The following is a 139,651-nucleotide window of genomic DNA, read 5'->3' on the forward strand; positions in this document are numbered from 1 at the left end:
GTGTGTGTGTGTGTGTGTGTGTGTGTGTGTGTGTGTGTGTGTGTGTGAGGGCTAGTCCTTCTCTAGGTTTTCAGTGTTACAGTTCTTTTGGGGGATAGCCCCCCAGGGTCTGTTTCTTTCCTTGGAGCATCTGGGCACCTGGGTGTGCAGGCACCACACTAACGAACAAAATCTAGCCAGGTAGGTGTCTGAGGGTCCCAGTGCAGTGGTGAACGCCTGGAGAGAGAAAGCTTTCTCTAAAGCAGCTCTTCAAGTGTTATAGCCTTTTAGCTCTCCTGGTGAAACAGCAACTCTTAGAACATCCAGTGAAACAGCCTGAGTACGCTATGGACCTTGGGCTCATTTCCAGGGTGGGCTCCTATCATTGGCTGGGGCTGGGATGCTAGTGATGTTTTATTTCCACGGAAGTGCTAGGGGCCAGCTATGTGACTACCATTACCTAGAAGGTTGGGGGTGTGGCTACGTGCCAGGGCAGGGAAGAGGGAGGGAGCGATCCATACTCCTGCCCATTTTAAGATTGAGATTTCTGGGATTTGGATGCAAGGTCACACAGTCTTGTGGCCCATAGTTATCATTCCAGTCCTCAGGAGATGGAGGCAGGAGGATCAGCAATTCAAGGCCAGCTTTGACTATATCATAAATTCAGTTCCAGCCTGGGATACATGAGATCCTGTCTAAAACAAACAGGAAGAAAATACAAAAATAGTAATAAAAAAAAAAAAACACAAAAACCCATAGTGGGCTGGAGAGATGGCTCAGTGATTAAGAGCACTGACTACTCTTCGAGAGGACCTGGGTTCAAATCCCAGCAACCACATGACAGCTCACAACTGTCTGCAACTCCTGTTCCAGGGAATCTGACACCCTCACACAGACATACATGCAGTCAAACACCAATGTACATAAAATAAAAATAAATAAATTAGAAAAAACAAAAACAAAGCATCTAGCCACCCAGAAGTAACTGATTTGGCTGTAGTGAGCACTAGTTTCCAACTATCCAAGGACCTGGGGGTGTCCACAGTCCACTCATCCACTCACGGTGCTCCCCGGACGCTGCCTCTGCCTCAAGACTCTGCGCTATGTTAAGTAAGATAACATCTTTAACATGTGTGTGTGGTGTGTGTGTGTGAGTGTGTGTGTGTGATGCATATCGTATATGAGGACTACCTCAGGTGTCATTCCTCAAATCCCACCCAACTTTTCTTTTTCTTTTGAGAGAGGGTTTCTCACTGATCTCATCCAGTGTACTAGGCTGATGGGATAGACAGTCTTGGCTGTCAAGCTGACTAGCTCTGCTATCAACTAAGTGGTGGGTACTTTTTATCCTTCCCCCTTTCCTTTCCCTCCCTCTCTCCCTCCATCCCTCCCTTTCATTTTGTGAGACAGAGTCTCTATGTACCTCTTGCTGGCCTGGAACTTGCTCTGTAGACCAGGCTGGCCTTGAACTCACAGAAATCTGCCTGCATCTGCCTCCTGAGTGCTGGGATTTAGAGTGTGTATTATCATTCCTCTTTGAGAGATTTTTCTTGGTTATTTTGTTCAAAATGGAAAGATCCATGCTAAATATGGGTGGCATCTTCTGGTGGCCGCTTAGGTAGGCAGGAGCCGGAAAAAGGAAGCTCACTTTTTGCCTGCTTGCCTTCATTCTTGCTGGCAAACTCACCGGTTCTGTTGCTGCAGCGGTTGTACTCCTCACCGAAGTAGCTTTTTTTTAGGCTTCTAATGTAGTTGTCAGGCAACCCACTACCAGAGGAACAACTACCAGATTCTTGGCATTTTTGGTGTGACACAGCTATTGTTGAACTACCTAGATTGTATGGTATACATCAACCTAATAAATCTCCTTTTAATATACGTTCATTCCGTTGCTTCTGCTCTTCCAGAGAATCCTAATGCAGCTGGCTAGCTAAAGGGTCCCTGGAATCCTCCTGTCTGACTCTCTAGTTCTGAGACATTCACCATCAAGTCTGGCTTTTTAAAAACATGGATTCTTCAGACTGAAATGCTTTTTATGCTTGCAAGGCAAACACTTGCCATGTTTTGATTTTTTTTGAGACAAGGCACCCCAATATAGGCCAGGCCAGCCTTGAGCTTGCAGCTCTCTTCTCTGGCCATGTAGGTGCTGGAATTATAGAGCCACGGTGAGCTGTACGCCTAGGGGTCCATCTGCAGTCATCCTTGACCTATCTTTGGCTGGCTTAGCGCCCATTCAGGTCCCAGACAAGCTGATAAGGCTGAGGTGGGACTGTAGGACTCCTGAGTGGGGAGATCTGTGGTCAAGTTAGACAGGAGCTTGCTAGTCAGGATTCCTGCCTCTGTTTTCCTGGTGCTGCCACACTCCAGACCCAGCCTGGGACCTGGTTTTCAGGTTCCCTTGCTCAGAAGTAAACCCTTTTTTGGTGGACATAAGGCCTAATCCCACCTACTGTAGCAACTGTGGGCCCTGCTTTCTGTGTCAGATTTAGCTGCTCTCCTCCTGACAGAGCCTAACACATACCACATACCTGCTGCCCTAGCCTGACGATCTTTGTCGCTTGGGTGAGTTTCCTCCAGCGTGCACTCACCTGCCCATCACACCTCACCTGTCCTTCGGGCCTCCCCCACTCCCATCTGGGGGCTCTGAGAGAGGGAGTTGAGCTATGTACAGGGGGAATACAAGCCACCATCTGGAGATTCAGATACACAAGCCGACTCATCAGAGCGCGGTAAGGCAGCATATACTTAAGGAGGCTTTGCCAGGGGCTCTGGAGGAGTTGTGTGGGTGGGGAGAGGGGAAGACAGATGGATTCGTGGGTAGCAGGGGCAGGGCCTGATGAAAAAACCCCCAGATTTGCATGCTGACATTATCTCCTCCTGGGCATGTTGCTGAGTGGGCAGCTGTATCCCCTGCGGGCAGGGAGCTCTGAGGACAGGTGAGGCATCAGCCCACTAGTCAGAGAAAAGACATTTGTAGGGTAGCAGGGAGATGCGAGAGGGTAGGTTGTGGTGTATTTATGTACATGTGTGAAATAAAAAAAAAGAAACAAAGGAGTCTGCCTGGTTTTGCCACTCCCCTCCCCCAGCATCCCTATCCCCCACTCCATCATCCCTATCCCCTCCCCCAGCATCCCTATCCCCTCCCCCAGCATCCCTATCCCCTCCCTCAGCATCCCTATCCCCACTCAGCATCCCTGTCCCCTCCCCCACCATCCTTATCCCCTCCCCAGCATCCCTATCCCTCCTCCATCATCCCTATCTCCTCCCTTAGCATCCCTATCCCCTCTCTCCTCCCCCAGCATTCCTATCCCTCCTCCATCATCCCTATCTCCTCCCTCAGCATCCCTATCCCCTCCCTCCTCCCCCAGCATCCTTATCCCCCCTCCCCCAGCATTCTATCCCCTCCCCCAGCATCCCTATCCCCTCCTCCAGGCCCAACAGCGGTGATTATGTCGCCTTCCACAGAGCATGGTCTATAGCGCTGGAATGGCCAGTCTGGGTGACAGGGGAAGAGCTAAGAGAACCAGGCAGACAAGGCTGGAGAAGAGAAGAGGCACAGGCAGAGCCAACAGGGACAGGCCCTGGGCTGAGACAGTGCTGGGCAGGGGTGAGGCCTAGGCTGATAGCCCCCACCCCACCCCCCACCTCCCCGCAAGCCTAAGGCACATGGGCCTCTCCTAGTTCTTGGGATCAGAGGTGAAGTTTACTGGAAGACTTTTTGACTTTCAGTAGTTTATACAGTAACAGGTTTCCCTACCGTGTTTGCGCACATACTCCGTTTTGGAGGACCCATTCTATCCTCACTAGCACTCTGCCGTCTGTTAGCCCTCATTCCAGTGCTGAGGGCGGCATGACATGCCAGGCTGATGGTTGTGCTAACTCCACCACTGGCGGTTCTCAGCCATCTTGAACCGACGTGCTGACCCCCAAGGGCCCAGGGTAGTCCCTGACATCCTGAAGGGCAGTTTCCTGCTGACTCCGCATGTGCCGACTGCAGCTGAGAGCTCTGGCAGCAAATTCACTCTCTCCAGCTACTGGCTGCGTCCAAGGGGGGCGAGGTCTTAAGAGCTGAGCTGGAGGTCCCTGTGGAGGGCCGGAGGGCTGCAGGTCTGGAGTTAGAGGGGGAGTTGGGTGGGTTCAGACACATCTCTCTTAAAGGCCACTTGCTGTAATGGCTCAGAGGCAGGTTCTCGGCCTGTTCAGGCACGTCTTGAAGGACCAGGCTCCCTAGCCATCGGGCTCTGTACGCATAGGCCCTCTGCTCCAACAGTGAGCCTTGTCCAACACTGATGCCCGGAGAGATGGACTTCCCAGGCTGTTGTCTCCCATACCCTGATTTAGCTACCTGGACTGGGCTGCCCAGGCACTCTCAGTATGTAGAGACCCTTAACATCCCTCTCTTATGCTACCAGCTGATTTCTCACCAGCTTTTTTTTTTTCTTCTTCTTCTTTTGGTCTTTTGCAGAACGGAGCCAGCCGTAGGTAATTCGGGACATGGCAGAGAGAGTGGGGATTAAGAAATTACAGGTTAAAAGAAAAAGACAGAAAACCTAATGTAGTTTCCGGGGGGCTATCAGTACTGAAAGCACCAAGTTTATTTTCCAATTCCTTTTTAAAGACAATTAAACACAGTTCACATCCGTCCAAGGACAGGGTCCATGAAACAGTTAAGCTTGTTTTCAAAGACCACATTCCTGTATAGCACACAGGGTCCAAGGTCTCACTGACAAGTTAGAGAAACTTGGCAGACCCTCCTGCTTATTTCTGTCTCAAGGTAAAGGCTAACACATATTTTCCCCTCAATACTCGGTAACTCAACACTCAATAACAAAGCAAGCTGGCCAAGCAAGCAGCTGTCCGCAGCTTGAGAAAGAACTTTTGCTTCCTCCAGTTTTTCAAGACAAGGTTTCTCTATATAGCCCTGGCTGCCCTGGCATTCACTATGAAGACTAGGTTAGCCTCAAACTCCGAGATCACTCTGCTTCTGCCTCCCTTAGTGCTGCGATTAAAGGTGTGCGCTAAAGCACCCTCGCTGCAAGTCAGATACCTCATGTGCTCTTGGCAAAAATGGTTTATAGATTCAGCTAGCACACAACACCTTTTAACTCGAGTTGGTTATAGAATTGTGTTAAATCCTGACGCACAGTGCTGTGCTGCAGCCGTTTCCATAGCAACCCCAGCTCTTCATGACTCTCCTTAGGGAAAGATTTCTAAGGGGTATTTTAAGATTATTTGGTGGTGTAGCTTGCGTGTGCAATGTCCCCCACAGGCTTGTGTGTTTGAACACTTGGTCCTCGGCTATTGGCACTGCTTGGGGAGGTGACAGAACCATCAGGAGGCACATCCTTGGGAGGGAAGTGGGTCACTGGGGGTGGGCTTTGAAGGCTTATAGCAGGCTCTGCTTTCTGGTCTTTTCCTGCTTCCTCTGTGTGGATGAGATGAGATGTATTCTTCAGGACACTCCTGACATGCCTTCCCTGGCCTGACCGGACTGCGCCCTCCTAGAACTGTGAGCCAAAATGAACTTTCTTCCATCACTTGCTTTTTGTCAGGTTTTTAATCACATCGATATGAACGTATATTTCAAAGTAATATGCCCCAAACTGGGAATTTTAACATTCATTGTTCGACTGAAATAAGCACGCTTGCTGTAGTAAGAGAACAGAATTTAGGGGAAAACATAAACAAGAATGAGCCATAACCCTGTCTCAGAAGCCAACGGTAAGAGCTCAGTGCATTCGCATGGGGCCATGCAGCCGTTCCCCACTGTGCACCCTGTCTTCTGAGAGCTTCTGCCCTTGGCCCTGCAGGCAGGAAGTGAAGAGTGCCAGGTAGAGGGCAGGGTGGAGACAGAAGAAATGCTTGGTGCTTAGTTTCCATGCAAGTGAACCTTAGAGAACTGTGAGGCTATGCTCAGAGATGGCCCATGCTGACTGCTGTCCCAGAGGACCCTGTGCTCAGTGGCTGAACGCCTGAGACATTTCAGGCTCTTGGCTGTGATGAGGCACCCTAGACGTTGCTGGGGCTCCTGGGAAGCCTGACCCCTTTACTAACGCCACAGCTGGTGGGGTACACATCTCAGGATAACCAGGAACAGCTGGCTAGGCATTTTCTCAAATCCTCAGCAGCTTTCAAATGTACCCTAGAGGCCAAGAGGACCTTGAATCCAAAATGTCTCCTGAAGATTCAGGTTTTCAATGCGTGGTCCCAAGCTCTTAAACTATCTTGGACTTTGCTTTTGGAAGCCCATCACTGAGTGTGGGCCCCTGCTCACTTCTCACGCTTTCTGGGTTGGCTCTGAGGAAGAAAGCCATGAAGTCTTGTCACATGTTCCTGCTCAAGCACATGTGATCAGCCATGACCTGAGCTCTCTAGAATACCTCCAGTCAACACCTTCTTTTAAAGTTTTTCTGTTAAGCATTTTTTTTTCAGAGATAGAGTAGTAACCATAGACAGACACTCAGGAGAGAGATGCAAATGGCACTCAGGAATCTTGAATACATGGTTTATTGACACCAGTACAGGGACCCCAGGGAAACACTGTCCTATGAGCTCATCACCTTGGAACCTGTCCCTAAGACTGGAGAAACATGGTGTCTTACAACAAGACTCCCAGAATGCCCCTTGAAATAACCCTTGGCAAGACCCAAATGGCATGTAAGTGGCAAAGCTTGGTGTTTGGTAAAGCCGTAGAGTCCAGTGAAAGCACAGGACTCCAGAGGGTGATCACTGGAGGCTACAGAGGCAGAATCAAACCAGAAGCACAGCTTGCTTTACACAAGTTGACCTGGCTTTCATACAGTATGGCCAGGGCCGTCCTTCTGACCCCGAGAATACAGTTGAGGTAGCCAGGACACCCATGCTGAAACTTACCATCGGGAGGCGGGAACTGCATGCAGGACCCAAGAGGGCAGGGGCAGACAGAGCATGGTGAAGGGCAGGGGCTTTCCCAAGGCCCTCGCTGCCTGTGACTCTGCCATCACTAGTCCTGAGACTCATGCTGCGCTCCAGATACCTTGTTTCCACACCCCTAAAAACACGCCACCTCCTAGCCTGGATTCTGATTTAACGCCTGCCTGTGCCCTCCCACCCCTTACTCCTACAGGCTTTAGGTTAGGAGGCAGCTGTACCTGCAAAAGCAGCTTGGCTGTTTCAGCTTTTGTATCCATGCAAGACACTGGCGTCTGTAACTCAGCTCTTTTTCCAGCCCACTGAATCTTAAGAATAGACACTAATAATACTTAAAACTCTCTGCTGCTGGTGGAGGATGGGCTCCTCTGCTCTGGCAACTGCTGGTAATGCTGTGCACACTCTCCATGCCTTACCCTAAAGGCTAACCGGGGCTCAGAGAGGTACAGTGACTTGTTCAGCTAACACAGTGTGATGGTGGCAAAGCTGGGCCTTGGGAAGTGGAATCACTCTGGTTAGGGGATCCTCTTGGGATGAGAGCCTAAAGAAGAGGTGGCCAAGAAGTCTCGTGGGCCAGGTACTGGCAACTCCAATCAGGATATAAGAGTCCTTTTCTATGCTTAGGAACTAGCACAAGACCAGCCCTTAACACCAGGAGCATGTGGTCTCCCTTGGTGCCTAACGTTTGTCCTGGACCAATGCCAGGCAGGTGCACAGCTATCACCACTGCAGATGGGGTGAGGGGTAGCAGAGGCACTCAAACAAGACTGGGAAAGGGACCTCCCTTTTCACTGAGGCCTTGGTATCTGGCACGACCTTACATGTGAGTATGAACGAGACCATCAAGGAACATCTATGTGGGTTTAGATTCCACTCTTACCAGTAATGAACAGAGAAAGATTAGCAAAAAGGGAGAAAATCAAAGTCAACATCTTCCTCTGTCAAGGTCACTGCTACAGGCAAGCTGGACCAACAGCTACATGTTTCTCTGTGCTGAGATGGCAGTGAGGGTCCCGGATTCTGACCCCCAGATGGCAGCTGGCCTTCAGGTTGAACAATACCCAGTCATTATGATGGGCTACCATGTGTCTAGAATGCTTCCTATCAAGAGACTATGACCAAGGAATGGCCCCAAGTCCTCCATCCCTGATGTGGAAACAGGTAAACACCACAACTATGCAGGTGGTGTGCCCAGCCAAATATGGCTGGCTTCCTCCCCTGCTGCTGGGCCATGGGCTTGCCTCAGGGGCAAAAGCACCCTTGCTTCTTTTGAAAGATGGCTTAGGTGCACTGAGCTAGGGCTCTGCTCCCTACAGACAAACTATGATCTTCTCCTGGGGGACCACACAGTCAAGCTTCTTCTAACTGTTGTCCTCCCTGAGCCTTTGCTAAGCCACCCATTGTCCTCTTGGCCTGCTAGTATCTGCGTGGAGCAGCCTTGGCTCACACGTGGCCCTTGCTGAGGGCCTCCTTAGACCTTCTACTCTGGGTGTCCCTCCCTCTGCCTGGTTTCTGTGCCTGATTTTTTTTTTAAAGATTTATTTAATAAGTATACAGTATTCTGCCTGCATGTGTGCCTGCAGACCAGAAGAGGGCACCAGATCTCATTGTAGATGGTTGTGAGCCATCATGTGGTTGCTGGGAATTGAACTCAAGGACCTCTTGGAAGAGCAGCCAGTGGTCTTGACTTCTGAGCCATCTCTCCAGCCCCCTTGCCTGATTTTATACTTCACAGCACTAGGGATATGGAGGCTCTTCCTGTTGCTCAGGTAGGAGACAGAGTCCAGCAGAGGAGGAGAGCAGCCACAGGAGAAAGCTGGCAACAGTAGCTATCAAATTGCTAGTATTCTCCCTAAGACACCAGACTGCGGGGCTCGCCAAAATTCCTTACCCAGCACCGCCTCAATGACTCAGTCCATGTGCCTACAAATACACCAAGAGTGTCCAAAGCTTTAACCCAAGAGTAGTAAGGTCCTCCTGGAGGGGATCCAGTAGGGATCCAAGTGTGGACAAGGAGGCTGGTGTTGCCTCAGATACCCACAGTTACAGCCTCTGCTTATCATTTCAACAAAGTTCTGAGGTGCCCAGAAGCACAAAAGGACCTTCCCAGAAAGACTGCCTTCCCAAAGCATTTCTTCCCACAATAAATGTTGCCTATTTGAGAACCCCAACATGTCTGCCTATCAGGATCCATGATGGGCCCAGCAGTTCTCAGTTCTCACCTACGCCAAAGCTGTTTAAGGCACTTAAGTGGCTTATTAACACAACCTGGAAAAGTTTGTTTCCATCCTGAATTAGAAAAAAAAAAAAATCAGTAATACTGCAAATGTCTCCACAAACACACAATGTAAAATACTTAGGTTTTCAGGAATAAAATAAATGCTAAGCTTTGCTTAAATCACATGACCTTGTGGGTCAGCTTGGCACTGATAAAACAAGACAAAACCTGAATACTGACTCTGGATTAGACCTTTCCCTGCAATAAATCTAAGCAACAAACAATCTGACTTCACCTCCCCCAGATGCTCAAGGGAAAGAGAGAGGTTTAGAAGGCCCGAATGTCCTTTGTACTCAGTTAGAGGGGAGTGGCAGTGGGCCAGGCCCCTGGTGTTCCTCCCAGCAAGACCACTGCCTCTTCTCTGGGAAGCCAGCAGTCCAGCGGGACAAGCCTTCTGTTAGTACAGACCAGGCCCTCCCAGCCCTGGGGACAGTGAGAAGCCACAGTCCTGGGCTGGACACTTGGTTGCAGGTCGCAGCCCAGGATGGGCCTGACAGGTCTGTGTGAGGGTCCCCCATAACCTGACCTGTGTTTTGGTTAGGCTGCCAAGAGGTGCCTGTGGTTTCTGTGCCCAGCCCTGTCCTGCCCTGATGCCCTCAGCCATCTACTCTTTGGTGAGGTCATGTTCCTATGCTTCCTTCTGAGATCCATTTGCTGTCTTCTGCAGTTCTGCCTCTGTGAGGACAGGCTGTGGCAGGCAACATGAAGGGCTGGGTTGCTAAGGGGATGTTGTTAGGGTGTGCACCCCTGCCCACTATACCTGTTGGAGCTAAGGTCTTTGAAGGGGAGGGATCACAAAGGCAGGGGGAGAGACAGGATGGGGTCTGGAGGCCTCAACCACTTAGCTTCTCTGTGAGGTACTGGTCCCAAGCTCTGAGAGGCCAGTGGGTGAGTCCTTGCTTCCTACATCTGCTTGGACATCCCCTGTCCCCTGGGCTCCACCCTCCAGCAGCTCCAGGGGGTCCCTAAGGAAGACCACCATGACTGTAATGTTGTCGTGAGAGCCCCGGTCACGGGCCACAGCCACCAGCTCCTCAGCAACATGTGACCCACTTCCATTCTGCCTGACCAAGTGGCTGTGGACGAGCCCCGGGATTTCATGGTAGGGGACAACATCGAAGAAGCCATCACAGGCAAGCAACAGGTAGTCCTCCAAGCCTGTTAGCTCTCTGGATGCCGCATCCGCCTCGCCAGACACATAGGGCTTCTGGAAGACATCCCCTGGGAATGAACAGATGGAAGAACCTTGTTTCCTGCTTCTCCCATGCCCAGGACCACCTCATGTCACCATCCTCGGGCATGTAGGGCCAGAGCCTAGCTGGCTCCTGAGGGTAACCTGCCTAATGCTTCCCACCCTCTGTGGAGCGGTCAGCCCTAGCTCTACAGGAGCAGCCCTCATCTAGGAATGGCTGCCATCTCCAGGGTGTCAGGACACGAACAGCTACAGCAGCGCAAACAGGCTGTGAGGAAGGAAGCAACCAAGACTCTTCAGGAGGGTGAGAAGGGAAGATGCCACAACTCCCAGGGATTAGATAGGATGGAACGAAGTTGTCGGAAGGGGCAGGTATGGTCTCAGAGATTGGGTCTAAGCAGCGATGGGATATGGAGAATGGGAAGCTATTCTCCAAGAGGAAAAAGGACCTTAAACTTTTTTTTTTTTTTTTTTGAGAAAAAAAATTAGCATGTAGAGGCAAGCTGGGCTAGGGGTTTTCTACTGTATTTTAGGGGGACCTACAGAGGGTTCCTAATTTTCTATTTTTATACTTGAGTATTATTATTTGAGAAAAGATCGATAGCTCAGGCTGGCTTCATACACCTTTTGTAGCTCAGGATCCGAACCTTGAAGTTCTGATCTTCCTCCACCCACCTCCTGAATGCCAGAATGAATCACAGGTGTGTGCCATCACACCTGGTGTGGGCAGCAGCCACTGGGAGCTGAACACAGGACTTCGAGCATGCTAGGCAAGCACTTTATCAAATGGGCTACACTCTCCCTACTTAGTAATTTTTTGACTTTACAGTGTTTGATAGTATACACAGTCAATAAAACTGCACCGTGAACCTGAGCCTCTCCTGGTTAGAACGACCTTTTCCAAACATCACAGTGCTGAGGAAGCAGCAGAGAACTGCAATTTACAATCAGCTGGGGGCCTAGGAGACAATGGCTGACATTTTCCTAGACTGTGCTGAGCTGGGATCCAGTAGGTTGGATCACATTCTGAACAAAGTATTTTTAGCTTATCATGGGTTTATCTGGAGGCAGCTCCGCCGGGCGTCTAAGACGGCTATGTGCTGTGAGTAGCTTATGAAGCATGATTTGCGCTAAGTCACTGCGAAAGCCTGTGGCTCTCTCTCCACCCTGCAGCAGCCAATGTACCCCCTTACCAATGGCTCTAGATACTGCCAGGGTCCCGTTGACTCTCCAGCAGTCCATGAGAGAAACGAAGCCACCTAGCTCTTCAATGCGTGCTTTCTCATCCTGCAAGAGAGAGTCATGAGGTGGGGACTTGGGTGAGCTGGGGGGTGGGGTGGGAGCTTGAATGTCACTATGTAAGTAGAATCTAAGTCCCAAGACCTATCTAAAGCCAAAATACTTGAACCAAGTGAGGAAGCTCAGCTAGAGAGCTGTATCAGGTCTCAGTAAAAACAGTGCAAATGAAAACTACCCTTTAGCTGTAGGAATGATTCATCAAGGAATGGGGGCAGCATGGAAGTACCAACCACGTAAGCCAGGCAGATCTAAGCAGTGTTTGGGCTAAGGAGTTCCTGGGACAGGAGAGGGGTGTTAGCTCAACCTCGAGGGCAGATCCCTCGACTTTCAACTGGGGCTGCTACCTCTACCATGAAAACTGCTGGGATGAGGCGCACGCTATGTATATAAGGCTGCATGGCAGGCGTCAATGCTTGAGCAGGCCAGGAGAGGCAGCCCCATGCCCACCCTTACTTCTCCTTCTCCCCACTCTCCCCTAGGCATTATCTCTGCCAGAGGATTATGGTACTTCAACTCTAACTGCAAGGGGGATGGGTAGACACTTGGTCCAGCCACAAGTATCTTGAAACTCTCCCTGGTCCTGTCAGCCCCCCCCCAGGGAGAGGCCTCATGGATGTAAAGTCTGACTTCTGAAGGCTAGTGTTAGCAGCTTAGTGCCTGTCTTGTGCCCCTCTGGGGCAAGGCATCTTGAAGATCTCCTGGATGAGGGAGGTCGCTCATATCCCTCTTTTACTTGTGTAAACCTGACCTCACACCTTCCTTGGGACAGAGCCCTCCCTTCTGCAGCTCCAGGTCCTGAGGTACCTGGCTGTGAGAAAAGGGCTGAATTGGGCCCTGGGGCCAGTGATCCCCACCCTGACAGGCAATTTGGAAATCTGTGGCCAAGACCTGTGTCAACAGACTCATCCAGTCTACAAGGGCTAAAGCACTAGGGTTTAGAGTAACGTGTTGAGCTGGTCAGCCTTGCTAACTTGGCCCCGTAACCTTGGTCCTGTCCTGGTCCTTCTTCCCCTTCCTGGATCCCTCCTCAGTCTGCACTGACCACAGCCTTGCCCTGTGCCCATGCTTGTTCCAGGTGTCCTTTGCCTGTTTCTCCTGACGCCCTCCCCCCAGTTCCTCCTGGTTCATCCTCCTCACCTCCTAAAACAGCATCTCTGCAGCCAAAGCTTGATGGCTTAGCCATTCTATTAACAGGCACATTTCCCTTTCCCTGGCTTCAGGGCTGGACTCCAGCAAGGTCCCCACATCACTCAGAGCACCTCCGCATCCCCGTGAACTCCCACGGCCCTTTCCATGTCTCCCTGAAGCCTGCGCGCCTCCCTCCTGAGGCCACTGGATTGCAACTACAGATGCCATCTCCAACCTCAGCCCCACTCTTTTGAGACCAGACCTCAGCTTGCCCTCTAGTGGCCTGGACATGGTTAAGTTGGTTAGTGACTTCTTGGAGATTTTTTTTCTCACTCTGGTCTCAGTAGTTGCAGGTCAGTGTGCAGGACCTGTTCTCTCTCATCCTGACTTGTTGCAGTCCCTTCTGCCTTCAGGACACAGCCCATGCCTTATTCCCAAGTGCTTTCTCTATAGTACTTGCCCCGAGTCTTGCACCCTCACCGCTATGCCCCACTTCTCTACCAAGCGGAGTGCCTGGGCAGAAGGTGCTGGGTCCCATTTCATCATTTGGCTGTCTCAGGAAAGCATCCTACAGAGTAGACGCTAAATGTCAGCTGGCCTAAACTGAACCCATGGGTGGGACAGGCTCTGTTCAGACAGCTACAGACATCATCACAACCCATAGAGTCACTGGTGGTTGCTGGGCCCTCTCTTGAAGCTCTGACTTCTACGGGAGTCTTTTCACAGATGTCTGAGTGCTTTTCTGGCAGCTGGCAGGCAGCGACAGGCATCACAGGCAAGACTAGGCAGGATGGGGAGGAGCCGGGACTAACCTCGGCCCTGGCAGCTGCAGGTCAGCACACCGCTGACCCACCAGTGTGCTTCTCTTGTGCAGGCACTAATTCAGTACTAGGCCATCCCATCTTCACCCTTACCCCTTCATGGGACCTGGCCTGACAGGATCCTGCCTGACAGACAAGCCCTGAGGCTTGGAAGTGTCAAGCTAGGCCAGTTCCAAGTGTCCTAGGGAGTGTCAAGCTAGGGCTTGGAACTGTGTGGAAAAATGTTTCTACCAGGCTTGCGGGGTTCCTGAACACAGCTTGCAAGAATGTTGGCGTTCTTGTGGGAGAGAGAGTATTCAGCCCCTGGGCAAAGGTTGGCACTCGATCCAGACCTGGCTGTGCTTTACCTGCCCAGGGGAGGAGGGCTGGCCAGAGAGATGTCAATCCCTTGCAGTGGTGGTGGAAACAGCGCAGCACGGACACCCCTGTAGCTGTGTGCTGCAGGCAAGTGACTGAACCTTGGTTCTCTGTACTGTCCGCTGGCTTGAGCACATGGACCTCCCCGACCATGAGCCACATTCCTGACCGCTGCCTGTCTTGCTTCTGCAACCCAGGAACCACAACAGGGAAGACAGCCTGCGTCTGCTGCAGACCACCCCAAAGCTCTACACGACACAGCAGGAATGTGTGGGAAACACGCGCAACTCCCCAGGCGGGAGCTGACCTAACATGGCTGTGGTGCTCAGTCAGTTTAAACACAGGCAAAGGACGGACAGAGTGCTTGTAGGAAAGAATGCAACGATCCTGAACCTCTGAAAAGATGTTCAAGAGCTGGAGAGACGGCTCAGTGTTTAAAAGCACCGGCTGCTCTTGCAGAGGACTTCAAGTTCCCGTCACCCACACAGTGGCTCAAAACCACCAGTAACTCCAGTTCAAGGGGATCTCTGGCCTGTGCAGATACAAGGCACAAATGCAGTGTGCACATACATGTAGGTAAACATTTATAAATAAAAATAATAAAATCTCAACAACAACAACAACTTATGTTCAAATTTACTCCAGAAGGCTGGGTGTGGTAGCTCACGCCTGTATTCCCAGCACCTGAAAGACACAGGCATAAGGACTGTCTCAAGTCTGAGGTCTGATAGAGCTTCATAGTAAGTTTCAGGCCAGGCAGAGCTGCATAGAGAGAGCCCACCTTAAGAAAAAAAGAAAAGGCCTGGCATCGGTGGCGCACACCTTTAATCCCAGCACTTGGGAGGCAGAGGCAGGTGGATCTATGAGTTCCAGGCCAATCTGTTTATAAAGCAAATTCAAGACAGCCAAAGCTACACAGAGAAACCCTGTCTGAAAACCGACCCCCGCCAAAACAAAAACAAAACAAAACAAAAACATCCCAAGACAACTAAGACAAGCTTATTCTGAAAGAGAGACAAAGGGAAACAGGAAAGGATGTATTCTCACCATCCAGATGGTGCTGTGTAACTGTTTCCTTCCAACTGAGGGGTGGGGGGAAAGAGCAGCTTTCTGGTCTCCCAAGGCTTGAGAAGCCTGGAATACCATGCAGGAAGTTGCAGGAATGAAGCAGTCATGAGCCTGTTTCCCCATGGTGCAGCTGCAAGTTACCTGTGTGTAATGCTAGCAAACTGACTGGTTCATCCACGAGACTGGGTGAACTGACTCTGGTCTGCCACTGATGCTTTTCATCTGGAGTGAACAGACATTTCTTTATTTCCTCCCATGAAATGTCAAGAGACAGATGGGCAGACTCTTGGACTGGTGAGGCTGTGGACAACGGATTCTCAACAGCAGCAGCGCTCTGCTCAGGCTGGTCCAGCCTGAGGTCAGGAGTTGGGCAAATCTCCAAGACTGACTGAGCATCGTTGCCCCTGGGACCTGCTGCTGTGCAGACATACCTGAGCGTGGCCTATGCGATGCACACAGTTTTCATTGCTGCCTCATTTTTAGAGTGGAAAAAGAACACTGGTGAATGTCTCGGTGACTGGAGACTAGAAGGCCACGCCATGCGTCTGTCAGAAAGGGCGGGCGCTCTTTATGTGCTGACGAGGGGTGGCCCACTGGCTGCACAATTGAGTGATACAAGGCACAGGGGAAGGCAGGGAAAACAGGGTTGGGGAAGGTGCTGTGCATGTCCGCGTGAGGACCTCAAGACTCAAGGTGCAGAGCGGCTTTGGGGTTCTGGGACTCCAGGGTGGCTGCTATGTCTTCCAGACTCAGCAGTGTGGCTTCCTTGCTCTCTCTCAGCCTGTGGCCATCCGCTTTGCCCCTAAGTGTTGCAGGATTCTGCTGGGCTGGGTGTAGGCCCTGCAGGCTCTATTTCTGGGTTTGCTTGCCAGGGTACAAGGCCCTGTTCTTGCTTGTGGACCCAGAAAGGGCTCCTATGGGGTCCCCTGCCCACTATAATCAGGCAAAGGAACCTGCCTTCTGAAGGAGCACCAGGAGTCTTCTGGACCCCTGTACTTTCTACTTTACCCCACTAATACCTCCTGGCATTCCATTTTACCTCGGGAACCCCAGTAGTGGGTCCCCAACTGGGGCCTGCATAACAGGGTTCTGAAAATGTCTTACGCTTGGATAGAGGGAGCCCCTTACCTGCCGCTCTGGTCTATGTGGCTCCATCAACTTCACTACCTGTCCTTGCTGTACCAGGGTGACCTGGGAGTCTCCAAGCCAGGCGACATGCAGGGTCGTTCCTGTGATGAGTGCGCACACACCCGTGGTGCCACTCTGTAGTCGCTGCAGGGAGAGAAGAAGAGCCATGTAGGGCTGAGAGGGCCTGGGGAGGAAGGTGACCCTACACAACGGGTCATGTCATTTTCATACTGTATGGGGGGAACAAGTCCTACCGGACCCCCTTCATCTCTAACACTGATGGTAGGAAGCAGGCTAATGATACTGGGAAATAGGCATGGAAGGGCAGGAGTGAGGAAGGGACCACACAGAACCAAAAGAAGATTTAGGCATGACCAGTGCTGAGGCAGGGCTTCATGAGTGCATGTATAAGTCAAAACTTTACCAACTGCATACTGTAAACAAATACGATGTATGTCTGAACTGTATCTCAACAGATTTGCATTAAAAAGGGGGCTGAAGGTGTAGACTAGTGGAACACTCGTGTTAGTCATGAGAAGCCCTTAGGCTTGATCCCCAGAACAAGGGCGGGAAAGAAACAACACTTGCTTAAGTAACTCCTTTCTTTATCCTGAGGAGTAAGCTAACCTCCGCGGCCTGCTTCTCCTGCTGCTGGCTGTGACAGAGGGCACTAGGCTCTGCTTAGACAGCCTTGGAGCTTTCTGGGTAGAGAAATGGAATCCAGGGCTGTTGTACTCCACTAAGGTCAATATATGAAGACTGAGAAGCTCTCTCTAAAGCTCTGGGATTTCAGGCCTCTATGGGATGAAACTCCAGGTCAGAGGTTTTCCAGCCTCAGGGCAGAGTGGCTCCTATGCTTACTCTCAGCCAGCAGCTACTCTTGCTTTGTGGTTCTGTGCCACCCTGAGTGCAGGCCCAGTAGGCCCTATTTCTGGGTTGGTTTCTTTTCTTTTCTGGTTTTTCAAGACAGGGTTTCTCTGTGTAGCCTTGGCTGTCCTGGAATTTGCTCTGTAACCCAGGCTGGCCTCCAGCTCACAGAGATCCGCCTGCCTCTGCCTCCTGGGTGCTGGGATTATGGGCATGTACCACCACGTCTGGCTCTGACTTGGTCTCTTGAGTGGTCTGAGCAGCAGCGTCCCAGTGTCTAAAATGGCTACAGTACTAGACTGGGCCCTCACTGTTGCTGGAAGGGCCCAGCAAGGTGGCTTTCAGGCCACAGAAGAGGGGCCCATTGTCTTTTTTCCACAAACAAGGGCCTCATCCCTACACAACCTGTCACTGCACGAAGGTAAGTACCTAGTGGCGACCAGTAGCCTACTAAGACCTGGCTGAACAAGGGGTGCTGGGACAGCTTGTCAGCCATGCTTTTCTATTTTCTGTTTGTGGATCCTGGTGAGGCCACCACTCCCAGAGCTATCAAACTTTCAGCAACACACACCCCTATTCTGCTAGTATTCCCTTTCATAGGCATGTCAGGCAGTCTGGAGCCCCTGATCCCAAAGCCACCTCCTTGACCTCCAGGGCCCAAGTTCTCCCGGTGCTGGCTGGCTGGGCTATTCTCATAGCTCAGACTAGCAGGTTTAGCAGAGCATCTAGGACGGAGCTTGTTGGGACTTAAGTTTCTTGAAAAACCAGGCTTGCCCCTCTGCCCTGTCTCCTGCTTGCGGAGCTGTAAACGATCAGTTCTTTTAAGTCCTTGTCTGCCATTCTGTTACCCTCAGCCAGCCTGTGTCTTACGGCAGGCAGCCCTGCACTGACTGGGCGGACCAAGTCTGTGTCACACAGGCCTAGCACGGTGGGCCCTGCAGGGCTGCGGGCTGCAGTCTCCAGGTCTCCGTGTGCTGGAACTTCTCCTCCATGATGAGATAGTAAGCGTTGATAACTATGGCATCAGGGAAGAGGACTCTGCTGGGGTTACGCACTGGGAGGTGACTGGGGCTGGAGCAGACCATGATTTGATAGGGCAGAGGGTAGAGCTCCTCACAGTGGCTTTGGGCGTGGAGGGAGACCAGAGAAACACACACAAACATACACGTGCACACGCATATTTGTGTGCACAGACACAGACGCACCCGCTTAAGTGGAAGCGGAGTGCCACGCCGAAAGGAGTGAGGGGGCATGGCTGCCAGCGCTGCTTGGTTGAAACCCTTTCTTCCTGAACCACCAACTGCTTTTGTTTTCCTTCCTCTACGGAGGGCAGAACTCTCTGATGCTAAAAGGCTCCAGCTCCCCAAACGGGTACTTTCCACCCAGGTGCCAGTTCTCACCTCTCGCTTGGCTTTCCAGAGAAAGGAGTCATCGGTGCGCCGGAAGGCTTCTCTGAGGGCTGCCGCCGGGTCGGTGAGTAGCTCTGGCTGGTGAGCTGCATTGGCATGCACGTGCACAGAGGCATACCTTGCAGCGTCCACGCCCCCATGGCCATCAAACACAGCGAAGTAGGCACGGTCCACAGAGTCCTGGCGGGAGCGCAGGGCGAGTCAGACCCAGCCAGCCGCTCTCGTCTGGCTGTTAGCAGGGCGGGAAGCAGGGTAGCACTGTGGTGGCAAGGTCTGTCTCCACGGCTCAGGTACTGAAAACCTAAACCCCACCGTACGTAAGGAAGGTCTTGGCAGGTCGCTGGGATCAATCTCCTTGGAGATGAACGGACCACTGGGAAGTAGCTATCCCCTTGGGAAACTCAGTCTTGCTACGTGCTAGCTTACAGGATTTTGGTGTGCTGCAGAGTTCCCCGCTGGCATGAAGGCCCTCCTCAGATGCAGCCCCTTTACCCAAGGCTTCTGGTCTCCAGAGCAGTGAGAAATACATTTTTATATTTTAATACATATTTAAATTTTCTATCCTGAGACCCAGGCTCAGGATCCCATTGAAAATTGCCTAGTTATCAACCCCAAGTTGAGTACTTCTCAGTATTTCCCCAAGCTTAGCTTTGGCTGGCAACTCTCTCAGCACTCATGGCTCCCCGCCTTTTGCACCAGCCCTTCCATATCAACCCCCCCACACCCTCTAGTGCTTTACTGTTTGTTCCTGGGCTCTGCAGGTGCAACACTCACAGACAGGCCGAAGAGGTGGTTGAAGGTAGGAAGGGCCACGTGTCGATCCTCCATCTTGCGTCGTGTGTTCCGGATGGCGTGGATAGAAACCAGCCACTGCCGCTGAGGGGCCTGGGCAGTCAACAGCATCTGCTTTTGACACTGGCTACATACTTCCCAAAGCCAGTTAAAGAAGCTCCGTGCTAGGCCTTTGGCATCCAGTACTGATGGGCATGATGGAGAAATTGTTAACCAAAAAGTAAAACCATGCAATTGGTGCTTAACTAGTCTCCTATACTCCTTTCCTGCCTTGTTCCCAGTAGCCGCACCCCCACTGGGTTTCTCTGTGTAGCCTTGGCTGGCCTTGAACTCACAGAGATCCACCTGCCTCTGCCTCCCCGAGTACTGGGGTTATAGGCTTGTGCCACTGCTCCTGTCCCCAGGTTTTAAATAGCCCCTCCCAATAGCCTACACGGGCCCCACTAGTCAATCACCTCATCTCCTAAGGCATGCTCAGTACACCAACCTATAAACTATGCAAGAAAGCCTGTTTCCAGGGACAAAACGTCTCTGGGAATCGTCCATTAATTAGAAACACTATAGGTCCAATGATAAGGAATAAGTGAATTCTAGCCTGTTATAACAAAAAAAAAATTAAGCTGCTACTAAAAATGATTTTCAAAACTAAACACACAACTATCCTCTAAGCCAGCAACTGTACTCTTGGGCATGGATCCCAGAAAAATGAGGACTGTTCCCACAAGAACAGTGCATGAATCATACTACTTGCATCTGTAACAGTCCAAATCTGTGGTCTGTCCAGATTCCCTCCAACCTACAAATGGCTCAAGAGCTACACCTTTGGTGCGGGTCCATCAGCAGAAGTGAGTGAAATAGCTAGGTCAGTCTCCAGAGAATCATACCAAATGGAAGATACTAATCCCCAATGTTAGACATGCAATTCCACTGATAGGTTTGTTTGTTTTAAATGACACCATTAAAATGGAGAAAACTAGTCGCTGCCAGGAGTTAGGGCCTGGGTCTGGCAGGTGAGGAGTGTTAGGGTGGCCCATGGAAGGCAGTTTGTAGGGTCTTTGGAATGAGGGAACTGCCTTGTGCACCATTACAGCTTTGCATGGTGCTCCTGAGGAAATTGGGCCACATATAGTTGGGATGTCTCTATATTATTTCTCATAATCAACTGCATGTGTACTTATGATTATTTCAAGACAAAATTCATTAAAAGATGTAACAGAACAGAACAACAACAACAACCACACCCTCCAAGCCCTAAGCCCCAAACCATGCAAGCAAGCAAAAACCCAGCCAGGGCTGGAGATGTAACACACCTGAGTCAGATCTCCAGCCCCCACAGACAGACAGATGGACTACAGGGCAACACAGAAAGGAGAGTACAATGCTTCCAAGAATGTAAAACTGTTTAACCATGATTTTAAATGAGAAAATGATAGAAAATGATATACATGGTTATTCGCAAGCACATGAAAAACCATGTAGTTCTGGAAAAAAGGGGAGGGGGCAGAAATGATCTCCATACAAGCAAGACACAGGCAGGAAGACCCCAGGAGCTGCATCTGTTGGCATGTTCCCTGTGTATACAATGTCCTAATACTTTTCCAGTTCTTCATTACAAGTGCTTGGCCCATATGGTGGCTCTGAACTCTGCTGGTTCTTCTTGCAGCCATTCCCATCACCTGGCAAGCTGCTGCTGCACAATTCAGACTTTAAAGGAACAAAGTTTCACAAAGCCTAGCTTCTAAACAAGAGATCATCAAGGATCAAGTTCAAAGGAGACTTCAGGGGCTAAGTCTTCAGGTCTTAGTTCGTTTCAATGTATAAAGCCCTTCTGCCAGTCTGGGTGGTGTGACCAGAGCCATCATCCAAGTGGATAGCTCAAGGTCAGGTAGTTGAAACCCGGAGTTCAAGCATCAAAGGGGACAAGAAGAAAGGGGAGAGGTGTTCTTAATCAGAAGTGCAGCTTTGGAGGAAAATGGGAAGAGTGGAAGGAAGCCAGAGGGAGCCACAAAAGAAATGCAATGAGCAGGGAGAAGGCTAAGCCCTACCAGAACCTCCATCCAGGACCGTGTGCCACTCAAGACATTTGGCAACAGCTATTGGAGTAGCAGGCTGAGGAGCTGGAGGACTGTGTTTGTTACGCCCAACCTAGGCCCCGCAGCTCTAAGTGTGAACTCACTTGCCCCTTGTCCAGCCAGTCTCCAACCACATCACTTCCCCAGGTCTTTCATTCTCTCCTCTGTTGAAAGTTAGACTCAGACCACTGCCTGGGCTGCTGCTGTGGTCTCCCTTCCTGCCCCTGGGAACTGCTGGTATTGAAGAAGCTTTGAGTATGGCAAGGCCTCTAGGCCCGGGCTGCCTCCTTTTTAGCTTTGAATTTTGCTCAAGCAGAAAGGGCAGTTAAAAATGAGGATGACAGGCCCTACAGTAATGCCTAGTCTTAGGCTGTGGGAGCCATACCCTGATTTTCTAGCCAAGGGCTACAGTCCTGAGCCTCAGGTACTGCCTGGGAAGTCTGTCTTCACACCAATCACAGGGAGGCTTCTGGCAGGCGGGCGTGGAAGGGCTTTAGTCTATTCTCTGTGGCAGTAAGCCTCATAGAATGTGCTGATACAGCGGGCAACAACAGCTTGGAAACTACAGACTTGCCCCTGAGGTGCTCAAGGCCACAAGTCTAGGCCTGCTTGGCAGCTCTGGGACAGGCAGGGCAGGCTCCTCCCTTCTCCACATGCCAGTGTAAAGCCTGGTCTGTCAGTTGCCATTCTCCTTTCCACCAGTAGGTGATGCTCTCTTTTGCCTGGAAGGGTAAGGTGGGGGTGCTTCCTTTTTGAGGCCCTGGTGTTGGGTGGGGACTGTCACCAGGCTGGAAGCCTGCTAGCCTTATAGAGAACAATGGACGCCTGTCCTTGTGCATAGCTGTCTTCCAGGCAGAGGGACAAGGCCATGCTTGGATGAAGGCTGGAGGGAGTTGTGGAAGGGGCCAGAAATGGGGGTGGGAGAGTGGTTGGTAGGCACAAGGGCTAGAGATGCAGGCAGTTTTCTTTCACTGTGTTCTTTGTTTTTCTTTCCACACACGACCTAATGCTGAGCTAAAAGTACTCAAAAGCAGCAGCAAAGGGAGAATCTTTCTACCTGCGTGGAAAACGTGGCTGCATAGCCCGTGTTCCTGCAGCTACAACTTCTTTCCTGGTACTTTTGGTTTTATAATAACCAACACCTTGGCAAAAGTCTAGGAACGAAAGCCATGGAGAGTAAGAACATTTGTATCTTAAAAACAAACGCTGTCACATGGCCTGAGGCCTCTTGGCATTCACTCCCAGTTTCTGAGTTCCTCTTGCTGTAGTGTACATGGTAGGGCCCAGCCGGCTGACGGCTGCTACTCCAGTAGCAGTAGACAGCTAAGCCTCTTCTTTGCCACCTCACGAGTATGGGATCACTGACATCTTATGGACCCTCCATGGGTGGACATTCCACTCTGCTGAGGGGGAATAGCAAGGTGAGGTCGGCTGTGTGCCAACACCTTGGATTCCTCAGGGTAGGGCAGGACAAACAACCATTCATGTTTAAGTGCTCTGAAGCACACTTAAGAAGAGTCAAAGGTAAGGCCCTGTTTCACTGGCTGGCTCTGACCTGGTGGTCACAGTCTCCGCCACAGGTTTGCTATGCCATGCCATGTTGTCTTTGTACTCTGACCTTGCTGTCTTGATAGCACCCTGGCACTGACCTTGAGTGTCAACCTGAGTTGACTCCTGCAGGAGTTGACTCCTGACTCAACGCTGAGACTCCTGCAGGCTAGGCAAAATCTGTTACAGCTTTCTTTCCTCTTGCTAAACGGTCTCAGAGACATATGAGAGGAACTTACAGGTCACAAGGGGTTTCTCTTCCTCATCCTCTTCATCCTCTTGTTCAGGCAACTTCTTAAATTCAGAAAGGTCTGTCTGTAGTAGCTGGGAAATTGCCTCGTGGGTCACAGCCGAAGCAAAGGGTGCTGGAGCGTTCCTAGGGAGAAGACATGAGAGGGTGGGCTGGAGTAACTCCCAGCTGATGTCTGGGCCTGACAGCCTACACTGTGGAGATGGAGACGATGGCTCGGACCCCACACTTGGTATCATTACAAGTGGCTGATCTCTGCCTCCAGAGACCTAAAATGGATGTTTACACAACACCAGACACATACTCTTTGATAGCATCTGCTGGGAAGATATCCTTGAGGCATATGAACCTCCGTGGCCAAAAATCTGGCCTCATGCTCAAGCTGGTGACCCCTGGGGCCAGGGCATGTTAAGAGTTAAGCCTCTATCCCTCCAATTCATATGCTGAAGGCTGAGCATTTACTGTCTCACATGGGACCAGTCGATAAGTTCAATAAGCATAGCAGTAGTAAAGACGAGGTTACGATAGAGTGGGATGGACCCCTGCGCCAGTGTGCCTGGCATCTTTGTGAAAAGGGGTAAATACAGACACAGATACACACGAGGGGAAGCCATGTAGCTATAGGACAGGAATGTAGAGGTGATTATGTTCAGACCGCCAGGAGGGTTCAGCCCTGTGGACACTTTCATCTCCATCTGGCCTCCATCCTGAGACAATGATGACTATCATTATGGTGTCTGGTCTGTGTGCTTTGGGATGACAGCTTCAGGAAACTGCTCCCGGAGGAGGGTCCTTTCCGACAGAAGACCCATGCTGCCCAGCAGAAGCAGTACCCTGTGCAGCTCAGACTCTCTGAGATGCTGAGTTTATGGAGAAGGGAGCTAGGGGTGGGCCAGGCTGTGGCCACAGGGACCTCTGGTCTGCTCAGAAGAGAGACTTGACAGTGTCAGGCTGAGTTATTAGATCTCTGAGCACGTGAAGGATGGGCTGACTGGTGAATGCAGGTAACAACAGTCTGGAGAGGCCAAGGCCTATAGGCTGGGCAGGGAGCCTGGGAGTTAGAAAGGGGCAGAGCAGAACAGTGCTGGGAGCTGATCAAGAGTGGGTCAGATCAAACTGGATCTGAGCAATTGGGCTGAGGGGGAGGGGTAGTCCTACCACTGAGCCCAACTGGGCCAGGGAGCCAAGTTCCGTACCACAGGTTCTACAGAGCTCAGGAGAGCTGGAGAACTGTGGAAACAGGGTCTGACAGGAGATAGAGCCACAGGAGAAATGAAGCCTTGGAGGCCCAATTCCAGAAAGAGTCGGTGAAGTGGGGAATGGCAAAATAAGGGTCCTCCTTGGGACCACAGAATGAAGGTTCTATGCCTTGCTTTTATGCGTCTCTCTCTCCTCTCTTCCTGTGTGTGTGTGTGCTTGAGCATGTAAATGTGTGTGTGTGTGTGTGTGTGTGTGTGTTCAAGGCAGAGGCCAGAGAAGGATATTAGATATCCTGCTTTATCACTCTCCTGGATTCCCTTGAGACAGTGTCTCTCACTGAACCTAAAAGCTTGTCATCTGGGCTAGGCTGGCCGGCCCCTAATGTTGGGGTTATAGGCGCATGCAGACATGTTCAGCTTTTACATGGTTACTGGGGATTTGAATTTAGGTTTTCATGCTTGTACAACAACTGTTCTCATCCACTGAAACACTATCTCCCTAGCCCCTTTACTTTTTTTTTTTTTTAAATACAGTATCTCATGCTGTCCAGTCTGGCCTCAAGCTTGCTATGTAGCCAAGGGTGACCTTGAACTCCTAATTCTCCTACCTGTGCCTCTTCAGGTAGAGTGCTAAGGTTACAGTTATATACCATCATGCTAGGCTGACACTTTGGGCTTAATGAGAACAATGACCTTCTAAGAGCCTGGCTGATGACTCATATCCTAGGGGACTGGCTAGCTACTGCTGGCCTTTAGTTTTAGAGACCTGGGAACTGAACGCTGAGACTCCTGCAGGCTAGGCAAAATCTGTTACAGCTTTCTTTCCACTTCTTGAGCTGAGGTCTCACCTAGGCTGGCCTTCAGTTTACCCTGGATCCTAGGCAGGCTTGAACCTTTACTCCTCCTGCATCAACCTCTTGGGTAGCTGAGTTTAGTAGACTGCACTGCCAGGCTTTGCTATGTGGAACTGCATAATGAGCTGAATTTTTGAAAGGCAAGAGTGACTCAGGGAGAGGCCTCTGGAAATGACCAGCTAGGATGGGATGCACTCGCCAAGCTCGCCGAGACCCTGGGTTGCATCTCCAGCACACGCCTGCCACATCCCCCACCTCCAAAATAAAGAAGGATGCATCTGTGAGTAAGGCAAGAGAAGAGGACACGTCCGAGTCATGTGTCATTGTCTGCGTCTCCCCCACCCCCACTTTGAGGCATTTCCTGTCAGGGACTGGGTTTTCCGTTTGGAGGCAGGGAGAGGATACCTGCTCACTTTGGTGCTGGTAAGGTAGGTCATGCTTAAGCTTCTTGCCCACTGGCTGCTGTTGCTGTTGGGGGCAGGGAGGCAGCTTCCAGCCACGGAGACACAGACAATGCCTGGCCTCCAGCCATCCGCATTTCCTTCCCGGACACAGCTTCTGCCTTATTCCGGAGACCCACCCAGAGGTCGGGAGGCCCTCAGTCCTGTCATCAGCATGAATGTCAGCCCTGATTCTGGTCCTGGGAGTGGAACTGTACTGAGGAAATGCCCATCTCAGGGTTACTAGGTGCCCACAATGTAACAGGAGATGAAAACCACATATTTACAGTATAAGTTTATATTGCTCGGGGACCTACAGACATGACAGTGAAATCACAGACAGAAAAGAAAAAGGAAGAGGAGTGTGCTGAGCCCAGAGGTCAGAGATATGACTCCAGATGGTCTCAGAGGAAAGATCATTTGAAATCCGAAAAAAAGAGCCAATGGATCAATACGTTTGAAGCCCTTTTATATCCACAACTTTAAATGGGGCTGTGGGGACATGGGCAAGGCGTGAGGGTCTATGAGGCACCAAGTGACTATCTGAATTCAGCATTCACATGGCTGAATATGAATGCTTTGTAACTGCTACATATGATGCAGGTTAGGTCATGCCACAGGTAATGAGGACATATACCTATGTCCATGAGAGAAAATGCTAGAAAAGAACCATTTGGAGGGCTGGAAAATCGACTTTGGCTTTTTTTTTTTTTTTTTTTGAGACAGGGTTTCTCTGTGTAGCCTTGGCTGTCCTGGACTTGCTTTGTAGAGCAGGCTGGCCTCAAACTCACAGAGATCTGCCTGTCTCTGCCTCCTGAGTGCTGGGATTACAGGTGTGCGCCACCGTACCCGGCTTACACTACATTTTTATGCTACACTATGGTTTGTTTAGTGGATGCACACAGGGCCTAAGCAGGCCCCTGGGGTTCTGGGCCCCCCCATCCATCTTTTTCTTCTTCTTCTTTTTTAATCGAAAATAAACTTTCTAAATACAATATTCTGATCATGGTTTTCCTCTTCCTATTCATATCCACTGTCTTCCCTCTCAAATAAGCAGGCAAATAAACATACACACATACACAACACCCAAAGAAAAAGCACAAGAAACACACACACACGCACACACACACACACACCACAAACACAAAATCGAGAACTATAATATACAAGCAAAAGGCCAGTAACATAGAAAATGCTTACACAAAGCAGTATGAGACAAAAAATGTCTACAAAAATACATGTGTGGCCACCTACAGTTGGGCATGGGGCCTACCCTTAGGTGTGGTTTCTATACCCTGTGAGGCTCTGTTGGAGAAAACGAATTTTTCCTTTGCAAGTGGTTGTCAATTGGAGATAACCTTTTGGCTAGGAATGGGAGCCTGTGTCCACCTCCCCGTTTAGTGCAGGTTCAAGTGTGGCTTGAACCTGTGAAGGCCCGCTGAATGCTGCCACACTCTCTGTAAGTTCCTATGTGTGTCAGTCCTGTTATGTCTGGAAGACGCTGTTTCTTTGGTATCATCCATCCCCTCTGGCTCTTACAAATTTTTTGGCCCATTGAGTTTCTAATGCAGGGTTTTTGCCTGTCACTGACTACTAGTGTGCGCTCAAATGAGTCCTGGTACTTCCTTTATCACATGCAAACACTACTGACCTGGGGCTCAGTAGTCCACCCTCATCCCCTGTGAGTACACAGAGTTCCTGCTTAGCCCGTCTCTGGGTGGGCTAGGGGCTGGGGCTAGCAGCTACTGATGTACACCCCTCCCTTCCCATTTCACTGCTGTGCTGTAAACCCCCCCCCCATGCAGTTCTCCCCAGGAAAGGCCTTTCCCTGTACCACCTATACCTGGGAACCTATGGCATAGCTTAGAGGCCCTGCAATGCTCAATGTCCTCTCTTTAGGGACCAATTCTGAGCCTAGGCCACATGTCCTTGACCTCTCAGCAGGTACCTTTCCCTGTTAGCTCTCTCCAACCCCTACCCCCCATTCCAGTCCTTCTGGGCTTGGTTTTCTTTCTGGATATTGCTGAGCCATGCAGGTAGCAAGGCCCTTTGTCATATATGTGGAAGGTCTGGTGGCTGCTTCCTCCTGCTCCCAGAACTGACTCAGCTTTCTGGTTCCCAAGTGCTGCTTTGCTGCTCTGGACTTCTTTTAAGAAGGCAGAACTTAGGAGCCTTCCTCTCACTCCCTGTATTCAAGGCTTCTGACAATGAAGTAGCCAGTTCTTTCCCACCCTGAGGATGAGTTACTTTATACTGCCTGCCTCTAAAATAGTTTCCCCAAACCAACTAGCAACATCATATTCATATATTAAGATCACAGAGCGATGCTCCTGAGCTGTGGGGTCCAGGATAGACATGGCTCTAAAGCAGACTGCCTGTGAGTTGTCTACCATGCTAGGATCCTAGCAACTGTTGTTGGGTGAGTAGAGATGGAGATGAAGGGCACTGGGGGCTAATTTCTCACATACTCAGGTAACACCGAGGTGACAATATGCTGAGGCTAGACGCTGTTCCAGCTGTGGGAAGAGTGCTGAGATTAAGAAGCTTGGGTTTATTCCCTTAGTGAGTGCAGGCTTGTACAGATGTTGTACGGCCTGAAATGTCCCTGGCTTCCATGAGCTACCCCTTTGACCAATAGGAGCTTGACTGCAGGAACACAGAGGGCAGAGGGCAGAGATGGATCTGTCCTTCACTGTCTTTCATGGCACAAAGACTTCTAGACTGGATAAATAAATGAAGGGGTAATGACACAAGGCCCAGCACAGCTCTTCTGGAAAAGGGTGAGCCTAGAAGAACCTCACAAAACCGCTGCTCTTCCTTCCCACAATCTGTAGGGTGGCTGGACCAGGCTCTTCTCCGCCTGCTCATCTTTACCTGAGCTGGGACAGTACCCACTGCCTCTTGGATTGTCAGGACTTAGAGAGCTGAGTGGCCCTACCTTGCCCAGGCCATGAAGCCAGTCTCATACCTCACTTACCTCTGCCTAAAAAAATGGGCAGGACTTATACCTAAGCACCTAGACTGGGTTCAACTGTATACCCTGAAGACCTAATCCCAGAAAGTGACCTGATCTGGAACTACAGTTTTTTTTTAAATGCAGTAACAGTAAAGTGGGGTCATTCTGTGGTCCAAAACCTATTGTGACTAGCTTCCTCCAAGTAAGGAGGCCAAGAAAAAAAAAAAAAAAACAGCTTAGTCAGTAAAGTGCTTCTTTTGTGAACATAAAGATGCCAGTGCAGATTCCCCCAAAGCCATGTAAAAATCTGAGTGCAAGGGCGCACGTCTGCAGTTCCAACAATGGTCAGACGGTAAGCAGAGACATGGGCATTCCTAGAAATGCAAGGGCCAACTAGCCTGGCCTACATGGTGAAGGTCTGGCCAATGGAAGACTGTGTCACACGAAGTGGACTGATGGACCGACACCCCAGGCTGTCCTCTGATCTCTGTACAGATGCTGTACATACTCACAGAAAATAAACTTTAAAAAAGGAGTGAGGTTACAGACAGGGAGGGGCCATGTGATAATAAAGGCAACCCCAGAGATGTGACTCTACACGCCAAGCCACGCGCAGCAGTCACCACCAGAGAGCTCTAGAACAATCTCCTTGGTGGCCTTCGAGAAAGTGAGCCTTGTTCATATCTTGATTTTGAGTTTCTGGCCCTTAGACCTGTCAAAGGACAAACTTCTGTTTCTGCTGCCCACACTGTGATACGTTGTTACATGGCTACAGGATTATCTACACAGGAGCATCATTAGCTAGCTCCAAGTTGCCCTTTTTGTTAACGCAATTACTTTAGCAATGCCCGAAAACGCTAAATGGAAAAATGTATGGGCTGGAGAGATGGCTCAGTGGTTAAGAGCACTTGCTATTCTTCTAAAGGACCTGGGTTTTGTACCCAGCACCTTCATGGTGGCGCACGACCATCTGTAGGCAGACATGTGGTACACATCCAAATTCATAGGCAAAACCACTCACATGCACAAAATGAATTAAAAAAAAAACAACTGTAGGAATAAGAAATAAATAACTTTAAAATGGCGGACTACTCTGAGATTCTGAGTAGCATGATGGAAACTTAGCCATGTGTTTGTCTTATGGGGAACAGCAACTATGTCTGCCCAGTGCACCTGTGCATTAGTCATTCAGCAGCTTGTCTTAGGACCCCAGTGTCCAAAAGACTCCTATTTTACTTAGTAATAGCTGCAAAGCATGGGAGTGGGGATGTTGCATTCAGACGGTGAAGAGAAGACACAAAGTATTTCCTTTAAATGAGACAGTGGTTGACCTGATAAGGAAAATAAAAGCAATCCTGAAACAACCCCTGCCCAAACATGCTGAGAGGCTAAGATCGGAGAAGACAGAAGTCTTCCAGATGAAAAACTGAGAGACACAGAAGTGCAGGTCTAGTATTGCCGCCACGTAAGAGGCGAAGACACAGAGTGGCAGGCAGGCCTAGTGCTGATGGGTACACACTGGGGAGGAAAGGCACAGAATGTCAGGGCCTGTCACTCCCTGAACTTTCAGGCTGGAACGTCCAGAGAAGGGATGACCCTGTCAATCCCATGAGACTCAGGTAGGGTCAAGATCACCACCTGGGACACAAACACTCCCATGAGACTAGGGTCAAGGTCACCCTGTCCCTTTCCATCAAGCTCCTCTATTTTGAGGTAGCCAAGACCTACCTGCTGCCCAGGAAGCTCATGGCCAGCTCAGCCAGCTCAGCCTCCACCTCTTCCTGGCTCAGTACTGTCCCTGGAACCTTCCATGGCAAAGGGCTCTCCAGGCTCAGTGGGGCTGGGAAGTCTCGGAGGAACGTGTCCAAGAAGCCTGCGATCTCGCCATCACAGGCCATCTGGCTGCTGTTCTGTGGGGCTCCAGAGGCCATGCCCAGTGCATCCCGGGGGGGGGGGGGCTCACAGCTAGGTTGGGGTGAGATGGTCTATGGCCAAGTCTTCACTCTGGGGAGAGATGTCAGAGTTAGCAATATCACAGGGTGACAGTTTCTGTATGATGGGGAATATAGGTGCCCTGCTTTGTCTCTTTTACCAGCCGGCAAAGTGAGGCAGGTACCTCAACAAGCCCTGGGCCTTGCAGTTCAGGGAACATAGTTAATGGAGAGTCATTCCCATTTAGTATCCTGACACGAGTTCAAGTGGAGAAACATGCATACCCAGAGAACTGCCTCAGGAGATGGGATCAGAAGCAGGCCATGAAGACATCCCATAGAATTGAAGGAGGGAATGCATGTTCTCTGCAGAGTGGCGGAGAGGACCAGAGGACAGGGACACCGGAACCAGGTCATGAAGGCAGGTAAAGGGGTTTAACCAGATATCAGGATGCCAGCATGTCAACAACTGCCCAGCTGGTAAAAAGGGATATGTGTCAGGCCATAGTAATGGTGGGAAAAGTAACCACACACACAGGTCACCAGTGTAGAGCTATTTGCGAGAGAAAGAAAAACTTAGGCGTGAGAAGGGTGCTGCTGGGGCTGCCGGATTGGGAGAAGCACAGGGCTAACCAGGAATAAGGAGCCTTTGGGACATGGTCAAGTCTATCCATTGCTCTCTAATAGGAAGAGTGAGTCAAGAGCCCAGAGTATCCCAGGCTGAAGCTGGGGACATGGGTTTCAGCCTCGTCCCAAACCCTTACGGTTTTCCTGAGGGTTTGTAGCTGCCAGGTCCTGGGTATTGCCTCAAGCTCTGCAAAGTCAGGTTAAAACCCCACTTCACTAAAATTTGGAGGTGGTGGTCCCTTGCCCAAGGTCTCAGGATAAAGATAGGGCTTGGAGGAATGCCTGCCTGAGCCTGTCCCTTCCCACATTGGCCCTTTCACATTTGAGGTACATAAAATGCCCCAAACTCTTGCAAGTCTATAGCAGTACATTGGTGTCTTCACTGGGTTGGGCTTTTAGCTCTCATCTGGCTCAGAGCCACTTCTGGCATGGTCAACCAGCTCTTTCCATATATTTAATGTCCAAGCCTGTAGGCTTGTCCTTTAGTCTGTAACCCCTTTAGATAACTAATGACCCCCAAAGACTCCTTTCTTCCTTTACAATCATCCAGCCTCAAACAGTACTAGAGTGTCTCTTGCTTATATCTTTTTTTTCTCCCCTTGTGATGCTGGAAATTGAGGCCAAGGTATGCATGCAAAGCAAGCCCACTACCACTAGAGCCATATTCCCTCTGCCTTTCGTTGACAACCCCTGTGATGTGTCTGTCCCTCCCTCCCCTGCTCGCCCAGGGGTTGGAGTAAAGCCCCAATTACCACCACACCTGACAGATAAAGCCCCAATTACCACCTCCTTCTCAGCAGCCACTGCTTCTGGCAGTGTTACCCCAGGCCACTGTGGCTGTTCAGTGAGCCCCCTAAGGATGGGGCACCTCTGAAGGCTCTCCTTGATACTCTGGCTTAGGGACCTTCATCAGGAAAGAGCCCAGTGTGTTTACCATCAGAGGAAACAAATGACGATCTTTAAGGTGATAAAATGGATATAAGATTCTGAGCATCCCAAGCTCTAAGGCGGGGGAACCTGGAGAGAGGCTTCAGAGATGGCTCCCTCTGGAGGCCTTGAAGATTCTAACTGCTAGATGGGTGAGACTTCTAGGACAACCACAGATGGTACCTTCAAACTTTGCCCAGAGGGAGGACTAAGGGTGAACCAGACAGATGAGGAAAACTTGGAGAGGTAGCAGGAGGGAACTCAAAGCACACGCTGCAGCCAAGACTGTCCTCACTCAGCACCTCACTTCAGAATGAGGCTTCCAGTAAAACAAGAAGTAAAAGACACAAAGAGGGACTGTCCACCATCTCAGCTGGTGGACTGCTTGCCTGGCATGCCCAGGGTTCCAGGTTCAATTCCCAGCATAAATGGGTGTGCTACTGTGCACCTCTGATCCTACACTTGAGAGAGAGGGACATGAGGATTAGAATGTCAAGGCTATCCTGGGCTACATGCAGAGAGTCACAGGCCAACCTGGGATACATGAGATTCTGCGGCAACACAAAACTAAACAAAACACCAAAAGAGAAATAGATGTGGGGAGGGTTCCAATATCATGTTAACCGAAATAGTATTTAGGGTACAAAAGAAAATGTGTGGTGTGACAGTTACTGTTCATTTGGCAGGACCTAGAATACTGAAGGGAAAGCCATCCAGTGAGAGACTCTCGTGGTTGGGTTAACTGAAGTGGGAAGGTCAACTGTGGGCGGCACCATCCCGTCACCTGGGGTCCTATATTAAAGAAGAAGTGTAGCAGCTGAGCTCAGCACCCACTTCTGGTTTCCTGACCATGGACACAATGTGACTAGTTGCTTCTGGAGATTATGTTGCCACCATGAACTGCATTCCTCTAAACTGAAAACCAAAATTAACCCTTCTTTTAAATTGTTTTTGTTAAGCTTTTGTTAATTTTATTTTATTTTATTCTGAGACAGGGTTTCTCTCTGTAGCCTTGGCTATCCTGGAACTCGCCCTGTAAATCAGGATGGTCTGAAACCCATCTGCCTCTACCTCCCGAGTGCTCCGATTAAAGGTGTGCTTCCTCCATCAAGTATTTTTTTGCAACAAGAAAAAAAAAAAAATAACTGACACAAGTGATAAGCAAACAAAACACAACACCTCTTTCTTCTTTCAAAGGCTGAAATCAAAAGCTAATTTGTTTAAAAAAGATATATACAAGAGGCTACAGGCTGGTGTTAGCACATGCCTATAATCCTGGCATTCACAAGGCAGAGGCAAGAGGGCTGCCACAAATTTGAGGCCATTATGGTCTACATAACCATTGCCAAATTAGGTCAGGCTACAGAGACCCTGTGTCAAAAACTAAGCAGCCTCCAACACCGGACAGAATGAGGGGCTGCAACAAAGGCAGGATCCTGCACCCCGGTCTACAGCAGCCAGTTTGAGCTCATCCACCAGGCAGTATGATAAAGGATGAGAGATGACAGGCCTTCTGCTGCCATGTGCAAACAGAGGGACTTGGAGATCATACAGAAGAAGCAGAAAAAGTAGAATGCGGAGGAGCCTAAGAGTCTTGGGGTCCACCTTTTCTCTGTCCTTGTTTGCACATGGAGCCAGCCCCACCATGCTCACCTTCCCCTGTAACACTCACAGCATATTCCCTTTGTCTTGACTCTGCAGTGGGTCTTCTTTCTGCAGCCTCTCTCCCCCTGGGCCACTCTTGGAGTGTTTTCCTCCCCTCTGGGGGCATACACTAAAGGATTAAAAGTGGCTTTGCAAAACTATAGATATAGTGCTTTTTTTAAATTTGTTTTTTTCAAAATATGGTTTCTCTGTATAGCTCTGGCTGTCTTGGAACTCACTCTGTAGACCAGGCTAGCCTGGAACTCATACATCCACCTGCCTCTGCCTCCTAAGTGCTGGGATTAAAGGTGTCTGCCACCACTAGCTGGCAGATATAGTACTTCTTAGTGAAGATTATGTTGCTAGAGCTAAAATTTATTGTCTACACTCACGCTTACTTACAGGTTAATAAAATGTAGCCTAGGTTACAAAGACTAAGCAGATAAAAAGATAAGAGTGTAAATAAAGCAAAGAAAGAAAGATCAGTCTGGGAACGAGACAGAAGCAATCTAACCCAAAGGTAAGATAGAAAAGAAGAAGAGAGTGAGTTCTGGGCCAGGGGTTGGTGATACACAACAGAAGTAGTTGTCAGAGCTGCAGAGCATGGGGACAAAGAGATGGACCAGGCCAAGTGTCACATGGTACCCCACTCACACACTCTAGCCCCTAGGTATGCAGGAACAGAAGTATGATTACTGCAAAGCTGTTCACAAGCAACTGACAAGCATTTGGATTATATTTGTTTCATGAAATTTTACAGGCCCTAGTGGTACTGGAACCTCCAGCAGTGCTAAATGGCTTGACATAAAGCTATGACTAAGATCAAAGTGAAAGCCCCAACTAGCAAAACCCTGCCCACAGCCCACCCTGCCCATAGTCACCCACCTGGTACTATGTCTGCTATATGTTTTAGAAGGCAGACGTCTTTCTAACCTTCACCCTTGAGCTGTTTCCTTCGTCTGGAGTCCCCAAAGTTGACCTGTTTTCCCTGGAGGCTGGGTTCATCATCCTCTTTGCCTTGCAGCACTACAAACCCAAGCCTTTAATGTACCTGGCAGTACACCCACTCTAAATGCCCTGTGCTCTCTGCTCCTGGCTCAGGACCTGGTACAGGTCCCATGGCTACCTGTACCATGCACGCTGAGTGGGGCCTGGATGGCATGGCAAAGAGCATGACTCCACGCTCATGCTCTTGTGCAAAGCTCTGCTTGTATAGGCTGGCTTACTCTCAGGGCCTGCACTAACCATCCACTTGCACTAGAAAGGCAGTGTGCCCAGAGAAATTCTGTCTGCTGCGGCAACTCAAGACTCATTTCTGCATTGTGTGGCTTGGGTCACAGGGAAGAACCAGTTTTCCTTTTCTGGAGTCTAGCTGAGGCAGAGGAAAAGAGTAATATCCTTTTCCTTTTTCCGACAAACTCCTAGATCTGATGGATGCCTTTCCAACAACCCTGCTGTGGAAGCCCGAGACCAGGAGAGAAAGGTTCTGACAGAGGCAGCAGGGACTGGTAAAGGGCACAGCACCACTGATCACTGGAAGGGACAGTGGCAGCTGGCTGGCAGTCAGCAGCTGGACGAAGGAGTCTGTGGAGAAGCAGGGGTAGGAGAACACAGTGCTGGGTCTGGGAGGCGGTTGTTTGATTTCAATAATGTGCTCACAGTAGCAAAGGACCCAGCCAGCATGAGAGGAACATGTGCATGAGTGTGTGAAAACCACTAAGCAAGGAACGGTGGTAGTGGTGGGTGGCGTGGGAGGGCAAAGGGGTGGCAAGCCCCTTACTCCCATGGCTGCAGGGCCTTGGCTGAGTCCTCCTGGTTCTGGGACTGCTTCTGTACTTACAAGCTGGCAGCTGCTCCTTAGACCCTGAACTTGTGATCTTCCTGTCTCCACTCTCCGGAACTGGGATCACAGGTGTACACCACATCTGGCTTATGTGGAGCTGGGATTGATCATGCATGCTAGGCAAGGAGTCTATCAACAGAGCTATATCCCTAGCCTAGGACTCTAACTTCTCTATTTTTTCTCTATTTGTAACTAACGGCTAGGAATAGTTTGGTGTAAATCCTTATAGATCTTAACTAACTTTTACTACGTACATGGAAAAGACTTTGTTTATATTTATAAATGCTTGTTATAAATACTGTGGTAAGATATACATTATAAAATTATCACTTTAGCCTGGCATGGTGGTTCATGCTAGGTGGTTCAGCACCTGGGAGACTGAGGCAGGAGACTTGACACCAGTTTGGTGCCAGCTTGGGCTACTGAGTAAGACCTTGTCTCAAAAACAAAGCAAAACAAAAAACAAACAAAGCCCACCCCCACCAAACAAACAAAACCCAAAGGGCAGTGGGGTGCTGGTTAGTGTATCATTTGGCTGATTCTTACCTTGAAGGCTCAAGGCCCTGGGTTCATCTAAAACCTGGATGTGGTGGTAAACACCAGTAATTCCAGTACTTGGGAGGTAGAGGCAGGAAAGAGCTCAAGTTCAAGGTTATCCTTAGCTACGTTATGAGTTGGATGCCAGCCTGGGCTACATAGACCCTGTCTAAACAAAACAAAACAACAGTATCCAAAAACACTTCAAGAATTGTTTTTTCTATTGGTGCTGGAGATTCAACCCAGGGCCCTGTGCATGCTGAACATGCATTCCACCCCAGCCATGTCCACTCCCCACTCTAATCATCTTTAATGGGCCATTCTGTGGCATCAAACACAGCCATATTATTTGGCAGCCATTTTTCTTTTTAAAGGCTTGTTCAGTGGATCCTAAATTCCATGTGGTCGAGGTCCCTAATCCCCTTTATGCTCAGTAAAACTGAATGGCCACTGAGTGAGATTAGAAGCCTGAGACCTGGGATTAGCAAACAGGAAATGAAAACACTCCCTTAGTACAGTGGGTAGCAAAGGCAGCCTAAAAGGCAAGGTTGGACTCACGTGAGGCCACAATGGAATTCTGCAAATTAATGTTGTGTGTGTGGGGGGGTATGGTTTGTAAACCTCTCAGAAGGGTACATGATTATCAGGCCACGTTGCAGATGAAGAAACCAAGTGCTATTACTCTAAGACCACAAACATGAGATGTGACCAAAGCAGGACTCAGTTGAGGACTCTGGTGCCCAGTGACTTGGCCACTTTTAGCCCAGTCTGTTCCCAGAAAACGTAATAACATTTGACAACGGGAGGGATATGATCATAGAGACCAGGAGGCAGAGATGGACTTGTGCTCAATTCCTCAGGTGGGAATAGTTCACAGAGCTTGATATTGTGAAGACATCTGTTAATCAAGGGACCTTGAAGTAGAAGGCCTTGGTGGAGCCGACCACGGCCTTCCACTGGGCTCCCTAGGTGTTAGTGTCTGCAGAAATCCCTACAGTGCCTTTCTCATCATTACAAAGAGTGTAGAGGCTGGCCTGAGACCACACAGCTGTAACGGTGGAGCCCCAGGCACTCAGGATGAGGCTCTACCGCAATCTGTCTAAACATCTTCAGGCTGAGCCTCCAAACCAGGTGTTAACTAAAGCACTGGCTTTAAATACACTCAGGGGCGCCACCGGGCTGGGCAGTCAGGTTGAAAAGATGTGGTCTCAGAGGGGCGTCTTCACTGGTAGGGCTGAGAGCTGGGGCAAGGGCCTGGCTCACATGTTTTGGGGGGTGGGGGTGGGTGTGGGTGAGAGATCCTTCAAAACGGAGGGACTGTCACCCCTTGCTTGGTATTCCGTTTTGCCTCACAGCTCTCAGGCCACCCCTGGACCTCGGTTCAGTCACACCCCTATGTGGTCAATGGACTCCCAGTTCCATGCCCCTAGTTCCCTATGCTTTGCCTCCAGTCCCTCAGTCCCGGCTGCTTGCTCCGATCTTTTGCTCCCTGCTACCCCAAGTCCCTTGGGCTACGGCACCCGAAACCGGTCTTGGCCTTAGCACTTTCTCACCTCTCAATTTCGTCCTCAGTCCTCAGTCCACCTCGTGCACCTCGGGCCCCGACGTGACCGCCACCCTAGTCCGAGTCTTCCACCCTTGCTCTTCATCCCCGGCACCCCGGGGGCCTCACCTGCCAGCCTGCCAGCCTGCCGCAGTACTCCCCACGAGCTGCTCTGGGCCGGCCCCGCCTACTTCCCGTCCTGGGCGCCGCAGGCTCTGCGCAAGCGCAGTCGGGCCTCGGGCGGGCCTCTGCTGCCCCCTGGCTGTCTCTCTGCCCTCGTTTCGGGGAAGACACTCGCCCTACTCGGGTCCCTCCCGCCCCGCGCCGAGTTGCTTTCCTTCTCCAGCACTGAATAAGCAGTAAGCAGCTCTTGCCTCACAACTTGTGCAGTGATCTGCCACTCAGGGATGCAGTTCTGTACTGCGCAGAACTAGCCACCCACCAGAGACAAAAGGTGTATTCCTCTGGGTCGTGTGTTTTATTTTTAAATGAGAGGGTCATGGGATTTTTGTTTTTGAACGACAAAAGAAAATAAAACCCTTTAGGTCAAAGAAAGCATTTTAACGTCTAACTTTATATTCATTTCATACCAACGAATGCCTACCATGCCTGTATACGGCGTGGAGAGCACCCTTCTCGTTTCCTGTGGTCTTGCCCACTTAGCCACACGTCCCAGGCTCCTCGTGGTCAGGGTCCATGGCACTTTGTGCTCGGCAGGACTGCGTGGCCACCGAGAGATAAGCAGGCCTGGGCCCTGAGGCTACTAAACAGGAAATGAAACATTTCCTTAGTACATCTGGTAGCACAGGCAGCCTTTTAAAGGCAAGGCTGGCTTCCGGTGGAGTTTCACACAAAAGGAATGAAGACATCCATCAGGTTGAAACCGCAATACAGGGTGGATGTGTGGTGTGGTGTGGTGTGGTGTGGTGTGTGTGTAGCACGGGCCGTCCTGGACTCCCTTTGTAGATCAGGCTGGCCTCAAACTCACAGAGCTCTGCGTGCCTCTGCCTCCCGAGTGCTGGGATTACAAGTGTGCGCCACCACTGCCTGGCTCTCAGTATAGAAGTTTAAAGATGGAATGGATAGTCTGGGTTCAAGGCCTGTAGGGCAGTCTTTCCCCCGAGCCCAAACTAACCACACAACTGAGCTGCTGCAGGCTACTCAAGATGGAATTGGCCCAAATGGGCAGAATAGCAAAGCCACAGCCTATGCTAGGTACCCAACTCAAAAGATGTGACCGTATTAAGGTCCCAGATTCTGACTGGAGTGGAAAAGATAGGTTCTGAGTGTCCTTTTTGTCCTATAGCTTATACTTCTGTGCCACATTCCAGCAACTTCTATGCAGCTTTCCCAAGGCACGGGCTCTCCCTCTGTTGTATGTTCTTTTATGGTTGCCAGGGCTCAGGTGGGAAGTCCTGGTGGGGCTATGCGGACAGGCCACTACATGAACAACTAGTTGCCTGTGTGACTGTGAATGTACTGCAGAGGGAGGGTTCCTATGAGGAATGTTGGCTGCCTCTCAACCAAGCATTTTCCAGAGCAGCCTTGGGGCAGCTGTCTTGCTGAGCCTCTGCTACCACTGGCAAGGCATGGCTACAGAGCAGTCAGTTTCTATCACATCTAAAACAGGAAACGATGCTGGGTGGGTGGAGAAGGGAGCACAGGAAGGTGGTGCAGTTAGAAAGGCGGTCCATAGCTACACCCAGCTATCACAGAGCAGTCTGACTTACAGAGTATTTTCTGAACCTGGCATCTGACCAGCTTCAGTGGGGGTACCCAGCTGCTTCTCTGAGGCAATACAGACTCACGATAAGAACAGGAGTCAAAATAGACTCATGATGTCACCAGTCATACACAGGCTCTACATGCCAAACATGCTTGGAGTTTCAAGTGGCAGCCATAAAAATATGGGTTAGGGATCAGGAAGCTGGGCTACAGGTGGCGGGCAAGGAGCTGAGAACCAGGCTGAATACTTCGGGCCTTGCCTGCTCCACCTGGCGTGCCAAGACTTCTTTGGGTTGCCACTGTCTGTCCTCCTGCTAACCTTAGACTGATTCCTGCTTGTGTTGCACGCAGCTGTACTACTGCTCAGGTACACACCTGGTGTGAGCTGCTGACCAATTGCTCCCCATGGTCCCAGACATGGTGGCTTTCTTGCTGGCACTGCCATGATGTGGGAACAGCAGGGTGCACTTTAAACACACAAAGGATGGAGAAGGAAGGTGATCCTCACGGGTTTCCCGTTCACCAGTAAAAGGCCCCAGGCTTTTTCTCCATAGAATAAAAAATAAAAAGCATTTTAATGGTTTCAGTGGTTCAAAGATAACCACCATGATGTGTCTACATCAAACTGGAGCTGGAGTGGGGGAAGACAGGCTGTCATACGAAGTAAGCAGCCAGAGCTGACATCTTGTCTTTGGGCCGCCTGGGGTTGGGCTTTCCTGGAGGTCTCCGGCCCCGGGCCCGCCCACGGCCCTGCCTCCTTCCAGGACCACCTCGGTGCATGGGGTGGCAGGAGGCTGCATGCTTTAGCTCCACTAGCTCCTGGAAGACGGGGTCACAGAAGATACAGCCTGTGTGCTGTGTCTCATTGCCGGGGAGGGGAGACTTGGCCTTGTTGAAGTCGACGTCAAGCAGAGCGGCCTCGCAGGTGTTGCAGGTGTCGGGGGATACCCGCACTCGGTGGGCGTTCTCAAAGCAGTGTGCCACCACATTGCATGTATTGCAGGCCACCTTCCACTTTGGCCCGGAGGTGGGGTCTAGAACCAGGACTCCATTCTCGCATTCCACGCACTGGCCAATGCCCAGCATATTCAGCGAGTGCTGGCAGGTGGGGTGTGTGCACTCATTGCAGCCCATGCCTGAAGGAAGAGGAGTCCAGTAACCTAAAGCTGCCCTGGTTCACATACCCTTGTTCTAAACAGAACAATACCGTTTGGGGGCATCTTCTTCACTGGCCTGGGTTCCTCTGCTTATCTAAAATATTCAGTCCTCAGTGCTCTGAGGGTTCTACCTGACCCCCAAACCCTCATTTTGCTTCTGTAGCTTATTAGTGGCTACTCCAGGTTGCCCTCAGGTCACCTGGTACTTATCTGCTGCGCTGAATGCCACTGGGGTCAGGGGCCAGGAAGAGAGCCTGATTATCTTGCTAGCATGCATGCAGACTGAGATCACAAGGATTCCTTATAAATGCTGTGGGTAACAAAGGTGCTGGGCACTGAGCCCCCCTGGTCCCAGGCTCAGCAACACTCTGCTTAGCCTGGATACATGCTCTCTTTTTTTTTTTTTTTTTTTTCCAGCAAAGAGTGCAAAGGAAGACAACAGCAGTGTCTGAGAGCCTAGGGGGCTTTGTTTGCCAAGTGTCCTTATCTGAGGCTCCCTGCCTCTGAGTTAGTCCAGTTACAGGGGCACAGCATGGCCCCTGCCCAGATTCTAAGTGAGCAAACTAATTGCTCAATTATGACCCACGCATACCCAGGTCAGATAGGCTGGCCAGGGACTGAGCAGTGGCCTAAATATTTCCTAGGGTCCTTGATTCAGTACCAGTGGGTACAGGTATGGATGTACGGGTTATACATAGTCTGGTTAAGTATGAAGCTGAGGTCAGCCATGTGCCACACTCACCTTTCTTCATGTCTCTGAAGGGAGGGTGGTTATAGCAGTAAGGACATAGTGGGTAGCTCTTTCCCCGGGAGCCTGAGGACCACAGGACCAGTTCAAAGTCATCCAAAGGGCACCGTAGCTCCTTGTAGAGCTTGATGGTACCATTCTGAGGGAGGGTGTAGGTCTCATCACAGTGGGAGCAGTGCAGACGGCTTGGCTTGGCCTATGTGATGGAAGCAACAAAAAGGGATATGAGGGCTGCTGCTGACTCGCTTGCCCACTGTCCTTTTCTTCATAACCCTGAATAAGTAATGCAGAATGCCTAACAGATACACAGAAAGCAGAATTCAGTGTCAGACAAGGACCTCTCAACCACTGACTGGCATGAGGCCCAGTCACCACACCTCCCACTTCTCCCCTCCCTCACAAAGCCACTAAAAGCCAGCATGGTTCATCACGTGAGGGTGCTTGCTGCTAAGCCCAAGTCCAATCCCTAGAACCCATTTGATAGGAGAGAACTTACTTCTTTAACCTCCACATGTGTTCTGTGGCATACATGTAAGTACACACCCACATACTCTCTCACATCACACTGTAAATGTAAAGTCCAGCATGTTATCTAGATTTATGAGAGAAAGAGAAGTGGTGGCAAGAGCGAATGGACAATGTACATGTGGCCTAGTGGTCTCTGCTGTTACTGATGCTGATTCAGGCCTTTTAATCATTCTGTGTGACAACTAAGTCAAAGGACAGTATTTTTGCTTGGCTAATGACAAACAAGAGGCTAAAGGTGATGTCTGCACAGAAATGCTCTGGCCAGATGTGGCTATAGTCCTTCAACATCCACATACCTGGATATACTTCATAAATCGATGGCATTTCCCACAGCGTGAGAGGGGCTTGCCCGTGGCAGCCAGGGGTGAAAAGGACACCTCCATTAGTTCATCCATGCCTGAGAGCAAAGAGCACAGGAGTCATGTCCGCCCTGTCCTTGGCAGCCCTCCCTCTAACAGGTGGCTTGGTGGAACTGGATGAACTAGAAAGAGGCCACCACCTGTGGTCAAGGATTCAAATGAGGCTGTATCTCTGTCGGTGATAACAGAACAGAGCTGCAGCCCTGATCATCAGCTTTGTACATTCCTGAAGTGTTTTTTTAATTTTTTGGTTTTTTGAGACAGGGTTTCTCTGTGTAGTCCTGGCTGTCCTAGACTCACTTTGTAGACCACGCTGTGCTGAAACTCCCAGAGATCCACCTGCCTCTGCTTCCCAAGTGCCGGGATTAAAGGCATGCACTACCTCAACAGCTCCTGATGTGGATATTAATTAACCTGCTCCTGACAACAGCTAATGAAGAGGCATCACTGCTGTGACTTGCAGAGCTCTGACTCCAGATCTGGGAATGGGCCTCAGGTGGCCCTATCCTGCTGGAATAGCTGCTGATGAGGGGCAGGAAAGAGGCAGGTCTTACCAGCAATAGAATCAACAAAGTAGTGGAACTTTCTCTTGAAGACATCCAGGGTGTGGCCCAGGACCTGGTGGTAGTCAGCTTTGCCCTGGGCAATAAGGTTCAACTGCTTCTCCACTGCGCTGCGGATGGTGGGGAGTACCAGCTCTGCATCTATGAGCAAGTGGGTGGATGCTGCTGCAGGGACTCAGACCCTGCCACTCTACTACACAGGCAAGAACTTCTGTTCAACCCAGCCAACCCAGTCTTCCTGGGTTCCCCTTGGGCTGCTTGTCTACAGAGTTGGAAGGCACCAAGGACAGCCTCTATTGCCACCACCTTTTCCTGATTTCCCATCAGGAAAGTTTGTGTAGAAAGCTTTTGTAGAATGGCCAGGTCTGTGCTGTACTTCTCCATCTCCCATAGAACTGGTGGCACTTTACTGGGCAGAGATGGTGGGTATCTTAGTGAAGAATCCAGGTTTGGTTTGCAGAAGAACCCTGTTTCACTTATGGACCCATTACAATCTGTTGATCCATTAAATTCCTGAGTCCCCACAACACCTCTGCAGTAGGGATTCGGGAAATGCAGCAGAGCCCCAGCACAGGAAGGAACTGGAAAGCCCAGTAGGCCATAGATAGTGGGCAGAGACTCACCAATCTTGTAGTAACCATGCACCAGAACAATGCCAAGGTTGGTGGGCTTGAGCCGGCGGCCACTCTCCACAGTGACATAGTTGCGCTGGCAGATATTGTTGATGTGCACAGGGATACTGGCATCAGTCCCTGGAATGCACAGCATGGCTCTGGGTACTCCTCAGCCTGCCCCAACTAGATGCTCTGGTCTATGCACTCTGGTTTCATCCACCTGCCACAGAAACCCTGTTTCTTGGACCCTCCCAGCACCCATAGGAGGAAGTACTGTGCCACAAACTGAAGCTTATTTTGCTCACTGGGTCCAGACTGCTGTCTCCTGTATGGCTGCCAGAAGCCATGATGCAGAAAGATTCCCAAGATAAAGCAGGGCTGTCTCTGCATTGTGCTGGCACACCTGTGAACCCAAGGACAGCCTTCATTGGTGTTTATTTTAGTTTTGTAGTTAAAAGGCAGAGGCCCAGAGAGGATAAAGGACTCTGTTAGGTCAGAGAACATTCCATGAAACTGTGAGTGCAACTCGGCCTCTTCCACCTGGAAACTGTGGCATGTACGCACTCTAGCTATCGGTCTCTGGTGTCTACCAGAGAGCACTCATAAAGCCACTGTTGAACCAGGCTGGTTTTACCCATTTCCTCTCTTCTCTCTCCTCCCTTTCTTTAGGGCCCTTCACCATACCCAAGGCATGTTTCCCACTCCAGGGATGCAGCTTCTGCCATCTTGTACAAGTTTCTTGGCAGGGAAGGAAAAGTGGAAGGTGATGCATTCTGCTGTGTTGTTGGTCAGAGGATGTGGAAAGGAAACTTAATAGTGACTGCACACTTGCCTGTGCTGGCAGAGAACCAGAGCACTCTGAGCGAGTTCTACGGGGAAGATACTGGCATTGGGGGTTAAGGAGCCTTCAGAGGTTCCATGGCTCATAGTCAAGGAGAGGAATTGGCCCCATTATGGCAGTTTATACATGCGAGAGTTCCTGTATGGCTGCTATAGTCAGATTTTTTTTAAAGACAAAGTATCATTCCAAGCTGGCCTTGAACTTGTGGCAATCTTTTTTTCTTAGCTTCCTAAATGCTAGGATTACAGATTTGAGTCATTACACCCAGGTAGTTAAGCTTTATACTGCCCCCATGGACCCTGTTAAACAGCATTGCCCTCACTCACTTTCCTGTTCAGAAGGTCACACAAGAACTCTGTCCATGCCCCAAACTGAGTATGTGTTGGTCCCTGGGTCCAGAACAGTATATAAGGCTACTAGAAGTCATGAGTGTGCAAGAGGTCCTTAGCACTGTGTGAGCATTAATGGGTCCTCAGCTGCAGGCGGAGGCTACTGCCAGGATTCACTTTAGGTACCTAGGCCCTGGGGAGAAGCAGGCCCAGACCAGAATTCTAGGGCAGGCCTGGCTAGCTGTGTGACTCAGGGAGGCTGCTGAACTGACCTAGGAGCCCTTCAGAATCCTGGATTAACCCTGAGTCTAGTGGGCACTGGTCAGTGGGTAGCCGCCCCATGGTATACAAAGCTGTATCACAGTGGTCATATGGAAGGCCAGGTCCTGATGGTGAGGCCTTGTAAACAGCTTGACACAATGAGCGTGCCTGGACCCACGCGTCATAACACTGGGACCCGTTACCACATGCTGAGCCAGGTATGTTTCCTAGCATCAGCTCTTGGCCCAAGCCCTGAGAACGTTGAAAACCCTAGATGTGGGTACCCACCGATACCGTGCTTCTCCATGAGTGTGATGAGCTCAGCCTCAGTCAGATAGTCTGGGGGACTCGTCTGCTTCTCTAGCATCTTCACCTCACTCACAGTGAAGGTGTCACCCTTCTGGCATGTGGGCAGACTCTCTTCCAGGGGCACACTCTGCCAAGGCATGATCTCTGTGAAGCCTGGAGAGATACCACTGCCATTTGAGGTTCCCACTTGGGTCTCCCATCCCAGCCAGGATCCCATAGTGTTTGTGGAAATGAGAAGGGACTCCATGGCCTGCCATTATACCTGGGGAGAGAACTGTCTTTCCCACGCATGTGAAGTGCTCAGGCCCGACCCTGAAGGAGATGGTGCTCTGGAGATACTTGCAGTCATGGCTCACTGTGGCAATGAAGTGTCTGGTGATGTACTCGTAGAGTCGCCATGCGTCACCCCCTGTAAAGGCTCAGTGTCACCAGGTTCCCTGGACTAGCAACAAGGCCTTGACAGAAGTACCAAGGATGATGCCAGGGATTGAATGTAGGCTTTAAGCACATGCCAAACAAATGCCATACCATTAAGCCCTATGCTTCAAAGCCTGAAAGAGGAGGGAACACACAGGCGAGGGAGGCTGCCTCCAGTGCCTGGGTGGCCCCTTCATGAAGTGTTTCCAGGAGACTGCTCTTTAGACACAGGCCTATGTGGTACTCTTGCTTCACACTGAGATCTCCAGCGGCCCCTGATTCCACTGGCCCTGCTCTCCCTTCTCTACAGGCCTTGGTAATCAAAACAGCCTTAATCTGTAGGAGGTACAGCCCACCTTTGAGCTCTGCTACTCTGCTTCATTCCCCTGCACCAAGGCTGGCTGTATACTGCCTGTCCACAACCAGCTGCGACCACTTCAATTCTGTCTTAGGTGCTTGGTGATGAATGCCCACTATGCCAGTGGTAGGCTGTGGAGCAGCCATACTGATAATGGGCCTGACTCTGTCTACTGGCACCATATGCTGGCAGCAGCTTGGCCTTCACACCCAAGAAGCTTGAGAGTGTGAGGATGCTGGGAAGAGGAGCACCAATACCTAATTCAGCCTCTGTAGCTGCCTTCATAGGTGTGATGGGGGGATGGTCACCAGCATCGTGGCCTTTCCGTGGGCGGTTGATGCCTTCCGCTAACAGCTGCTTAACCTGAGGGAGGGGAAGCAAAGCAGAGTCAAGTCAGGCTGCTTCTTCCCACTGGTCTTGAGTTTAGCCAAGCCTGTCCAGAGGCCACAGCTGATGGGTTGTATGGGGAGTCCCACTCTGCTCACCAAGTCTGCCCAGTATGGGTGGTTGGCCTGCTGTCGCAGAGAGCCCTTCAAGTCAAAGTTCTCAGGATAGTGGGTGGTTTCTGTCCGTGGGTAGCTGATGTATCCTTGTGTGTACAACCTCTCAGCTATTTGCATGGCATGCTGTGGTCCCATACCTGCCAAAATTAGGAGGCACAGGAGGCTTACGGGTTTGGAAAGTGGCCAGGGCTCATCCACAGGCTTGGGCATTCTTGTTTACCCTTACAGATGGTTCTCAAGTGGGTATCGCCATGGTTCTGAGGTACTGGCTAGGTGTGTACCTGGAACACAAGCCTGTCCAAAACTGAGGTCCTAAACCTGCAAAGGTGGGCCCAGTGGGAAACACTGCTCAACTTTACGGTGCTGGTAGCAATGCTGATGACATAATCTGAGCTCTGGCCACAAAGCTGGAGCTAGACCTTTGGGTAGCTAAGCCTGCTGGGACTACACCTCACTTCTGAGCTCCTAGGCTTCTACACTCTAAGACAGCTTGTCCTACTGCTCTCTAACCTGGGAGTTGGCATTTGGCTGTTGATCATTTGATGGTATTGTTGTATCAAGGACCAGCTTTGTCAGGATAATGCTTTAGGATACAACTGTCAACGATCATCAATTTTTCAGCCTAATTCTTGTGATAGCTAAGAAAGCAATGTTTTGAGCAGTCCTATCCTAGGACTTAAACAGAAAGGAAATTCACATGAGACTTAAGACCTCCACCCCAAGCTTCAAACATCACAGCATGAGGGCTCAGTGTGGGTTAAGATATTTCTGTACCAGTCTCAAGATGTCTTTGGCATGCTTTAGAGAAATGTTCCTACATACCCAGAGCTGAGCTGGCCACACGCAGCATCTCCACAGTGTTAAGAGCAAGTGGTCTCTGCTTGGCCTTTTCTTTCCTGCTTGTAGCCTCAACCTGAGGGCAGGACAGATGGAGTGATTATTAGGCAAGATGAAGAGGCACAGCAGACTTGAAATGTGTGAACAAAGGTCTGAATTAATTCATTTGGTCTTTCTGCTTGAAATTCACTTTCCCTCACAGACTGATGATCGAACTGAGTATTTACTACCAGAACAGGGTGTGTATGTGTGTGTGTGTGCATGATGCACACACATTCTGTTTTCCTTGAAGGACAGGGAATATGGAAGGATGGGGAAGAAGTGAGGAAGGGACTGTAGGTGTGAAACCCACAGAAGTCAGCATAGGCCAAGTCCCAGGGTGGCCTGTGGGCTGTGTCAGGGAAATGGCTGCTGGGAGGCCATTTGTGAGAGCTGCCAACTGGACAGCATCACAAAGCCTTCCAATTGTTTAAGGGAAGCTGCAAGTCTTGGTTTCTATGGGATATCTCACAATGGTAATCATTTTGAAATTATCTATGGGCTGGTGCTTGTCTATAGTGAGCTGAGCTACTACTTCCCACTATGAGATGGCATAAAAACCGACTCTCTGTTTTGCCTACTGCAAATATAATCCAAACAAACCAGCCAGTCTCTTGCCTTTACCAACCTCATGCAGACTGGCCAGGTCAGCACATTCCAGATTCCAGACCAACAAATATGGGTGCTGACATTGGGAATATTTGTGTATGTGTAACACTGGAGGTTAGCATCTCTTGGAGTGGGTCCTGACATCAGAGTTGCCAATGTCAAACAGCCTCACTGTGAATCAGCAGAGCCTGAGCAAAATGGCACCAAAGCAAAGTTTGAAAAGGCAACTAGAATGCGACTGAAGGCCAGAAAGAGGCTCAATGATAGTCACTTGTCACAGCTGTAGTACCTGGTTCTATCCAGTGCAGCCAGCCTCTGCCAAGCTGCACCATCTTCCTAAGGACCAAGAGGCAGCCCCTCTGATTCAGAAAATCCTTGTGTAGAAAACATCACCACCCAAGTATGAATACTGAGTGTGTGTGACCTCAGTCAAGTTCACCAATATGCACAGAGGTCCCCATGCAGCTGGTAGCTTGGGACACCAGAGAAAAGAAACATCAGTGTGAAATGGAGTCCTGCCAAAGGAGCCCTTGTGCCTGGGTCTTTTGGAAGAGACAGTGGAAATGGGTTGGTAGTGGTTCATGTGTGGCTAGCATGAGGCAGCAGCTATGAAAGCTGCGGCACTGGCAGGAGTATATTAGGAATGTATGTATGAGGAACCCATTTGTCTAAGAAGCCACATGCATTTCACAAAGAGCAAAAAGGCATGGCCCAGGGTTATAGTGATTCCTAGGTTTCTAGGGCCTGCCCACCCAGGACACATGTGTCAGATATGGATACAGAAAGCATACTTTAGCTTCTTTCTCTAGCTTTGTCATATTTAAAAACATCTGGGCAATCTCCCTGTCGAAAACTCTAACACGGTCCCAGTCCAAAAGGAGAGATTCCTCTTTATCAGTATGAACCTGTAGGAAAGACAAAAGGAAAACACATTTCAGAGAAGGAAACTGAAGCAGAGGAGGCTGGTTTTTGTCCAGACAAAATGGCCTAGCTTTAACATCTTATCACTGCTGAGCTGTGGATCCAAAGCTAACACCCACCCTGTCACCCACTGTGCAGACACTCCTTCTGAGGGTGGGCCCTTAAGGAACACTTGCACAGAGCTGTGCCTCTCACTCTATCCTGCTTATCAAGGCCTGGCTACTCACAGCACCTTCCCATGCCCACACAGGCCTCAAGCCTGGAGAAAAGCAGAAGCGTTTGTACTGTTTTAAATGTGCCATACTTTAGGAGACTTTGATGTAAGACGTCCCTGAAGACCACCAATAAGATTTTCTTAATCCCCACTGAATACACAACAGCTGACCTCACCTCTACCCCAGAGGGAACTCACTCCTACTTATTCAATGCATCCAGGTGCAGCTGAGCCTCAGTGGCCCCATGAAAGCTGGGCCTCTTCCTCCTGGGCACCAGGACCAACAACTGTTTGGTGCTATAACTCATACTTGTGCTCTTGACCTGGAACCAACAAGGTCCTCATGCTGATGGGGAAAACAGCAAAATAACAGGAATAGAGAAGGGAAGAGAACCTTGGCCTGCAGTACCCAGTAGGCTTCCGGTTTGAAGGACTGGATTTTATCATGTCTTTCCACACAGAATCCCAGTGTAGGAGTCTGACATGGCCCAAAGGAGATGAGAGAGCTGTCTAGGTCACCATATTTTCCCTGAAAATACTTTGTTTGGAACCTAAAGGGTTGGAGAAGAGAAAAAAAGGCCAATAAATAACTCATTCTAGACAATTCCCATGTAAACCTGGCTTGTGGATGTGGGGGTACATGCAGAGAGGTCACACAAGAATGATGGTGCTCACTGAGAAGAATGTGAAAGTGACTGAGTACGAAGCCATTGAAGAACTTGTATGTGTGTGCAGAATGGAGTGAGGATAGAATGCATCCTATGAATACTGACCCCAGAACACAAGTGCATGCAAATAATCTGCTTATGAAGCTGTGGCCTATGTGTTGTACATCAGATAAATATATAATTTTCTTCAGGGTTTAAAAAAGCCATCTCTGGTAGCTAATACAGGGCCCTAGGAAAGACAGCACCCTGGCTATGGGGACAGTATGTGCACATGGCAAGGAACAGCACCTAGTGAACGCACAGCCGATACGCAGGTCCAGCTCCTGGCGGGCATCCACTGAGAGTGCCTCATTGTGGTCTGGCTCACTCAGGCGGGTCATGGCATTACAGATATCAGTGTCAGTGATAGAACTGAACCTGGCCCGGAACACTGTCTTCTCACCATTTTGGGAGCTATTCATGACAGGCAGAATGGCATCAAGGACCTGGGAGGAAGAATACTGGCTGTGGTTAATTCCTACAACTTTGCCTTTTACTCTTTACCCACACTGCTGGGCTGGCCCTTCAGGGTTAACCTTCCCACCCTTACTAGGGACCCCCTTTCCCCCCATATCCCTTTACCCTTCTACTTTCCCCAGAAGTCCCTTGCTAGCTGGCCATCTTTCTGGTTGCATCCACTTTCAGATATCCACACACTCCACAGCGCAGCTCCTTTCTTAGTGTTGCCCCGTGACTCCTACCCTTTCACTTCTCTAGTGCTTTCATCCAAACTAAGCAGTGAATGCTAATGCCAAGCATAAGAAGGACCTCATGGTCCTAAACCCCTTCCCTTTTTTTTGGGAGTAGGGAGTGCTTGGATGGATACGTAGAATTGTCACATGATTGGAAAAAAGACAGATAAGGAAAAGAGAAAATGAGTAAGAATGGAAGGCTACAGCAGTTTCTGTATGTGGGCAGGAGCTAGGTATAGGAGGTCCTGAAATTGAGACTCTCTAAGGCTATACAGGGAGGGGAAAGTCACCAGAAAAGCTGGGGCATGCAATGGCATCATTATGGAAAAACAGTGGCCCTATGAGCTGCTACTGTTTCTTGCCTTGGAGTCTTTCTAAGGGGTACTTCTGTGAGGTAGGAGAGAAGAGAGAAAAGGGAGCGTATGGAGTTGAATTTGCCAAGAGAGCTGTACAAGAATGCTGGTCCTGGATACCTGTCTTACCAGAAGCATCTCCTGCACTCAAGTGTGTCAAGTTCCAGGTCAGGGCTGTGGCATAAGGGCTGGAACCACAGCACCAGGGGCAGTACCGGGAACAGCAGGCATAACCAGCAGCATTAAAGTCTCATTACAGAGGGTACATGGAAAACCTTTACCACCCTTCCTGTAGGTAGGGCTCCCTAGGATGGGCAGGGCAGAGGACAGGTGAGATGAGACCTGGGACTGAAAATGGCTCAGTGGGTAAGAGCACTCGTTGCTCTTGCAAAGGACTCAGGTTTAAAGCCATGTATAATTCCAGATCTGGGAAATCTGATGCTCTTTTTTGAACTCTGAGGGCACCAGGCATGTACACAGTACACATACATTATATACACACACACACACACACACACACACACACACACACACACACACACACATATGTATATACACATACATACATTATATATATATATGCAAAACACTCAAACATATTAGGTGATTGCCAAGAAGATTAACTACGGCAACTGAAGGTGTGCAACAGGCATGGAGCTAGGCCAAACACTAAAAAATTCTGCAACTTGCACCCACCCAGAATGGTGCTTAAAAAAAAAATAAAAGAAGCCAAGTACGGTGGGGCATGCCTGTGATCCCAGTACTCAGGGAAGCAGAAGCAAGTGGATCTCTGTGAGTTCAAAGCCCGCCTGGTCTACAAAGCAAGTACAGGATAGCTAAGACTACACAGAGAAACCCTGTTTCAAAAAACAAAAGAAAAAAATAACAATAATAATTGGTGTGTGTGTGTGTGCCACAGTGTGAGTTAAAGGTCAGAAGACAACTTTCATGGGTTGGCTTTCTCATTCCATGTGGGGTTCTAGGGACTGAACTCAGGTTGTCAGACTTAGTTGCAAGCACCTTCGCCTGCTAAGCCATCTTGTGGGCCCTAGTTTATGCATTAAATTTTTTTACATATTTATTTATTTTGGTCAGATGCTGCTGGAGCACGCCTTTAATCCCAATACTTAGGAGGCAGAAGCAAGTGAATCTCTGAGTCTGTGGCCAGCTGGGAGTTCCCAGAGGGCCAGGGCTACACAGAGAAACCCTGTCTTGAAAACAAAACAAAACAAAAAATCAAACCAAGAAACAACAAAAAAAATTTTTTTAAAAGATTATTTTATGTGTACAAGTGTTTTGTCTGTCTGTCTGTGCCCTAGGTGTATGCTTGGTGCCCTTGGAGATCAGATGACCTGGAACTAGGAGTTACAGATGATTATAAACCTGTGTCTTTTGTAAGAGCAACAGTGCTCTTAACCACGGAGTCATTTCTCCAGCCCATGTCTGTGCATGTAAAGTAGCTTAGGTTTTCTGAAACAGGAGTGGGAGAAGACAGTTTCTGAGTCGCTATCCTCCCTATGCCAGCCTCAGCAATAGTGTGATAACTCAGATCAGGGAGGTAGGAGAAAGGGCTAAAGGGAAGCAGCAGAATGGGCTCCACACTCACCTCAAAACAAATATTCTCGCCTTCTTTGTCACAGTCTAGCCACAGCACGACATAGTCACAGCCTCTGCCCTCCACCTGCCACAAAGCACATGTTGACAATCACCGCTGTGACAGTCCCCTCCGGGGACAGGAGATGGAACTAGGTACTGAGCTTCCAGTAGGAGGACTGAGCCTGGGCTGAGTGAGAAGTTGTCTGCAGTGAGGCTGTCTCAGCACTCAGGAAAGATCTTGATTCAGAACTATCAAACTGTTAGATCTGATATAAAATTATAATTACACTATGACCTATTCTTCTGTGTGTGGTGCATGCACATGGCGCGCAGGTGCATGAGCATGTAGGTGCATGGTGTGCAGGCATGGCTGTGCAGGTGCATGGGCGTGCAAGCTCATGGCATACAGATGCATGCATGTGCAGGTGCATGGGAATATAGGTGCATGGTGTACAAATGCATGGGTGTGCAGGTACATGAGCCTGTGGGTCAGAGACCAGAGGTGCCTTGCTCTACCATTCTCTGTCTTACCCCTCAAGACAAGCTTTCTCACTGACCCTGGAGGGGTGCCATTGGCCAGCCAGCCCCAGCGACCCTCCTGTCTCTGCCCTCCACAGCACTGAGCATAGGTGGTGGGATCCACACTTGTTTGTGCAGCAAGTACTCTTACTCACTGAGCCCCCTCTCTAGCCCTCACAGTAGGTATCTTAAAATATTTTTACTTTTATTATGTGGTCACAAAATACAGTGCATGCTCCATAATTTCCAGAGGGAAATAAAAGATTAAAGTGGATTTAATAAAGGTTTTATTTCTAACATTTTCAAACATGTCTTTAATATTCAACTTCTCTTGTCCACATCTACTTTCGTGGACCATCTTCCTTTCTTATAATAGACCTTAATGGCTCAACTTAAACATTCAAAGAGCTAAAATGAAACAGTTCTGTGTTAACAGTGGTTGTTTTGAGTTGTGTGGCTATACTTTTTTTTTCTTTAAACTTATCTTTATTTTCCAGTTTTATTTTAAATATGTATATATTTATCTTAAAATTGAGAAAAACTCTTAACTGAGCCATTATAAAAACAGAACTTATGCTCTCCAGAACTGGTGTCAAGGCTGTCTGGGATAGGGAACCAGGCATGAGACATGCCAGGTGGGCCAGCAGAGTACTCACAGAAAGGCAGAAAAACATGGGTCCACAGCTGCCAGCCAAAGCCTCAGCGTCCAAGATGCAGAGAAGGGCACAAATAATGGTGTGACAAGACACCTGTGCCACCTATAGTATGGGGAGCTGAGAAGGGCCCCTTGGCGGGCTCATGCTCCCTCACTCACCTGCAGGAACTTGACCATGTTGAGCTTGGGGTTCGCCTCCTTTTTCTCTGTGGGAGCTTGGCTAAACAGCTCTGCAGGGTCCACCTTATCCCACTTGTTGTACTTTCCTGTAAACCACATCCATGAAGACACTGAGTCACACTTCACAAGGGCTCAGCCTCTGCAGCTGTCACAACCTTATGAATATGGTAGGGCACATCATGCCAGCTGCCAACCACTTCATGATCTAAGTGGATCCCGGGTTTTGTTGCACAGTGCTCCTTTCATCAGGACAGAGACAGGAGGATGGTCATCTTACCCAGAAAATCCAGGGTCATCACATGACCACAGACAGATGTCATCTTGAAGTGGACAGGTTGTCCAGCAAAGGTTCCTGTGTACTTGTGCACTGAACACGCCCCATTCAGCCCTTTGTATGAGGACATGTTCCCTAGGGAGGGAATATACACAGACAAGTGTGAGGCTAAGCTGTCCATGCTGTGGGTCCCTAAGCCTACATGCTGACTCTCAGAGGACAAGAGTCCTCCTTCCCCCAAGTGGTCACTCCTTCACTCCCTTGCATGTACTGGGTAACACAATGGTGCTCAAGGACAAAAGCGTCTATAAAAAAATTTAACAGTGACTCAGGTCAGTCCCATATTAGTTAGGAACTAGAGGCACAGACTGTTGGGTTCTCACTGCATTTCTGGTCCCTGGCCCTCCTGGTTTGAATTCTACCTTCATTTATTTAGATTTTAAGGTTACCAGAAACCTCCTAATTATTATATCCTAAACTATGGTCCCTCAGCTAAACACTCATGATATTTGGAGATGAGAAGACGCCTTCTGGACCCCTCTGGACCTTTGGACTATGCAGTCTCAGCTTAACTAGGGGCTCTTTCTCCTCCATCTGCTGGTAAAAGGGAGGCCAAGGCAGATGTTTGCCATTGCTGTGTAGTATCCAAGTGCTCTTCCAATTCAGAGGAAAACAACCTCCCAGGCACCACCTCAGTGGCAATGAAGATCCTGATAGGTAGATGTTCTTCTAAATTCCTGGCTCTCAGGTCACTGGCCACCATGAGATGCAGAAGATGTAGCTGTAACTACATCAAGGGCTCAGCAGGCAGTAGTGAGTATCTAGTGGTGCAAAATCCAAGACTTGGTCTCATCCACCTCCCTTTTAGAGTCATTTCTTTGTTTTTATGACAATGCCTTAACCAGTTCAGCACACTGACAAGCACTCCATTGTTTTTCCTGGAGGCTTCAGCCCTAGTACTCCATATCATCAGAGATTTGCTAGAGGTACTTCCTAAAACCTGTCAATCCCAGTTGAACCTTACTAGCTGTGAAAGGCACACTTTGGAAAAAGAAATATCCTAAAAAGCACAAATGACTGAACTTATAGATTAAAGCAATCAAGCAGCCTAGTGTTTATTTTTTTCCTACCTCGGGAGAGGATTTTGGCAATGGACTGTGCCAGGGATGGCTTTTCTGCTACCATGAGCACAGTCTTCATTCCTGCTCTGGGCTGTCAGGGCCCACAGGCCGTAGCACTCAGACTCAACACGACTGTCGATACTGACTCCTAAACAGAAGAAAAGACAACACATTTATCTCTTCCTCCAATGCTCAGGGAACTCTGTGAAGAGGGGCAAAAAGAAGGTATGAGCTAGACCAAGGAGTAATGTGTTATGGAATGCGTTCTTCTAGGTAGCAAGTATCTACATGTAGTTAGCAGTTGCTGAGGGAAGGAGGTATTTTCCTTCAGTGGTGTAGCTCCTGGTGAAGTGTCCAAGATCCTACAAATAACCTAATGAAATGTCACTGGTTCACACACACACACACAAAGATGACATCAAAGTAGAGGGCAACAAATTGGGAAGAGGAAGGGAATCACAGAAAATGGGACTAAAATGGGCAACCAGTGATGAATATAATAATGATACATTATATTCATGTATAAAAATGTCACAATGAAACCCGTTATTTGGTATAATTAACTTTTGGTATAATTAACTAATGACTGGGGTTGGTGTGGTGGCGAGCAGCTGGGGGAGCCAGCTTGGAGCAAGAGTAAGGTTCAATGTGTCTAAACTCCAAAAATCTCATCTTGAGACCAGCAGGAGTAAGGACTGCTCCCTTCCTGGTCTGGACCTGATGTGCCTGTAGCCTTGTGATCCCCACCTCGGCCACCCTTGAGGTAGTCATGCAGCCTGGTGGCCAGGTTTCAGGTTAAAACTTCCTATTTCCTTATAAGGACATGTCCAGCTAGCACCTGGAATTTCCCTTCATGCAAATGAAGCATTCCCAGAACCTTAACCAGAGACAATGCTGTATATTCACCCCTCCAGCCCCTTCTCATGTCCCTATGGTCTATATAGCCCTTACTCCTCCCAATAGAGAAAGCTGTTTCACTGAAACCATCTGGGAGAAGGCTGCACTCCCTGCACCCACCACCGACTAAGGCCCTGCATAACCCACCCGACAGGCTAAGTTTCATTCCTTCCAGTTCAGCCCCATGCACAATGGTGTCTGGACACCCTGAGGGCAGGAACAGACTAGGGCCAATAGGTTGGCAAGAAGGTTAAGTGGGTAAAACAAGGAATATTACTTTTCTTTTGTACACTGGTGCTGGAGATGGAACCCAGAGCCATCAGTATGCTAAGCAAATACTTTACCACTCAATTATACCCCAGTCCTGAGGAAACCAAATAAATGAAAGCCAGGGAAACTGGAGAACATTTAGTTCAGGCTAAAATAAGTGAGTTCTGGCTCTATGTAAGGGAAGCAAAGTGACACTACAACTTTAGGTCCTTTGCTGTTCATGCCTAGAAACCTACTGGGACCTGTAGACCTGGACTAATCGTTTAGGGCAGGGCGTGGATGCCCAAGCCCCTGGACTAGTTCTTGGGATACCTGTCTGTGAAATCATCTCTTAGATGGCAGAGGAACTACTTACTGGTTTCTAGGCTGAGAGAGGTACTTCATCTGGCTGGGTACTGGCTGGGTACTGGCTGCCTAGGGATACATGTTACCCAATGCAGATGGCCATGTCAGGGCCCTGGAGGAACTATGAAACCTATCATGTGGCTTGAGATCCACCAACTGCAGAGTGCACTCGCCATCAAAACACAGGAAGCTCTTCATCTCTAGCCTCCCAACTACTTTCTACCCCTATCATTCTGCAGTCCAAACTCTACAGTCAAATTAAATTTCACCCAATGGGGGATGAAAAACAACAACCCTATTTGGACTAGAAGGGAGGATATGATCCTCCAAGGATGAAGAAATATTATGGAGAGACAAAGAGGAAACTAGAATAGGAAGAGCAAACAGGGAAAAGGATAGAAGAGAAGGGTAAAGGAAGGAATATAAGGAGGGACAGCTAACACTAAAAGACATTTGAGAAGCCACATGAAAACTTACTACTGTAGAAGCTTCCTAAAATATAATTACACATAAAAGAAATCTAAATAGAATTACCAATAACAGGGGAGACAATGCCCCAACTTGACATCTTATGCCACTAAGTAAAACCTCCAGTGCCAGGAATTACTAACATCTTGTTGAGTAGATCAAAGGGGCCCCACAGAAACCCCCAAACAGCTCAGGTTGTTGTCAAGGCTCCTGGTTGCTCTCCACAATCCAATAGTAAATAAGGTCCTATTACTAAAGAGAACACTTACACATGTCATCAAACACGGAAAAGTCAAGCTGGTGCTTAACTAGAGGTTTCACTTCTATTGACTAGCATTCACGGTATTGGTGTACTCTGTATGCTACCAGAAGAGATAAGGTAATTATCGGCATCTCCCAGCTACAATATCTGTAACCTACAACGGAGACTTGCAAGTTATATTGGTACAATAATGGCACGAATGTTATGAGAGTTACCAACCCACTTTCTGATTGGATTTAAGGCTCATCCCATGAGATGGAATCCATACCTGATACTGCTATAGAGGCCAAGAATCTGATATTTGATAGTTCATGGGACTAGGGCAAACCAAATACTATTGCTCTGCTACAGGGCAATAGCAGAAAAATTACTCCTAGTAACATTCTTCTATACCCATAAATCAATGCCTTGCTTGGCTGTCATCAGATTTGCAGTAGATGGGAACCAACATAGAGACTCATAACTGGACAATGCCGAGAATAAGAGACTCAGACCTAAATGGGATGTCTTCATCAAATCCCTCAGGTAGCTATGTGAAAGAGGAAGCAGAAAGATTTTAAGAGGCTGAGGTGATGGATTATGCCAAGTGTCTTCCAGACACAACAGGATGGCTACACACGTGAACCTACAGAGACTATGGCAGCCTGCACAAGGTCTGCACAGGTTTAAGCCAGAGAGGGTTCCAGCACTGAGTGAAGAAAGAGGACATGGGCTCCCAGCCCTAAGCAAGAAGCTGTCTGCAACTGATATCCGTTGGCAAGAGAAAAATTAGTTTCTTCCAGTAGAGTCTCTATGTGTGTATTAACCACACCTCAGGGCATACATTATGCCCAGGAGTGGCTGGCCAACCCAAAATGAACTCAATAGTATTTTTGTAGTCTTTTTGTCTTATTTTGCTTTGTTTAAACACTTTTTGTCTTATTGATATTTTAATTACTTTAATGTTGATTTGTATAGGTATGTGTGTTTGCTTTTTTTTATAAGAGAGAAAAAAGAATACAAAGTTGGGTGAGTAGAAAGGTGGGGAGGAATTGGGGGAGGGGAAAACATGATCAAAATATACTGTTTGAAAAAAATAATTTTTCTTCCCACTAAAAACACTTTTTAAAAAAATCCCCAAAACAACAACCCTATTTGGGCACTAGGAAGGGAGAGGCAAGAGGATCAATACTGTAAGGTCACTGGGTACAAGAAAATCCATTTGGAGCCTCTGCCTGTGCTCCCTGACTAGACTGTTCTACCACCCTGAAAAAGACTGGTGACCCTCTCTTCTTCTGTTTGGCTTGTTTTTGGTGTTAGCTTTGGAAGCTAGAGTCTTGTACAGAGCTATACTCAGCCTCAGAGCTCTTCTAACACTGTCTACTGGAGTCAAGCCTCTCTGTTCCCACACTCATCGCCCTTGGCCAGGCATCTGTCTTAACTAACCCATATTACAGTGTGTACTATGTATGGCAGTGATACCTTGCAAGAGGACATGCAAACTTCATATCTGGACCATTGTTGGCCCTTGCTGTAGTTTTCTAGGCTGGATATATCACTTGAAACCTGCTGGCAAAGCAGGGAAAAAAACACAACAATAAACACAAAAAACCTCTGGCCTGCAAAGGCAGCACACCTGCAAACATATAAAAATGTTTCTCTTTTCTGATTTATAGCTGCACATTTATATTTTACTCACAGTTGGGGTCAAGTGAGTAGATTGTTGTCTTACTTCTTGGTTCAGCAGTTAAGAGTGTACACTACTCTGGTAAAGAACTAGCATTTGGTTCCCAGCAGCCAAGTGAGGCAGATCTGACACCTACTTCTGGCCTCTTATATACATAATTAAAAATAAAATCCCCAAATAATTATTATTATTATGGGCTATGAAAGGCTACTTGACAACAACCTTTAAGAAATGAAGAGCTAAAGCAAGTCTATACTTACTAGCACAGACCGTAACCTGGAGAACATAGCTTACGTCAGTGTGGGACAACTCCACCGGAGCCATCTGTGAAAGTGCACTTCCTCAACAATTCCTTGCCTAGAGATGAATACCGTCAACAGGAACTTTACTGAGCAACCACGACACACCTGGCCTAGTCCTGGGTTCAGGTAAGATGGTACAAAGCAACACTGGTTCTTGTCTTAGAGCTCACACCTGGGTTTTCACAGGTGGGGAGAGTAAGGGGCAGGGTAGAACTGGACAAGATAGCATCTGGGAGAGGTGTGTAGGCAAGAAGGGATCAGGGAAGTTGAGGCCTGCAGAGAGATGGCTGGACAGTTGTAGGGGCAATTAAGTGGGTGGGGTGGGGTGGGAAAGCTGGGAGGCAATGAAGAACCTGACCTCAAATATTAGAGACTCTCTAGCTGACACACAGGTGACTGAACCCCAGAAAGCTGGGGACTAGGCACGAATGCGATGGGGGAAAACACAGATAACATCTAGATTTTGTTTAAGTCAGGCAACTGAAGGAAGAAATTCCTGTTGGTTGATGGACACTTGAAAAAAAAGGAGGTCAAGTCAAAATTCAGGAGCAGTTCAGGTGTGGTGGAGGCAGCACCACACAGATTGAGGCTGGGCACCAAGGAGATAAAGAGGAGCCATTTGCGTGTGCCAGGAGAGGCCTTAAGTCTAAGTAAAAAGAACACTTCAGTGACACTACTACAGTGTTGGGTAGGTTAGGAGATGTAACAGCTAAGACCTGCCCGTAGGTTAAAGTGATCTGAGTGAAGCTTGGTGATCCTGGTGGGAACCATTTGTCCAGTGACAAAAGCAAAGGCTGAGTGGGACAAACTCTAGAAAACCGTAAGTATGCCTTTACATTTCGTTTTAGATGGATGGCATGCCATTATGATAACTATCCAAGTAGAGCAGAAAAAAGATGAGAGAGTGGGTGAAGGGTTGAGAGGCAGCTGAGCAGCCTAAGGCATGAAGAGGCTGGGGAAGAGGTTTAAGCAGTTTGGGGCTCAGACAGGAAGCAAAGGAGGTGGCACCTCTCGGTGAGGAGAGGGTAGAGATTGAGAGACATAATCAACATGGCAGACCTGATCCTAAGGAGGGCAAGAGGGGGATGCAGGAAGGGGCTACACCACTGTCCTTAAAATAAAACAAAACAAAAAATAAAAACTTTAGGCTTGGTGTGGTAGGAGGCAGAGACAAGCAGAGCTCTTAGTGTGAGCCTGAGGCCAACCTGGTCTATACAGTGAGTTTCTAATGTCCTAATGGTAAGAAGCTTGCTGCTGAGGTAGAAATGAAGTCAGAGGGAGTGATTCTTGATTTGCAAGGTACTGAGTCAGGAATACGGACAGGCTGAGCAATGAACACTGATCTGTGGCAGTGAAGGGTCCTGAGAAGAGACCACAGAAACAAATGGTAAGTGCTAGCGAGACTATTCATGTGGACAGTGAGCCCTAGGAGGCAGGATAGGACTGTGATGGAAGAACCAGATGAGACATCTATGAGAAAACACTGCTGGGGAATTCTCTGCAGCATTATCACTCAAAGTAAAAGACCAGAAACAACCTAGTAGTTAACAGGGAACTGGTTACATGTAAGTACAAGAAAACACCCACAGACAACCAAGATCAGTTACATAGGGAACCCTATTCAATTAACCAAAATACAAAGCACTGTTATGAGTGACCAAACACATCTGTGTACATATGCTCGCTTACGAAAGGCCGGTGCATCTGCATAACTCAGAAACAGCTGCCTGGGGAGGGTGTGAGGGTCTGGAGGTGGGGTGGTCCTAGCTCATCACAATCCCTTTTGTATTATTTAAAAAACTTGTTACCATGGATGTAGACAACTGATCAAAAAAGACAAAGAATGCATCTAAACATACTAAGGGCAAAGGGCACTGTTCAGAAACAATGGAGATGTCAATGGAAATTCCTTTACTAAAGGGGTTCCTGTTACTCCTAATGATGTATGAAAGTAGCCTAAGTCAAAGTGAGCTTGGGACAGCACAGTCCTTGCTGTAGGGCCACAAAGAAGTAAAACTTGCCTCAAGTAAAAACTTGAATGTTTTCCCTAAATATATAATCTCACAAGGAAAAGGGCCAAACTCTTCAAAAATGTGTTGCCTGTAAGAATATCTCCACTGTATTGCCCTGCAGCACTTACTACTAAACCTAATGTGGACTCCTATTAGGTTCTTGTCTTACAGCTCCTAGAATATAAATTATGGGAAAGCAGGAACTTTTTTTTTTCTCACTCAAATGGGAAGTAGTACATGGTGAGCAAACATCATCAAATAAATGTCCGGATACATGAATACTACAGTTTTATCTGTAAAGCAAATAAAATGCTTATCGAGCCTTAAAATTAAATTAAAACAAAACAAAATCAAAACTTACTTTAGGTTGGATATGGTAGGAGTCAGAGACAAGCAGATCTCTTAGTGTGAGACTGAGGTCAACCTGGTCTAGACAGTGAGTTCTAGGACAGCCAGGGCTACATAGTGACACCCCATCACATAAAAACAGTAAAAACAACAACACCGACTTTAAATCTATAGGGTATTGAAAACATTTCTATTCCAAGGTGTTCTTTTTTCCGTGGTTTCAAAGGTTTGGGAATTATGTATCGCTACTCCTCCCTTGCAGCCTAAGATCCTAGGTTACTGAACAGATTGCTAAATCCCTTCAGACACAAACATTCCACAGGAATTATGACATTTACCCAGAAAAAGAAATATAACTGGACAGTAATACAAAGCTGTGTCCTCTTGTCAAGACTGTGCAGCTATTGTCCACTTGAGTATGCACTGATCTTCAGGTGCTTTGACTCAAAACAGGTATAAGTAGTTTTAGCATTTCAGCACCACAAGGGGACTTTGTAACATTCTATCACTATTTCAAAGGAGGAAAAAAGTTATTTCTGTTGCCAGGTATGCCTTAATCCCATCTTTCAGCAGGCTGAATGAGGCAAGAGGAATGCGAGTTTTAGGTTACACTCAGCTACAAAACAATAAGCTGTTTAAAAATTTCCCCCCCTTAAGGGTACAGAACCAGGTAATCCAGAGATGAGGGCCTTGACAGTGACTGTCACAAAGGAAAAGGCACTGAGTCTCAAAGAACGTGACTTACTAGGTTATTGGACAGTTGGCTTCCTTATTTCTAGCCCAGAACAATTTCTTTCATCCATACCAGTTTCTATCTTTTAAAAAGATCTCTGCAAATGTAACTGTGATTAAGCTCAAGACCTTCTTATTTTTTATTTAAGGAACATCTTCCATTTGAAAATGAAAACCATCATGGTAGCTCAATAACCAATTGGTTTCCCATAGTAGGGGGAACAGGGACTATCTCTGACAGGAACTCAATGGCAGGCTCTTTGACTCCCCACCCCCCAAGGGAGGAGCAGTTCTGCTAGGCCACAGAGGAGGACTTCACAGCCATCCCTGAAGATACCTGATAAAACAGGGCCAGACGAAAGGGGAGGAGGTCCTCTCCAGTCCATGGACTTGGAAAGGGGCAGGGAGAAGCTGAGGGAGGGAGGGAATGGGGGAGCGGGATGCAGAGTTGACAAAATGTGAATAATAACAAATAAAAAAAATGAAAACCAGTGAAAAACCTGAATTTGATGGTTTATAAGCATCACTTATACACCACATTCACACTCTAACTTAGTAACATTACTATTCACTTTAAATTTTTGCCTTTTTTGTGTGTGGAAGGGATTTGGCATTGAAACAGGGCCTTGTGTAGCCAAGGCTGGCCTCAAATTCACTATGTAGCCAAGGCTGGCCTTCAACTCTTGATCTTCCTACCTTTAACTCCAGAGTGCTGAGAATAGAGGTGTATACCAAAATGTCTAGGTAATATTTTTATATATGATCACTTAATATATATAGACTCCTTAATATAAACCAATACGACACACCAAATTTGATATTTGATATTGCCTGCCAAGGCTCTCAGACTACAGTTTGTCCTATTCTGGAGCAAGTGTTATCTAGGTGTTGACTGCAAAGAGAACAGCAAGACAACCTGTTTATACCTCGCCAAGTCTCAGCAATCACTGTGTCCTTCGAGAGGCACTGTAAATATGGGCATTTCCTTTTGGGTCGGTGTTTTATGAAGTAGTGGATTTAACTTGACGAGAAGCCCCAAAAGGAGTCAGCAAAGCTTGAGTGTCTTAGTAGTTAACGCTTCCGTGATTTTCAAGTACCCAGGAATTCAGGAAACAGGTCCAGTCCCTTAACTCCTTGCCTGTTATCTAGTATGCTGCAGCTGTATCTACCAACATCTCTATAGAGTAGAAAGCTCAATTTTAAAAATCTAAAAACATTTGTGTGAGTGCACATGTTTGGGCGCACAAACGCTGCAGGTCACAAGTGGAGGTCTGAGGACAACTTGTGGGATTCAGCTCTCCTTTGACCTTGTGGGTTCCTGGGTTCTCAAGCTTGGTGGGCAAGAGCGCTGAGCCAGCTCATCAGCCCAGTTTTGAAAGCCAGAGTAAACTGCAGTTCATAACAATTCAGACCTTGACAAACGGTGTTTGTTTGTTTTTCCTATCCGGCCATCAAACCCAAGTCGTTCTGCCTTCTCCCAGTCCTGTTCCCAAAGGCATAAGTGACAAATAGGTTAGGAGGGGTCACCGTTTTCCCTTCCACCTAGGCGTAAGTAGCTGGCCCTCGATTCTAGTTCATTGGTTCACCCAAGCTTTCGCGGACTCTGTGGAGATCAAGTCAGGGCACAGCCGAGGTCTCCAGACGGAGCGGGCTCCGGGAGGCAGCGAGTGGAACCTTCGGCTTAGAACGCGGACCGCGGGCCTGAGCCTCTGCGGGCGCCACGTCCTCCCGGAGCCTGTTTCCCTACCCTTGGTTCGGGGGGACACCCCACCTCGGGGCTGCGGGGAGAAGCCCACTGAGCGCGGGCCCACCACCGCTCAGCCGCCGCACGGCGAGGGCGAGGCGGCGGGAAAGGCGCGCCAGGCATGGACCCTCCCCCACGCCCCGGCCCGGGCGGGAGCTCCGCTACCATTCCGGAAATGCCTGAGGAAAGCCAGAGTCTTCCGCTTTCTCGAGCAGCTAGCAACCCACTGCTCACCCGCTGTGCCGCTGCAGCTCTCGCTCCGGCCTCGCTCTCCCGGTGGCCACTCGCGAACGCACTTCCGGCTCTGTCCGCCTGTGGCGTTCCCTCATCTGCTCTCCGATGTCGACACTTCGATGTCTGCAAGTTCCGCGGCTGGTGAGTTCCGGGTACCCTGCTGTCTGCGTCCGGTTTGGTGCCGCAGGTGTTCCCTGAGCCTCCACTATGTTTCTTCTTCCAGCAGCTGGAGTAGATTCCCCCAAAACCATCCAGAGAAGACAGACTATAATGATGATTGTCACTATGATTTTGGAAAGCAACATGAAAACAGATGCTATTAGTAATTAAAATAATTTAAACTTTGCGGATCGCAGGGTTCTCCAAGGGTTAGAAACATTTGTCACCCAGGATGGTGGCTCGCACTAGGAATGAAGTGATCAGAAGGCTGAGGCAGAGAGTTAGAGGTCAGTCGGAGCTAGATAGTGAGTTTCATAACAACAAAACAAAACAAAACAAAACAAAACACAAAACACCATCTAAGATTTTGTAGACCGTACTATTTGTGTTAATGTATTTGGAAGATAATGTATAAATGTTTTTTGAGCCTTAGTATTATGGAGATTTTTAAAACAGTTTTCATGACTATTTTAACATTTCGTTTTTAATAATCCCAGCACCTGGGAGGCAGAGACAGGTGGATTTCAATGAGTTTGAGGCCAGCCTTATCGACATGGTAAGTTCCAGGACAGCTAGCCAGATTACATAGTGACACTCACTCTTAAAAAAATTATTTTTATCTATTTATTTTCAAATGGCCTTATTATGTGGCTCAGGCTGTCCTGAAAGTCACTGTGGACCCAGACTGTCCTCAAACTTGTGGTAACATCCTTTTGTTACTAAGATTGGGCCCCAACAGCCCTAACAAGCTAGGGTTGGGCACCCATCCTTAATACATCAATTAAAGAGACAAGAACGAACCCGCAAGATGGCTCAGCAGGTAAAGGCAGTGGCTGCCAAGCTGTCCATGTGCACACAAAATAAATGAAAATAAAAGTGTAATAAAATAGACACAAGTAATAGTAACAAGCAGAGAAAGGAGAATTATTCGAAGTGCCCACATATGGTAGAGGGACAACTGAAGAGGCCCAGGGACATCTCCCACAAGTGTTTGGGACCTGAGACTTAGGTTTAAGGAGAGAGCAAGAGGTATGCTTAAGCAAACAGTCATGGTCAAAGCGTGGTCTTGCCTGTCATCCACCCATCACTGTCTCATAGTGATCTGATAGGTTGTCAGAACGGAGTGAAGATCCCTTCAGTGGTTGACCCAAGTCTTCAGCCTTTCCCTTCTCTCAGAATGAGATTCCTGGAGAAATTATAATTCTTTAGGGACCATAGTTTGACAACAAGCTATCATTGTAACCTCCTGGCAGGAGTGACAGTTTTCAGATTAGCCCCTCCCATTGTCAATCAGATGATGATGTCTGTGGCTTCTTTTTTGAAGCCTCATTACCTGGCTTTGTTCTTGGTGAGTAAGATTCGGGTTGAAGGTTCTTCTGGAGCTTAGAAGGTGTTAGAGCATCCCTCTCCTTCTGAGAACCCCAGTTTCCTGCTGCATGAAGAGCTATTTTCACTACCCCAAGGATGTATCCTCTTGTCTCAGTTCACCAGGTGTTCACCAAACATGAACAAGAAATCTGTTTCTGTGGGATTCAGCTTCTCAGGGGGGAGTTGAGGTCACTCTCCCTCAGGGAGATGAGCCCACCAGTCAGCTCCTGGGTTCTGGCCCATGAGTTTCTAGCAGGTGCTTCCTCCCAGAATGCTTCCACAGGTCAAACCCAGAGCCACAAAGGCTGCTATTAGATCATTCTAGTAAATGAAGTTGTAGAGCCCAGAAAGCCTGGGAGGGTGGTGAGCAGGAACCAGGAGTGCAAGGACCCACTCCTCAAAGAGGGTGGAGAGTGCTTCCCAGCTGACAAGGGCACTAGGAGCAGTGGCTGTGAGGGGCAGGGTGCTACAGGTCTTGAGCCATGGCCTGGAATTCTGTCTTACTCATGATGCTGGTCCACATCACAGGTAAGGGAACTCTTGGACCCCAGAGCTTTTTTGCCCCTTCTCTTGCCTATCTCTGTCTCAGTGATGGGCATTCTTCTATCTTCCTAGGTTGTGGCTCTCAGCCAATGCTACATCAGCCACCATCAGCCTCTTCCTCCCTTGGAGCCACCATCCGCCTCACCTGTACCCTGAGCAGAAACCTTAACATCCGCGTTTACAGCATTTACTGGTACCAGCAGAGGCCAGGCCACCCTCCCAGGTTCCTGCTGAGCTACTTCTCACACTCAGACAAGCACCAGGGTCCCAAGGTGCCCCCTCGCTTCTCTGGATCCAAAGACATGGCCAGGAATCTGGGGTATCTGAGCATCTCTGAACTGCAGCCTGAGGACGAGGCTGTGTATTACTGCGCTGTGGGGCCCCGGAGCCAGGAAAAGAAGAAAGGAATGGAAAGACTGTGGAGAGGAGAAAAGTAGCTTACAGAGTCCGGATCCCAGGCTCTGGAGATGTTCAGACCCTGAAGTGAAGACTGAGTTTGTTTGCTAGCCTAGGCTGGTAGAGGGAGGCGGGGTAGAGCATGGGGCTTTGCAGAGCCAAGGAGGGAGATGGAGCCATCCAGCACTTCCTTGTATTGCAGTGTTTCAGTGACCCCCATTGGAGGCTGGATTATAGAATTAAAGCTGTTTTACTGAGATTGGCTTGGCTCGTTTTTGATAGCAGAACCAACTTAAGAACTGCCTAGGTCAAAGGTCCCTGGAACCTAACTAGTCTTGCTCAGCTTGGCCAGGCAACATGAACAGCATTTGCCTGAGCCCTGATCATGGGACAAATGGATGGCAGAAACACCTTGGAGGGGGGACCTCCTTGCCAAGGACGAGGGTCTCATATTGTCATCTCCACAGTCACAGAGTGAAGGACCTTAGCCAGCACCATCACTGGGCCTCGGCTTTGTGGAAGAGCAGGGGCCAAGTGACAGATCTAGAGCACATTCCCCTCATTGGTACTAGTGGTGTTTTAGGCTGGACAGACCTTTGTCATGGGGCTGCTTGTCCTGTGTATTGTGGGTGTTGAGCAGATGGCTGCAGGGAAGGCCCCAGGGTGAGAGAGATACATCTACCTCCTGTGCAGGGGAGTGAGGGGCCTGTCAGCATTATTAAAAATAAGTAAATAAATTATACACACACACACACACACACACACACACACAATGTGCACAAGAAAGAATTCTTTTATTATCTATCTATATTTATTTATTTATTATTTGTTTGTTTGTTTGTTTGAGACAGGGTTTCTCTGTGTAGTTCTGGCTGTCCTGGAACTCTATAGAGCAGGCTATCTTTGAACTCAGAGATCCACCTAGCTCTGCCTTCCAAGTGCTAGGATTAAAGGTGTGTGCCACCACCGACTCTGCTACCACCACCACCACCACCATCATCACCACCATCCTGTGAAATAATTCTTTATTACTCAGCTGGTTTGTAAATCAACTGTCATTCTGCAAAGTCAAAAGACAAAAGTATTAAAACTAACTATGGAGATGGGCATAGTGGCGCACGTGTGTAATCCCAGCTCTCAGGGAGGCAGAGACAGGCAGATCTCCGTGAGTTCGAGGCCATCCTGGTCTACAAAGCGAGTCCAGGACAGCCAAGGCTACACAGAAAAATAGAGAGCTATTAACTTTACACGGTTACTATTCGCCCAGCCTTAAGTGTTTTAAGGCTTATTAAAAATATAACAGGTCTCTGTGTTCATTCATTTCTAAAGTAGCAGGTTAAGGGATAACTGTCACCTTAATAATCATATGAACCACATTAAATACTAATAATTCCACAACACGTCTTCTCTGTATTCAATGAGTAGCGTAGGTGCTGTCTTCATTTAACGGCGCCTTACCATCAGTTTGTGTGAATCATTTCTCTTCTTCCGTTATGTGAGCCTGAGTGATGGAACTCAGGTCCTAAGACTTGGCAGCAAACACCTTTACCCGCTGAGCCCAGCTGTCCTGATGGCCTAACATTGACTAATCTACATGAAATGCTTAACATACTTACCTGTCACGAGTGTGGCCTGTTCCTGTTCTTTCACCCAGCCATCTTCCTATTCCTCCATCTTCCTATTCCTTCATTCAGACTTGCCTTCCCTCTGCCTCTGACTGCTTCCTGTATTCTCTGCACGTGGGCAAGCCACACCTGTAGTCCTGGCTACGGGAGGCTAAGCAGAAGTGTGAGTCTGAGGGTTAGCCTGGGCAACATAGCAAGATCCCCTCCTCTGAGTCTTGACACAGAAAAGTGGAACTTTTACTTTTTCTTCTTTTCTGGGCCTTTCTTTGGGCTGTGGGCCAGAATGCAAGTATGCTTTCTCTGGTACTTTGGTGTTTTCACTCTTTCTCTCAATCTTCCTCTTTTTGGCGAGGTGTCTGTTTGCCCGTCCTCCACACCTAACTAAAAAGGGCATGGTTTCCTCTCTTCTTCTCACCTCTTTCCTTCCTTATGCAGCTGCTGGTATTTATAGCCTGCCTACCCCCTTGTTTTCCTTTTAAATTCTAGTAAAGTTGTCCTTGAACATAAAAAAGTAAAAAAAACAAAAAAGACCCAAAACCAAAAAAGACAGATGAAATGATTTATGATCTATTTTATTTAACACAACATGTTCCCAATACAATATTTTTCAATAAGCATTATAACAGGTACGTATGAACATTATTTTTTCTTTGGCACTCCATCTTTGAAGTCCAGTATGTATTTTACAGCCGTGGTTTACCTCAGCTCAGACCCACAACACCTGCATAAGGTGTATGAAAAGAGCACAGACTGATGGGACAGAATTCAGATTCCTCACTATCTAGCCTGTGGGCGCTGGATACATCGGGTCCTGAAATTCCTATTTCTTGTCCCTTTAACCTCCACTGTCCGTTTCTGCTGTGTTCAACTAATTGCCATTGATAAGATGCCTGGTTCGCTTGGTTGCCTCAAGCCTTCACTCAAGCTGTTAACATTGGGAGCACTTCCTGTCCTGGGCTGTGTCCTCCCTCTGTCTGCACTGATGTGGAGCTCCACAGCCATCTCACCTCCCCCTCGTTGGGCAACCGTTTCCTGGCCACTCTTCAGTTGTTGCCTCCCTCCAGTGGGCAAACGGCCTGTTTTCCTCATTACAGCTAGCACCTGCCTCACAGCTCCGATTTTATTTAGCAAGACTCTTACACTAGCCTGTAAATTCCCAGCTGGCTGGGTGTGTGTGTGATGAACACTCTGGGTGATAGGAGAGGCGGGTGAGTGAGGGAATGCGTGATGAATGCAAGCCAGTGAATTCTTGGCTACTCTAAGTAGGCTCTCATTAGATGGCTGGGGTCATTGTGATTCTCTGAGACTGGGCAGAGGCAGCCTGGATGTTTTTCCACATTTGTGACTGGCCACACTCTCTCACTGCTTTTGTACTTCTGTCTCTCCATTGTCCTGTTTCCCTCTGTCGCATCAGCATGCTCTGACGTCTGACAAATGCAACCAGGGACTGTATACTGTAACAAAGAAGGGCCTGGAAGAGGAAAGCCTGAAGGCAGCAACCACACAGAAGGAATGTGGCGGAACCTCTGAGCCTGAGGAGAGCTGGTGGAGTGGGCAGGATTCCCAGAGTATCAGGACCCACAACCCAGTACCGCAAAGACTCTGCTCCAGGAATCAAGAGGACTCCCAGCAGCCATGAGAACCAGGATGTGACCTATGCATGAGCTCACCTTCCAAATTCAACAGAAAACAGAACCAAACCAGCTTGGACATGCTGTCAGTGGCTCAAACATTCGGACCTGAGAAAATCCTGAGACCCTGGGGGAGGGGATCTCAGGAGCAACCAGGGTCTTACAGGGTGGCACTTAGATTTTTGCCATCCAAGTTCACAGTCAAGTCATCATGCTTATTTCACTTTATTATTTATTCCCCGTGCAGTCCCACCTTTCGTATTTAGCTGTGACTACACACCGGATGTGCCCTCCACTTTGTTTCTCTGATACCTGAACTCGGTTGTGCCTGGTGCCTGCTAACAAAGGTCCTTGACCAAACTTCAGCTAAGTCTGTCTGGGTCTGCCTCTCAACTAGACGTAAACCCTGGCTCATAAACACCACTCAGACACTGACCTAGTTCCTAGTACCAGAAGGCTCCGAGTCTCAGAGGACCCAAGCTCCTCTTGAAGTGCCTCCTGAAAGCAGAATGAATAGACTCAAGTGAAGCCCCTGTTACAAGTCTCTACTGGAGAACAGGAGCCTAATCTCAAAATGCCCCAGTTAGCGCACCTAGAGTGGGAATGGTAAGAAATACAGATTTGTCATTATAAACCAGTAATTAATAAGGGTGACTGTGTGCAAATATGCCATTCTATACAAGGGGCATGAACATCCATAGGCTTTGGTATTTCAGGGTCCTGGGACCATATACTGTAAGTACCAAGGGACAGCTCTACTTTTTTTCCATTTTGTGATTTATTTATTTTTTAATCATTTTGCGCGTATGTGTGTGCGCCACGGGAAATGCTGGTACTTGTGGAGGCCAGAAGAGGGTGCTGGGCTCTGGAGCTCACACCTGTCTGATGTATGGTAAGAACCAGACTTGGGTGCCCTGGTAGCAGTGCTTATGACCACTGAGTAGTCTCTCTGGCTCCACTTTTCCCCATCTTCAAAACGTATTTCCTAGGGTAGCATACAAAGTAACGGGTTTCATTCTGGCATTTTCATTCATTTGTGCCATTACGGTTTGTTATCACTCATTCTGCTCCCCACTGTCTCGTGATTGCCCCCTCCCCTCCCCCCACCTTGTGCTGTCTCTCTTCTCTCTGGCTGGTTTCCTGTCATTCCCCAGACAGCCCTTTCATGTCATGTGTATTCAATTATCTTGTCTGCCCTTTTTAAGATCCTTTTCTTTTCACGATGCCCTTTCTAGTATCATGACCTGCAGGCACAAACATGCTTATAATCACGTACAGATGTACCAATAATAAACATGTATTTTTGAATTTGGTTTGCAAGAATTTTTTTTGTAGCTTTTTGCAAATATTTTCACCAGGAAATTTGATTGATAGCTTTCTTTTTATGTTGTGTCTTTATGTGATCTTGGCACGAGATTAATATTGGCTTCATAGAATGAGTATAATAGTGTTCCTTCATTTTGTTAATATACACGTTGGTTGTACGTGTGGCATCTTTCTTGCCTCCTTGTAGGAAGTCCCATGTGGTCTTGGTGTTTGCTTTTTTTTTAATTTATTTATTTATTATGTATACAATATCTGCATGTGTGCCTTCACATCAGAAGGCAGCATTGAATGGAGGCATACATTGTTTTCTAAACGAGTTTTCTCATGTTTTTGAATATAATGTCTTAGCATTTTTGGACTTATGGCCCTCGATTCCTTCCCAGCTTGGGCAGGAAGCGTACCAGTATAAACCCCTGTGTTTCAACGTGAGGGATTGTAATGAGCACACTCCATGGATATTAGACGACATAGCTGATTTATTAGTAACTTTCTGGAGGGAAACAAAATGATGCATGTGTGTGTGTGTGTGTGTTTTCAAGAATCAAGGCCCACAGCTTTGTAGCAGAATGGAGCCTCTGCCCGTGGTATTTATTACAGAGTGATGGCCGCTTAGGTCTTGCAGTAAGCTCTTGTAAGCAATCAGTGATTGTTATCTGAGATTTGTGAGTTTGCTCGTCCATGGGAATTTCAGACCCTTAGCATGACCTTAGTCATAAGACATTCCTAGCAAACCTTGAATTCTTATAATGACCATGTTTGCTTAGGTGATGGTCTCCCAAGACAACCCCTAGATAAGATAAGATAGGATAGGATAGGGTAAGATAGGATAAAGATAAGAGGTTTTGGTATGTGAGAATTACTTGCTAAAAGGCCTTTTTCGTAACGATCAATAAAAGCACTTTGGTAAGAGGAGGAGAAGTATCTGCAGGAAAGGTCTTGGAACCATGTGGAGAAATGAACCAGATCTAAGATATGACTAAAAGCAAGTATAATATGGGAAGTCTGAATGGTAGGAAATTATGCAGGCTTGGAGGTTTTAGGATGGATTAACTATTGCCCAGCATTGTGCTCTAGGTTAATTAAATAAATCCTAGTCTCTGTGTGGTGAAAAAAAAAAAAAAGCACTTTGGTGAGGTTGTTTGGAGTTTACTTAATTGGAGTTAGTCCCCATGCCCACAATCTGCCCTGCAGTGTCTCTCTGTCTTTGATTGACCTGGCCAGCACAACTCAAAACACCAACACAGTTTGGAGATGACAAGTTCAGAATTTGAAGGTCAGTTAGGCTGGAAGCCCAGGGGAGAATTTCTGTTTATGTTCAAAGTGATCAGCCAGCAAAATCTCCTCTTGTTCAGGGGAATTCAATCTTTGTACTCCAGTAAACTAGATGAAGCCATCCACATCATAAAAGGTAATGTATATTATTTGAAGTTCATGATTTAAGTATTAATTTCACCAAAATTATCTACAAACCATCAAGATTAATTTTTGATCAACTCCCTGGGTTTCTGTGGCCCAGCCAGGTAGACACATTGTGTTATGGCCAGCTTTTAAGGTCCCCAAGACCACCATGGGAGCTGGACCACGTATGCAAGAGCAAAGAGCTTTATTTGGGCTTAAGCTCAGTCTCTCTACTGTCACCAATGCAGTGGATCATAGAGGAGAGCCCCGAGCAGCTGGATGGCAGGGTTTTTATTGGGGTTTGAGGAGGGACTGGGAATTTCCAGTTTAATAGTTATACGATTGGATGACATTCAGCAAGGGCAAGCTTGTTACAAAGTGATTGACTAACTCACATAACTAACATTGAGCGAGCTATCTATAGATCTCAGGAATGTTAGGTCCTATTTTCTGTGCCATGAATGTTCTACTGCAAGGTTGTTGGGCTGTCCAGCACAGATGCCCCACCCTGAGATAAGACACCTTCCCATTCTTGTGGTTATCGTCAGGCTGTTCCTTGGGTAGGGAATCTTGTTTCTGGAATTGGTGACCTATGGCCTAGCTCCTGGTGATCTTGGGGTGGGATCACTAGTTCCTGGTGACTTTTGGGTGACCCTGTTTAGGCCTAGGTCCTGGTGACCTTTGGCAGTGTCAGGCCTGGTTCTCTCAGTAGATGTCATCATCATACAGGACTCAATGCTTGCCAATGGCTGCTACGTTATTATTCTCATGTCCAGTGAAACCTTGAGATATGTTGTTTTTGGAGAATGTTTTGAGCCTTCCAAAATGGCTCCCAAGACATCTTAGAGAGGGTCTTGGGAGCCATTGAACAGGTCAGGGACCCTGAAAGCCAGGAAGCTTCTAAAGCATCAATATATGTGAGCTGGAAAAAGCAGTTCTGTGGCTGTTCTGAAGTCATTCTTTATAGGTGGGTATGCAATGGTCACAGGCAGCTGTTATGCCGAGATCTTTGGTTCCCAAAGACCACCAGGAACTGGACTATATGCAGAAGCAAAGAGCTTTATTGGGGCTTAAGCCCGGTCTCTCTACCATCACCAATGCAGTGGATCAGAGAGGAAAGCCTCAAGCAGCTGCACAGTAGGGTTTTTATTGGGGTTTGAGCAAGGACCAGGAATTTCCAGCTTAGCAGTTACACAATTAGGTGACATTCAGCAAGGGCAAGCTTGTTACAAAGTGATTGGCTAACTCACGTAACTAACATTGAGCGAGCTATCTAAAGACCTCAGGAATGTTAGGTCCTATTTTCTGTGCCATGAAATGTTCTACTACAAGGTTGGTGGGCTGCGCAGCACAGATGCCCCACTCTGAGATAAGATATCTTCCCATTCTTGTGGTTATCCTCAAGCTGTTTCTTGGGTCAGGGGGATTTTATGGTCTTGTTCCCAGAATTGGTGACCTATGGTCTAATTTTTGTTTTAAAGTAAGGTCTGATTCTAAAATGGAGACAAAATGGAGTTTATATCATCCTCTCACAGTCTCCCTGGGGCCTTAGGTAGAGAGGTGGGCATGAGCCAGAGGAGAGGGGTATTTTCAGTACCAAACATGGCGGGAGTACCCGGATAGGAGACAGTCCTCTATCCAAAGACAGAAGAGTTGGGCATCTTGAGTATTTTTTTTTTTTCTGATGATTACATCTGGATAACTGCAGGAAGCTATGGTCTGTGACTGCTTCTTGCTCTGAGGCTATGGTAGGATCAGGGCTCAGAGAACAGTTGAGATGCTATACATTTAGGCAAAGTCTGAGATTTGGCACTGCTGTAAGGGGGAATCATGAGTCCTTGGTCCTGGGATGTAGGGTTTCCAGGGTGGAGTAACTAGTCAGTGTCCTTTGGAGCCTTCCTCCAAGCTCCAGGATATAAGGAGCCCAAAGTAGGTAGAGAGGGCCATGTGCCTCAAGTGAGGAAAAGTGAGGTCCCCCTGTACTTCACATATCTTTTAGGGAACTCACACTCTATTGTCTGGTACCTTGTCCTTGTCTTGATGGACCACAAACACTCAAGATGTAGTTCTTGTCCTTCAGGGTTTGCAGTCAGTGTTTGTGGGACACAGGGATCCAAGGCAGATCTCATCAGTCCATGGAGTCTGACCTAACTCTGGCCCTCGTCATCTCTGTGGGACACCAAGATGTCTTCTTGTGTCTAGATAGATGAGGTGAAAGTCTTGAATGGCCAAGTGAATGCTCCCACAGCTGGAGTAGAAGCACACCCACCAGCTTTGGATGAGGATTGTACAGCCAAGTTCTGAAGTTCTGCCATGCTACAGGAAGCCGATAGACTCTACATGTTCTGATCATACAAACAAATGAGATGGTGGATAAATGAGTCTGAGTTATTCTACAATGGGTAGGGTGTATCCAAAGAGCGTGTAATATATGCCCACACACTTTTTTTTTTCACTTTCTTTGTGTTTTTTTTTTTTTTTTTTTGTTTTTTTTTTGAGATAGGATCTTGTTATACATCCCAGGATGGCCTTGAACTCACAACCCCCCTGTCTCAGCCTCTCCACTGTGTTGTTGTAAATAAAAAATGAGTGTTGGGCTATATATTATATATTATTAGCCCTAAGCTTATCACAGCAGTATTGTCTAACATGCTATCACAAATAATAAGACACAGACACCTGTTAGATTTTATAATTGCCTTATTTACCTTGGGCTGGGCAGATATTTCTACCTATGCTGGCTGTCTCACCATTCACCTCCCAGCCCCCATCCAAGGCCATCCTCCTTAACCATCCTCATTTGAATTATCTCCCATCCATAATCCCATGGTACTTGCTTGTATTCTTCACCTGGGCCATTTCATGCCATTATTGGAGTCTTTCCTCCCAGCCCACAAGACTTCTTCTCCACGCTAACCCATCGTGGCATCCTCCTTCATCCTCTCCTCTTGTCCCCTGTTTCCCGTGATTCTTTCTTGAACCCAAAAGCCCGGGAACCTTCACCATGCCTACCCCATTCTGCCCTGCCCAGGTATAGCCCATTTATTCAGGTATGGCTTACGCAGGTGTACAAAACAAGGATAGGAGTAACCAGATCTTGAGGGTCAGTGACATGCATCAAACCTACCTCCAGCATCAGAGCTGGAATTGCAGCTAGGTGGCATCCCGAGTGGCTAATGTTTATCAGCTAAACTTTTACAGATATGGGTTTTACTTATAAAGATTTGGGGTGTCTTAGTTTGTGATATGAGGCCTACAGGGACTGAACATAGTGTAGTAAACACCATTTTAATTACTATATTGTAATTCCTGGATCAGACTGGTAGCTTTTTGCTGAACCTAAACCTCTGCTTGCAGAATACCCCTGGCCCTGCATGAGCTCGAACTGTACCTCACATCCCTGACAGTAAGCTGTTCGTGGGGCAGGTGTTCAGTCACTCTTCATGGCCCCGCTAATCCCTGGGGAGATCTGTTCCACAGACCCAGGATTCCTTGGGGACCTGGATATCAGTCAGGCGGAGCCACCCAGAACTCCAGGGATGGGTTAGGCAGGCAGCTGTGAGTTGAAACAGTTGAACTTGCATCCCAACCACAGCTGGGTGGTTTGTAGGTATCCCCCTGGGGGACACCTCCACAGATGATGACCAGAGGCCCTGGAGGGTGCCTGCTGCTGGTGGAAACCAGACCCAACCTGGGGTTTGGCTACACAAATACATTTGCACTGGAACAGCTTCTGGCCATCAGAGGAGGCGCAAGCCAGGAAACCCACACTGCAAGTAGGGCCAGAGTTCACCTTGAACTTGTGGACCAATGAAGCTCAGAGCAGGACAAACACTGGGCACCACCCGCAGACAGTGCAAACTTCTTCTGTTACTGCTCTTGGGCCTTGTGGATGGTGTCCAGCATGTACTTTCCCCAAGCTCAGCCCAAAGGAGTAGAGCCCTGGGCTCTGGATCTTCAGGGGGAAGCAGCAGGCCGCATCTGTGGGCCCTGCCAGGCAGGTAAGGGACTTACTTGTTTGGGAATGTATTTTGAGCCCATAGAATGGGCGACTGGGAAGGAAGGTGGCCATTGAGGCCAAAGCGGTGAGAAGGAAGGATCTGCCTAAGAGGAGGGGCCTGGGCAAATGTTAGCTGAAGCTCAGGACCTTGCTCATGCTTGGCCAGTGTTCTACCAATGAGCTACATCCACAGCCCATCTCCCTTCTCCATTTTTCATTTTGAGAAAAGGTCTTTCTAGGTTGCCCTGTCTGATCTTACTCTCTGTAGCGTAGGCAGGATTTGAACTTCCTAAATCCCTACCAGACCCTCCTTCCTTCCTAAGTCCTCTGGAGTAGCTAGAAGTAAGACTGTGGTACCAAGTTATTTTAGTGTGCCAGGGTCTTCATCCATTTAGAGTGAACTGTGTGTGTTCATTTTAGTCACATAGTTGAAGTTCTAGAAATTTATTCTTAGGTAATTATCAAAACATGCACTAAATATTATAGAAGTGCCTTGGGGTACTTGAGGAGTAGAAACTGGGGCCACAGAGATGACTCGGTCTAGAAGACCTTGCCCCTCAAACATGAGGACCTGAGTTCAGACTCTCAGCACCTGTGCAAACAGAGAGCGGTGGTGGCCCATGCTGCTAACTCTAGCACAGGGAGGTTGAGGTGGGAGGAGCCCTGGGGCTTACCAGCCAGCTAGTCTAGCTGGATCAGTGAGCTCCAGGTTCAATACGAGAAAGACCCTGTCTCAGAAAATCCAATGGTCTGCTCTGACTGAGCTGATGTGCTCTGCAGAGGGAAGCAATAGCGTTTCCATTCAGCTTGATTCACTGGGCATTTATTAACTGTGTGGAGGAATCATTAATTATTTTCTGAGTTGGAATCTGAGTGTACATTAACTTTGAACTTGTCCTCTTTAGTTCAGTATGACACTGAGTTGTTGTTTAATCCATCAATATTTTCTTCTTTTATTACTGAGCAGAATTTCACTTCTTAGACTCATAGCTAAAGAAAAAAAATCAATGAAACATTAAAAATTCTATTGAGTCATAATGAACAAACAACATTAGAAATGATCAAGAAAATGGAAGAGAGAAAAGCAAAATTATAAATTGTTGTTCATGTAGGTTGAGAACATTTAATCTGAAATGCCCCAAACTCCCAAGCTTTACAAGTGGAGAACTGTGTGTTTGAGTTCATGGTCAAAATGTAGGCACACACACACACACACACACACACACACACACCCCCGTTCAAAGGAAGCCCATTGACTGCTCAGTTTCCAAGTGGGTTTCCTAGTAAGGGGCACAGGGGCTGTCTCTGACATGAACTCAGTGGCCGACTCTTTGGTCACCTCCCCCTGAGGGGTGCACACAGAAGAAGACAATACAGCCAGTCCTGATGAGACCTGATAAGCTAGGGTCAGATGGAAGCGGAGGAGAACCTCCCCTATCAGGGGACATAGGAGAGGAGGGAGGTGGATGAGACTGAGAGGAGATGAGGGACGGGGCTGTAGAGGGGATACAAAGTGGATAAATTATACTAAATAAATATATAAATAATTAAAAAAATTAAAAATGTAAGCACACTGGAAATGTTGTATAACATGCTTCCAGACTATTGTATAATGTATAATATCAATTATAAATTTTTGTTTAGAGTTGGGTCCCATCCCTCACATATCAGCTAAATCTGAAATATTTAATGATTTCAGGTAAGGATATCATTACTTGTAATGGGGAGGGAGCATTATAACAGGTGCTATAATCTAAGGTATGAATCATGAATACGCAGTTCCAATAAATGTAAAACACAAGCTACCAAAGTGACACAAGAAAAAAAATTACAAATCTATAGTCCTTCTTGTGTTTAAAAGCTGAACGCTGATGTGAAAAGCTACGCTTTCCTGCTGTATTTCCCCTGGCCTGGGACAGTGTTCAGTGGTGTGCTTTACCTGAGAATGGAGCAAAGTGTGAAGGCCATGGTGACGGCCCTGGTGAGAGCAGGCTGTGGCCTTTGTTAGTGTGATCTTGGTGGGGTAGTTTCTTAGGGAGCATCAGCAGTGTTAGGTGTTTCTTCCTGACTGGTTCTCACTGACTCTTTCTTGGAGGATAAACTCTAGCCTCTAGTATTTGGGAAACTAAATGAGAAGAGGCCTCAGGGGTCTCGGCTTCCAAGATGCGGGCATTAACTTTTGGTTCCAGGGTGGGACCTGACCTCAGCTGGACACGGCATCCCCATGTTCCAGATTTATTGGCATTTGCCTTTCCAGGTTATATTCAAGGTAGATGGTATGCAGCTTTAAGGAGACTTCTAAGAATTTCTTTTGTAAACTAGGTTTCAAACTGTAGCTCTCGTGCTGAGATCTCTGATCAATTTATGTGGGTGGTGTGGGATAGGGTAACGTCTGCCCCTTTGTCTGAGCCATTTGTTGAGTGACATTTTCTCCCTTAAATTGTCACGGCACCTTTGCCAGAAAGTCAATCACAGACGTTCATGCTACCCGGAGCAACTAGACCCCTATAAATATACAATCACATTTTTTTTTTTCTCACAGAAATAGAAAAAAAAAAAAAGGGTTGATGTGGTGGCGCACTTCTTTGATCCTAGTTCTTGGGAGGCAGAGGTAGGCAGGGCTTCGTGAGCTGGAGGCCAGCCTGGAAGATCAGTAGTAGTCTGAAAGATCAGATAAGGCCTCATGATAGAAATGAAAACTGGAATCCTCACAACATAGCATGCATGGGACCTGGGAGGAAGCTGGTCTGGACGGACCATGACGAACTGGTATGGAGGAGACACAGACACTGTAAAAGGGACACCCACCCACCCACACACCCACACACACCCCGGAATTTCCTGATTCAACCATACCCACCAGAGAAGATACAGCAGTTAGGAATTTTCTGGAAATCTGCTGGGCCTGGTGTTGCCACCAACACTGAAGTATTCAGAGCTGGAAGTGGTAGATGGATAGATGGACTCGTGGAGCACTGGCTGCCCATCTACTTTCTGCCAAGGCCGTAGTTCGTTTACTGTTGTGCTGTGCCTGACTCACCCGACAGGTTCCTGTTTCAGATCATCCCATGGAGAACTGGCCCCAGGCGCTGGCCCTATGGGCGTCCCTTTGAGCCCCAGCCATGCTTGAGCTTTGGTGACGGAACCCGGCTCACAATTCTAGGTAAGCCTCTCATGACAGTCCATTTCGTTCTGGGGAGTTCTTTCCATCTGTCTTCCCCAGCCTTTCAGTCTGACATATACCTTCTTCTGTAGATGAGGGAGAGGCAAGTAGACTTAAGGTAAATCACAGGAGAGGCCAGTAGCTCCATCGACTCCTCCGAGGCAGATGCCTAGTTGCTGGGATTTTCAGGCCTTAGAGACCTTAGAATCTGAACTGAGGCCCAGATGCCCATCTAGATTGAGAAGGCCACATAGTAGGTCCAGGGATGTGGCTGGTGCTGTGAACCCAGCCTTCAAAGACTCAGGTCACCCCAGGTGGAAAACCACAGAGGCTGAGAGACGAATATGGCTCAGTCTAGACTACAGCTGTCTAATCTTCTGCTGGCCTGTGAGGTCACAGGGACACAGAACAGGCTCAGAGTGACAAGGTAACTAGAACCAGGTCCTCCAAGGATTATTACTAGAAAAAAACAGCTGTCTCTTATTCCTGGGGTCCTATAGGCCTGGAGCTTGGTGTTTAACTTGGCTAGATGTTTCACTTGTTCATCTTCCTCAGTGTCCTTAGACTTAGATGAGGAATGAGGGAGAAAATGGTGCCAAGTGAAGTCAGGAGTCAGCAGAGACTTCGGGGAGTGGTCAGGGTGTTGCTATCCATCATTGTCTGGGAGAAAGAGGCCCAGAAAGAAAGCCAAGGCTGGTCTTGTGATTACTGTGGCCAAAGCATTGGATCCTTGGAGGAGTTCCTGGGATTTTTCTAGATGGAATCTAATGCTTTGTGAGATTACTGAATGGAGTCTGGAGCACAGACCTGGAGCGCTTATACAGCAGGCACCCCTTGAGACCAACTTCCCAGGGCCAACCTTTTAGAATAAATGAGTATCAGTTTACAGAGGAGGCTCTGAGCATTGGAGAAGTAATGGGGGTGGGGGAGTAGGGATACAGGAGATCAGGGTTGGATCCCAATTCAGATTCTAGCTGCTAGGGAGTAGGGGGTAGTTGGCCTTCATCCCAGTGAGGAAACCAAGAATGCAAGGGTCTGGGCCTGGGTCATTTCACTTGGAAGAGGAGCATGGTCTAATGAGGTGTCAGGCTCTCCAGGGGACTCACGTGGACAGAGGAGAAATCATCCCTGGATGGAACACCCTGATGCTGTAGTGAATGGTCACAGAGCTCCTAAGAGAAGATTATTTCCCTATCATGTGGGTTTCTCTGCTACAACTCTCATCTTCTTTGTCTGCACAGGCCAGCCCAAGTCCGACCCCTTGGTCACTCTGTTCCTGCCTTCCTTGAAGAATTTCCAGGCTAATAAGGCCACACTGGTGTGTCTGGTGAGCGAATTCTACCCAGATACTTTGGTGGTGGACTGGAAGGTAGATGGAATCCCTGTCACGCAGGGTGTAGAGACAACCCAGCCCTCCAAACAGACCAACAACAAGTACGTGGTCAGCAGCTTCCTGACACTGATATCTGACCAGTGGACACCTCACAGCCGATACAGCTGTCAGGTTACTCATGAAGGAAACATTGTAGAGAAGAGTGTGTCACCTGCTGAATGTTCATAGACCGTGATCCTCCCGAAGCCTCAGGGGCCTGGATCTGAAGAGCTAGGAAAAAAGGTCCCTTCCCCCAACTAATCCTCTCCTGTGCCTAATGCTCAATAAATATCTTATCATCCATAAGAGAGTCCTCCCTGTCTCATTGGATTCCATGTCATATTTTACTTGCATGCCTAGGGATGCAGAGTTGAGGAGTCCTGGAACCCAGTTGGAAACAGCCCAGGGGAGAAGTCCCAATCTGAGCATTAGCTGGGAAATAGTGCTGTTGTTAAAATTCCCTCCCAGGAGAGACATAAACAACTTCTGCTAAGGTTCCAGTGATAAATCAAGGTGTGATTCCACCAAACTTGACTTTGGCGAACCAATGTGTTTCTTTGCTTCCTTAGAGATCATAAGGGGTTATGTACAGGGATATGTGTGCCTCTCCCTCCTGACAGCCTTCACCTGAAAAAATCTTACCCAGAAGGCATGAGGGCTTTTCCATAGCATAACCAATTAAGGCAAAAATATATTCAACAGATCGTAGAGAAGATTGACATACTCAGGTAAGAATCTCATGCCCTCTCCACCTTTCCATTTAGGGTGTAAACCACCAACAAGCCTGACTGGGATGATTTTTTTAAAGGGGGGTGTGGCATAATGCCACAAGATGACAGTTGTTTTATTTGTTTTGTTTTGTTTTTTAGGTTGCAGAGCAGTCACTCATGACAAATGAGGTCACCAAGATTTCAGTCCATGTGCTCCTACTTCCTCCAGGACAGCCCTTTCCTTTCCTCCTTCCTACTTTCAGGATGGAGCTGTGGCCTCCTCAGATACTGTCTTTCTATCTCTACTCTAGTCTAAGGGGTCAAGGCTTAGAGACATTAGGAAGTGGCCCAGGTCACATTTGAGTCAAGATCAGAGTTGGGATTGGAACATAATCCAAGACAAATCCTTACACGGAGTCCATTTGTCCTGTTCGTTGCTGGTCCTACTGGTTACAGCTTGGTTTATCTTCCCTCCTTTCCTTCACTCTCCTCAATTCTGATTTAGATCAACATTCAGATTAACTTTAGCCTGGAGTTTACTGGGATGGCCAGCCGTAGTGTGACCTGGACAAATGTCTGCCCACCTCAGATGGGGGACAGACGATAGACTACAGCAACGATTCCATTGAAGTCCAGCTTGGCAAATTAATGTGTTTATTCAATTTACCTGTCAGAATAAGGGCAACTCAGAGGCAGCTGCTTCACCAAAAACCCTTCCTGCCACGAGCTGCAGTCTTATGAAAGCCACATTCCTGGAGCTCCTTTTGTGACTGCTAGGCGTGATGGCTGGTTGGAAAGTCTCCTCTCCCTGGAGGTCATTACAGTTGTATAAAAACATGGGAATCTTGTAAATGTTGCAAGTTTTCAGAACTTCTGGAGACGTATGTATTTGTTTACTTCCTGGGTGTTGTAAGTTCAGTTTACACCCTGCTTCTTTAAAAAGTTATTTATTTTTTATTTTATTTTAGTTATTTTATTTATTTTTATTTTATGTGTTTAAGGATCTGGTTTGCGTGTGTGAAGTGTGTACTACACGTGTGCCTGGTATCCCAGGAGGCCCAGAAGGGACAGTATCTTCCCTCAAACTGGAGTTAGAGATGGTTGAGTAACATTATGTGGGTGGTGGGAACTGAGCTGTGGTCCTCTGCAAGAGGCAAAAAAGAATTTTTAAACAGCCATCTCTCCAACTCCTACTTTCTAAGTCTTAAGAAGCCTCCCTCACTTCTACAACAGACAAAATCGGCCTAAAATGGGCAGGCTGAAAGGCAGGCCAAGTTGACTGCCAGACTCTGCCAATAGGGTAAGAAAGTTCTAAATAGTTCCTGCTTCACATATATGTCTGCCAAATATACTGGGCCAGAAGGCGGAAGATGATGCTCCAATATTGTAGAGAGTTTTGAGTTTCAGGCAGCAAACTGTCTCATTCAATTTTATTTTTTGGAAGCTGCTAACATGCACTTCCTATTTACTCAAGTAATTAATTCTATTCCTTCTCAAGTCTGATGAGGTTTTGAAGACCAAATAGTCATCGTTTTACAATTAGCTTAGTTGCTTAGGAAGTAAAGAGATGTTTTAGGTCTAGATAGAAGTTTTTGGTTAATATATACAACCTATAATAAAAATAACTTAGGTACAAAATCTTAGACCCTCATAGTTAGGATATTTTCTTTAAGATTGCCAAATACCTTTAGACTAGACATTATACATGTAAGTCTTACCTATTGGTTTTTATAATTGTTTTATAATTATTCTTACTGTTTGAAAATGGCCTTTTTATTTAGACAGAAAAGGATAATTGATGGGGGTTGGTCTGATGCTTGTGTTTTGATGCTAGTTACTGGCCCTCTGGTGACTGCCCGGATACACCTGTCCTTGTTGTGTAAACCTGCCTAAGATATAATACCTAACTGGTTGATTAAATGGTCTATACCTGGGCAGGGCAGAATGGGGTAGGCATGGCTAAGGTTCCCAGGCTTTTGAGGGCAGGAGAATCATGGTGCAGACAGACAGGAAGAGAGGAGGCAAGAGGATGCCCCAATGGGTTAGCACGGAGAAGGAAGTAGGTGGACCGGGAGGAAGGACTCCAAGGAAACACCGAGAGAAAAAAAATGTAAGCAAGTATCTTGGGATTATAGAGGGAAGTTCGACCAGAGTTTCAATCTAGAGAAAACTGCTGCACAGTAGTTACAGGCAGACCCTGCATTAGAGAGAGCAACAGGTTCCAAACCCCCTCTGGGACTTAGTCCCAACAGCACAGGAAACACATCTCAGTGGCAAGCTGGTCCCACTCTACAGTTGCTGCTGTCCTTGGAGGTTATCCTGTGACACTGGCATCTCCACAATGCTGCAGTCGGGCTGTATTTTTACCAACAGTCTCTCCTGGGCCATCTTCAGGGACTCTGAACCTGTTCATGTCATCAAGTGTCAACTCCTCTCCAAGACCCTTTCAGTTCTGATGCTTTTATTTCAACACAGGCTACACATTTACCAGTGGGTTTTCCCTGTCTTTCACGGTGCCAAGACTCAGCAGCTCTCCACGACTCTTTCATGCCTCCACAAGCACCACCTGGAAAACTTACACATTGCCAAGGTTGGCTGCTGGCACAGGGTACATCCTTGGCCCTGTGTGGAGCACAGCTTCTCTGAGCTGACCGTGAGGCAACACTTCCCAGAAAACCCTGCTTCATGAATGCTGCTCTCTTTTGAATCACAGCTGATTTTCAGCTCCAACTGACTGATTGTCTCATAAAAGCAAAGTTTTCACTTTCGTAGCTTTTTCATTTAAAATATCACGTGAATGGCCCTGATGGAGTCCTTAAGGGACTCTCAAAAATTCCCTTTGAAACTTCACAAGGCTTCTTTATCTGTATTACTCTCAACATTCTTATCTTCCAAGCTCTTCCAAGAACATTCCATTAAGCTCTCAACACTCAAAAACTTTTTTTAGCCCGAAAGTTCAGCGCTTCTACAGCACTCTCAAAATTACATGTTCCCCATGACCTTGTACCGATTTCTGTCTTATGGCTTCTATTGTGGCAAAACAACATGGCCAACACCAGCTTGCGGAGGAGAGCTTATTTCAGCTGACAGCTTGACGTCACCATCTAAGGAAAGTCAGTGCAGGAAGTCAAGGCAGGAACTGATGCAGAGGCCATGGGGAACACTGCTTACAGGCCTGCTCCTCATGTATTACTCAACCTGCTCTCTTACACACCCTGGACCCAATGGCCCAGGGTGGACCCGCTCACAATGGGCTGTGGTCTCCCATATTAATCAGGAAATCAAGAAAGTGCACCACAGGCTTGCCGACAGGGCAGTCTGGTGGGAGAATCTTCTCAGCTGGAGTTTCTTCTTCCCAAGTGACTCTAGTTTGTGTCACAAAACTATCCAGCATAGATTCAGTCATAGAAAAAGAAAAAAATAGTATCACTGCCTCTTGTTCCGCGTAGCGCATCTTATATGCAACTAGCAGCAGTGATACTATTTTCAGTCTGGAAATGAAATGAATCTAAAGTGTAGGTATTGTGCATGGAAGACTCAGGATGTTCTAAGGGGAGTTGGAAAAAACATTCCACCCTTCAGGAAGTAAACAACTCAATAGCTTTACGAACTCTCTGAAACCGCCAGATTCACTTGGCCTCTCTCTTGGTTATTTCTGGTTTGCATAGGTGCAAGAGATCTGCTGAAGCATCTCATGCCAGTGAGCTCCTGTGTTTGTGTATTTATTGTGATATTGCTCTGCTCTGTAACCCTTTGAGCTTGAGGCACAACCCATAATGCCCCTTGCTGGTATCTACCCCGCAAGGCTCTGTCCTTCTATGAAAAAAGGTGCTCATCCCAGGAGACATCTGCTGTTGTTCTAGGATATCCCCACTTCAGATCGTTTCCATGCTTTATTCCCGTACCACGAGTGGAAGCACACGCAACATTGGACTCTGTCATTTCAACTGGACTGGCTGGTTTTATGTCAACTTGACACAAATCAGAGCCATCAGAGAGGAAGGAGCCTCAGGTGAGGAAATGCCTCCAGGAGATCTAGTTGTAAGGCATTTCCTCAATTAGTGATCAGTGGGGGGAGGGCCCAGCCCACTGTGGGTGGTGCCAGTCCTGAACTGGTGGCCCCAGGTTCTATAAGAAAGCAGGCTGGGCAAGCCATAAAGAGCAAGCCAGTGAGTAGCATCCCTCCATGGCCTCTGCATCAGCTCTGCCTTCGGCATCCTGCCCTGTTTGAATTCCTGTCCTGACTTTCTTTAGTGATAAACAGCAGTGTGGAAGTGTAAACTGAATACAACCTTTCCTCCCCGACTTGCTTTTTGGTCATGGTGCTTTGTTGCAGCAACAGCAACCCCAAGAGATCAGTCACTCCCAGGCTACTCACCACAGGCCACACAGGCCATCAAGGGCACCCTTGGAAGAACCCTGGTCAGGGATGAAATCTTCTGAGCCTTGGAGTCTTCAGTTCCTATTCCGCCTATATTGATTCTCAGCCTGAGGCAGGAATCCTGAGGACAGGAATCTCGAAGCCCGTGTCGGGAAATTGGGGAAAGATGATATGGGAAAGATTTGACAATGAGTCCTTTCTATAAAAAAAAAAAAAAGCCATTAATTTATTTTTAAAATTCTTAATTTTTATGTTATTTCATTTTCATTTTAAAATTCATTTTAGTTGACATTATAGTATATTGTGTGGCTTTGTTACATGTGCATATAACTGTGGGGGATTAATCAGGCTAAGACACTTATAAACTCATTTATTTCTTTTCGAACCTCCTCCCCTCTGGTCCCTTACTAGCTACCTAAACTCTCGCTATTTTGAATAAAGTACGCACGTCTAAGGTTTGAAAGCTAATACCCATGTATAAGAAAGAAACATGTACTGTTTGTCTTTTGGGGTCTGGTTTATCTCACTCAGGATGATTGTTTGTAGCTCCAAAATTCCATTTTTAAACAGCTGAATAATCATTTATTATGAAAATATACATAATTTTTATTATGCATTTGTCGACTGATGAAAATGTTGACATTTTCTAATTTCTGGCTGTTATGAATAGATCAGCAATGAACATTGATTAGCAAGTATCTGTAGAAAGATGTAGAATCCTTTGGGTATTTACCTAAGAGTGATATAGCTGGATTTTATGGTAGATCTATTTTCACATTTTTGAGGAACACTGATTAACACAGGGCCTGTATCCATTTGCACTCCCACCAGCAATGAATAAGTGTTCCCCTTCCCCCCTGTTCACACCAGCATGTACTGTCCTTTGTTTCTGACTGGTGTAACACGAAATCTCAAAGCAGTTGTCGCTAAAGATGTAGAACATAAAGTGTTTTCCAGACGTTTGTGTTTCATCTTTTGAGAACTCTCTGGTTAGGTCTATACCCCATTTTTAAAACTGTGTTATTTACTTTTTTCAGTTTTATTGATTGCTTTGCATTTTCTAGCCACTAACCCTCTATCGGATGTATAATTGTAAAGATTTCTCCCCATTCTGTGGGCTGTGGCTGCTGCAGGATGTTTGATCCTGATCCTGTGAACTGTAAAAACCTGCTTCTAACTGAGGTGTGGCTCAGTCTTGATCCTAGAGCCTTCTGTTTACTGTAAACAAGCACTTGTGATATGGCTCAGCTCTAGTACACACCTTTATCCAAGAGCTTTGTGTAAACAGGATTAAATAAAGTTAACCCTAGGTAAAGAGACAGAGCAAGCAACCAGCAACAGGGACTGAGCAGGAAGGAGGGACTTTTGAGTTGAAGGGTATTTAAGACAGTGTGGAGAAGGAGCTTTTTTCCCTCTGGGACTTGAGCTGAGTAGGAAGGCATTTTCCTTCTTGGAAGTCTGCTGAGTAGGAAGGTCAGCTGGGTGCTTTCTCTGCCTCTCTGAGCTAGTAGGTTTTCACCCCTGCCTCTGGCTCCTGAGTCTTCACTGTTAAAATTGAATGGTTTGTATTTTCTTTCATTATAACATGCTGTGGCTTTACTCAAATGATGGTGTTCTTAGTTGTACAGCTTTCTGACCCCATTCATTGTTTGTTTTGGAACTTGTGCAATTGGTGTCCTGTTCAGCAAATTATTTTCTGTGCTAAAGAGTTCAAGCTTATTCCTTACTTTTTTTTTATTAGATTCAGGGTATCAAGTCCTTACATTGAAGTCATCCATCTATTTGGAGCTGAGTTTTGTGCAGGGTGATAAAAAGGATGGAAAAATATTCCAAGTAAATGAACCTATGAGGCAATCCAGTGTGCCAATTTTAACATCAGACAAAATAGACTTCAACTCTAAACTAATTAGAAGAAGGACACTACATACTCACCAAAGGAAAACTCCGCCAAGAGGATATTGCAATTCTAAACATTTATTCACCAAAAACAAGGGCTCCCAAATTTATAAAAATACTACTTTAGTTGAAGTTGTGTATTGACTCATCCAGTGATAGTGAGTGACTTCAGTCCTCCACTTTCTCCAGTAGACAGGCCTCCCGACAAAAACTAAATGGACAAACTTTGGAGTTAAATAACGTCATAAATCATTTCGCTCACATACTGAAGAATATACCTTCTTCTCTGCAGCCCATAAAACTTTTTCCACATTTGACCACATACTTAGATACAAAGCACATTATAAAAGATATGAGAAAATTTAGTGTTAAGGCCAAGGCTGTGCTGAAAGAGATGAAAAGAGTAAAGAAAAGCCCAATCCAAAGTGAAATAAAGGGAGTGGTTGTTAGGTCTCTACCTGCTGCTGGATGTGGCTGGCAAGCCCACCCTCTACCCTGAACTTTCCAGGGCAGGGGCTTCCCCTCCTCCTCACCATGTAACCTGGACACTTTTGTGCTCTTGCTTTCTCTGACCACCCCCAACTCCTTTCCCCTAAATTTGCTATTTTTAATTAAAGGAAAAGGGAGGAATGTTAGGCTAGGTTGCCTAGCAACCTCTGATGTCATCACCCTCCGCCCCCCAAGCCAGATGTGCTCCAGATATTAAGGCGAGGCCCATCACTGCTCCCTCCCTCTCTCTCTCTCTCTCTCTCTGACTTTCTTTTCTGGAGTGCTCCACCCATCCCCCCTTTCTTTTCTCCCATGCTCTCCTACTGTTTTTCTCTGTCTCTTTCCCACTCCACCCTTAAGTAAACCTCTTTGTATCAGGCCTGTTGTATGGTGTGTACCTTTATACAGTATAACAGTGGTGCCCTCAGGACAAGGTGCCAAGCTTCTAACTTGTGGAAAAGAATGGCTGGGGAATTGTCTGCTCCTAAAAACCAATAACAAGAGAAAACTTCTGCAAATGTGATTCAAGGTTGCCAGGCTTCATCCCATGCAGATTGTCACAGCAATAGCCTCACTCCTGGTACCAGCTTTCATCTTAGTTATCTTCTACTGCTGTGATAAAACACCATGATCAAGGCAACTCATAAAAAGAGTTTTTAATTTGGGGCTCAAGATTAGAGTACATGATAGTGGAACAAAGACACCTTGATGCAAAGTTGGGGGCAGAGAAGGGATGGAAAGAAAGGCAGTGGGAATGGCATGAGTGTTTGGGGCATAGTGTTGAGAATTGGGATGTCATCTTGGTGTATTTTTCTTTTGATGAGTATAAAGTGTCCTCCATATCTTTTGGTTAATTTTGGTTGAAAGTCTATTTTATTAGATACTAGAATAGCTACTCCAACTTGCTTGTTGGGTCTGTTTTATTGGAAAACTTTTTTTCCAGCCTGTTATTCTGAGAAAATGTCTATCTTTATCATTGTGCTGTTTCTTATAAGCAGCAGAATGATGAATCCTGTTTTCTCATTCATTCTGTTAGCCCATGTCTTTTTACTGAGGAATTGAGTCCTGTTAATTTGATGTTGGAGATGTTAGTACATGAGTTTGTGTGTGCTTTCTTTCTTTTGTTTTTGCTGATGTGGAATTATTTGTTTTCTGTATTTTCTTGGGTGTAGTTGACCTCCTTGGCTTGGATTTTTCCTCGAGTATTTTCTGTAGAGCTGGCTTTGTTTAAATTTGGTTTTTCTATCTATGGTGATTGAGAATTTTCCTGGGTATAGTAGTTTAGGCTGCGATCTGTGGTCTCTTAGAGGTTGCAATTAATCTGTCCAGGACCTTATAGCTTTTAGAGTCTCTGTTGAGAAGCTGGGCTTTATTCTGATGGGTCTGCCTTTTTATGTTACTTGGCCTTTTCCCTTTGCAGCTTTTAATATTCTTTCTTTGTTCTGTACATTTAATGTTTTGATTATTATGTGATGGGAGGATTTTCTTTTCTGATCCAATCTAAGCGGTTTTCTGTAAGCTCCTTGTATGTTTAGTGGCATTCCTTTCTTCAGGTCAGAAAGTTTTCTTGTATGATTTTGTTGAAAATATTATCTGGTCCCTGGAACTGGAATTCTTCACCTTCTTCGATTTGTATTATTCTTAAGGTAGGTCTTTTTATAGTATCCTAGACTTACTGGATATTTTGTGTCAGTAATTTTTTAGATTTAGTGTTTTCCTTGACTGTTTTATCAATTTCTTCTATCATGTTTTCTATGCCCGAGAATTTCTCTTCCTTCTCTTGTAGTTTGTTGGTGATGCTGATGTTTGTTGTTTCTGTTTTCTTCCCTAGGTTTTTCTGTCTTTCAGATTCCCTTAGTTGTTGTATTTATTGCTTCTATTTCTATTTTCAGGTATTGAACAGCTTTATCTTCTTCACCTGTTTAATTATATTTTCTTATATTTCTTTAAAGGAGTTATTCATTTCCTCTTTAAAGGTCTCTTTCATCTTTATAAGATAGGATTTGAGATTATTCTAGTTGTATTAGGGTATACAGGTCTTGCTGTGGTAATAGTGTTGTGTTCTGCAGGTGCTACATTGCCTTGGCTCATGTTGCTTGTGTTCTTATGCTGTCCTCTAGCCATCTGGTTGTCCCTGGATATTCCTGTTTGATGCTTGGTGACCTCAGGTGGAGCTTCTAGATGAAGCTGGATGGCTTGGTGATCCCCAGGAAGCACCCAATAATGGGGGTCTAGGATAGCATGCAGCTCAGGGCAGCCGGTGGAAGAGGGAGCTTAGGAGGGGATGGACTAACCTGGATGAAGCTGGAGGGTATCTGGCTTTGTGACTGCATACTCAACCAATGGAGCCACATTTGTTGTTAAACATAAAACTTGCTTGTTGCTTTTTTTTTTTTTTTCAGATATCTTGGCAGCTTGTAATTTTAAAAAGTTCTTTAACTTTTTTCCTTTATTGAAGTTGGAGAGTTAAAGAATGTTACATTTTAACTTTGAACAGTACATTATTTTGTAAGCAGGGAGGGAATTCTTTCTGTATGCTGACCCTGTAACTGGACTCTTGAACAAAGCAGGCATGCATCGCCTGAGAAGCTGGGAGTGACAGCAAATGGTTCCTCTGAGAGGAGAACGTCTGTGCTGACCGGCTGGACCCAGAGCCCGTGTCTGTAGAGCACGTTTGCCAGAGGATTTTCATTATCTTCTGTGCTGTGCCTGGAGACTCGGGGTGACAAGAAGCAGAAGGTTGTCATCTCTCCCTCAGAGTGGTCATTTTCTTTTTACCCAGAAACCAACAACAGTTGCCAGATACTAAATGCTGAGCTTTGAAGGGTCAGGGAGGGCCTGAGAGCTGCTGCTACTTTGCCTGTTTAGCTCTCATCTGTCTGTATTAGACCCATCACCAGTCAAAGCAAAACCAAACCTCTGAACAAACAGCGAGTTCCTGTCAGTCACCCAAGGGCATGAAGGGAGCACTAGTCCACATCTAGATTATTTCAGCATTGGTCAGAGTTCTCTAGAGTAACAGAAGTTATGGACTAAATCTCTGTCTTTATAGGAAGGGAATTTACTGGGATGACTTGCAGGCTGCAGTCCAGCTAGCCCAGCAATGGCTGGCTGGAATCTAGTGGTTCAGTCCATGTTGTTGGGTTTCTCGGCTGGTTTTCTGAATGTGCTGGAATCCCAGAGAAGTAGACTGTAACGCCAGTGAAGGGATGGATTTGCTAGCAAGGCAAGAGCAAACAGGCAAAGAGCAAAAACTTCCTTCTTTCGTGTCCTTATATAGCTTCCAGCAGAAGGTATGGCCCAGATTAAAGGCATGTCTTCCCCCATCAAGATCTGGATTCCAAGTGGATCTTCCTACTTCAAATTAAGAAAAAAAAAAAAAAATCCCTCACAGATGTTCCCTCAATTTGCGGATTTTGGTTAATTCTCGATGTGGTCAATCTGTCAGCCAAGACCTGCTATCACATTCAGACTCAACCCAAGTGAACCCTGATTTCACTCTGGAGTCAGTCAGTCTGTTCAGATGGACTTGGAGGAGATACACACAGATAGCGGCTCGCCGCCGTGAGTGCTGGATCCAGCGGGCAGGTTTGCTCATATCCCCCCCCCCCCCCCCCCGCTCATAGTGAGGCCAGACTGTGTACAGAAGCGAGCAACTTGGAGGCCTTGGTAAAGGAGCACTCTCTGCTGACAGTTTAGAGTCAAAGCGCAGAGCAAGGGTGACTGCGGAGTGCTCATGCCTAAATGGGACCTCTGCACCACACCCCTCCTCACAAGGCTTAGGGAACATCCCAGAAGAGGGGCCAGTACAGTTGTGAGAGCCAAGAGGTCAGGGAAGACTGCTGCAGAAGAGTGTGCTCGTCAGGGAGCTCACTGAGGCCGCTCTGGTAGGTTCCAGCATGGGTAGGCAAATGGCTCGAAGGCTCCCCCAGTTGAGGAGCTTTCGGGGCAGCTGCTGGCTGCTGGGAATGTGTGTCCTTCAGAGGTGTGGCCCCTGGTGCATTGCCCGCGCTATAGCGGATGGCCCCGCACGCATGTCCATAAGGCCAGCACTGATGGACTCAGCGTGCTGCTTTAAAAAAACGACAACGGTGTAGAGCTGCCGACCCCAAACACCGGATCCCCCAGCCCTGCTCCGAGAGCTCACCTGTGACTCCTGCAGTCACCAGCAGCTTACTGTCTTGGTTTGGGCTTTATTGCTGTGAAGAGACACCAGGACCACGGGAACTCTTATAAAAGAAACATTTAATTGGGGGTGGTTTACAGTTTCAGAGGCTTAGTTCATTATCATCATGACAAGGAGCGTGCCTAGACACGGTGCTGGAGAGGGAGCTGAGAGTTCTGCGTCTTGATCCGCAGGCAGCAGAAGGAGCTTGTGTGCCACGCTGCGCTGCGTGTAACCTGAGCTAGGAGACCTCAAAGCCCACCCCCACAGTGACACACTTTCTCCAACAAGGTCACACCTCCAAATCCCAATAGGCTAAGCATTCAAACACTTGTGTCTATGGAGACCATACCTATTCAAACCACCAATCATGCCTCTAAAATGCTAATGTAATGTTTGAGTTTGTCTTTTAAAGGACTTCATATCTATATAAAACAGTTAATATTTGTTTTGAATATGCCTTTATTACTTACATATTTCCTGTGTTTGACCATTCTCTGCTTTACCTCAACCCTCTGATCTTTGATCCTAAATCACTTAATAAAATTGGATCAATGACAGTCATTAAAACAGAAGTAAGTATATGTTTGTTGAATTCATGCGAACTATGCTACGGGCTTGCAGGAGGACCCATTTCTCTCGCTAGACTTTACACCCTACACAACATGCATATTCTCATTAGCAAAGTGTCTGGCACACAGTGATATCGTTAGGTTCAGCTAGCACAGAAAGTTTTAAAAATGTGAGTGTTAATATCAGATTAGCATATATAAAGCTTTAACTTTTAAAATTTAGCAAATAACTGAAAAAGTACATGCATGTTAAAATTAGTAAAGGCACAAATGTAGACCCATGATAATGGAATTTTCTGAAATCACAAAGGAGATATGAAAAGATAATGGAATAGGCTTTATAAAACTAGTTTTGGGGCCTGGTTAATGACACACGCCTTAATCCCAGCACTCGGGAGGTGGAGGCAGGTGAATCTCAGTGAGTTTGAGGCCAGCCTGGTCTATAGAGTAAGTTCCAGGACAGCAAGAGCTACACAGAAATCAACAATATACAACAAATAGTAGCTTTTTACTATAGTGATGCAATATTAGGATAAGAAAACCTCTCTTGTGTGTGTACATATATTGTTTTTGTTGTTGTTGTTGTTGTTGTTTTGAGACAGGGTTTCTCTGTGTAGCCTTGGCTTTCCTGGTCTCTTTGTAGACCAGGCCAGTCTCAGACTCAAAGAGTGAGTTCAGGGATTACAGTAATGCACCACCACGCCCGGCTTTTTCTGTGATTTTATTCTCAATCCAGTGTACCTTTATTTGTCAAGAGTATGTATTTAGAACAATTGGTACTTAAGAACAAAAATCTTAGTTTAATGACACTAAGAAAAAAACAAGTATTTTCATAGTTCTTTTTCACCTTAACTGTGTTTAATGATTTGTATGTGATTATATGTTCACTTAACTTTGCAAAATGTATTGTTTTATTTTATTTTTTAAAAAATTTATTTAATTTTTTTTACAAATTGCAGTTTATTCACTTTCTATCCCAGCTGTATCCTTCTCCTTCATCCGGTCCCAATCCCACCCTCCCTCCTTCATCTCCTCTCATGCCCCTCCCCAAGTCCACTCACTGATAGGGGAGGTCTTCCTCTCCTTCCATCTGACCCTAACCTATCATGTCTCAGGAGTGGCTGTATTGTCTTTCTCTGTAGCCTGGTAAGGCTGCTCCCCACTCAGGGGAAGGCAGTCAAAGAGCTAGCCACTAAGTTCATGTCAGAGACAGTCCCTGTTCCCATTACTAGGAAACACACTTGGGAGACTGAACTGCCATGGGCTACATCTATGCAGGGATTCTAGGTTATCTCCATGCATGGTCCTTGGTTGGAATATCAGTCTCAGAAAAGACCCCTGTGTCCAGATTTTTTGGTTCTGTTGGTCTCCTTGGAGCTCCTGTCCCCTCCAGGTCTATCTCCCCCTTCTTTCATAAGATTCCCTGCACTCTGCCCAAAGTTTGGCTATGAGTCTTAGCATCAGTTTTGATACCCTGCTGGGTAGAGCCTTTCAGAAGCCCTTTGTGGTAGGCTCCTGTCCTGTTCCCTGTTTTCTCCCTCTTCCAATGTCCATCCCGTTTGCCTTTCTGAGTGAGGATTGATCATCTTATCCAGGGTCCTCCTTCTTGCTTAGCTTCTTTAGGTGTACAGATTTAGTATGTTTATCCTATATTATATGTCTAATGTCCACTTATAAGTGAGTGTATACCATGTGTGTCTTTCTGCTTCTGGGATACCTCACTCAGGATGAACTTTTCTAGTTCCCACCATTTGCCTGCAGATTTCGTGATATCCTTGTTTGTAATTGCTGAGTAGTAGTCCATTGTGTAAAAGTACCACAATTTCCTTAGTTGAGGGGCATCTGGGTTGTTTCCAAAGGTATTACAAATAAAGCTGCTACAAACATGGTTGAGCAAATGTCCATATATTTTGGATATATGCCTAGGAGTGGTATAGCTGGATATTGAGGAAGCACTATTCCTAATTATCTGAGAAAGTGCCAGATTGATTTCCAAAGCGGTTGTACAAGTTTACATTCCCACCAGCAATGAAGGAGGGTTCCCCTTTCTCCACGATCTCTGCAGCATGTGTTGTCACTGGAGTTTTTGATCTTAGCCATTCTGATTGGTGTAAGTTGAAATCTCAGGGTCGTTTTGATTTGCATTTCCCTGATGACTAAGGATGTTGAGCATTTCTTTAAGTGTTTCTCTGCCATTTGATATTCCTCTATTGAGAATTCTCTGTTTAGCTCTGTACCGCATTTTTTAATTGGATTACTTGATTTGTTGCTGTTTAACTTCTTTAGTTCTTTATATATTCTGGATATAAGCCCTCTGTCAGATATAGGGTTGGTGAAGATTCTTTCCTAGTCTGTATGCTGTAGTTTTGTTCTGATGACAGTGTCCTTGCTTTACAGAAGCTTTTCAGTTTCATGAGGTTCCATTTATTGATTGTTGCTCTTAGAGGCTGTGCTGTTGGAAGTTGTCTCATGTGTCAATGAGTTCAAGGCTCTTCCCCACTTTTTCTTCTAACAGATTTAGTGTCTCTGGTTTTATGTTGAGGTCTTTGATCCACTTGAACTTTAGTTTTGTACAGGGTGATAAATATAGATCTATTTGCATTTTTTCTACATGTAGACATCCAGTTAGACAAGCACCATTGTTGAAGATGCTGTCTTTTTTCCATTGTATGATTTTGGCTTCTTTTTAAAAAATCAAGTATCTGTAGGTATGTGGGTTTATTTCTGGGTCTTCTATTCAATTCCATTGATCTACCATTCTGTTTCTATGCCTGTACTATGAAGTTTTTATTACTATTGCTCTGTAGTACAGCTTGAGATCAGGGATGGAGATACTGCCAGATGATCTGTTGTATAGGATTTTTTTTTTTTTTTTTTTTTTTAGCAATTCTGGGTTTTTGCTTTTCCCTATGAAATTGAGAATTGTTCTTTCAAGGTCTGTAAAGAATTGTGTTGGTATTTTGATGGGAATTGCATTGAATCTGTAGATTGCTTTTGTCAGGATGGCCATTTTCACTATGTTAATCCTAATAATCTGTGAGCATGGGAGATCTTTCCATCTTCTGATATCTTCTTCAATTTCTTTCTTCAGAGACTTAAAGTTTTTTTCAAACAGGTCTTTCACTTGCTTGGTTAGAGTCACACCAAGGTACTTTATGTTACTAGTGGCTATTGTGAAAGGTGTAGTTTCCCTAATTTCTTTCTTGGCTTTTTTGTCTTTCATATAAAGGAGTGCTGCTGATTTTTTTCTTTTGAGTTAATTTTGTATCCAGCCACTTTGCTGAAGGTGTTTATCAACTGAAGGAGTTCTCTGGTTGAATTTTTGGGGTCACTCATGTATACTATCATATCATCTGCAAATAGTGATACTTTGACTTCTTCCTTTTTGATTTGTATCTCCTTGATCTCCTTTAGTCGTCTTATTGCTCTAGCTAGGACTTCAAGTACTATTTTGAAGAGATATAGAGAGAATGGGCAGCCTTGCCTTGTCCCTGATTTCAGTGGGATTGATTTAAGTTTCTCTCCATTTAATTTGATGTTGACTACAGGCTTGGTATATATTGCCTTTACTATGTTTAGGTATGTGCCTTTTATCCCTGCTCTCTCCAACACTTTAAACATGAATGGGTGTTAGAATTTGTCAAATGATTTTTTGGCATCTAAGGAGATGATCATATGGTTTTCTCCTTCAATTTGTTTATATGGTGGATTACATTGATGGATTTCTGTATATTGAACCACCTCTGCATGCTTGCAATGAAGCCTACTTGTTCATGGTGGATGATATCTTTTGTGTGTTCTTTGATTAGGTTTGGGAGTATTTTATTGAGTATTTTTGCATCAATGTTCACAAGAGAGATAGGTCAGGTGACTGTGGCTTCATAGAATGAGTTTGGTAATGTTCCTTCTGTTTTTATTTTTTGCAATAGTTTGAAGGGAATTGAAGTTAGCTCTTCTTTGAAGGTCTGGTAGAATTCTGCCCTGAAACCATCTGGCCTTGGGCTTTTTTTTTTTTTTTTTGGAAGGGAGGCTTTTGGTGACTTCTATTTCCTTGGGGGGATATAGGACTATCTGAGCTATTTACCTGATTTTAATGTGATTTTGCTAAGTGGAATCTATCAAGAAAATTGTCCATTTCATTTAGATTTTCAAATTTTGTGGCATAAAGGCTTTTGTAGTAAGATGTAATGACTGTTTGGATTTCCTCAGTTTCTGTCCTTATGACCCCTTTTCGTTTCTGATTTTGCTGATTTGGATAGTTTCTCTCTGCCTTTTAGTTAGTTTGGCTAAGGGTTTGTCTCTTTGTTGATTTTCTCAAAGGACCAGCTCTTGGTCTCATTGATTCTTTGAATTGTTTTCTTTTTATTCTAATTCATTGATTTCAGCTCTGAGTTTGATTATTTCCAATTGTCTACTCCTCTTGGGTGTGTCTGCTTTTTTTTTCTAGGGCTTTTAGGTATGCCGTTAAGTTGCTTTTATGAGATGTCTCCAGCTTCTTTCTGGAGGCACTTAGTGCTATGAACTTTCCTCTTAGCACTGCTTTCATTGTGTCCCCTAAGTTTGGGGAAGTTGTGCCTTCATTTTCATAGAATTTTAGGAAGTCTCTAATTTCTTTTTTCTTTCTTCCCTGACCAAGCTGTTCTTGTGTGAGGATCACGAGACCCTCAGAGACCACCAGGAGATGACTGGATGCAAAGGCAAGAGAGCTTTATTACGAGAGCAATCAAACTTGGGACCCAAGTCTCACTGATGCAGCAGTTGAGAAGTGGGACCCTGAGCCCTGGGTGAGCAGGGTTTTTAAAGGGAAAAACCGAAAACAAGAGGTTTCCATAACAGCAAACGGGAGTTTATGCCTTGATGTTACAGGATTAGGTAAAAGCCATAAGGGTGAGGTGACCTTTTACATAATCACAATTGCCATTCTTCTAAATGATATCTGAAACATTGGAGAGAATTTTCCCAACCAATTCTCATTGATTATTGCCAGGGAGATTGTCTCTATATTCTATCAAGTATTTATTCTGTGATAATTCCTGGAGGCTGTTGCTAGGAGAGTTAACTTTGTTTTCTGCCTACTGCACATTCTGTGATATTTCCTGGTACCTGAGTTCAGCTCCCAGTCAAGATGGCTTCTCATTTCAAAATGGAGTCACCCAGGCTAACTTAAACTCTTCACTGTCATCAAGTAGAGAGTTGTTTAGTTTCCATGTGTATATAGGCTTTTTTCTTATTTCTGTTGTTGTTGAGGTCTAGTTTTAGGCCATGGTGTTCTGATAGGATACAAGGGATTACTTTGTATTCTTGGATTCTTGTATATACTTTGGATTCTTGTATCTGTTGAAACTTGCTTTGTGCCCGACTCTATGGTCAATTTTTGAGAAAGTTCCATGAGGTGCTGAAAAGAAGGTATACTCTTTTGAATTTGGGTGAAAAATTCTGCAGACATCTATTAGGTCCATTTGATTTAGAACCTCTGTCATTATTTTCCTATTTAGCTTCTGTCTAGATGATCTGTCCCTTGGTGAGAGTGGAGTGTTGAAGTCTCCCACTATTAAGGTGTTGGGATCTATGTGTGATTTAAGCTTTAATAATGTTTCATTTACAATGCAGGTGTTCTTGTTTTTGGGGCAAAGATGTTCAGGACTGTGATGTCCTCCTGGTGGATTTGATGAGAATGATGTGCCCTTCTCATCTTTTTTTGATTAATTTTGGTTGAAAGTCTATTTTGTTAGATATTAGGATAGCTACCCCAGCTTGTCTTTTGGGTCCGTTTGCTTGAAAAACATTTTTCCATCCCTTTACTCTGAGGTAGTGTTTATCTTTGTTGCAGAGGTGTGTTTCTTGTATGCAGCAGAATTTTGGATCCTGTTTCTTCAACCATTCTGTTAGTCTGTGTCTTTTTATTGGAGAGTTTAGTCCATTGGTATTAATAAATAATAGTGACCAATGAATGTTAGTTCCTTTTATTGTGGTGTTGGTGGTGTTACTGTGTTTCAATGTTTTTTTTTTTTTTCTTTTAAGTCTTTGTTGGGAAGTTATCTATATCCTGTGTTTTCTTGGGTGTAGTTGGTTTCGTTGGATTGGAGTTTTCCTTCTAGTATCTTCTGTAGGCCTGGGTTGCTGTGTAGATATTGTTTTAGTTTTGTCATGGAATATTTTGGTTTCTCCATTTATGTTGATTGAAAGCTTTGCTGGGTATAATAGTCTGGGTTGGCATCTGTGGTCTCTTAGAGTCTGCATGATATCTGCCCAGGCCCTTCTGGCTTTCATAGTTTCTGTTGAGAAGTCTGGTGTGATTCTGATAGGTCTACCTTTATATGTTACTTGGCCTTTTTCCATTGCTGCTTTTAATATTTTTTCTTTGTTCTTTTGATTCAGTGTTTTATGACATGAGGAGTTTCTTTTCTGGTCTAGTCAATTTGGTGTTGTGTAGGCCTCTTGTATGTTAATAGACATGTCTTTCTTTAAGTTGGGAAAATTTTCTTCTATGATTTTTTTTGGAAAACATTTTCTGGACCTTGGAGTCTGGAATCTTCTTTTTCATCTATTCCTATTATTCTTAGATTTCATCTTTTCATGGCATCCTTAATTTCTTGGATGTTTTGTGTTTGGCACTTTTCCGCTTTTATGTTTTCCTTGAGAGATGTATCAATTTATCTTCAGCACCTGAGATTCTCTTTTCCATCTCTTGTATTCTGTTGGTGATGCTTATCTTTGTGGTTCCTGATCTTTTCTCTAAGTTCTCCAGATCCAGGGTTTTCTCTGTGTTTTCTTTATTGATTCTAATTCTGTTTTCATGTCTTGTACCATTTCCTTCATCTGTTTGAATGTGGATTCCTGTCTTTCCATGATGGCCTCTATTTTTTGTTCCTTTCCTCTCTACATGCCACTATTTGTGCCTGTATTTGTTTGGCTGGATTTGCCTGTATTTCTTTGAAAGCTTTGTTTATTTCCTCTTTATGTGCCTCTAATAACTGGATGAGCATAGCTTTAAAATAATTTTCCTATGTTTCTGATGAAGTAAAATATTCACTGATATGGGGGGGGTTCCTGGTGAAGCCGTGATGTCCTGATTTTTGTTGGAAGTGTTCTTATGCAGATCTCTAGCCATCTGCTTGCTTATCTGTAACCTTCGTTGTTTGTTCCTGGAGTCTCTGTACTTCAGACTGGGTCCATCTGTCTCTGGTATCTGGAATATTCTTCAGGAAGATGAGAGAGGTCCACTGTTTTGAGAGTGAATGTTGGTGTTTCAGCTGTAGCTAAGGTAGGAAGGTTGCAGGCGCATATGTGCAAGTGTGGGCGTGTGTGTGTGTGTGTGTGTGTGTGTGTATGTGTGTGTGTGTATGTGTGTAAGTGTGCCTTGAGGAGAGGGTGCTAGAGTGTGTAGATGCCTAGAAGAGTGGAGCTTAAGCATGGGAGGAGGTGCAGGTGCTGGCGCTTTTTGAGAGCACAATGCACATGGGCAGATGTCTGAATACCTCTGTGGCCTACAGACCTGTTGTACTGTCCTCCTGGTATTCAGACATTCAGATCTGTCTGGGCTCCAGGAATTGCTTGCCTGGATTCCACTGGTAGATCCGCAGAACCGGGGCTTCAGTGTTGAGACCCACTGTCCAAGAATCCCTTGGACTGTGTTGCCCACAGTGGAGGTGTGGGTGGGAGAGATCTAATGTCTGGCTGCTAGAATAGAGGGATCCTGGATCTAGGGCTCTGCACGCACCTACAGGCACACGTACTCACTCGCAGGCCTAATTGGAAAGCACAGGGGTCCCCCCTGTTCTCTACTCTCAAATATGGGCCCCAGGGGCAAATTAGAGTGTAGAAGATCCGTCAACTCAGTGGTGTCCACTGTTTGAGCAGGGAGACCAGTGCTTGGGGCAAGAGGAAGTGCAGGGGGTTGAATATTCATCACTCTCAGTGCCCAGAGACGTCCACGGGTGACCTGGATCCAAACTCTCCCAGATCATGGGTTGTCCCCTCTCGCCCAGGAAGCCTCAGTGTGGATGTTCTTCCTTAACTGCTCCTCCACTCATCAATTTCGGAGTTTCAGATCCCATGCTCCTCAGATACAGTGCATGCTAGTCACCGCCATCTTGGACCTCTGCAAAATGTATTGTAAATAAATGTTTTTAAAATAAAATTTAAAAATGGGTCAGAAAATATGGAATGTTTTTCTTGTCAAAATAGTTTGTTTGCCATAGCTTACATTCATATTGGTACGATTTAGTTTGTATGTATATTATGGTCACGTCACATTATTTAAACTGAACTTTAAAACCTTCAAATTTATAAGGGCTGGTGAAATGGCTCTGTGGACAAGGGCACCTGCTGCCAAGCCTGAGGACCTGAGTTTGATACTTGGGACCCACATGGCAAGACAGACCTGACTCTGAAAACTTGTCCTCTGACCTCCAAATGCATGAGTTTCTTCACACACACACACATCAAGTAATTGTAGTAAACTTAGAATAAACAGCAAAAATGTGTTTTGAAATGGTCTCATGTAGCCCTGGCTGACTTTGAACTCACCAAGGATGACCTTTGTGTGGCTAGTTTTATGTCTTCTTAACACAAGCCGGAGATATTTGGGAAAAGGGAAAGTCAGTTGGGAAAATGCCCCGGCCATATTGGCTCGTGGTGTATTTTCTTGATTGATGATTGATATGGGGAAGCCCAGGTCAGTGTGGATGGTGCCTCTTCTGGGCTGGTGATCCTGGGAGCTAAAAGAAAGTAACTGAGCAAGCCATAGAAAAAGAGCAAGCCAGTAAGCAGCACTCCTCTATGGTCTCTGCATCAGCTCCTGCCTCCAGATTCCTGCTCTGTTTGAGTTCCCATCCTGACTTCTCTCAATGATGGGCTGTTACTTGAAAGTATAAGCTCAATAAAACGTTTCCTCCCCAAGTTGCTTTTGGTCATGGTGTTTCCTTACAGCAACAGAAAATTTAACTAAGACAACTTTGAACTTGGAATCCCTCTGTTCTACTCCCTTGTGCTGAGCGGACAAAGATCTAACTTCTTTAACCTGTCAAGATTTTTCAGATATGAAGTAGGCATCCTATTACAAGTTTTGTTAGGAACAGTAAATTTACCTGATGGTAATGTGTAGTGACAATTCTGGAATTTTGGTTTCTTAAAAACAAACAAACAAACAAACAAACAAACAACCCGGAAATATAAGAATGTGCTTTTGTTTTAATCCCAGGTGTGGGGATATGAGGCTGCTTCCAAACTGTCCATAGCAGCTGACTGTGACTGCCTCATGCTCTAGTAGAGGCATGGTTTTGCCAGCTGCAGATTGTTTCTACGGTTGTGTGACATTTAGAATTCTGGAAACTTTTCAGAGGGTTTATAAACCCTAGAGCCCCAAGGGGCAGGGGCAGTGGTAGTCGGTCATTCAGGGGCACTGGTTGCAGTTTGTTAATAGCTATAGTCAAAGAAACAAAAGGAAAGAAATTAGGTTCAGGAATTTTCCTAACTTCTCTCTTCCTTCTATCCTTGTTTCTCTCCTATCTAGTGTTAGGGGCTGAAACTGGGGTATAAAAGATAGGAAAAAAAAAAAAAAAGAAAAAAAAGAAGAAGAACTCACAAAGTAGGAGAGGTCAGCCACAGTAACGACATGTTTAGGATCTGTAATTTAAAATCATTCGCATATCATTTGAACTTGGGTTTTCAAACTCTATAGTCATAAGTAAACTACATCAAGCTTATAGTATTAAACCTCACCAGTCCCCCCCCCCCAACAAATGGCAGGAGTAACAGTTTAGAAAAACACCTTGTTTAAAGACAAAAATAAAATCATAGATTCTTTTAGGGTTATTATTATTATTATTTTTTTTAATTTTCAGGACAGGGTTTCTCTGTGTAATAGCCTTGGTTGTTCTGGAACTCAGTTTGTAAACAAGGCTGTCTTTGAACTCACAGAGATTGGCCTGCCTCTGGTTAAAGGCCAGCACCACCACATCCAACTAAGATTTAAGTGGATTTTTTTTTCTCATAATGCAACAAGGAGCTGAAGATAAAATTATAAGGACTCATTTGCAATTTTAACTCTTTGCTTCTGCATCATGGGGCCACACGACAACTTTTATTTTAAAGAATCTGGTTGGGGAATGCAGCGCTCTTTGAGAAACCTTTTCCTTGGAGTCAAGCAACAGTATAGTGCCATCGGCGTCTGAACTGCAAAAGATAAGGACCATTTCCAGGGAGCCCGGGGAAAAGGACTAAACTATTTCTCTCCAAGTCTAGCCCCCAACTACTCTGGAGCACTGTCAAAGAACCAGCACCTCATCAAGAGAGCTTAGATAATGGCGAGATCTCAAAAAACGAGTGTGGAGGAGTCCAAGGATGAGAACCAGATAACCGTGCAGGCTCCCTCTGTTGGACAAGACCGCAGGGAGTTTCCTGTCTTGCCACCACTCTGCAGCAGAGGGCGCTCTCCGCCCACTTGACGTCTGCTGAAGCCGTAGTTTCAGGGATGTTTAAAGCAGACACACACTATGGAAAAATTCGGTACAGTTTTCAAAAAAGAAGCTAGGAACTAACTAACCAACGGTAGACTAAGCGTAGTGCATAACTTTGTTAAAGGAAACCGGAGACTTTCTCAGTTAAATTGTTCTGCTTGGCTGGGCATGGTGGCATTCGGGAGGCAGAGGCAGACCTAAGTCTCTGAGTTCAAAGTCAGCCTGGCCTACGCAGTGAATCCCAGGGCACCCAGGGCTAGGTAGCGAGACCGTCCCAACCCCACACTACGCCCCCACCCCCACAGTTGTTCTACTGTCTGAGAATGCAAACAACCCTTCCATCTGAAACGACATTTAACCTGAAATACGTCTGAAACTTGATCTCATTCCTACGGGGCCAGTTTAAGACACTGTATATAGCTTTAAAATCTACTGTATATAGCTTAAAAAATGGTTACGTTAAAAAATTTTGTTCGTGTATGAAAACTTTCAAAGAATATATATATTTATATTTATTTATATATGTATATGCGTATGAATATTTATGGTGGAAAAAGTGTATATTTAGAATTAGCCAGCTGGACTCAGTGCAGACGATCCCAATCTTGTTGGCAACAATTCTCGGCAGCCCGAAGCCGGAGCGACGCGGGTCTGCGCTGGAGCCCGGGCCCCAGCCTTCTGCACCCTGGCAGTGACGTCACGGCCTTCGCCGGCGGTTGCATCCGGTTTTGGTCGGTTGCCCTGGAGAAGGATACACAGAGGAACAGATCCCAGTGCGGTGGAGGTCCCGGTAGCTGCCGGCTTGTTGAAGTGCGTGCGGCGCCATGAGCCAGCGGCAGGTGCTGCAAGGTACGGCCGGGGCGGGCGGGCACTCGGGCGGGCGGGCTGGCGCTGCCGGCCACAGGACGGCTCAACCCGGGCTCTCTCTTCAGTGTTCGAGCAGTACCAGAAGGCCCGGGCGCAGTTCGTGCAGATGGTGGCGGAGCTGGCGACTAGACCCCAGAACATCGAGACGCTGCAGAATGCAGGTGAGTCTGCACCCCACGCCTTGCCTGCCCATCTCGGCTCACGCCCTGATGGCTCTGCCAGGTTGGCTTCGCCCAACCAGCTCTGTCCCCAATTTCCCACGCCCTCCGACCTGCCACCCTACCCCTCCTTCCCCCTTATCCGTTATCCCCTGGGCCCTGGGCCCTCCCGGTCCCTTCACCTTGGCACCCGAGCTGCAGCCCTCCTGGGTTCCTTACCCGCTGAGTTTGTTAAGGTTATTGTTTCTGTTGTTCTGTGTGTCCTGGGAACCAGAGGAGACTTCTCTAAATTCCCCCTATAATTCTCCAGTCCCCTTAAGGGGAGTCTTAGTGGGTGAGGACGAGAGGGTGAAAGGGTTTGATGTCCTTATTTCCTTTTTCACCGAAGTCAGCCAGGTTGTCAGGTTGATTCAAAGCAGTATGAGTTGCCTGGAAGTTGTTTTGCAAAGATGTTACTCTCCCCAGTCAGGTCCGTTTTATCCACAAGTGTGTGAGCGACAGTGTGTGTGTGTGTGTGTGTGTGTGTACGTACGCGCCATTTCTGCAAAACTGGATGTTAGCAAAACAGCACGGAGGATTACAGGCACCTGCCACCATGTCCCTTTTTTTTTTTTTTTGTGGGTACTGGGGATCCAAAATCAGTTTCTTTAAGCTGCGTCAGCAAGCACCTTACTCACTAAATCATCTTCGAACTCCCTCTTGCCGCCCTTTGACCAGCTTAAGTTTCCCTACAACAGAAAAACTCGTAAGATTCATAGAACTTTTCATCTTGTTTAGGGAAAAGGATTGCTAGGCAACTAGACTGTAAGTAGGGAAAGATAAGGTTTTTGTAAAGTGAAGTAGAGAAAGAAGAACGTGGGGAGAATGAGAGAGGGAGAAGAAAGAGGGGAGGAAAGAGAGGAGGAGGGAGGACGGAGAGGAAGAGGGGAAGAAGGAAAGGAGTGTGAGAAGAGCGAGGGGAGGAGGAAAGGAGAGCGAGGACCAGCAGATCAAACTTGAGCCACTAACTGAACCCTCAGATTGTTGTCACTGTTTTGTCTTATAGGATGTATCTTTTGTTTTTCGAGACAGGATTTCTTTCTCCTGCCCCTGCCTCCAGACTGCCGGGATTAAAGGTGTGCACCTCCACTGTCAGCATATTGTAGGATGTACACACCCTGGACCTTTTTGGTCCTTTGTTTTGTGTTTTGGATTTCGGTGTTTATTCTTGGATATTTTCTTTTCATCCTTTTCTCATACGTTACACCCTGACCAGTGTCCTCTCCCTGTAGTCCTCCCAGTCCCCCACTCCCACCGCACCCCCCTCCCTCCTAGATCTATTCCTCCTACATTTCCATTAAAAAAAAAGCAGATCTTCTTGTGGGGTTCCTGTCCCCCCATGTTCTTCCATTTTCCCCCCAACACTTCCACAAGCCCCCCCCCCCCCCAGAGCTCTGCCCCATGCTCGGCTGCAAGTCTCCGCATCTGTCTCCACTCGCTGCTGGCTGGAGCCTCCCAGAAGACATGTTAGAAAAGATCATCCTGGGTGAGGTAACCTAGACCCAGAGAGACCCACATGGTGCATACTCACTTATAGGAGGATAGACATCTTGTCTGCAAGCATAGCAGAACATCATTAATAGTGTTAGGGGCTGGCTCTCTACCACGCCAGGTCTTAGGTTGGGCCAGTCATTGGTTAGGCATTTCCCTAGTCTTTGTTCCCTCTTGGCAGGGTAATTTTTGGATCAAAGGTTTGGTGGGTGGGTTGTTGCTCCCCTCCTCCCACTAGTCCTGCCTGGCTGGGAGGTGATTACTTCAGTCTTCATGTCCTCCCCAACCCCATCCCCTGTTAGGAGTCTCAGCGAGAGTCACACCCATTTTCTCCCAGAAGCCTACCCTGTTAGAGGCTTCCAGCTTGACAAAGAGGAGCCTTCCCCCCTCCCCGCCTCAATTTCCCTTTTTTTTTCCAGGTCTCTCACCTCCCACCTTCATTCTCCCAACATCTGATTCCTACCCTTGTCTCCCTCCCCATTCCATCTCCTGCCCAGTTCCCTGTCTTCATCCATTTCTGCTGTCTCTTCTATTTCCTCTTCTGAGTGACACTCCAGCACCCTCCCTCCGGCCCTCCTGTTACTTAGCTTCTGTGGGTCAGTGGGTTATAGTATAGTTATCCTGTACTGTAGGTCTAATATCCTCCTATAAGTGAGTATGTACCATGTGGGTCTCTCTGGGTCTAGGTTACCTCACCCAGGATGATCTTTTCTAGTTCCATCCCTTGCCTGCAGATTGCATGATTTCCTTATTTTTAATAGCTGAGCAGTATTCCATTATGTAAATGTACCACAATTTCTTTATCCATTCTTTGATTGAAGGACATTTAGGTTGTTTTCAGCCCATGGGGGCTTACAGAGACTGAGACATCAACTACGGAGCATGCATGGTCTGGACCTAGGACCCCTGCACATATGTGGCCGATGGGTGGTTTGGTCTTCATGTGGGTCGCCTGGCTGTAGGCATGGGGGAGGGCACTACTTCTAACATGGACTCTATTGCCTGCTTTTGGATCACTTCCCCCTGGCAGGGCTGCCTTGCCTGGCCTCAGGGGATAAGGAAATGTTCAGTCCTGATGTGACTCGATGTGCTGGGGAGGGTTGATACTGGGGAGGATTGATACAGAAAAGGAGGGCTCCCCTTTTCTGGGGGGGGGAAGAAGGGGAAGGAGAAGAAAGAGGAGAGGAACTGGGAGGAGAGAAGGAAGGGACCACCCTTGGGATGTAAAGTAAATAAATTTATATAAAATAAAAATTTGAAAAAGCAGGCCTTCCAGGCATATCAACCAAAATACCATAACAAGTTACGATAAAACTAGGCATAAGCCTTCATATCATGGCTGGGGAAGGCAACCAAGTAGGAGGAAAAAGGTCCCAAGAGCAGGTAAAAGAATCAGAGTCACCACCCACTTCCACTGTTAGAAGTCCCACTAGAACACCAAGATACACAACCATAACGTGTATACAGAGTACCCAGTTCAGACCCGTATGGAGCCTGTGACTGTCTCTTGTCTCTGAGGTCCGAGAGCCCTGCTTAGTTGACTCTGTGTTCTCACGGTGTCCTTGACCCCTCTGGCAAGAGGCGGTAAGGAAAGCATTTAGAACTGAGAAAGGAATTTAAAAAATTTGAGATTAGTATAGAGTCATGTGCCCTTTGCCTCCATTTAACTTCCTCAGTGACATTCTGCCAAAGTTTGTTACTACAGTTATGATGCTTATATCGACAGCAATTCATTAACTTAATTCGTGTTTCCCAAGTCATATGATCCTCCGTGTTCTTCGTTCTATGTAATTTTATCTCTTGAACTCACCATCGTTACACTCGGGACACATTACACTTAGTATACAGACTCCTGCCTTGTCTTTTTATAATCCCACCCACCCACCTCCTCCTGTAGCAAGCACTAAACTGCTGCCAGTTCTGAAATGCCATCATTAAAGGACTGACTGTTTGGGGGCTGGAGAGATGCTCAACCATTAAGAGCCTGCAGAACTCTTCCTGAGGACTGGGGTTTGATTCCCAGCACCCACATGAAAGCGGTCACGGCCTTCTGTAACCCCAGCTCCACAGGATCCAATGCTTCCAGCCTCCATGGGCACCTGCACTCATTTGTACACACACACACACACACACACACACACACACACAGTTAAAAAGAAAATAAACTTTAAATCTTATTTCGTTTTGCAGATGTTCTATGCAGACGAATTTTCTTTTTCCTCTGTGCTTATGCACATGTATGCGCCATCTTCAGAGTGTCCAAAGCACAAGTGTCTAGGTTATTAGTGCATTTTACATTTTAATCACATCATTGCCCCCATCATCTCCTCCCATTTCTGTCTCCCCTGCCTCTTAAATTCGTGGTCTGCTCCTACTTAACCATTGCTGCTACATATACATATAAATATATACATACCAATACAACATGATGAGTCTGTTCAGTATTGACCAACATGTCTTCGTTTCTAGGGCTGATGGCTTGGAACTGGGCGACCAGTCAGGATCTCATCCCTGGGGAAGAAAAAGTCTTTCTTTCTCAGCAGTTGTTAATTGCTTACAGCTTTCCATCCAGGGGTGGGAGGGGCCGCAAGAGACTTTCCCCATCTTCAGGTGAGATGTCAACTGCTGTTGGATTGTCGAATCTTGTTGCGGCAGCCATGCTGCTGGGTGTAGCTTTCCTGACATAGCTAGAAGGCACAGTCTTACAGCAGACCTCCTCACCCTCTGGCTCTTGGAGTCTTCCCACCACTTTTCCCACATGTTTTGAGCCTTAGGCGTGGGACTAGCACTGTAGATGCATCAGTTGGGTCTGGGGACCCCATGCTTGGTTATTTTCTGCACTTTGACAGTTGTGGCTTTCTGCAGTGGACATCTACTGCAACACGAAACTTCTTTGATGAGGGATAAGATGTACACTTATCTGTGGATATAAGAATCTGTAGTTAGGGATTATACGGACTTAGGGAAGTGGGTGTGGGAGGTTCTCTTCTAAGATCCATGACCTCATTAGCCCTGGGTGGCTGTCAAGATTTAAAGTACGAGACACAGTTTCCGTCCCGTAAAGTGGGCTTTGAGTTCAATTACACAGCTGTTGGCCACCACCAAGATATGAGTGCCACCATTGCTCCTTTAGAAACACCTTGATGTGCTGGCCATTGTTGTGGTTCAGCGGTGTCACAACTGGGTAAGACTATTGCATGTTTTCCTCCCTGGGCAGCTTGCAGAGCACCTTAGGTACTCTCTAGTGGAGGAGGCCCTCGGGTTAGTTCCAGCTTAAATCCTTGAGTTCCGTGTCCACGGTACATGTTGTCTTCAGTAATGAATGTTTACCCTCAATTCCTGAAAGACAGCCAAGGAAATAACAGTAGTTGTGCTGTTTTCTTATGTGTGCTGAGCACTGAACCCAAACAGCAACCTGAAAGGAGGTTTCTCATGCCTGTGCTGGAGTCTTTGTTAGCCTGTGGCCCTTGGGGGTGGGAAGTATTATCACTCCATGTGAGACTTACATTACACACGTGCAGTTATAGATATTGTATATAAATTTAGGTAGATATAAAACAGCGATTCCCCGTGTCTTTTAAAGGCATAAATTTATTTCATAAATTTATGAAAATTTCATAAATTTCATAAATTTATATTCATCTTTTCTTTGCTGCCATGAAACTCATGTTCAGAACTTACCTGTAATAGAAATCCAACCTGCATTTTTGATACAATTATCAGTCCCCTCCTTAACACCTGACTATTTGTTCTCATACATACATATTTATTACATACATGTGATATATGATATATATATACACATTTTTTATGTGTGCTGAGGGTTTGAACCCAGTACCTTTGTTAGTTTAAGCATGTCCTATACCCTTTATACATGTCTTATAAATTAAACTGTCTCTAACGTGCACACATAAACTGTGAAATATGTACAAGATAATGAGTTACTTCTAATTAAAGGTAGATTCTGTGTGTGTGATGCTGGATATTGAATTTAAGCCTCAGCTATGTTAATCAAGTGCTCTACCACTGAGCTGCATCTTAAACCTCAGGCATGTTTTTAAATTGATTTTTTAATTAATTGCCTTACAAGTCTTTCCTCTCCAAATATTACCCATGAAGCCTCTTGCAACAGGCTATCCTTTCTGTCCCTGTTACACACTGGACTGCCTCTTTCCAAGATATTTCACCTTCTGCTGGCAGGTGAATGCAGTAGATATGTATCACAGAAGGCAAAACACATTTTTGAAACCAGGTGAGGTGTGGTCAGAGTCTTGGGCCTCCTAGAAGATCTTAATTTAAAACATCATTGTCTGGGTGGGCGATTTTAGAGGAGGGGACAGAGGTCACCGCCACATCTTCTCACCCCTCCACACCCAGCAATCACAAACCAGACATGGCAGTCACTGAAGGGAAAAGAGGGCCATCTGGGTCAGATTGTGTGAGGACGTCATGACACCAGAATGGTTGTCAGGCGTGGGCCAAGACAGCTAACACTGGATATCCAGGAGACTATGGATCAGTGTAAAATGGTTGACGCTGGCTGTCTGGGGGACCCAACAGTAAGCAGCGGTGTAATTTTGTATAACTGTTCCTTGTAAAATGGCACTTTTATGTACTAAACATGGCCTTGTGGTCGAGGCAGGTGACTTCACCTTCATGAGCTGTCTACCTGCAGGCCTATATGTGCCTACTCCAGTGTGGTCTGTATGCTGGCCCGGCATGACAGAAATGTCAGGCTTTAGAAATAGGTTCTCTGATCCTGTCATATCTTTATTGTGCTCTAGACAGAGAATCTGAGTCAGATGACGGTACTGCCGTCAAGGTGGGTCCTTTGTTCTGTTACTGTGTGGTCACATGCAGATACCACTTTGTCAAGAGGTGAATGAACTGTAGTAGTGACGGATTCATAGTAAATTGTCACATGTATTAAAATAAAACATATTATTAGCATTTGATTTTTTAAAGCTTTTAAAACAAAGTAACAAATATTTAATGTATTTTATAAACTATAATTAATCTCGAATTGAAAAAATGAAAAAAAAAAAGGTCAAAATCACTTTATTTTAAATCCAAAACCAAACAGAAGTCAGAGAATATCAAAGGACACTATTCAGAGAGTATAAAGACAACTTGCAGAGTGGAAGAAAATACATGAAGACATAGAACTGATAAACAATTAGTATCTACAATTAAAATGCAAAAAGTCACTGCATTTCAACAAAAATTGTCTGCTTCAAGAATGGACAAATGACCTGAACAGATTCTGTAAGGAAAACATACAGGTGGTCAACCTTCCTATGGCAAGATGCTCACAGGAAATGAAAATTAAATCCATTTGAGTGGTGCCTTCCCATAGCCCAAGCTGTTTAGAAGACTGGGTGGGTGGGGGGGGGAGGACTGTTGGTTCAAGGTGAGCCTGGGCAACAAAGGGAGACCTTGTGCGAGGATTAACCTTGGCTGTCAACTTGGTTCCCTCTGTAGCCTAGGAAGGCTCTGGTGTGTCTGTGAGGACATTTTCAGGATTAAATGACGGGAGAGGGTCTGTCCCAGTTGGTGGTACTTCAGGTGTGAGAGTCCAGGAGGAGCATTGCTCTTGCCCGGCTGCCTTCACTCGGGATCTGCTCATTCTTCTGCCGCTGCTAGCTCTGGCTGATGTCAGAGCCCAAATTCTTCAGACTTCTCACATGAACTGGAGGCCAGTGACTCTTCCAGAATCCTTTAGGCCTTTAGCAAAAAAAAAAAAAAAAAATTGGGACTGCTGAGACATTTAGATTCTCATACTGGGTAGCTATTGGCTACTCAGACTCTTCAGGCATGCAGAAACCATTGTTGTTCATCAAGGTTCCTAGCACATAAGCCAACCTAATAAATTCCCTCTTATAAACATCTCCATTCCGTTTGTCTGTTCCTTTAGAGACCTGACTAATCCATGCTTGGTTTTATTTCATAGCACGTGTGTGTGATTATGTGCGCACATGTGTTTGTTTGTGTGGGTGAACATGAGTGTGTGGTGCATGTGAGAACCCATACATAGGTGTGTGTTGGCCCAAGGTTGACGTGGGGTTGATCACCCCTTACGTAGAATGTTTTAACTTACGGTTATTTTGTGGGGATGCGTATGAGGTGGTTCGCGTGCGTTTGCACGTGCCTGTGTGCTTGTGTGTGACTATCGCTGTGCCTGTGCCGCAGCATGAGTGTGCCGTAGCGTATATATGGAGATTAGAGGACAACTTTTAAGAGTTGGCAATTGCTATGGCAGGCCTCACCAGCTGTTTTTGGAGGAATGTGGGAGACTTTGAATTTAAAAGAAAAAAAAAAGTTGAACTCTGTAAGGGAGACTTAATGGGTCATCCTGGTAGAATCTTGGAAGACAGTAGTGCTGAGAACAGCATGAACTATGTAGGGACACACAAGAGGTTTCAGAGGTCTAGGCTAGAGACCATTCTTGTGGTATTTTGACAGAGAACGTGGCTGCTTTTTGCCCTTGACCTAAGTATCTGCCTGAAGGTAAATTGAAGAGTTTTGGATTAATTTTTTTTTTTTTTTTTTTGGCAGAGGAGTTTTCAAGGCAGCCTGATATTGACTCTGTCATGTAGTTATTAGTGATTACTTTTATGAAAATATACAATAAAAAAGTCTCTGTGGTCCCTGAGGGCCTACCTAAGTTGACTCTGTTGGTCTTCTAAGGAGTTCTTGTCCCCTCCTAGACTTTCTACCCTTCCCCCCCCCAACTCTTCCACAAGACTCCCTCTGGCTGTGGGTCTCTGCATCTGTTTCCATTCGCTTTTGGGTGGAGCCCTCTTAGAGGACAGTTATGCTCCTGTATAGAAGCATAACAAAGTATCATGTCAGATGTGTCAGATGCAATATGTTTGTCTGTGTCTCCTCACTGGGAGTTGAGACCATTAATATTAAGAGTTATTATTGAAAAATGAGTATTGATTTCTGTCATTTTGTTTTGTGGTGTTCTATTGTGTTTTTTTGATTCAGCGTTCTTTGTAGCTTCATGGGGTTTAGCAATGTGGTTCTAGAGGTTCTTCTTGAAGCAGGGGTGTGAAAGGGGTACAGGAAGTCAGATGTGGGACGCATGGCCCTTCGCAGGGGTGGGGTGGTTGGAGTATGTTGCTCTGGTTTGGCACCCCTTGCTGCAGAGGGGTGGCCTTTGAGTCAAAGGGATGGGTGAAGTTTGTGGATCAGGTCTACTGTTTCTGTGTGGAGAAAGAGTCAGGTGTGTAAGTCAGGGATGATGTAGTTGGAAGGAGTAGGTATAGATGGTGGCGAGAGCCTAGGATTTCTGACTATTGATGGGGGAAGAGGGAAAGGGAACTTGGAAGAAATAGAAGGGGTTAGCAGTATGAAGCAGTAGATCCTATCTGTAGGGGGAATTCAGGAAGGAGCGAAGGAAGGCAAGTGTCAAGACATCCAGTTATGGTGAGTGTGTTATTACTCTTCTATCGCTGTGATCAAACACCACAGGACAACTTGAAGAAGAAAAAATTTCTTTGGGTTTGTGGTTCCAGAGGGACAAGAGTTTGTCACCGTAAGAAGTAGAACAGCAAGCAGCCAGCATGCTGACTGTAACTGGAGTTCACGTCTTGGCCTGCAAGCAAAAAGCAGAGAGAGTGAGCTGGGAGTGGTAAAGAGTTCTTATGTGCCTGTGCTGACGTACTTCCTTCAACAAGGCCATACCTCCTAAACCTCTCAAAGGGAACACAGTGTTCAAAAGCATGAGCCTCTGGAGACCTTCTCTTGCACCCCACCACTGTGCACACGCTAATAGGATATAATGAATATGTGGCAGCAGGAGGATGACTAATATATTTTAAAGAGTTTGCGTGATTGTGTGTCTTTTCCAATGTGATACCAGTTACATATCTCTCTATTTGGCAGGATCTCCTTTTGCAACCTAGGCTAGCTTTAAACTTGTGATTGCTCTGCCTTCTGCCTCTGCCTCTCCCAAATGCTGAGATTATAGGCATGCACTAGGGTGTCTGGCTTTTAATTGTTTGTTTTTTGCCGATTTTTTAAACGCTTTTTTTTTGTGTACAGGCTAAATTACATATTTAAAAAAAATGTTTTACTTTGTGTGTGTATAAGTGGTTTTTTTTTTTTTTTTGCTTGCATGTATGTATGTATGTATGTCGTGTGTATGCCTGGTTTCTGAGGAGGCCGGAAGAGGGTGTCAGATCCCCTTGAACTGAAGTCACATAAGCTATCATGTGGTTGTTGGGAACTGAGTGCAGGTCCCCTGAAAGAGAAGCAGGTACTCTTAACCACCGAGCAACCTCTCCAGCTCCCACTCTCTGTTTTCTAATAAGAATTTTGCTGATTTCTGTTTTTCATAATTAACTCAGGTGTAATGTCTTTGCTGAGGCCGCTTCTTCTGGATGTGGTCCCAACAATTCAACAGACTGCTGCTTTGGCTCTGGGGAGACTGGCCAATTACAATGATGACTTAGCAGAAGCAGTTGTGAAAGGTGACATTCTTCCTCAGCTTGTTTATTCATTGGCAGAACAAAATGTAAGACTTTTTCAAAAATAATTTATGTATTTTTGGTTTTAGATGCAAATATAACAACTTTGGCACACTGTGTATTTGAAGGCATTGGAAATGGCTAGGTCTTCATTTGGTAGCAGCCTCTCTCTTTCATTATCAATATATGGAGACTGTGTAAAAGAGTTTCTGTGAATCGTATGTAGAGCAGTATGTGTGTCCACGGGAGCTTTGAACAGAGCTATAGGGTCTGTCTGAGGGAGGAGTGTACATAGAAACAGTTTATTTCTGCAAACTTTACACGAAGGAGGTTAGTAGAAAGAGTAACTCCTAAAGACAGAGACTGCCTTTACTGAAAAGTTTGATAAGCAACTTTTTTACCAAGTAGATGAGCATTTCCAGTCATCTGAATGCACCCTCAAAGTGTTGCAGCCGTGTGATGCAGCATTTTCCTCCACAGTGTCTGCAGTTTAGTTTATGCAATAGTTAAGAATTTAAGCATTTTAGACACCCTTTAGGCTCTATTAGTTTATCATAACCAAAGAATGACGTCGACTTTTTTTTTTTTGACATCTTTAAGATTACATTTTTACTTACATAATGAAACCTAGCTCAGCTGAAAAGTGGGCAAAGGACTTGAATAGATATTTTCCCAAAGAAAGTCTGTGAACAGTCAACAAGCTGTAAAAAGGAGCTCAACTGCATTAGCAATTGAAAGCTATAATTCAAAACCTCGAGGAGATGATATCTCAGAAATACTAGGATGGCCATAATAAAAAAAGGAAAACAAGCATTAGAGATGACAAGGGAAACGTGAAACCCTCATGTGCCATTGGTAGGCATGTAAGATGGACAGTTTCCGTGACAAGCAATTTGGCAAAATGCAGTAGGATCAGTGTGTTTACCGACCCGATGAAACAACCTTTCTCCCCATTATACACCCGAAAGCACTAACGTGTTATGGCGAGTATTCAGACAGCACTGCTTGGCAGTCTGTGCATGGAAGCAGCCCAAAGCCATCAACAAGTGACCAGATGAACAAAGTACTGTGTCTGTACAGCAGACTGAAGCTCTGGTATGATAGTTACAGTTATCAAAACCATTTCATCAGGGGCTGAGTAGAGGGCCTAGTGGTTAAGGCTGCATATTCCTCTCACAGAGGACCTAAGCTTGGTTCTCAGCACTCATGCCAGGTGCTCACAGCCGCCTGTAATGCCAGCTCCAGGGGATCTCATAGCTCTGCCCTCCACAGGTACCCACAGGCACATACACACATGTGCCTTATGTGTTCAGACATACACAAGAAGAACCAAAACAACAACAAAAACCAACCTAACCACTCAAAGCTTTAAAAAGAAGAAAGCATAAAAACATGCCCAGTGAAAGATGCCAGACAGCAAATGCCCAGAATAGAAAAATTCATGGAGATAGTTGCAGATTAGTGGTTTCTGACACTGGGAGAAGATGGGGTCCAGGGAACAGCTACCTGACTGTTCCACCTTCAAGTTTCCGGTGGAGAACTAAGGAGACCGTGGTGATTCAGATATGAGCATTCGTTTGTACACTTTAACATGAAAAAGAAAAATTGTATGATGTATTTTACTAGAGTAAAAATCATAATTGTGCAATGTTTTTTTTTTTTCCCGTATAGATTTGAGAGTCATTTACTCATGTCTCTGCAAAGAATCACAGACTTTCATTTTCCTGTGCGTCTCTCTTAGACTTTCCTCCTCCAGGCTTCTTGCTGTCCGTGGCTGGCAGTCTCTGTAGTTTTGAATCCCATTTAAAAGGTTTCAGAAATTTTTTGAATATGAGTTAATGTCTACAACTATAAAGAGACAAGTAGTTCTGGGCAGAAAGGTGAGAGCAGCAAAAGCGCACAGCACGCCTTGTTGGTCCACCAGTCTGGGGCCACTTCTTGTACTATATATATTGTGTGTGTGTGTGTATATATATATATATATATATATATATATATACACAAAAAGTCTTCTGGTTTTGTTTCACTTAGAAAAAAAAGAATCTGTGCTCTTTATTTTTAATTTAAAAACACTTTACTTATCCACAGTATTAAACTTTCACTGTGACATTTCCGGACAAAATTTGTTTGGCTGGTTCTTCTCCCTTTCTCTTTCCTCTGTCTTCTCTGCCCTTACGCCTTTCTGTCTGGCTCCACAGCCTGTCTTCCACGTTCATGTCACTTGTGCCTGACTGGTCTCTCCCCTCTTTCCTTTCTCTCGTATCCTGTAACCACAGTTTCTACAGTGAACACAGACATGGTAGGCCAGGATCTGAGTGTGAGACAGAACGTGTGGTTTTATCTGCATCTTTAAAAGATTGCCAATTCTTTGGGAATATCTTTGTATTTTCATCATATTCACCTGTCCTTCCTCCAACTTCTCCCATTTCCACCTGCTCTACCTCTCCTTCTCAACATTTTTTAGTTATCTAGTTTGTGCTGCCCAACTACTCTTGGGAGTAGGGCTCTGGTACATGGTTGGCGATTCAGGCATCACATAAAAGAAAACTGATTTTCCTCTTCCCAGCAGCTATCAAATGCCAATAGCTCCTCAGCTAGTTTTCCCCTGGGATTTTGTTCCCATTTTCCTTCCTCTATGCTGGAATTATTGTCTGGCTTAAGCTTGCACAGGTATTGCGCATGCTTTCACAACCCGGGTGAATTTAAAACAGCACCTGGAAAACAATTTCCTTGAAATTATCCTCAGCATCTGGCCCTGGCACCCTTTCTTCCACTGCTTCCATGGAGAAGTCCTACTGTTGGGGTGGGGTACTAGGTGCACCCCATTTAGAATTGAACACTCCGTATTCTCCTCTTCTCTGCACCGACCAGCTGAGGGTCTCTGTGCTAACTGTCGGAGAAGTTTCTCTGATGAGGGTTGAGAGATTCACTGATCTATGTGCACAGCAATAAGCCCTTAGGGATCATTTTAATAATGATCCCTAATAATAATCATTTATCAGAATGATGCTTTTGGGTCTTCCCCTAGGGCCTATGGCCTATCTAGCCACAGATTCTTGGCTTCTTGCACAGTGTCAGGTTTGGGTTCCGTCTCACTCAACAGGCCTTACATCCAGTCAGAAAATGGTTGGTTACTTCTACAGCACTCATGACAGTATTACAGCAATATGTTTTGTTAGGCCAGTCCTTGTTATAGCCTACAGAAATGATTACCTTTCTCCCGTGGGAGCTTCCACATCACCTTCAAGCGCTATGAGAACTAGCCAGTAGGGATGAAGATTGCAGGTGAGAATCAGATTCATTTCTCTATGTTCTGGGGCTTAAGTATGTAGAGTCTTCAGCAATAGGATTTTGCCATCAAGTTCTGGAGGGTAGCTCAGAGTATTGCAATAGCCTTCAATGCCTGTGGGTCTATGGTACCCTGTAGACTCAACAACTCAAAAAGAGGTAACCAGTTCCTGGTCCTGGGTTTTAAATTTGCTGGCATGAGATGTTTTTGCTGTAGCATATAAAACCTTTTAATATATGTATATATTTTAGGAAGCTTCTGTAGCAGTGAGTTTTCATAGGGTTTTTCAGAAGGCCTTTAGTGTTAGTCATCCTGTCCTGTGTTACCTCTACTCTCTCCTCCCACTCTCGCTACAATTTATTCCTTTCTGTTTCATAATTCTCCATAGCCCTTCAAACCAGTACATTCTATCACTTCTCCCACCAAGGCCCTTACTACATTCCTGATCACAATGGGTATCCTAAATGAAACTCACGTTTGAAGAGTCAATGCAACGTCCATGAATGAGGAAAAATATGTGGTATTTGTTTTTCTGAGCCTGGATTGCCTAACTCAGGAATATTGTTTCTGGCTTCATTTTTTATTTTTGAGTTTCATTTTTCTTGACAGCTAAGTAGGAGTACCACTGTGTATGAATGAACATCTTTATTGTTAATTTGTCAGTTGATGAGCACTCAGGCTGTCTTTATTTCCTTGCTGTTGGGAATAGAAGACAAACATGGATTAGCAAGTGCCTGTGTAATAAGTGGTGGAGGTGAGGTATATGCCCAAGAGTAGTAGGCTAGATGGTGTGGAAGATCCACTCTAGCTTTTGGGGAAACTCCATGCCCATATTCAGAGCTGCTGCACCGGTTTTCAGCCGCACCTTCAGTGAATAAGTGTTCCCCTTTCTGCGCATTTATGCCAGCACCCGCTGTCACTTGTTTCATTGACCTTGGACATTGTGACTGGGGTAAGATGAAATCTCAGAGTACTTTTAATTTGTGTTTCCCTGATTTCCAAAGGTGTCGAACATTTAACAAATGCTTCTTAACAATTTAAAAAATTCTTTGCATGTAGGCAGAACACTGTATACAGAGTTAAATAAATAAAAAAAGATTTGTAAAAAAAAATTATTTGCATATTCTAGGTATTAGCCTCTGTCCGGTGAAATGCTGGTGCGCTGATTTGAATTAAGAATGCCCCCAACCCCACCATAGGTTCATATATTGGTCAGCAGGAAGTGGCACTATTTGAAAGGATTACAAAGATTAGGAGGTGCGGCCTTGTTGGAGGATGTGTGTCACTGGAGGTGGGCTTTGAGGTGTCAAAAGCCCATGGTATTCTCTCTCTCTCTCTCCCCCTCTGTTTCTCCCCTCTGCCCCCTCTCTCTGCCTATGGATCAGGATGTAGCTCTCAGCTACTGCTTTACCAGATGATGATGGACTAAATCTCTGGAACTCTAAGCAATCCCCAATTAAAAACTTTCTTTTATAAGAGTTGTCTTAGTCATGATGTGACTTTACAACAATAGAATTGTAATTCAGACAGAAATCAGTACCAGGAATAAGGCATTGCTGTGAAAGGCCTGACCATGTTTTTTTTTTGTACTGGAGACTTTGGAACTTGGGCTAGGAAAGCAGTTGAACATTTTAAGATGAGTTTAATAGGCTCTTCTAGTAGAAGCATGGAAGACACTAGTGTTTCGAGTGATGTAAGTTATAACAGCTCAGCTCGAGATTTCAGAGGGCAAGAGTATTAGTAAGTGGCATAGAAACCATTCTTGTGACATTTTGGCAAAGGATGTGGCTGCTTTTTACCCTTGTTATAAAAATCTTCTGGGGCTAAATTGAAGATTTTTAGGTTAATGTCTATGACAGAGATTTCAAGACAGAACCCATATTGATGGTGTCATGTAGTTATTGACAGTCACTCTGTAATGAAAAAGAGCAAGAAGGCAAAGGAAAATAAAAAAGTGAAGTTTGAGGAAAAAAGGAAAGGGAGTGTTGGAGCCAGATCCTGTACTCAAGGAGATAAAAAGATTAAAGAAAAACCTAATGCTAAATGAAATAAAGTGATGATCTCAGGGTGAGAGTCCAACCAGGCAAGCTTCCAATTTGAGAAAAGGAATTAATCAAAAGCTTAACCAGTGAAGGAAACCATCAACAACAGAAAGCTGATGTAGCTGTAATAGAACAAGGGGCCAGGTTCCAGCCCCAGCACACAGCAGAACTTGGCAGCTTTGGCTCTGACTTAAGAGTCCAGGATACAGGAAAGGGGTTGTAGAATCTCTCTCCGTGGCTAAAGAAAGCTGCTGATCCCAGTTGTACATCAGGAGTGTTCCTTCATGGAAGCCCAAAGAGGCATGAAGCTGTGAAGGTAAATCCTGGATTGTGTTGGAGACCCCAAGATGTTGGAGATGCTAAGGAAATTTGCTAACAGGGAGTGGAGCCAGCCCAAGAGAAGTGTGTTGCAGTCAACAAAGCTGAAGGAGTTGGAGATCTGAAGAGCACTTCTGACATCAGACATGGGAGGTGCAGAATTTGGGGTTTGCCCAGCTGGTTTTTGGTTTTGCTTTGGTCCAGTATTTCCTCACTATGCTCCATTTTCTCCCTTTTGAAATGGTAATGTATATTGTGTGTCACTGTATGTTGGAAGTTCATAATTTGCTTTTTGCTTTTGGCTTTACAGAGGGTTACAGTTAAGAGATTGCCACGAGTCTCAGAAGAGACACTGAATTTTGAATTTTGGACTTTTTTTTTTCTTCAAATTAATGTTTAGTGCACCTTTGTAATTTGTAAATGTACAAATTATTTTCATAAGAAATTAAAAATTCACAAAATATTTTATAAAATCCAGCAATCAAAATGGGGCAGATACATACAGTTGATAGTCTGAAAATGTCTCTGTTAAGCTGGGATGTTTTCTTCCCACCTTTATTAAAAAAAGATTCTTCTTTCATACAGTATATCCTGATTACAGTTTCTTCTTCCTCTACTCCTCTCAGTTCCTTCCCATTTCTTCTTTTCTCCATACCTACTCTCTATTTGACTCTCATTAGAAAAGAACAGGCTTCTAAGAGATAAGAACAAAATAAAATAAAATGTAAACTATTACATTGAAGTTGAACAAGGCAAACCAACAGAAGGGAAAGAGCGCCAGGAGTGGGCACTGGAATCAGAGCTCCAGAAAACCTCTAAACTGGAAGCTGTATTATACATGCAGAGGACCTGGTGCAGACGTGTTCAGTCTCTGAGTTCATATCAGTCGACATAGAAGGGCTTATTCTCCTGATGTCCTCCGTCCCCTCTGGCTCTCACACCTTTTCACTTCCTCTTCCATGGGGTTCCCTGAGTTCTGAAGGGGAGGATTTGATGGAGACATTTAGAGCTGTGTGTTCCAAAGTCTCTCCTTCTCTCTGTCTCTGGCTGTGGGTCTCTGTATTTGTTCCCACTGGCTGCAGAAGAAAGCTTCTCTGATGATGGCTGAATAAGGGCTGATCTATGAGTCTAGCAAAATATCACTAGTAGTCGTTTTATTTTATTAAAATTTTTTTTGACCAGGAGTATTTGGTTTTTATTCTAGATCTCTGGGCTTTCTGTTCTCTGCTCTTGGTCACCCAAGCAGTGTCTGGTATGGGTTCCATCGCCTGGAGTGGGACTTAAGTCAAATCAGACACTGGCTGGTCACTCCCACAAGTCTTGCGCCACAATTGCCCAAGTATATCTTGCAGGCAGTCAAAAGTTCTGTGGCTTGGTTGGTGTTTATGTCTTCCTTTTGGTAGCCTGAAGAATACTTTCCTGTACCAAAGGCACTAGAAGATGGGGTGAAGTTTCTGTGTAGGCAACAGTTTGACTTCTCCATGTTCAATGAGATGTGCGGGTATTGTCTCCAGCAATGGGGCCTGCTGTCCGTTTGCAGGGAGTAACCTATTGTCTCGGCCACCACTTGAGTTGCTTGGGGATTTTCATAGGACCCCTTTGGCCAACAACTCAACTGGATGTGACCCAGTCCTGGAACTGGGAGCTTTGTTTGGTAACAGGAGATGGCCAGTTGGGGTCCTGTTTTCCCCATCATATGGAGACTTCATTAGGATCTCCTGCATATATTTTAGGAAGTTTCCACTGCACTTGGTTTTCATACCACCCCTCAAATGCTCCTTAATTCTATCTGTCTCTTTTTGCATGCTCTCCCTTAATTCCATCTTCCCTTCCCCTCCCTACCCGATTCTTCTGTTTCTGTCTCTCCATCCCCAGTCCACTCAAAAAATCTGTTTTCCTCTCCCAGGGAGATCCACATGTTTCCTCTAGTCCTGACCTCTCTGGGACTATAGATTTTAGGTTCGCTATCATTTATTTAATAGCTAATATCCACATATAGTCAAATACATACCATATTTATCTTTCTGGGTCTGGCTTACCTCTCTCAGGATAATTTTTTTCTATTTCCATCCATTTGCCTGTGGATTTCATGATGCCATTTTCTTTTTATAGCTGAGTAATCCTCCAGTAAATGTACCACATTTTCATTATCTGTCTTCTGGTGAGGGATATCTAGGTTGTTTTCAGTTTCTAGCTATTATGAATAGAGCAGCAATGAACATGGTTGAACAAGTGGCCTTGTGGTAGGATGAAATGTCCTTTGGCATATGCCCAAGAGTGGTACAACTGAGTCTTGAGGTAGATTGACTCCCAACTTTCTGAGGAACCAACATATTGATTTCTATAGCGGCTTTACAGGTTTGCACTCCCACCAACAATGGATGAGATTTCCCCTTATTCCACGTCCTCACCAACATGAGCCGTCAGTTGTATTATCGATCTTAGCCATTCTGATAGATGGGATGTCAAAGTAGTTTTGATTTGCATTTGATGGCTAAGGATGTTGAACATTTCTTTTTTTTTTCTTTTTTGTTTGTTTTTTTTGAGACAGGATTTCTCTATGTAGTTTTGGCTGTCCTGGACTCACCCTCGAAATAAAAAGATCTGCCTGCTTCTGTCTCCCTGAGTGCTGGGATTACAAGTGTGCACCACCATGCCCAACTAAATATTTCTTAAAATGTTTCTCAGCCATTTGAGTTTCCTCTATTGGGAATTCCCTGTTTAGAGCTGTACCACATTTTATATTGGATTATTCTTTTGATATGTAGTTTCTCGAGTTATGTTACTATTGGTGTGTGGACTATACCCAGGTCCTCAATTCTATTATTATGATCAATGAGTCTATTTTTATGACAGTACCATGCTGTCCTCTCTTCTTCTATTTGACCCTAGCCTATCAGGTCTCATCAGGACTGGTTACATTGTTTTCCTCTGTGGCCTGGTAAGACTGCACCCCCCCTCCCCCCAAGGGGCAGTGATCAGAGAGCCTGCCGCTGAGTTCATGCCAGAGAAAGTCCCTGCTCCCCTAACTAGGGACCCCCGCTTGGAGACTGAGTCTGCATCTGGGCTCATCTGACAGGGCCACTTCTGAGCTGGGGTTTCAGGTCCGCTCCATGCATTGTCCTTGGTTGAGGTATCATTCTCTTCAGGGCCCCCAAGGCTCAGTTTTTATGACTCTGTTGGTCTCCTTGTGGAGCTCCTGTCCCCTGCAGATCTATCTCCCCCTTCGTTCATAAGATTCTCTGCACTCTGCCCAAAGTTTGACTATGAGTCTCAGCCTCTGCTTCAATACCTTGATCAGTAGAGCCTTTCAGAGGCCATCTGTGGTAGGCTCCTGTCCTGTTCCCTGTCTTCTGCTTCCAGGAACCTTCCTCCATTGCTGGTGAGAACGTAAACTTGCAAAACCACTTTGGAACTCAGTCTGGCTCTTTCTCAGAAAATTAGGAATAGCACTACTTCAGGACCCAGCTATACCACTCCTAGGCATATATACAAAAGATGCTCAACTATACAACAAGGACACTTGCTCAACCATGTTGGTAACAGCTCTATTCGTAATAATCAGAAGCTGGAAACAACCTAGATGTCCCTCAGTGGAGGAATGGATACAGAAATTGTGGTACATTTATACAATGGAATACTACTCAGCAATTAAAAACAAGGAAATTTGCAGGCAAATGGTGGGAACTAGAAAAGATTATCTTGAGTGAGGTAACCCAGAAGCAGGAAGACACACATGTTATATATTCACTTATAAGGGGATATTAGCTATATAATGTAGGACAAACATACTAAAATCTATACTCCTGGAGAAGGTAAACAACAAGGAGGAGCCTAGGGAAGATGCTCAATCCTGTTTCCATTTTTCATCTCTAGTTTTATTACTTTGAATCTTCTCTCTCGTCTGGTTAACTTGGCTAAAGATTTCTTTTCTTTTAAACTTCATTCCTTTTATATTTTTCTGGGGAACATGGCCAGGATATCAGGAACTCGGAAGAGCAGAGCTTGTGCTACAAAAAAGATCAGGGCCCACTGGAGCTGTGCAGCTCAATGGAAGACGACACCAGCCTCCTGCAGCCTGTCCTCTCTCGCTTGGTCTTGGGAATATTCTTCAGATGACAGTGGCGTCTGCACAGCGTGTGCTTGTCCACCTGTCACTGCACAGACCCCTATCCCTTAGGGACATATTGGGTGGGTCTGCCCCTATTAGAACAGACCTTCAGGTGTTATCACGTCATTTTTTTTTTTTTTTTTGGTCTCCTAGGCGCCCGGTGGATCAGCCATATTACTCCGTGGTTCACTCCACCGCTGCGTCTATGCTGATCCCGGGGCCACAGCAGTCCTCCTGTCAGGCAGTGCTGTTCCTGGCACTTGTTTCTGCTGTGGTGATACTCTGCTTGGCACAGTGATGATGTCTGGAAGTCTGATTAATGACTTTATTTCCTCCGTGGTCATGTACCAGGATAGGTTACAGGAAGTTTCCATAGTAACTGGACCAGATGGGGTCATGTAGCCCCACCCACCCCAGCTCTTTCAGTGGGCCACGATGTCAGTCAGGTTGGTGCCCACCATGGGCGGCATGGTGTAGGCTCCCCCAGGTCATCCTTGGCATCTCTGGAGCTCAGTTTCTGCAGGCTTTTCGCCAGCAGGATCTGACTCCCACAGCCCCGAGCGGGAGACACATTCCTGGGATGGTTAAGCTTTAAAATAAAAATCAACTCTTCCTTTAATCGGTTCTTTGTTTTTCTCTTTCTATTTCATTAATTTTAGCCCTGACTTTTAAGATCTCTTCTCTCTACTTTTTCTGGGGTATTGTTTGTTCTTGTTTTTCCATGGTCTTTAAGTTATTAATATGAGATCTCCCCAGTTTTTTCATGTGTTTAATGCTATAAACCTTCCTCTTAGGGCTGCCTTGATGTGTTCCATAGATTTTGGTACATTGTGTTTTCATTTTCATTCAGTTCTAAGGATTTTAAAATTTCTTAATTTCTTCCCTCATACAACTTTTATTCAGTACTCTGTTGTTTGTTCCTTGGTGGTCGGATCTTATACAAGATTCAATTTCAATTTTTCTAAATTTGTTGAGACTTCCTTTGTCTCCGATTTTGTGATCTATTTTAGAGGGAGCTCCATGGGCTGCATAGAAAAAAGTATCTTCTTTAGTGTTTAGGTGGAATGTTCTATAAATGTCTATAGCATCTATTTGATTTAAGGTGTAATTTGACTAACTCCAGAGTTTAGTGTTGGCCTGGATGTTGTGTCGGTTAGTGAGAGTGGATTACTGACATCGCCCACCATGTCTGAATTGGAGCCAGTCTGTGGTTTGGGGTCTGACAGTGCTTCTTTTTAAAAACCGGGTAAGCCGGTATTTGGTGCATGGAGGTTTAGAATGGTAATACCTACCTCTCCGTGGCTCTTTTCTTTTAATGAGTGTGCAATATCTCTCCTTATCTGTTTTGATTTCTTTTTGTTTAAAGTCTATTTTGTTAGGTATTAGAATAGCTATGCTTGCTTGTCTCTCAGTTCTGTTTGCTTGGAATACCTTTTTTTTTCCCATCCATTTACACTGTAATCAATAGTGAAGTGTGGTTATTTTTTATTGTATGAAGAGATGTGCAGAATTACCTAATAATCACAGGTAGTGAACTGAAGACAGACTAAAGTAAATATGTCTTTCCATCCTGTAGTATCTTATTTAATTTATTTTTTCAGTGTCTTAAAGTTTTCAATATAAAGGTCCTTCACTTCCTTGCTTAGGTTTCTTTCAAGGTACTTTTATTTTTTATTTTTGAAGCTATTGTGAATGAGATATTTATCCTATATTTTCTCAGCAAGTTCATTACTTCTATAATGAAAGTTACTGATTTTTGTACGCTGAAAATTTATTAGAATTGTTTATTAAGTTTAACAATTTTTGGGTGGGATCATCGGGAACTTTTCAGTATTGAATCATGCCATCTGTTAATAAGGATAATTTGGTCTCTTCCTTTCCTATTTTTTATGTTTTTAGAGAATTTAATACAATGTATTTTGATCATATTCTTTCCCTGCTTTAACTCCTCCCAGATCCTCCCCCACCTCCCTGCTCATCCAATGTCATGTCTTTCTTCCTTTCTCCTTCCTTCCTTTTTTCTTTCCTTTCTTCCTTCCTTTCTTCCTCCCTCCCTCCCTCCCTCCTTTCCTTCCTTTCTTTTCTTACTTTAAAAAACAACTAAAGCCCAAACCAAATAAAACCAAACCAAAACTAAACAAAAGTACACAAAAACCAATGAGTCTAATTTGTGTTGTTCAAATACTCATGAGCATGGGGCCTGCCCTGGTATGTGGTTGATGTACTCAGTATCACGTTATTGAAGAAAACTGATTTTCTTCTCCCAGCAGGTATCATTTTGGAATAGCTTCTTGTCGAGGGGCAGGATTTTGAACCCATTTCTATTTTTCCATTCTTGGATTTTGTCTGGCTTGAGCTTATGTACATTTTGTGAGTTCATATTGCTACAGTCCTATTATATTTGGAAAGTGCTGTTTCCTTGAAATCATCTACCACCTCTGGCTTTTGAAACCTTTCTGTTATTCTTCCATATAGGCCTCTGAACTTGAGGGGAGAGGGTTGATTAAGACATCTATTTAGGGGTGAGTGCTTCAAGTCTCTCACTTTCTGCAATTCGGGCCTCCTTATTAATCACCATTTACTGCAAGAAGAAGCTTCTCTGCTGAGGGCTGAGTGATGTATTGATCTGCAGGTATAGCAGTATACATTAGGAGTCATTTTATTGCCACATTCTCAGGAATATCGACCAAACATGGCACATCAAGTTGCAGTAAGACTAGGCCCCTCCCCTCATATTAAGGCTGGATGAGGCAACCCAGTAAGAGGACAAGGGTCATAATCTCCCGGAAGTGCTTTTCTTAGAGGGTTTCATCTCCTAGATGCAGCCTCAGAAACAGCTGACTCTCCTCCTCCCAGCTCCTTGGGTGGAGGTGGAACTCCATGCTGCCCCACCCCCCCACGCTGGAATTTGTCCGTCTGGAGCATGCACAGGTCTTGTACATACTGTCTCAACTGTTGTGAGTTCAAGCGTAACAGCAGCATTTTTGGGTCAGTACTACAGAGCCCTTAATATTTCCCCAAAGTTTCAGGCTGATGAGTCAAAGTCCTAATGTCTCTCCAAGTTATCAGCCTACTTTCCCTCTTGGAACATCTTCTGATGGATTTGTCACCTAGGTTCAGATTTTCATTTGTTCTGTGCGCAACTGTTTTAGATGTTTCATCTGTCCCATGGTCTCTGGATGTCCTGGGCAGATGCATCAGGTCAGGAGCTATCTGGGACTTTGTTCATTTTCTGTAAAGACACAAGCGTAACCTCACCCTAATGTTGGAATATCGGGCTTTTTTTTTTTTTTTTTTTTTTTTGCATTTACTTTAGGGTGTGTCTCCTTTAGGGCAAATGTATGTGGGCAGCAGAAAAAAAAATCATCATTAAAGTGAAATTTAAAAATAGAGTTATCATAATTAAATGTAAGAATTTAGGTGGGTGTAAATACTCCCTTTTTATTTTTAAAATTTTGCCAATTAAGTATCTGCTGGTATCGTTCCACTATAGCTGACCTTGTGGATAGTAAGGGGTTTCAGTGACATGATTAATATTAAAATTCCTCAAATCATTTGCTAGCATAAGTGGGGCCATTTTTAGTATTTAGTTCCAAGTGTATGAAGAGCTGTCTGACAAAGTGAAGTTCCAGACATGATACAGTGCTACTTCTCTGGAGCTCCTAAGGCCTCGAGCCAGGCCTGGGGCTGTGCTCGGGAGCTGACTGGCTAGGGAGGGGCATTGTGCAAGCCTGTAGTGAGCGTTAGCACAGATCTGTGCATACCTGACATACATGGTCCCAGATATGGGCAGCAGTAGTTTTGGGTATCAAGCCGATGTCCACCTATTACAAATTAAGTATTAGGATCTTGGAATAAAATAATGTCTTTAAATTGTATAAAACATGTCCCCTAATAGAGGATAACTCTTTTTTTTTTTTTAGTTTAAACATTTTAAATAATTTATCTACTTTATATGCTGATTGTAGCCCCCTCTCTTGTCTCCTCCCCATCTCACCCACCCTCCCTGTAAAGCCTTTAAAAATTACCTTTCTTGCCAATGTCTGATCATTTATTAGATCAAGGAAAAATATGAAAATTAAAAACAAAGAAACCTACTAATTAATTAACTGTGTTCATTAAGTTTTAACTATTTAAACTTAAGGCTTTTATTAATTTAAGATTTGGAATCTTTAAGATTTAGAACAGTTTTCATTTTGAGCTTAGTAAGACTCTCCTATTAGGTAACAGGGTATCTAGAAGTGTCTGAGAAATAAACAGAAAAAATCAGTTCAGGTTTTTCCAAGTAAGTATGAAAATTTATATATACAAGTGATACTGCAAAAAAATGTAAACAATATCAAAGTATAATGCTTTCATGGAGGAAGAACTTTCTTGAAGACTCTAATCTTTATTATGTTGTGTAGACAAGACAATTTGATGCAACAGATTCTCAGTCTCCACCAGAAGTAATTTTAGGTGAAAACTTCCAAATAATCTAGTTTTTACTGATTGCATTTTTGGTTTAACTTTTTTTTGGCCTCCAAGGGAATTTGAGAAACATGCAATTATATCTGCATTCCATGGCCACTATATTACCCAGAAGAAAGCTTTAAAAAAAAAATTTCTTGATTCCAATTTTCTCTGGTTTTCCCCTTTAAATAAATCCCAAGCCTGTTTTTTTTATTTTAATTTTTTTGTTTTTTACAAAAACATAAATTTTAAAAATGAAGTTTTAGTAATCATGAATATTAAGAACTCTGAGTGGGTTTGGGTTTTCAGTGCCTACAAGGCCTGAAATTGGAAGAAAAAAAAAAAACCCTCTACTTTTTGATATAAAGGACAAGATAAAATTTCTTATTTTACTAATACTGTGAACACATCACTGGATGGATGTTTAATTTGACCAGGCAGCTGTCTATTAAGTACACCTGATTGTAATGTACTTTATTTGCTTTATTTACTTGCTTTAGGCTTAACTTTGACAGCATATTTAGAAGGCTAAATAAATCTTGCGATTGTAAATGAATTACATTTGTAGTTAGCATGACTACAAGAATAGTTTTGAGCAAATTAAAGTTTTTGATCATTTATAAGGTGACTGACCATTAATTTGTATGGCTGAATTACTTTTAACAGTTTACAACAAGTTTATAGCTTTTATAAGACTATGATTTTATAGTTTTATCCCTGTAAAGTAGCCATATATTTTAAATTTCTCCTTGTAATGCAACTGCATGGCTGTGTCCAGAAGACACATTTCTAAAAGGGCCAAATAACGTATATGTTCTAGTGTTTAGCTTATTTCCTTACCACCATATATGGTGATCACTAAGAATAGCTTGAAACCTGACTGTTATTTCAGGGTAACTTGAATTGCCAGAAGAATTAACTGAGGTCATGAAAGTCCTGCCATGCTTAGAGACTGACGGCAAATAAAGGAAATGAATTGTTGACAGAGATTGCAGTGACATTTGAACAATCTTAAGTGTTCCCATGAGTTAAATACCTTTTAGTATCACGAAATCTCATTACTTTGTGAAATTATAAAATACATTGTGTTTATATTTTATTTTTACAATTTCCAAATGCATGCTTAAGGTATTTGAAAATATAATTTTAAACCTACCTTGTTTTCAGTTTACCAAAGAGGAGCAATGGGGGAATTTCAAAGAATCAAGGTGGTTTTTCAGGCTAAGTTTTATCTTTTGTATTCAAGATCCATTGCGCTTTCCTTAAAGTAAGTTTAAGCTGCTTCTCTCTTTTCCCTGGTAGCGTTTCTACAAGAAAGCAGCAGCCTTTGTGCTGAGAGCAGTTGGCAAACATTCCCCTCAGCTGGCCCAGGCCATCGTTGACTGTGGAGCTCTCGACACTCTGGTGATATGCTTGGAGGATTTTGACCCTGGAGTCAAGGAGGCGGCGGCCTGGGCACTTGGATATATCGCAAGACATAATACAGGTAACGGATGCTATTTGGATATAGGGCAACTGTAGATTTATTACACAAATTCAGTTCTAATAAACAGTAGATGGAGATTTTAGGATGGTTGTGTACATGATGAGAAATCAGGCTTGAACGACAGTCCACCTATTTGATCACACGCCTCCAACATCTTAGTCTTACAAGAAGAAGAAAAGCAGAGGTGGAAGAATGGGGCTGGTCCTCAGTGGCTTTGGTAGCCAGTCATAATGTTGCATGCTTGCAACCCAGGCATTCAGGAGGCTGAGGCAGAAAGATTACAAGTTCAGGACCAACCTGAGCAACTCAGTGAGGTCCTGTCTTAAAACCAAAGTAAACAAAACCAACCAAAACAAATATCCCAAATCAACCGATCAAATAAAAATATCCTTGGAGTATTTCATTAATGAGTTTATCTTGGATTGTCATCGCATGAGACCTCCCTGGTCTTTGTTATGTTACATTTAAAATGATAAAATTACACAAGTATACATCTATTAATATGTATGTGCAAGCTTTCCTATGAATACAGTTATAATGAACTACAAGTCTGTATTACAGTTAGTAGAATTGGGATGCTTTGTCAAAACTTGCGGATTTTTTTTCATTTTGTTTATGAATAACATAGCGGCTACTGTGTGCTGAATAATTATAAGCCTAGTTCTGTGCCTTGTATTTCAGATACCAAAATGTTGTCTCATTTTGACTGCGGCTATCTTGTTTTGGTGCTTGTATCCTACTGAACAGTGTAACTTAGAGAGACTGCCTGAAGTTATGTGGATGGTAGCACCAGAAACTGGGGTTAATTCTGGCTCCCAAGTTAATTACTTGACCGCACAACTCCACTCTATTGCCTGACAGTACTGGCGACAACCCATAAAACCAGCGACACCACTGGAGACAGAAGAGAAATAGAACAGTAAAGTTAACCTGAGAATCTTGTCGCTGTGCTTAGAAGGCTTCAAAATTGGTGCACTAAAATTCATCTCATAGCATCTAGAGTTTGGTTTTCTAAGTAGGTTCACTTAAGCCTGTTATCTAATACCCATTGGAAAAATAGCCAGTACTTCTTATTTTTAAATTAGCATATGTTAATGATAAGCAGCAATAGGGGATGTGTGTGTGTGTGTGTGTGTGTGTGTGTGTGTGTGTGTGTATTTTGAGCTTACCCTGTTCTCTCCAACCTTTATTCCCCTCTCTGGTCTGCCTCCCACTAATCTTTCTCCTTTCTCCAATGAGTCCTCAGTCTTCATTAGGATTACTATTCCTGTGATGAAATATCATGATGAAAACAACTTGAGGAGGAAAGGGCTTATTTACCTTATGTTTCTACATCAGACTGTTTAACATCAAAGGAAGTCAGGACAGAACTCACGTCTGGCAGGAACCTGGAGGCAGGAGCTGACGTGTACAGGCTGTGGAGAGGTGCTGCTTCCTGGCTTGCTCCTCATGGTTTGCTCAGCCTTCTCTCTTACAGAACTCAAAACCACCAGTCCAGGGATGGCACCACCCACAGTGGGCTGGGCCCTCCCCCATCAGTCACTAATTGCCGGCAGCCTCATCTTGCGGAGGCATTTTCTTAACTGGGTTCCTTCCTCTCAGATGGCTTTAGATTGTGTTAAGTTAATATAAGACGATGTGGCGCCTCCTCCTCCTCCTTTTATGTATTTTATTTTGTTTACCCCATGAGTTTCACTGGGGTTGAGAATTTGACACACGACTACCCAGCATCACAGTTTCCACCCTTCCGTCTTCTCTCTCCAAGTCCTCATGTGTTCCCCCGTCACTGCCTCTCAGATCCATAGCCTCATTTATAAATATTGTTTCTATATTTCTATGCATCTAAGTAGCTATATGTTTATATATCCTACTGAGCCCGATTAGTGTTGCCTACATATGCATATGTTTAAGGCTGACTGCTTAGGATTGGGAGCTTGTTTCCCGGAAGAGCTGGTTCCCCGTCCTTCACAGCCACCGATAGCTTGCAATTGTCATCTAAGGCTTAGGGCCTTGGTCAAGTTTTCTTCTGTCCCTGTTGGCATGTTAACTGGTGTGGCCTTTGCAGGTCTTGCTGAGAGTTCATGGGTGCAGCATCCTTGTCGTGTCCAGAAAATACTGTCTTGTAGCAGTCATCTGCTCCCTGGCTCTTAAAATGCTTTCCCTGCTCGTCTGCCATGTCCCCTGAGCCTTAGGTGTGAGAGTTGGGTTATAGATGTCTCATCCGGGGCTGGGTACTCCATGGTCGCTTACTCTCTGCATCAGTTGTGGATCTCTCTAATAGTCCCAACTCTTCTTCAGAAAGGAGCTTCTTTGATGACGGGTGAGAGCTGACCGACCTCTGTGTATAAAGATACACATTAGAAGGCAGAAAAGGCAGAACATGAGAACATAGTAGCAATAGCAATAGGGTCTTGTCCGGGGTCCATCTCCACTCTTGGGTTCTTGGTTAGGTTTACAGTACTAGGCATACGCTCCCAATTTCCTCCCTCCAAATCCTCCTGTACATCCCCACTTGTTCTCTTTCAAATTCACGGCCTCTCTTTAGAGTAATTATTGCTATATACAGATATACCCGTGTATATTCCTAAAAACATAAATAGATCCCGCTCAGTCTGTGTAATAGTATTTGTAGGTATGTTTTCATTTCTGACCATTTGGTATTGGATGAGCACTTGGTATGTTCTGCCCTTGGATTCCCTCTGATTCCGGCAATCCTTAGTTGCCTGTAGTTCTTTGACTGGGGTTGAGTCCTCATGGACTTTCCCTATCCAATTTAGCATGTCTAGTTTGTCTTTCTTTACGTTTGGGAAATTTTTTTCTGTGATTTTGTTAAGGGTATTTTCCGTGTCTTTGACCTGTGTTTCTTCTTCCTTTATACCCATCATTTTTAGGTTTGCTGTTTTCATAGTGTCCCATATTTCCTGGATGTTTGGTGTCTAGATTTTAAAATATCTAACATTTTCTTTGACTGACGTATTCATTTCTTCTACCTTGATTTAAAGACCTGACTTCACTTCATTTAGTCTGTTAGTGAGGCTTTCCTCTGAGCTTTTTGTTTGACTTCCTGAGTTTTCATTTTGAGTTTTATTTCAGTGTGGCTTGACTTTGGTGATTTTATTTCTTTGTTAAATTCTATTTCTGTGTTCTGAATTATTTAACTAAAATATTTGTGTTTTCACAGTCTTTGTTGAAGCATTTCTTTTCATATCTTATTTAGGGTCCTGTACTGAAAACACTTGGCTGTAAATTCAGAGACTATGTTGTTTTCTAATTGTATCTCATAAGTGGCTTAATGAATCCTCATAGTCAAATCACAGACCTAATTCCTGAACGTTTCTGCTGACCTCCTGCATGAACAAGATAAAAGCACCAATATTTTACTGCAAGGATGTCTTGTTGGGCAGGTCCTTATTGTGATGGTTACACTGATGAATGCTTTTTTTCTTTTGACTGCTTGCAAAGCACCCTCTGATCTTATGAGAACTAGTCCTCAGGTTTCCAGGTCAATTTGAGCTCAATTCTTTTAATCCCAGTGTTTGAACTGTGTGGTCTGAGTTCCTTTTTGAGACAGGGCCTCTTGTTGCTTAGGCTGGCCTGAAACTTACTATGTATCTGAGTCTGGCCCTGAACCCCTGATCTTGCCTCACCTTTTTTTTTTTTTTTTGCCTCACCTTTTAAAGAGGCATGTGCCACCATGCCTAGTGTCAACAGTCAACACAAAATATGAATATTATATTAATGAATTATCAAATCATGCTTAGAATTCTTTTTTGTTTCCCTTGGGTGGATGTGGTTAGTGAGCGAAGCAATGATCTCTGACTCCATCCCCTGACTTAAAATGCAGCTGTTTAACAGGTCAAATACTCCCTCATCCTTTCTTTTTCTGTGTCTGCCACTGTGAAAAATGGGTTGCCCAAGAGTCAGTCACCATCCTCATTCACTCTTTTCTTTTGAACGTACAGAATTATCTCAAGCTGTGGTGGATGCAGGGGCAATCCCTCTTTTAGTTCTGTGTATCCAAGAGCCGGAAATTGCCTTGAAAAGGATCGCTGCCTCCACCCTCAGTGACATCTCAAAGCACTCTCCAGAGCTGGCCCAGACAGTGGTGGATGCAGGAGCCATTGCCCACTTAGCCCAGATGATCCTCAACCCTGATGCAAAACTGAAGGTAATAAAAATGAGGTGAAAGAGACAGACAAGCCAGTGCTTCTTAGCCTAAGGGAATGAAAATATGTACAGGTCGACGTTATATAGTAAAAAGAATTGTCAATGTAATTGAAAACATACAAACATATTATACATCTGCTCTTCTAATATGTGAAAGTAATGCTGTAAGGATGAAACAATTAAGATATGATTGGGAAAACTGTGTTTCATTTGCTCTGCTGCTATGACAAAAGCACCATGACCAAAGCAACTTGTAGGAAAAGGGTTTATCTGGTTTCCATGTTAGAGTCCATCACTGAGGGAAGCTAGGGTAGGAGCTCAAGGCTGGAACCTGGAGGCAGGAACTGAAGCAGAGGCCACAGAGGAAGGCCATTACTGGCCTGCTTTCCTGGTTTGCTTCTTTCTTTTACAGCTCAGGCCTATCTGCCGAGGGATGGCACTGGCCACCGTGAGTTGAAGCCTCCTATAGCCTCCTACATCAGTTAGCAGCCAAGACGCTGCCTCACAGATGTGGTCATAGGCTAATCCAATCTGTTCACTTCTTCATTTGATGTTCCCTCGTCCCAGGTGACCATAGGGTTGTGTCAAGTTGACAGCTGAAGCTAACTATGACATTCCATACCTGTCAACTTTGACATACAAGCACATCACTTTAAATGATAACTTTTCTTTCGTGTTTGTCTCCAAGATCTAACATTAATGCTGTACTGTAAAATATAGTACAATTTCAAAAGTCCCATATATAATTGAAACTTTATAAACTTCATAAACTCCAACACTGTAAAACTTCACTGCCTCTTTAAAAACCCAGAGTCTTTAAACTGCTCCTGTAAAAAAAAAAAAAAAAAAGTTACATACTTTTCTTATTCCAAGATGGAAAAACCAGGATACATCAGGTCAAAGCAAAAAAAAAGTCCAACAGTATAACTCAGTGCCTGATCTCTGGGTCTCACTCATGCTCTTCTGGTCTCCGCCTCTGCCATTGTTAGCACACACACAGCTTGTCCGGTAAGCTCACGGCAGCGTCACTCTGTACCTTCCCCTGTCCTTTGTAGCTCCAATATGGTAGAGTCTGCACTACACTGAGGCTGTACGGTCGTCACCAGTGGCCCACGTGGTGCAGGCCTCAGCTTCGCCCAGAGACCCCTCAGTCCTAGGGTCTCCTCTGCAACTGAGGCCGTATCTTTACCAGTAGCCTCTCCTGGTCGCTGCCACATAGAGCCAGGCTTCATCTGCTCTCCGTAACGTCGTCATTCCTTTAAAACCAGCACTGCCTGGGGGGGATCATAAATCTTTAAAAACTACATTTGAATTATTAGGGGGACTATAGGAGTCCATAGAACGTTTCATTTTTACTTTTGCTTGACAGCGTCAGGTCCTTTCAGCGCTCAGTCAGATTGCAAAGCATTCTGTGGATCTGGCAGAGATGGTTGTTGAAGCGGAGATTTTCCCTGTTGTGCTCACCTGCCTGAAGGACAAAGATGAATACGTGAAGAAAAACACTTGTACTTTAATTAGAGAGATCGCCAAACACACGCCTGAGGTAAAACCAAAAACCACCTGAACAGCAAACTTCAAGATGCAGTTATACTTAGATTTGGTGAACACCAGTATTCCTGGCATTTGCCTGCTAGATGAATGTATTGCCTCTCTCCCAGGTGGTAACAATCAAAAAGTAACTATGTACATTGCTAAATGTTCTGTAGGGTACAAAATTGACAACCATTGAATCCTATTAATCCTATTAATCTAGTTGGAGTTTTAAATCCAGTTTCTAGTGACCTACAGCTTTCCGTTTCCAGTTGTAGGACTGTGGGCTTCTGTCATCCTCAATGTTTTGTGTCAGCTAGGAGCAATGAAATGATATGTTACATTTCTGGGTCAATTCAGGCCATAAAGATCCCTTGGCCCAGTATCAGTACTGTTGATTTACATGTGGAAAAAAAAAACCCATAAAGCTTGGGTTGATTCCGAAGTTTTATCCTTTGTGTGTGTGTTAATTTTATTGTATGTTAGTCCTTGTGTTTCATTTATCTTTATGGGATTTTCTGTAATTGAAATACTTCAGCTTTGTAGTCATTGGCAGCAAAGAGGCAAGTAGGTTAGACTATTCCAAGTGTCTGAGCATTCAGTGGTTAATATAAGCTGAGTAATTAGCTAGTTATAAGCTAGCTCTGCACTTACTGTCTCTGCACTTAGTGAAGGGTTCTAACATCCATTATAACAGGGATAGAGCTTCTACTGATGTCAAAGAAAATTGAACTACAGAATAAGATTCCTCGTAGTGAATGTATCTGTAAAACAGCAAGAGTGTTATCAGTTGGTTTTTTTTAAGTCCTAAATAAAGTGTGGTCAAGCTGTCCTGAGAGATCACCTGAGCCTTTTGTTTTTGTTTGTTCCCCTTCAGCTTTCACAGCTGATTGTTAATGCAGGAGGCGTGGCCGCAGTGATCGACTGCGTTGGGTCCTGCAAAGGAAACATCCGGCTGCCTGGCATCATGATGCTGGGTTACGTAGCTGCTCATTCTGAGAACCTGGCCATGGCTGTGATCATCTCCAAGGTCTGTGTTTGTCCCACACCTACCGAGCAGTCGGCTGTTTGCGAAACCACCGTTACTGTAGAACCATAAGCTGGTGTTCTTCATCAGAAGAGAAAATATAACTGGACAGAGCAAAAAAAAAAAACCAAAATGACCCATTTTTTTCAGTTGTTTCACTATTGAATTCAGAGCTTGTTGTTATGTTTCCTAGAGTGAACTTGAAAAAAAGGTTGGGATACCAGAAAATGTTGTTTTACTCAGTGTCTGCTATCAATAATTATTACCACCTTTAAGTATTACTGTTATATAAAATTTATCTGTTAAGTGTATATATATATTACAGGACTAATTTGCATATTTACAAACATGCCAAGCACCCTGTGGTTAAAAACCGTCATAGTTGGATTGTGGCACATGCCATTAATCCTAGCACGTGGGAGCTGAGTGGATCTCATGAGTTCCAAGTCAGTTGGGTCTCAACAAAACAAGACAAAACAAACAAAACCCATTATAAATGATTTGACAACTAGCCATTTTCTCTGTTCTCAGTGGCCTCCCTTTCCTGTATTTCCTGTATTTCTCCCTTTCCTGTCTCTTAGATACGGGGACAGCTCTCTCCTCCTGAGGGTACAGGCTGTCTGCACATACATGCAGCAGAGAGCAGGCTTGTGCTCTCGTTTCATTGCTTTGGGTTTAGAAGAATCTATGACTTTGTGTAAACTCATTCTGTAGTGCAGCCCGGGACCGTAGTAGCCACTCACAAAGTGTGCTGCTGCAGAAGTATTGATCCCTGAAGAGTGCTCCAGGGGCGGTGTACTCACAGCACGTATGGCGTCTGGTCAGCAGTTCCTTCAACGGGAACATGAGTACTTTGCCATTCCCGCTAATGACAATGAAGAGCATCTTTGGATTGCTGTCTTCCAAGTGTTCCACAAAGACGCTCTGTCCTTCTATCCTGCTCTTTTGTTTTTGTTCTTCTGTTATCGCAGGCTAGAGTGACTAGAGCAGTGGTAGTCCCTGTAAGGACATGACGAGGGGTCTGCTTCTCAGTACCACATGGAAGGACAATGAGAGTGTGGCAGTTGGCAGCCTCGTGGGCATGCAGCTCAGGCAGCAAGGAAGGCTGCCACCAGTCCTTCCTTTGGTTTTTCAGTTTTCTGGAGATAACAGTGGTGGCAGTAGTTTGAGATAAAACATAAAGCAATGCAGCGCTCTCCTCTTTGTTTTAGTGATAATGTCTAAAATTAAAAAAAAAAACGATTATTTTGTGTTTTTTTGAGATTATAATGTAATGACATCTTTTTTCCCTTCTGCACAGCAATTTTCAAATGCCAAATGATCAGCCCTGAAGACGTATTCATATAAGTAAAATTATACCAAGTAGGAAGGTTGTATTTAGGAACACACACATGTAATAATTAGTGAGAAAAAAGAGGCCGTGAATTTGAAAGAGAGCAAGGAGGGTTACCTGGGAAGGTTTGGAAGAAGGAAAAGGGAGGGAACTAACATTTAATGGCACATTAGAACTCTTTGTATCCTCTTGATAGCCAGTGGGCCTGACCACGGATTGGGTCCTCTCCTCCTCTTCCTCAGTCTTGTGACATCTGTAGTGTGGACTTTCTAGAGTTTCACTTCACTCTGAAGGCTGCTCTGAGCTTTTGTATTGGTGGACACAGGAAAAGAGCAGATGAAAAAGTACGGCAGGAAACTGATCCACAGCCAGTAAGGTGGAAGGGGAGAGAATATGCCTAATAAGCTTAAGCTTTACCTGGTATCATGGTCTTCTGATACTGAAAGTTTTTTTTTTTTTTTTTACTAAATTTGAGGTAGTTAATACAATATCAAATTGGAAAAAAATAAGCTTACCAAGGGTCTGGAGTTAGGATTTGATTTGTTTTCCTCAGGCACATACACTGTGATGTGTTTGAGGTGTTCTAGCTAGTTATGTCTTTATTATCTAGTTAATGCTAATGCTTAAAATACGAGATGTAAACCCATGTTACTACTATGACAAAAGGATTCATTCCTACTTAGGTATCCATCCATGTTCGGATGAGGAAAACTGTGCTTAAGTTGACCAAAATTATTAAGTATGTGCTACCTCAAGAAAGATATTAGTAGGGTATATTCAACTTGGTTATATATTACAATTTTAGTCTGTCATAATAATGTTGTTCTCAGATTTACTGTAATTGGTAATAATTAAATTAGTGTGTGTGTGTGTGTGTGTGTGTGTGTGTGTGTGTGTGTGTGTGTG

The 139,651-nt window shown here is 45.7% G+C and overlaps 5 protein-coding genes across 10 annotated transcripts in view; 3 read left to right on the forward strand and 2 right to left on the reverse strand.

Annotated features, from left to right (window-relative positions):
* Nucleotides 1–6,470: 6,470 nt before the first annotated feature.
* Ppm1f (protein phosphatase, Mg2+/Mn2+ dependent 1F) lies at nucleotides 6,471–37,795 on the reverse strand. 3 transcript variants are annotated; one of them, XM_055610250.1, is made up of 9 exons: nucleotides 37,609–37,778; nucleotides 30,763–30,954; nucleotides 30,275–30,550; nucleotides 23,087–23,223; nucleotides 19,210–19,412; nucleotides 18,427–18,615; nucleotides 16,160–16,303; nucleotides 11,552–11,645; nucleotides 6,471–10,387 (listed from the first exon to the last, which is right to left on the reverse strand). In XM_055610250.1, the coding sequence occupies exons 3-9, from the start codon at nucleotides 30,475–30,477 to the stop codon at nucleotides 10,008–10,010; spliced, it is 1,350 nt and encodes a 449-aa protein (XP_055466225.1). In that variant the 5' UTR covers nucleotides 30,478–30,550; nucleotides 30,763–30,954; nucleotides 37,609–37,778; the 3' UTR covers nucleotides 6,471–10,007. The 3 variants fall into 3 exon arrangements, with proteins under 3 accessions (XP_055466225.1, XP_055466226.1, XP_055466223.1); XM_055610251.1 differs by lacking the exon at nucleotides 30,763–30,954 and having other exon boundaries at nucleotides 37,728–37,795; XM_055610248.1 differs by lacking the exon at nucleotides 30,763–30,954.
* A 2,084-nt stretch (nucleotides 37,796–39,879) lies between these two features.
* On the reverse strand, nucleotides 39,880–64,370 carry Top3b (DNA topoisomerase III beta). Of its 3 annotated transcripts, none has more exons than XM_055610234.1 (18): nucleotides 64,308–64,370; nucleotides 55,037–55,175; nucleotides 53,910–54,041; nucleotides 53,612–53,718; nucleotides 52,289–52,363; nucleotides 49,887–50,083; nucleotides 49,340–49,481; nucleotides 48,587–48,700; nucleotides 47,133–47,223; nucleotides 46,293–46,447; nucleotides 46,065–46,170; nucleotides 45,295–45,441; nucleotides 45,012–45,185; nucleotides 43,302–43,430; nucleotides 42,670–42,819; nucleotides 42,053–42,153; nucleotides 41,223–41,424; nucleotides 39,880–40,459 (listed from the first exon to the last, which is right to left on the reverse strand). In XM_055610234.1, exons 2-18 carry the CDS (start codon nucleotides 55,104–55,106, stop codon nucleotides 39,978–39,980), a joined length of 2,574 nt encoding a protein of 857 aa, XP_055466209.1. In that variant the 5' UTR covers nucleotides 55,107–55,175; nucleotides 64,308–64,370; the 3' UTR covers nucleotides 39,880–39,977. The 3 variants fall into 3 exon arrangements, with proteins under 3 accessions (XP_055466209.1, XP_055466208.1, XP_055466210.1); XM_055610233.1 differs by having other exon boundaries at nucleotides 49,325–49,481; XM_055610235.1 differs by lacking the exon at nucleotides 45,012–45,185 and having other exon boundaries at nucleotides 49,325–49,481.
* On the forward strand, nucleotides 57,740–67,032 carry Vpreb1 (V-set pre-B cell surrogate light chain 1). The gene is given in 3 exon segments (XM_055610267.1): nucleotides 57,740–57,794; nucleotides 63,903–64,448; nucleotides 66,450–67,032. Coding segments are annotated over 3 exon segments (1,011 nt in total). The 3' UTR covers nucleotides 66,860–67,032.
* Nucleotides 67,033–76,563: 9,531 nt separating this feature from the next.
* Nucleotides 76,564–81,477, forward strand: Igll5 (immunoglobulin lambda like polypeptide 5). The gene is made up of 3 exons (XM_055610237.1): nucleotides 76,564–76,754; nucleotides 79,801–79,916; nucleotides 81,158–81,477. The coding sequence occupies exons 1-3, from the start codon at nucleotides 76,564–76,566 to the stop codon at nucleotides 81,475–81,477; spliced, it is 627 nt and encodes a 208-aa protein (XP_055466212.1).
* A 23,221-nt stretch (nucleotides 81,478–104,698) lies between these two features.
* The window catches only part of LOC129679255 (sperm-associated antigen 6), a 63,727-nt gene continuing 28,774 nt past the window's right edge, over nucleotides 104,699–139,651 (forward strand). Inside the window, exons 1-7 of one of the 2 annotated variants that reach the window (XM_055610262.1) lie at nucleotides 104,699–104,810; nucleotides 104,894–104,989; nucleotides 114,871–115,037; nucleotides 130,505–130,688; nucleotides 134,651–134,856; nucleotides 136,225–136,398; nucleotides 137,263–137,415. In XM_055610262.1, coding sequence (XP_055466237.1) covers nucleotides 104,786–104,810; nucleotides 104,894–104,989; nucleotides 114,871–115,037; nucleotides 130,505–130,688; nucleotides 134,651–134,856; nucleotides 136,225–136,398; nucleotides 137,263–137,415 — 1,005 coding nt within the window. In that variant the 5' untranslated portion in view covers nucleotides 104,699–104,785. Of the gene's footprint in view, nucleotides 104,811–104,893; nucleotides 104,990–114,870; nucleotides 115,038–130,504; nucleotides 130,689–134,650; nucleotides 134,857–136,224; nucleotides 136,399–137,262; nucleotides 137,416–139,651 lie in introns of those variants that run through there. The other variant, XM_055610263.1, reaches the window with a different exon arrangement.

This window comes from Psammomys obesus, unplaced genomic scaffold (genome assembly GCF_907164565.1).
Source record: "Psammomys obesus unplaced genomic scaffold, mPsaObe1.curated_primary_1811, whole genome shotgun sequence".
Taxonomy (NCBI): domain Eukaryota; kingdom Metazoa; phylum Chordata; class Mammalia; order Rodentia; family Muridae; genus Psammomys; species Psammomys obesus.

Coding starts and splice junctions, on each gene's coding strand:
- Igll5 (XM_055610237.1), top strand. CDS start 76,564: ATGAAGCTCAGAGCAGGACAAACACTGGGCACCACCCGCAGACAGTGC. Junction 76,755..79,800: donor CTGTGGGCCCTGCCAGGCAG/GTAAGGGACTTA, acceptor CTCACCCGACAG/GTTCCTGTTTCAGATCATCC. Junction 79,917..81,157: donor AACCCGGCTCACAATTCTAG/GTAAGCCTCTCA, acceptor TTGTCTGCACAG/GCCAGCCCAAGTCCGACCCC.
- Ppm1f (XM_055610251.1), bottom strand. CDS start 30,477: ATGGCCTCTGGAGCCCCACAGAACAGCAGCCAGATGGCCTGTGATGGC. Junction 23,224..30,274: donor ATGAGCTTCCTGGGCAGCAG/GTAGGTCTTGGC, acceptor TCTTCTCCCTAG/GAACGCTCCAGCACCCTTTG. Junction 10,388..11,551: donor GGCAGTATCTAGAGCCATTG/GTAAGGGGGTAC, acceptor GTTCATTCCCAG/GGGATGTCTTCCAGAAGCCC.
- Top3b (XM_055610233.1), bottom strand. CDS start 55,106: ATGAAGACTGTGCTCATGGTAGCAGAAAAGCCATCCCTGGCACAGTCC. Junction 53,719..53,909: donor GATGACCCTGGATTTTCTGG/GTAAGATGACCA, acceptor TGTGGTTTACAG/GAAAGTACAACAAGTGGGAT. Junction 48,701..49,324: donor ACTGGGTACTGCAGGCCAAG/GTTCTCTTCCCT, acceptor TCTTTCCTACAG/GTTCATACTGATAAAGAGGA.